The following is a 144179-nucleotide window of genomic DNA, read 5'->3' as shown; positions in this document are numbered from 1 at the left end:
CCTCGGCGTGACCCTGGACAACACCCTGTCGTTCTCCGCTAACATCAAGGCAGTGACCCGATCCTGTAGGTTCATGCTATACAACATTCGCAGAGTACGACCCTGCCTTACACAGGAAGCGGCGCAGGTCCTAATCCAGGCACTTGTCATCTCCCGTCTGGATTACTGCAACTCTCTGTTGGCTTGGCTCCCTGCCTGTGCCATTAAACCCCTGCAACTCATCCAGAACGCCGCAGCCCGTCTGTTGTTCAACCTTCCCAAGTTCTCTCACGTCACCCCGCTCCTCCGCACACTCCACTGGCTTCAAGTTGAAGCTCGCATCTGCTACAAGACCATGGTGCTTGCCTACGGAGCTGTGAGGGGAACGGCACCTCCGTACCTTCAGGCTCTGATCAGGCCCTACACCCAAACAAGGGCACTGCGTTCATCCACCTCTGGCCTGCTGGCCCCCCTACCTCTGCGGAAGCACAGTTCCCGCTCAGCCCAGTCAAAACTGTTCGCTGCTCTGGCACCCCAATGGTGGAACAAGCTCCCTCACGACGCCAGGACAGCGGAGTTAATCACCACCTTCCGTATACACCTGAAACCCCACCTCTTTAAGGAATACCTGGGATAGGATATAGTAACCCTTCTAACCCCCCCCCAAAAAAATATATATATATAGATGTACTATTGTAAAGTGGTTGTTCCACTGGATATCATAAGGTGAATGCACCGATTTGTAAGTCGCTCTGGATAAGAGCGTCTGCTAAATGACGTAAATGTAAATGTAAAATTAACAAGTGCATCGGTGATGTCGTACCAACAGCGTCTATTAAAACATTCCCCAACCAGAAACCGTGGATTGATGGCAGCATTCATGCAAAACTGAACGCGCGAACCACTGCTTTTAATCAGGGCAAAGTGAAAGGAAACATGACCGAATACAAACAGTGTAGCTATTCCCTCCACAAGGCAATCAAACAAGCTAAGCGTCAGTACAGAGACAAAGTGGAGTCGCAATTCATCGGCTCAGACACGAGAGGTATGTGGCAGGGTCTACAGTCAATCACGGACTACAAAAGAAAAATCAGCCCCGTCGCGGATCATGATGCCTTGCTCCCAGACAGAATAAACAACTTTTTTGCTCGCTTTGAGGACAATACAGTGCCACTAACACGGCCCGCTACCAAAACCTGCGGGCTCTCCTTCACTGCAGCCAACGTGAGTAAAACATTTAATCGTGTTAAGCCTCACAAGGCTGCAGGCCCAGACGGAATCCCCATCCTCAGAGCATGCACAGACCAGCTGGCTGGTGTGTTTACAGGCATATTCAATCAAGCCTTATCCCAGTCTGTTGTCCCCACATGCTTCAAGAGGGCCACCATTGTTCCTGTTCCCAAGAAAGCTAAGGTAACTGAGCTAAATGACTACCACCCTGTAGCACTCACTTCCGTCATCATGAAGTGCTTTGAGAGACTAGTCAAGGACCATATCACCTCCACCCTACCTGACACCCTAGACCCACGCCAATTTGCTTACCAAGCCAATAGGTCCACAGACGATGCAATCGCCATCACACTGCACACTGCACACTGCCCTAACCCATCTGGACAAGAGGAATACCTATGTAAGAATGCTGTTCAGCGATTACAGCTCAGCATTTAACACCATAGTACCCTCCAAACTCGTCATTAAGCTCGAGACCCTGGGTCTCGACCCCGCCCTGTGCAACTGGGTCCTGGACTTCCTGACGGGCCGCCCCCAGGTGGTGAGGGTAGGTAACAACATCTCCACCCCGCTGATCCTCAACACTGGGTCCCCACAAGGGTGCGTTCTCAGCCCTCTCCTGTAGTCCCTGTTGATCCACGACTGCGTGGCCATGCACGCATCCAACTCAATCATCAAGTTGCAGACAACACTACAGTGGTAGGCTTGATTACCAACAACGATGAGACGGCCTACAAGGAGGAGGTGAGGGCCCTCGGAGTGTGGTGTCTGGAAAATAACCTCGCACTCAATGTCAACAAAACAAAATAGATGATCGTGGACTTCAGGAAACAGCAGAGGGAGCAGCCCCCTATCTACATTGACGGGACAGTAGTGGAGAGGGTGGAGAGTTTTAAGTTCCTCGGCGTACACATCACGGACAAACTGAAATGGTCCACCCACACAGACAGCGTGGTGAAGAAGGCGCAGCAGCGCGTCTTCAACCTCGGGAGGCTGAAGAAATTTGGCTTGTCACCAAAAATACTCACAAACTTTTACAGATGCACAATCGAGAGCATCCTGTCGGGCTGTATCACCGCCTGGTACGGCAGCTGCTCCGCCCATAACCGGAAGGCTCTCCAGATGGTAGTGAGGTCTGCACAACGCATCACCGGGTGCAAACTACCTGCCCTCCAGGACACCTACACCACCCGATGTCACAGGAAGGCCAAAAAGATAATCAAGGACAGCAACCACCCGAGCCACTGCCTGTTCACCCCGCTAACATCCAGAAGGTGAGGTCAGTACAGGTGCATCAAAGCTGGAACCGAGAGACTGAAAAACAGCTTCTATCTCAAGGCCATCAGACTGTTAAACAGCCATCATTAACATTGAGTGGCTGCTGCCAACATACTGACTCAACTCAAGCCACTTTAATAATGGGAAAATTGATGTAATCAATTTATCACTTGCCACTTTATATTATTTATATTAGATCATGTTTACATGACCTACATTATTCATCTCATATGTATATACTGTACGCTATACCATCTACTGCATCTTGCCATCTTGATGTATTAGATGTATCACTAGCCACTTTAAACAATGCCACTTTATATAATGTTTTCATAACCTACATTACTCATATCATATGTATATACTGTACTCTATGCCATCCTGATGTAATGTATCACTAGCCACCTTAAACAATGCCGCTTTATATGTTTTCATACCCTACAATACTCATCTCATATGTATATACTGTACTCCATACCATCTATTTCATCTTGCCTACTCCGTTCGGCCATCACTCATTTATATATTTGTATGTACATATTCGTATTCATTCCTTTACACTTGTGTGTATAAGGAAGTTGTTATGGAATTGGTTGATTACTTGGTAGATATTACTGCATGGTCGGAACTAGAAGCACAAGCATTTCGCTACACTTGCATTAACACCTGCTAACCATGTGTATGTGACAAATAAATTTGATTTGATTTGATATTCTAACAGCTGCAAACCTAACCCCTAGAGTCGATGTCGTCGCCCGCTGGGAAGAATTAGCATAATAAAGTAATCCCCATAAGAATCCATCAGTTTAAGAGAAACTGTATCTGTTTTTTGCCATTGGACGCATCTCAATCCACCGCATGTGCCGATGTTGCACTTCTGCATCTGCAGTGAAAAGTGACAGAGCTATAGCAGTGTTTGTCAGACCATGAGACATTCTGAAAATCGGTCCTCTCACAAAATCGTCTGTAGCACCTGAATGGTTTGGCCTACAAACTGTTACTTTCTGAAGGTCCCACGGGAGCAGTTGAAAAAAATGAATGGAAGTGCAGTATATAATGGATACTTTGTGTCACAAGTAAAGGGTCAAATACATGTAAAAAAAATTATAATAATGTTTCCTGATCTTTCTCATATCTCTCAGATATAGGACAGACACTTCAGAACAAACTTCCTATCGATTTTTTTGGGGGGGGACTATCTGTAGTGAATCTGTTATTCAATGCATTTGTACGGGCTAACAGCGTGAAGGCCAAATAAACATTTTAATCAAATATTTTTTCAATATTTTTTCTTGATACTTCAAGGGGTCTTACAATTCAAAATCAAATAGCAAAATTATCCTATGTATGACCTTTTTAAAACAATTCCATATACAGTTGAAGTCTGAAGTTTACATACACCGTAGCCAAATACATTTAAACTCGGTTTTTCACAATTCCTGACATTTAATCCGAGTAAAAATTCTCTGTCTTAGGTCAGTTAGGATCACCACTTTATTTTAAGAATGTGAAATGTCAGAATGATAGTAGAGAGAATGATTTATTTCAGCTTTTATTTCTTTCATCACATTCCCAGTGGGTCAGAAGTTTACATACACTCAATTCGTATTTGGTAGCATTGCCCTTAAATTGTTTAACTTGGGTCAAACGTTTTGGGTAGCCTTCCACAAGCTTCCCACAATAAGTTGGGTGAATTCTGGCCCATTCCTCCTGACAGAGCTGGTGTAACGGAGTCAGGTTTGTAGGCCTCCTTGCTCTCACACGCTTTTTCAGTTCTGCCCACAGATTTTCTATAGGATGAGGTCAGGACTTTGTGATGGCCACTCCAATACCTTGACTTTGTTGTCCTTTTGTCATTTTGCCACAACTTTGGAAGTATGCTTGGGGTCATTGTTCATTTGGAAGACCCAATTGCGACCAAGCTTTAACTTCCTGACTGATGTCTTGAGATGTTGCTTCAATATATCCACATCATTTTCCTGCCTCATGATGCCATCTATTTTGTGAAGTGCACCAGTCCCTCCTGCAGCAAAGCACCCCCACAACATGATACTGCCACCCACTGTGCTTCACGGTTGGGATGGTGTTCTTCGGCTTGCAAGCCTCCCCCTTTTTCCTCCAAACATAACAATGGTCATTATGGCCAAACAGTTCTATTTTGGTTTCATCAGACCAGAGGACATTTCTCCAAAAAGTATGATCTTTGTCCCCATGTGCAGTTGCAAACCATAGTCTGGCTTTTTTATGGCGGTTTTGGAGCAGTGGCTTCTTCCTTGCTGAGCGGCCTTTCAGGTTATGTCGATATAGGACTTGTTTAACTGTGGATATAGATAGTTTTGTACCTGTTTCCTCCAGCATCTTCACAAGGTCCTTTGCTGTTCTTTTGGGATTGATTTGCACTTTTCGCACCAAAGTACGTTCATCTCTAGGAGACAGAACGCGTCTCCTTCCTGAGCGGTATGACGGCTGCGTGGTCCCATGGTGTTTATACTTGCGTACTATTGTTTGTACAGGTGAACTTGGTACCTTCAGGTGTTTGGAAATTGCTCCCAAGGATGAACCAGACTTGTGGAGGTGTACTAGTTTGTTTCTGAGGTCTTGGCTGATTTCTTTTGATTTTCCCATGACATCAAGCAAAGAGGCACTGAGTTTGAAGGTAGGTCTTGAAATACATCCACAGGTACACCTCCAATTGACTCAAATTATGTCAATCAGCCTATCAGAAGCTTCTAAAGCCATGACATCATTTTCATAAATTTTCCAAGCTGTTTAAAGGCACAGTCAACTTAGTGTATGTAAACTTCTGACCCACTGGAATTGTGATATAGTGAATTATAAGTGAAATAATCTGTCTGTAAACAATTGTTGGAAAAATGACTTGTGTCATGCACAAAGTAGACGTCCTAACTGACTTGCCAAAACTATAGTTTGTTAACAAGAAATTTGTGGAGTGGTTGAAAAACGAGTTTTAATGACTCCAACCTAAGTGTATGTGAACCTCTGACTTCAACTGTAGCTCAGTAACCCCCCTCTTCTTCGCGCTTAGACAGGGCTTAGAAAATGTTGACACCTTAATAAAGCGCCGCATGCATAAACAAAATATTGGTATCCTGTGACATCCGATATGCTTGTTTACATTTTCTAAAACTTGTAGTATGGGTTCATCAATGTCAAAATCATTGTCATATTGTGTGCATCGGCCTGGTGCGAAACTTCAAATTCAAATACACAACACATTCCTAACTAAGCCTAATGTAATCCATTAGCTTGTTTCACATGCTCTAGTATCCCATCTATGGTGATATTTGTGCTGACTATATCAGAAATGGTTATATACAGTAATATCAAGATTTAGAAAGGTTAAAATGGGTTGGGCATGCTGTACATGTACAGTTGATAGGTAGGTTAGATAGAGGTAAATATGGTGTCAGCCAGGAGACTATCGCTGGTTTCCCTGTTGGCCCAGCCTAGCCCCTACTCTATCAGCGGAGTATTCACCATATTTTTTATAGGCCTACCTATCAAATCATTTCAGATTTACAGTAATATTTCAGATCTACGGTAATATTTCAGATTTATATTAATCTTTCAGATCTTGTGGGAGTTAATGTAATGTAACTAGGGGCAGCTGATATGCTGAGCCACTAATGTAGACAATGAGTACATTGACCGGATAGAGAGGTGGGGGCATGCAATACAATTGCCATCTCTGAGTAGGATGTCATGCCAAAGATTGCATTAGCTGAGAACATAGATACATTTGTGCCTTCTGACGTACCAATGTCAGGAGGAAGCAGGAGGAAGGATGGTGGCAAATTGACCAATATGTGAACCATATGCAATAAATGTATTATTTGTTGTATGAGCTAGGGGGTTCTGCCACCATTGTAATCCAAAACCGGAACAGATGTGGGTGTTATCAGGCGTAAACAAGCAAGGAACGCGGGTTGGAAGATAATGGTAGCGGAAGAACTAAGGGGAGTAATTTCATTAACATATGGGATGTATCCATATGCTGTATGTGGATAAAAGCAGAGCCGATGCTCAGGGAAGTTAGATGTTCCGCAGACCACCTCGGCTTTGTTACTTTGTATTAAAGCCTATATTGAATTCAAAGGTTCTTGTAAGAGTGTTATATTTTTGAGGCAATATTCCACGACATATTACAGTAATATTTCAGATTTATATTAATATTTCAGATCTACGGTAATATTTAAGCCAGCTGTTTTTAGTCAAGACTTTTGTGTTTTTAACATCAAATGTTTTTGTTGTATTGTATGTGTGTTTATAGTTGTGTTTAATATTGTGTTAGTGTATGTAAGTTGTTTTGTCTGAAACGTTGTTCCCCCTGCTGCTATTGGACCAGGTATCTCTTGGAAAATAGATATTTATCTCAATGAGAAAAACCTGTATAAATAAAGGTAAAATAACAAAAATAATTTCAGATTTATATTAATATTTAAAATCTATGGTAATATTTCTTATTTATATTTCAGATCTATATTAATATTTCAGATCTACAGTAATATTTCAGATCTAGGGTAATATTCCAGATTGACAGTAATATTTCAGATCTACAGTAATATTCCAGATTGACAGTGATATTCTAGATCTACAGTAAGGGTAGAGGGTAGAAGGTAGGGGCCGATGTTCCATTCAGAACCTGTCATGTGGTAATGGTAAGACAAACTGAGAAACAGTAACCAGGACATTGCTAGACTATGCAGTTGAAGCCTTGCTTTGGCCTGGGTAATCATACCAGATCAGTGGTTTGATCAAGAGAAGAGGAAGGAAGAGAGCATTTATAAAGTACAGTTGATGAACAGCATGCCAATCCTGCACATTTCTATCCATTGACCACAAACCACTTTCCCTCAAACAGGCCAATGGATTTTTTTCAGTCTCTCCTATTTTGTCTCGTATTCCTCCTCAGAGTCAAAGGCAGCAGTTCAAAGCCCACAAGGGCAGCGCTGCACCCGTAAATGTGAGTGTTTACTTCCCCTTGGAATTGAAATAAGGCTGTTTACCTTCCATTCTGATGATTCACTCTGTGTCCTCACTGCTCACCACTCTAAAGCCAAGCCAAAGTCTCTCTCATCCTTCCTTACCGTCAATCTCACACAATAAAGTGAACTCTTATTTTCACCCTCTCTCTCTCTTCCTCCTGCTCTCTCTCTCTAGTTCTCCGAGCGTCCCTCACACAAACACAAGGTGACAGCCTAATCTGTTTTAAATGGCGTTCCTCCTCTCTTTCTATTGGCTTAGAAAGCAGGGTTAAATCCAATGGCAGACATTCTCATTACTCGAGAAGCCTGACCGGCCCATTGGGGACAGCATTGAGGCAGGAGAGATCAGATATGATTCTGTGTAAACATACACACAAAACTTATTTTCCTCTCTTGAGGACCATAAATATCTAAATGCCCGGGAGCACACACACATGCAAACGTGTGCCCACACACAACAAACTAAAAGTGTCAGGCCTACATAAAACAACCATATACTGTCAGTAACAAAAAGAAGGTTCGATACAAGATGCAGCTTGGAACTCCTTGCATCCACAAAAATGCAAACAAATCCAAATAAAATGTATGTACACTACCGGTGTAACACCTACTTATTCAAGTTGTTTTTTTCCTCATTTTTACTATTTTCTACATTGAAGAATAATAGTGAAGACATCAAAACTATGAAATAACACATATGGAATCATGTAGTAACCAAAAAAAGTGTTAAACAAATCAAAATATATTTTATATTTGAGATTCTTCGAATAGCCACCCTTTGCCTTGATGACAGCTTTGCACACGCTTGGCATTTTCTCCACCAGCTTCATGAGGTAGTCACCTGGAATGCATTTCAATTAACAGATGTGCCTTGTTAACCTGTTAGGGCTAGGGGGCAGTATTTACATGGCCGGATAAAAAACGTACCCGATTTAATCTGGTTACTACTCCTGCCCAGTAACTAGAATATGCATATAATTGGCTTTGGATAGAAAACACCCTAAAGTTTCTAAAACTGTTTGAATGGTGTCTGTGAGTATAACAGAACTCATATGGCAGGCAAAAACCTGAGAAGATTTCATGCAGGAAGTGGCCTGTCTGACAAGGTGTTGTTCTTCTTGCCTCTGTTTATTGAAGACTGAGGATCTTTGCTGTAACGTGACACTTCCTACGGCTCCCATAGGCTCTCAGAGCCCGGGAAAAAGCTGAACGATGTCGAGGCAGCCTCTGGCTGAAACACATTATCGCTTTTGACAAGTGGCTGATCAGAGTACAATGGGCTTAGGCGCGTGCCCGAGTCGACCCCATGCTTTATTTTCGGAATATTATCGCTTTTTTACGAGAAAAATGGCATAAAAATTGATTTTAAACAGCGGTTGACATGCTTCGAAGTACGGTAATGGAATATTTAGAATTTTTTTGTCACGAAATGCGCCGTGCGCGTGACCCTTATTTACACTTCGGATAGTGTCTTGAACACACAAACAAAACACCGCTGTTTGGAAATAACTATGGATTATTTTGAACCAAACCAACATTTGTTATTGAAGTAGAAGTCCTGGGAGTGCATTCTGACGAAGAACACCAAAGGTAATCAAACTTTTCTAATAGTAAATCAGAGTTTGGTGAAGGCTAAACTTGCTGGGTGTCTAAATAGCTAGCCCTGTGATGCCGGGCTATCTACTTAGAATATTGCAAAATGTGCTTTCACCGAAAAGCTATTTTAAAATCGGACATATCGAGTGCATAGAGGAGTTCTGTATCTATAATTCTTAAAATAATTGTTATGCTTTTTGTGAACGTTTATCATGAGTAATTTAGTAAATTGTTAGTAAATTCGCCGGAAGTTTGCGGGGGGTATGCTAGTTCTGAACATCACATGCTAATGTAAAAAGCTGGTTTTTGATATAAATATGAACTTGATTGAACAAAACATGCATGTATTGTATAACATAATGTCCTAGGGTTGTCATCTGATGAAGATCATCAAAGGTTAGTGCTGCATTTAGCTGTCTTCTGGGTTTATGTGACATTATATGCTAGCTTGAAAAATGGGTGTCTGATTATTTCTGGCTGGGTACTCTGCTGACATAATCTAATGTTTTGCTTTCGTTGTAAAGCCTTTTTGAAATCGTACAGTGTGGTTAGATTAACGAGAGTCTTGTCTTTAAAATGCTGTAAAATAGTCATGTGTTTGAGAAATTGAAGTAATAGCATTTCTAAGGTTTTGAATAATGCGCCACAGGATTCCACTGGCTGTTACGTAGGTGGGACGATTTGGTGCCACCTACCCTAGAGAGGTTAAAGGTTAATTTGTGTAATTTATTTTCTTCATAATGTGTTTGAGCCAATCAGTTGTGTTGTGACAAGGTAGGGGTGGTATACAGAAGATAGCCCTATTTGGTAAAAGACCAAGTCCATATTATGGCAAGAACAGCTCAAATAAGCAAAGAGAAACGACAGTCTATCATTACTTTAAGACATGAAGGTCAGTCAATACGGAAAATCTCAAGAACTTTGAATGTTTCTTCAAGTGTAGTCGTAAAAACCATCAAGCGCTATGAAGAAACTGGCTCTCATGAGGACCACCACAGGGATGGAAGACCCAGAGTTACCTCTGCTGCAGAGGATAAGTTCATTAAAGTTACCAGCCTCAGAAATTGCAGCCCAAATAAATGCATCAGAGAGTTCAAGTAACAGACACATCTTCACATCAACTGTTCAGAGGACACTCTTAATCAGGGCTTCATGATTGAATTGCTGCAAAGAAACCACCACTAAAGGACACCAATAAGAAGAAGAGACTTGCTTGGGCCAAGAAACATGAGCAATGGACATTAGACTGGTGGAAATGTGTAATTTGGTCTGTAGTCCAAATTGGAGATTTTTGGTTCCAACCGTCGTGTCTTTTGATACCATCGATCACCACATTCTTTTGGAGAGATTGGAAACCCAAATTGGTCTACACGGACAAGTTCTGGCCTGGTTTAGATCTTATCTGTCGGAAAGATATCAGTTTGTCGCTGTGAATGGTTTGTCCTCTGACAAATCAACTGTAAATTCTGGTGTTCCTCAAGGTTCCGTTTTAGGACCACTATTGTTTTCACCATATATTTTACCTCTTGGGGATGTCATTCAAAAACATAATGTTAAATTTCACTGCTATGCGGATGACACACAGCTGTACATTTCAATGAAACATGGTGAAGCCCCAAAATTGCCCTCGCTAGAAGCCTGTGTTTCAGACATAAGGAAGTGGATGGCTGCAAACTTTCTACTTTTAAACTTGGACAAAACAGAGATGCTTGTTCTAGGTCCCAAGAAACAAAGAGATCTTCTGTTGAATCTGACAATTAATCTTGATGGTTGTACAGTCGTCTCAAATAAAACTGTGAAAGACCTCGGCGTTACTCTGGACCCTGATCTCTCTTTTGAAGAACATATCAAGACTGTTTCAAGGACAGCTTTTTTCCATCTTTTTTCCATTGCAAAAATCAGAAACTTTCTGTCCAAAAATGATGCAGAAAAATTAATCCATGCTTTTGTTACTTCTAGGTTGGACTACTGCAATGCTCTACTTTCCGGCTACCCGGATAAAGCACTAAATAAACTTCAGTTAGTGCTCAATACGGCTGCTAGAATCCTGACTAGAACCAAAAAATTTGATCATATTACTCCAGTGCTAGCCTCCCTACACTGGCTTCCTGTTAAGGCAAGGGCTGATTTCAAGGTTTTACTGCTAACCTACAAAGCATTACATGGGCTTGCTCCTACCTATCTTTCTGATTTGGTCCTGCCGTACATACCTACACGTACGCTACAGTCACAAGACGCAGGCCTCCTAATTGTCCCTAGAATTTCTAAGCAAACAGCTGGAGGCAGGGCTTTCTCCTATAGAGCTCCATTTTTATGGAATGGTCTGCCTACCCATGTGAGAGATGCAGACTCGTTCTCAACCTTTAAGTCTTTACTGAAGACTCATCTCTTCAGTAGGTCCTATGATTGAGTGTAGTCTGGCCCAGGAGTGTGAAGGTGAACGGAAAGGCTCTGGAGCAATGAACCTTGCTGTCTCTGCCTGGCCGGTTCCCCTCTCTCCACTGGGATTCTCTGCCTCTAACCCTATTACAGGGGCTGAGTCACTGGCTTATTGGTGTTCTTCCATGCCGTCCCTAGGAGGGGTGCGTCACTTGAGTGGGTTGAGTCACTGACGTGGTCTTCCTGTCTGGGTTGTCGCCCCCCCTTGGGTTGTGCCGTGGCGGAGATCTTTGTGGGCTATACTCGGCCTTGTCTCAGGATGGTAAGTTGGTGGTTGAAGATTTCCCTCTAGTGGTGTGGGGGCTGTGCTTTGGCAAAGTGGGTGGGGTTATATCCTTCCTGTTTGGCCCTGTCCAGGGGTCCCATCGGATGGGGCCACAGTGTCTCCTGACCCCTCCTGTCTCAGTATTTATGCTGCAGTAGTTTATGTGTCGGGGGGCTAGGATCAATCTGTTATATCTGGAGTATTTCTCCTGTCTTATCCGGTGTCCTGTGTGAATTTAAGTATGCTCTCTCTAATTCTCTCTTTCTCTCTTTCTCTCTTTTTTTCTTTCTCTCTCTCGGAGGACCTGAGCCCTAGGACCATGCCTCAGGACTACCTGGCATGATGACTCCTTGCTGTCCCCAGTCCACCTGGCCGTGCTGCTGCTCCAGTTTCAACTGTTCTGCCTGCGGCTATGGAACCCTGACCTGTTCACCGGACGTGCTACCTGTGCCAGACCTGCTGTTTTCAACTCTCTAGAGACAGCAGGAGCGGTAGAGATACTCTAAATGATTGGCTATGAAAAGCCAACTGACACTTACTCTTGAGGTGCTGACTTGTTGCACCCTCGACAACTACTGTGATTATTATTATTTGACCATGCTGGTCATTTATGAACATTTGAACATCTTGGCCATGTTCTGTTATAATCTCCATCCGGCACAGCCAGAAGAGGACTGGCCACCCCTCATAGCCTGGTTCCTCTCTAGGTTTCTTCCTAGGTTTTGGCCTTTCTAGGGAGTTTTTCCTAGCCACCGTGCTTCTACACCTGCATTGCTTGCTGTTTGGGGTTTTAGGCTGGGTTTCTGTACAGCACTTTGAGATATCAGCTGATGTAAGAAGGGCTATATAAATAAATGTGATTTGATTTGATTTGTGAGACGCAGTGCGGGTGAACGGATGATCTCCGCATGTGTATTTCCCACCGTAAAGCATGGAGGAGGAGGTGTTATGGTATGAGGGTACTTTGCGGGTGACACTGTCAGTGATTTATTTAGAATTCAAGACACACTTAACCAGCATGGCTACCACAGCATTCGGCAGTGATACATCATCTCATCTGGTTTGGGCTTAGTGGGACAATCATTTGTTTTTCAACAGGACAATGACCCAACACACCTCCAGACTGAGTAAGGGCTATTTGGCCAAGAAGGAGAGTGATGCATCAGATGACCTGGCCTCCACAATCCCATGACCTCAACCAAATTGAGAAGGTTTGGGATGAGTCGGAGTGCAGAGTGAAGGAAAAGCAGCCAACAAGTGCTCAGCATATGTGGGAACTCCTTCAAGACTGTTGGAAAAGCATTCCAGGTGAAGCTGGTTGAGAGAATGCCAAAAGTGGGCAAAGCTGTCATCAAGGCAAAGGGTGGCTATTTGAAGAATCTCAAATATATTTTGATTTGTTTAACCATTTTTGGTTACTACATGATTCCATATGTGTTATTTCATAGATTTGATGTCTTGACTATTATTCTACAATGTAGAAAATAGTCAAAATAAATAAAAACCCTTGAATGAGTAGGTGTTCTAAAACTTTTGACCGGTAGTGTATGTTGACCTCATCAGCCACCGACAAAGACAACCCAGGTTATAGGTGATCACTTATAAGTTACTTTAACTTAGCACGACAAGCATTTGGGTCACTTCCTTGACTCAAATAATACTAGGCTAGCTGAAAGAGATTCTCCGGTACTTTTGTATACTTTTTAGCCAGTAGTTGTAAAAGTAGCACTAACGAGCCAGTGGTCCCCGGAAATTGCGTTCTACGTCACATATGTGCAGATGTGTGCACCACGTGATTGCGCTCTCTCTCTCGCTCTCTCTCTCTCTGCTGTGTGTGCACATCTTGCTAGCTGTCACTCAAATGGCATGGGGCTGAAGCTCATTGGTTGATCTGAAATTGTTAGGGGACTGACCTAAGTGGGGGAAAATGAAGGGGAAATGGCACAGCACAGCTTCCAGAAAAACAGTCGCTTTCAAACTAGGGACGGCTAACTGAGGTAAGACAGTAATTCTGCATGTGTGAACTACACATTGACACATCAAGTGCCAAGCGGGAGGTTAAAAAACAAAAACGTAGTAGTCGCCAAAGTTCCGAAGCATGTGTTGAAGAGATTCACCGTCAGAAGCTAGTCTGACAAAGCATTACAAATCACAAACACAAATCCTTCAACACCTCCAGACCAATTACAAAGTCAATACAATACACCAACATGGCCTGGGCACTGACCCAAACACACCAAGCTAGACTACAACACTGACAACTATTTTTCAGTTCTGTCACAGCTGGGGCCTGTTCACTTGTCTTCAACACAGTGGGAAATATAGTTAAACAATGGCAGATACTTACCTCCAGGTGGCAGCTATTCCTAGGGTTTGAACTTTGACCTTCTTTTGAGTGGTAGGATGCACTGCGCTTCCATGTCACGGCCAGAGAGCAGCAGGAAGCCAGGCCGGCATCCATCTTAGGTGTCCATTTTTAACTCCCATGTCAGAGACTCCTGCTGGGTCTTTCTCATTGTTTACAGCGGCTTCCTTTTTAAAACGCCATTAAAGACTGAAAAGGAAATGTCAATCCATCATGGTGTGGTCATGGTAACCTCCAGACCACCCTCCTGATGTTTAGCATCCATCATCAACATCATCATCATAGACCTGGATTTGAAATCCGTCTTGAAACACTTTACATTGTTTCCATCTCACTCTGATTGAACACAACACACACACCTTGAAAACCACAGCTTTCTCCACATGCTTCCTAGGCCCACGCTTCCTGTTTAAGGAAAGGTCAAAGGTAATTATTGCATGCGGGGTCTTGTAAATGGGGGTCTTGTTTCTCATTGGCTTGTATTCAGAGTATAAAGACGACACCACAACGACTGATTGATGGAGTGGATCTAAGTATTTACTTTTGGCCTCCTATATAGAAAGGTCAAAGGTTATTACTGCATAGAGTTTTATAAAGCAATAGAGCAAAGTATATGGTACAAGCTTACAAGATATTACAATATTAATAAATTATTAACATTTGCAATTCCCATAATAAAAAGGCAGCATATTTGCAGTTCTAATGAATACAATAACCCTCGGTGTCTGGCCAGTGAAAATACAAATACACTGGTTCTACCAAGGAAAAAAGAAATAGTCAAAACTTAGCATGTTGTTAACTTTAAGCTATGCTCATACTGTGTTACTTCCTTTGGTACAACCAGTGTATTTATGGGCCCTGGCTAATGCTAAAACACTGTTTGCTGGCTAGCAGTTCAGGCATGGAAATGGCTGTGAACATTCTGTTGAGTTAAGCTGGGCATGTTTATCAAGGGGTGCTATTTCCCAGGGCTTCAAAGCTGGGGCACAAATATTAAATTCTAAGAAACAGAAGTGTGACTAAATGCATGAACAAAGTCGACAAGGAAAATATTACTACTTTGTAAAAGCCATGGAGCGATATTTATACATTTTAGAGTCAGAATAAATAGAGCAGAAAAGTGCCTACCTTCTCGCAGGTGAGGTAAACTGAAAAGAGTGCAAAACAAATGGGTTTGTCTGGAAGGGATACAGCCATTGTCAAAATTGACTTTTCGTAGCAGGTTAGGAGAACTTATGTAGCAGGTTAGAATCATGGAAAGAAAATGTGTTAACCCCTAATGTGACCTCATTGACCCAGTCCACTCTATCACTCTGCTGCTGAGTCAAAATAAAAGTTGCAGAACTCTGGTATTTCAAAATAAAAGCACTCTTATTCCTAGACTACCTAGACTGGGGAAACAACATCCCCCCTTTACACTAACATAATGGAATACATCTCTGTTCAGGATATTAGTTCATGGATTTGTCATGTTTCTACATCTTAATTCAATTTCATGGCCAAGACGTGTAAACCTCACATAGCCTTCATTCTCAGGCTAAGTGATATATTTAATGAAATGGGAAGCTAACACAATGCGAACTCTATCTAAGATAAGATGTCACATGCTAACCACAGATCGGATCAGATTACCCCACCTCCGAGCCTAAACTCAACCATAATACCAATCAAATATATCTGACCTCAGATCAGTGGTTACAGGCAGTTTCCGCCCACTCCAACCAGCACATCTGGCATCTCTCTGTGTTTTCTGGTTCTGTGACACTAACAACACATGGCTGTATGCTGACAGCGATATTATGTTGGATTTATGCTGGCACTATGGCCTCATGCACTCTGCCTGCCGGTGCTTTGGTTATCCCCCTTTGATCCCTGGAGGAATCTGTCCGACACATTTACTGCCGCAGCTAATATAATGCATTCATTCCAACAAGTAGCCCACAGGGGTATACTACATAGCAGGGTCAAGGAGCTAGACAGCTAACTTGGCTAAATATTTTTAAATAACTTGTTATTTCTTTTGAAAGATAAGCTTGAAATGAGCATGATTTAGTTTATCCAGCAATCAAAAACACATATCAAGTTTAGCATTCTTAATGAACCAGAACATGTGTGGTTATTTCTGGTTGTTGATCAAAGTTAGTTGGCTAACTCATTGATGCTTTGTAGTATAGCCCACAGGAGCAGGAACAGGAGGAGCCCCATTCAGCAGCTCTGAGGTCTGACTGAGGACCACTGGGAGAAGGTCCAGAGCTAGTCCAGACCCCAGGTTACAGGCAGTCTAGAATAGGTCTAGTCAAGACTAGTCCAGACCCCAGGTGACAGGCAGTCTAGAATAGGTCTAGTCCAGATCCCAGGTTACAGGCAGTCTAGAATAGGTCTAGTCCAGACTAGTCCAGACCCCAGGTAACATGCAGTCTAGAATTGGTCTAGTCCAGACTAGTCCAGACCCCAGGTAACATGCAGTCTAGAATTGGTCTAGTCCAGACTAGTCCAGACCCCAGGTAACATGCAGTCTAGAATTGGTCTAGTCCAGACTAGTCCAGACCCCAGGTAACATGCAGTCTAGAATAGGTCTAGTCCAGATCCCAGGTTACAGGCAGTCTAGAATAGGTCTAGTCCAGACTAGTCCAGACCCCAGGTAACAGGCAGTCTAGAATAGGTCTAGTCCAGACTAGTCCAGACCCCAGGTAACATGCAGTCTAGAATTGGTCTAGTCCAGACTAGTCCAGACCCCAGGTAACAGGCAGTCTAGAATAGGTCTAGTCCAGATCCCAGGTAACATGCAGTCTAGAATTGGTCTAGTCCAGACTAGTCCAGACCCCAGGTTACAGGCAGTCTAGAATAGGTCTAGTCCAGATCCCAGGTTACATGCAGTCTAGAATAGGTCTAGTCCAGACTAGTCCAGACCCCAGGTAACATGCAGTCTAGAATTGGTCTAGTCCAGACTAGTCCAGACCCCAGGTAACATGCAGTCTAGAATTGGTCTAGTCCAGACTAGTCCAGACCCCAGGTAACAGGCAGTCTAGAATAGGTCTAGTCCAGATCCCAGGTTACAGGCAGTCTAGAATAGGTCTAGTCCAGACTAGTCCAGACCCCAGGTAACATGCAGTCTAGAATTGGTCTAGTCCAGACTAGTCCAGACCCCAGGTAACAGGCAGTCTAGAATAGGTCTAGTCCAGATCCCAGGTTACAGGCAGTCTAGAATAGGTCTAGTCCAGACTAGTCCAGACCCCAGGTAACATGCAGTCTAGAATTGGTCTAGTCCAGACTAGTCCAGACCCCAGGTAACATGCAGTCTAGAATAGGTCTAGTCAAGACTAGTCCAGACCACAGGTAACATGCAGTCTAGAATAGGTCTAGTCTAGACCCCAGGACCAAAGGCAGTTTAGAATAGGTCTAGTCCAGACCTTAGGTAACAGGCAGTCTAGAATAGGTCTAGTCCAGAGCTCAGGTAACAGGCAGTATAGAATAGGTCTAGTCCGGACCACAGGTAACAGGCAGTCTAGAATAGGTCTAGTCCAGACCTCGGGTAACAGGCAGTCTAGAATAGGTCTAGTCCAGACCACAGGTAACAGGCAGTCTAGAATAGGTCTAGTCCAGACCTCAGGTAACAGGCAGTCTAGAATAGGTCTAGTCCAGACCTCAGGTAACAGGCAGTCTAGAATAGGTCTAGTCCGGACCACAGGTAACAGGCAGTCTAGAATAGGTCTAGTCCAGACCTCAGGTAACAGGCAGTCTAGAATAGGTCTAGTCCAGACCTCAGGTAACGGGCAGTCTAGAATAGGTCTAGTCCAGACCTCAGGTAACAGGCAGTCTAGAATAGGTCTAGTCCAGACCTCAGGTAACAGGCAGTCTAGAATAGGTCTAGTCCGGACCACAGGTAACAGCTAGAATACATCTAGTCCAGATTCAGTCCAGACCAAGTCCTTGCCTAGACCCAGTCCAGATCTGTCTAGACAAAGTAGACCAAGTCCAAACTAAGACAGTCCAAATCTGTCCAGACCAAGTCTAGACCATAGAATCTCATTCTAGATCTCTGGTCTAGACTTAGTCCAGGCCATGTTTAGACAGACAATCCAGATCAAGTCTAGACCAAGACTGGACCTAGTCCAAATCCATTCCAAGTCTTATCTGGACCCAATCCACACAGAAAGGTCAGATCTAGTCCCGGCCCAGTCTAAACCCAGCACAGACCCAGACCACTTTCAGTCTCATGACTCCACTGGTAGGTGAGGAGGAGTTGCATTTACACACATGCATCAGTTTACACAGGGCCTACGGCACTTCCTTGTACTGTACATCAACCATATTTATTCATAGTTAAGCCTCCCAGCGCTTTCACACATATTGAGTGCAGGTGTAGGCCTACTGCTTGGACAATGGTTGTGTTGTAAAGTGCCATGATATATTATATGTGTTGAGGACAAAACCCTTTTCTAACATCAGATATCCATGCCACAATGATATCATACACTGAGTTCCACATGGCATAGGAATCAATATGGGTCATTTCTAAAAATTACTCCTATTCAAGCAGCACATTATCAATGTAAAAAGATATCCAGACCAGAAGTGTGTGTGTGTGTGTGTGTGCATACGCCTGCGTGTGAGTGTATGTGTGTGTACAATATGGTATGTAGAGATGGAGAGAGTGTGTGGAGACCACAGCATGTGTTAGTAGCTGACTGACTGTCCCTCTGCATCGTCCATACCCTGGCTGTCAGTGGGTGAGATATGGGAGAGAAACAAACGTCCACCCCCTGGCTGTCAGAGGGTGAGATATGGGAGAGGGTGTGTGTAGATCATGTGGATGATGTGCAGAGTCCACTATGGGAGGAGTGTATCTCCAGCTGCTTCCAATTCACCCCCATGTGTCGGCCCCAGCAATGTGTGTGTAAATCAAGCTGTGTGTGTGTGTGTGTGTGTCTGTGTATATGTGTGTACAGTATGTGTGTGCCCACATGAAAATATACTATAGTATACTACGGCTATATACTATAGTATTTACAGTAGTGTTTTTGCGCACTTTACTGTAGGATTCACGTCAGTGTTTCTGCAGACTTTACTATAGTATTTACTGTAGTGTTTTTGTGGACATTCCTGCAGTATTTACTGTAGTGTTTTTGAGGTCTGAAGTATACTGTAGTATTTACTATAGTATACTACAGTATGCTACAAAATTATATAGTAAATAATGTATTATTCTATAGTAAACTGTAGTATTCTGTATTATTCTATAGTAAATACTGTATAGTAAACTGAATGTTTTTTTCATGTGGGTGTGTCTGTTTGTTTGTAAGCTCTATCAGTGTGTGTGTGTGTGTGTGTGTGTGTGTGTGTGTATGTATGTGTGTGTGTGTGTGTGTGTGTGTATGTGTGTGTGTGTGTGTGTTTATGTGTGTACAGTAGGTGTGTATGCATGTACACCCTCTCTCCAGGGTGTGTGACATGCTGAGGAAATAGGAGCCATCCTCTGCTTGCTGATGGAGATGGAAGTACTGACAGACTGACAGACTCCCCCGGCCCCATGTCTTGGACTGTGTCCCCACACTCTAAACGGGCTTCCCCTCCTCGTCTCCTTCCCTAACCGGCTGATGCCTTGGACTGTCTCCCAACAATCTAAACTGGCTCCCCCTCCTCATCTCCTTCCCTTACTGAGATATTTGGATCACTGCGTCACAATGCACTCACTTAACATGTCATGTCAGATCAGTGGTTGTGAAAGAAACCAAATGAGGCGAGGGAGCTATTAAAGAATATTGGGACACATCCCCAGTCATATGGTAATACCATTAACCTACAGATGAATCCTGCTATGGCCACAACACTCTTGTATGCGTACATAATGTGTATTGAGTTGAGGGAATTTAGTTGGCATAAGTGCAAATGCAGTCAGCAAGCATAGTGAAGCGTCAATACTGTAAGATTGATGGAGAATAGTAGCCTTGTATTACCAGACTGATTACCTCTGCACTATGGTTGGACGAGGTTAGGAGAATAGGTGAATATAACAAAGAAACAATGTTTTATTTCACAATGATAATGGCTTTTAAGTTTGGATTTGAAGTATGTACGTTTTGTCCTGTGAAAAAGAACCTATCCACAGGTTAACGGAAGTGGTAATAAACATGAACATGTTCTAACTAACTGATAAATCAATACAGGAAGTGAGGAAGACAAAACATCCTGGGATGATTGAATAACCTCCTGGGATGATGACCTTGTTAGGGGCACAACTTTGTCTCCATCTAGTGCCAACATATCACCATAACATACACTATATCCACCACAACTAGAGGATTCAACCCAACCACAACCTTCCACAACATTCATAAATAATCATATAAATAGTCATATATTCACTAATATAGTATTATATTTATTGAGTAAAGTTTAGAAACCATTTATGTAATCACATTGTATAGAACAAGTCATACAGCGCATCCCAATCCCATTGTCACATCAGCTTTTACAAACATTTACATTTGAGTCATTTAGCAGACGCTCTTGTCCAGAGAGACTTACAGGAGCAATTGGGGTTAAGTGCCTTGCTCAAGGGCACATTGACAGATTTGTTTACCTTGCAACACTCTTAACCGATAGACTTATGTCGCTGAAGATGAATGTGTCCATCCATATGCACTTCTTTCAAACATGGTCTGTGCACGTATAACCTTCTTCATATCTCAGAGTATAAATATCAACATTTTATGACGTCTTAAAGTAGCAATAGTCATATACTGTAACAAAACATTCAAGACATTGCTGAAAATAATAATACCAAACCATTGAATGATGTAGGAAACACAAATAAAGTTTATCCGGTTAAAGACTACCATCAACATAAATTCAAAAGCTATTATGACATTTTTGTTAAACAGACAAAGGCATACTTTGATTACTACAGTCTACAGTATAGAAAGAGCCCAGATCATATCGTATATGTTTTATTATATATTTTATATTATACATACTATAATGTTATATCATATTTTGACCCATTTCGATTAGAAAAATACATGAACAACAAGAACAGCTTTCTGTCTGAGAGAGCTTCACTTGGAGGAATAGATAAAAATACCATCTGTATACGTGTCTTCATCTCTTGGAATAACAGCAAAACATCCATACAACTTTGAAAAAGAATTGTTGTCATTGTATCAACCGGAATTTGTCAGCTGAATTACCAGTACTCCTAAAAAACAAAGACCAATGTCCTATCTTGGTAATGGCCAACCAATACTATTTGAATGTGTCCTTGACAATAGTCAAGCCAATGAACGCTCTCTTTGAAAGTGTCCTCTCGTGGAAATGTGTCAGACATTTTCTAAGTCGTAGTAAACAATAAAATGTAAATATATCTCCTGCCTTCAGAGGAATGTAGTTAGTCTTTAAAAGCAGTAGTCGATGCAAGGCTGCCTGGCTGCTCCACAACCAATCAGACAGAAATAGGGTTGCAAAATTTTGGGAACGTTCAATAAATTCCCTGGTTTTCCTGAAATCTCGGTTGGAGGGATCCTGGAATCAGGAAGGAATAAGCAGGAAATCCGGAATCCCCCAAACAGGATTTCTGGAAAACCAGGGAATTTATTGAAAGTTCTCCAAATTTTGCAAACTTACACAGTATACTACAGGAGCGCTGCACAGGAGTATATACCAATATCTACCACTGGATGGGGATCCTAACCCACACCAGAGGAGAGGACAGACTCATGACAGTTCAAACCTCTCCTGTTCAACTAGAAGTCGCCCATAACCCCTGAATCCTAATCTTAACCAGTAGGGTGACAGAAAAATATCTGACCCTGTATCAGTGGTAAATGACAACATGTTTCTCCAGCATAATAAAAGTGGTCGTAAAACAAGTCAATGGGTCCTGGGATTGAAAGATGAGTGGTAGGTTTATATGGTACTGCAAGAAAGGCGACTTCGTCGACATCAACACCTTTAGCAAAGCATACAACACAGAACCAGATTTGTTAGTCAAACTACGGAGGCAACACATACAGAAATGTTAGGTGCAACGTTACTCTTAGCAGCGTTTAGTGCTATTTTCATTCATATCAAGTTTAGCTATCTATATACACATCAACGGGTTTTCCCAATATCTGCTTGATTATTCTGTGGATATCAATCAACTCATGACTGTTTTTCTTTGTGACGTAGATCAAACATCGATGACCATGGGATTCCCTTTGTGGTGAACCATTAAATTGGTGTAACACCGCTATCAAAGAATGTGTGATAAAAGGATGACAGAGGCACGTTGTGGGCCACATCCGTGACACACTGGATATAGCACTAATTGAATAACCCTTCGTAAGCAGCAACACCATGAGAGTGTGTACAGTACACATGATTCTCAGTCACAACCACTTCGGTTTGCCTTCCAGTTGTGTGGAACTGTGAAATCTGCAGTAAGGATTTGACTGTATTGAGAACATAGAGTAAGAACTACCTTACATAAACTGCAGAAGGCTTACTACAGAAAATAACAATATCAAAATACCAAATCATCTCTTCTTCATTGACCTTGTCTTTGAGAGAGGCGGGCGGGGGGGGGGGGGGTGTGCATGCATCCAAGCCAAGGCAGGGGTGCAGAAGGATCCAGGAGGGTTCAGGCAGGGTTGGATCGTAAGGTTCAGAGGTCAGGAGGGGTTAGAGGTCACGGTTGAGTGTTCAGCAGGCATCGTTGCTCCCTGGGCCATGAGGCAGGATGGTGTTGGGGGGCTTGACGGTAGGATTCAATAAGGATCCAACTTAATCCTTCTGTGTAGGCAGCATGTGAACACCATCCCACAGATCTGAAACACACAATTGTGAAGGTCAATCAAGGGTAAAGGTCAGTCGTCATGGTAGCATAGTGGGATAGCATGAGGAGAGTGGGTGAGGGGTGAGAGGGTGAGGAAGTGTGTGGTTACTATGGGAACAGGAGTGCCGAGCAGCCATTATTGCAGCAGTGGTGTAATTGGGCCTGTGGTGGCCAGTGGTGAATGTTAGAGCTCCCACTATGACTGTTGTTGGAGAGAGATAATCTGTGAACAAACATTCATTTAGAAACTTCCATTTTTCAAAGGACATTTCTGTCTGAAGCCCTGCCAACATTCTCAAAACCCTAACTTAGTGTTATAAACCATAAATAATTACTCTACAAAATATCCCATGATTAAACTGAGGGAAAATATTGGATACAATTAAATGGACGTTTTACAAAGTGAAGAATATGTTTTATGATGTTTTTGTCATTTTCTGTGAGGCCTTTAAAATAATAAGAAATAAATGATTAATGTAACGTAAGTAAATACTTAGAAAGGAGTCTATGGACACAAGGAGTATGGCCTTTTGGAGGTTTGTGATGCAAAACATTTTGCCTAGTGCACTCCAAATTCTCAACACCGAGCACAAATATATTGTAATAGGAAGTGTTGAGACCAGCTTAACTTGAGAAAGCCCTAAACATTGCTTTTGTTGACTACTTACTAGGTTATACATCACACTTGATATTTCTTCTCCTTAAGTATTCTATAAAGTACATTCAAAACTCCACTTGTGAGTTGGACTGCTTTAAAATCCTATGAATACTTTGTGTGTAGGAAAAATAAAGAAGTGAAGCGATGCTGGGATACAACAGTAGAACTGTGTAGGTACTTTGGTTGATCTGCGGCAGGACGGTCTGAGAGCTTTAGTTGGCGCTTGTTTTGATGAAGGAGCCGACATCAATAAGATGAGATGAGATTAACGTAGAGAGGAAATGGGAGGATACAACAGGCCTTGACTCACACAACATAGCAACACACACACACACACATTTGTGCTTTCACTCTGCCAAAAGCCTTAAACCGTCCATATTTTTAACAAGATCATCCCATGTCATCACTATTAAGGGTTAGGGGATATGAAAGGTATCATTGATCTGTGAGACAAAAGCAGAGTTACAGTAATACACAGGGAAAAGGCTGAGAGGTTAGGACTTAGATGAGGCACATTCGCTGGACGGGTGTGTGGTGTGTGTGTGTGTGTGTGTGTGTGTGTGTGTGTGTGTGTGTGTGTGTGTGTGTGTGTGTGCGTGTGTGTGTGTGTGTGTGTGTGTGTGTGTGTATGAGAGACGGATGACAAACGACAAACAGAGGAGGGCTGAGATTCAATCAACGGCCCCCCTGCAAGTCTTCTCCTCTCTGAGGGTATTATCGACCGGGTCACAACATGGAGAGTAGATTCGTCAAAGAAGGCCTTGGCGGCTCGGCACTCAGGGCAGTTTTACAATGCCTCTAACCCTGCCAGCACCACTGAGGATTCAGATGACAGAGTGAGGTAGAGAATGACACTCACAACTCACAGAGAGATGGAGGGAGCCAGAGGAGGAAGAGATGGAGGAAGGAGGAGGAGACAGGGGATGGAGGAGGAAACGGAGGATGGAGGAGCAGCCAGAGGGAGGAGGGAGGAAGGAGGAGGGGGAAGAGATGGAGGAGGGAGGAGGAGACAGAAGGGAGGAGAAGGAGACAGAGGATGGAGGACAGAATGTGCTAAACTTCGTTTCTGCTCGTTAGTTTAGCATTGGAATGACAAGGAATATAAAGAAAGTAGTTTCAATGTGGCAGGTGAAGACACGGACAAGAAATAAGTTATCAAATGTGCTGCAATCATAAAAAGCTATGAAGAAAGAAATCATGAAGAACACATTTAGCAGTGTCCTCTTTCCTTATTATTACCCAATTTCAGATGATAAGAAATTTATTGTACGGGTTTCTTTCAAATCTGGTCAAGCACACCTGTCATTCGTGTTTATCTGTGGGCATTAATCTCATAGTCTAGTCTGTGGGAGCACTTCAGTGAACTGTTTGTTTTGCTCATGACCTCCTTAAATTGTGGATAATGTTGCCAAGCCCTTTCAGCCATGCAAAGGTCAAATGTCAACATGCATGTGGAGGTCAGCCTGGTGTCCCTATTGGGGTGGGTGTTGCTCGGTGGTACCGAGAATAAAGCATAGGCCAGGCAATATAGCATGCATGATCTCTGATCAACTGTCTCTTTGTCTTCTTCACACACACACACACACACACACACACACACACACACACACACACACACACACACACACACACACACAGAGACACACACACGCACGAGTGCACACACACACAAACATGCAGACAACACATTTCTACACAAAAACACAAAAGATACAATCACAAAAATAAAAATGAACACAGACACACACAGAACACATTTCCCACAATGCCCTCCAACCTTGTCCCGTCCCCACTGAGTGTGACCAGACAGAGGCTTAGCCAATCACACGGCAGAGAAGTCCTCCTCCTCTTCTTTATACAGCAGATAGATAAAGCAGGCCGTCAACATGGCCCCGGCCAGCTATAGAGGTCACACACAGACATACGCACACACACACACAAAGAAATACACGCATGTACAGACATACATAGACACACACGTAAACACACACATGCATACACACAAACATACATAGAGACACACACACACATACACACAGAGTGGTTAGTGACCTATATTAGACAAAGTATAGGGGGATACTGAAAGAGGATAGAGATTAGCGTAATTACAACCAAACTAAGGACAAAGGTACAGCGACTATTACTATTTCAGTTATTAAAGACAGAGAGGAACAGTTGACACAGAGACTATTACTATTTCAGTTATTAAAGACAGAGAGGAACAGTTGACACAGAGACTATTACTATTTCAGTTATTAAAGACAGAGAGGAACAGTTGACACAGAGACTATTACTATTTCAGTTAGTAAAGACAGAGAGGAACAGTTGACAGAGACTATTACTATTTCAGTTATTAAAGACAGAGAGGAACAGTTGACACAGAGACTATTACTATTTCAGTTATTAAAGACAGAGAGGAACAGTTGACAGAGACTATTACTATTTCAGTTATTAAAGACAGAGAGGAACAGTTGACAGAGACTATTACTATTTCAGCTATTAAAGACAGAGAAGAACAGTTGACAGAGACTATTACTATTTCAGTTATTAAAGACAGAGAGGAACAGTTGACAGAGACTATTACTATTTCAGTTATAAAAGACAGAGAGGAACAGTTGACAGAGACTATTACTATTTCAGCTATTAAAGACAGAGAAGAACAGTTGACACAGAGACTATTACTATTTCAGTTATTAAAGACAGAGAGGAACAGTTGACAGAGACTATTACTATTTCAGTTATTAAAGACAGAGAGGAACAGTTGACAAAGAGACTATTACTATTTCAGTTATTAAAGACAGAGAGGAACAGTTGACACAGAGACTATTACTATTTCAGTTATTAAAGACAGAGAGGAACAGTTGACAGAGACTATTACTATTTCAGTTATTAAAGACAGAGAGGAACAGTTGACACAGAGACTATTACTATTTCAGTTATTAAAGACTGAGAGGCACAGTATACAAAGAGACTATTACTATTTCAGTTATTAAAGACAGAGAAGAACAGTTGACACAGAGACTATTACTATTTCAGTTATTAAAGACAGAGAGGAACAGTTGACACAGAGACTATTACTATTTCAGTTATTAAAGACAGAGAGGAACAGTTGACACAGAGACTATTACTATTTCAGTTATTAAAGACAGAGAGGAACAGTTGACACAGAGACTATTACTATTTCAGTTATTAAAGACAGAGAGGAACAGTTGACAGAGACTATTACTATTTCAGTAATTAAAGACAGAAAGGAACAGTTGACACAGAGACTATTACTATTTCAGTTATTAAAGACAGAGAGGAACAGTTGACACAGAGACTATTACTATTTCAGTTATTAAAGACAGAGAGGAACAGTTGACACAGAGACTATTACTATTTCAGTTATTAAAGACAGAGAGGAACAGTTGACACAGAGACTATTACTATTTCAGTTATTAAAGACAGAGAGGAACAGTTGACACAGAGACTATTACTATTTCAGTTATTAAAGACAGAGAGGAACAGTTGACACAGAGACTATTACTATTTCAGTTATTAAAGACAGAGAGGAACAGTTGACACAGAGACTATTACTATTTCAGTTATTAAAGACAGAGAGGAACAGTTGACACAGAGACTATTACTATTTCAGTTATTAAAGACAGAGAGGAACAGTTGACAGAGACTTACTATTTCAGTTATTAAAGACAGAGAGGAACAGTTGACACAGAGACTATTACTATTTGAGTTATTAAAGACAGAGAGGAACAGTTGACACAGAGACTATTACTATTTCAGTTATTAAAGACAGAGAGGAACAGTTGACACAGAGACTATTACTATTTCAGTTATTAAAGACAGAGAGGAACAGTTGACAGAGACTATTACTAGTTCAGTTATTAAAGACAGAGAGGAACAGTTGACACAGAGACTATTACTATTTCAGTTATTAAAGACAGAGAGGAACAGTTGACACAGAGACTATTACTATTTCAGTTATTAAAGACAGAGAGGAACAGTTGACACAGAGACTATTACTATTTCAGTTATTAAAGACAGAGAGGAACAGTTGACAGAGACTATTACTAGTTCAGTTATTAAAGACAGAGAGGAACAGTTGACACAGAGACTATTACTATTTCAGTTATTAAAGACAGAGAGGAACAGTTGACACAGAGACTATTACTATTTCAGTTATTAAAGACAGAGAGGAACAGTTGACACAGAGACTTACTATTTCAGTTATTAAAGACAGAGAGGAACAGTTGACAGAGACTATTACTATTTCAGTTATTAAAGACAGAGATGAACAGTTGACACAGAGACTATTACTATTTCAGTTATTAAAGACAGAGAGGAACAGTTGACACAGAGACTATTACTATTTCAGTTATTAAAGAGAGAGGAACAGTTGACACAGAGACAATACACACATAGACATCACTGACAGACTGACATTACTGACATACAACTAACATACAATCAGACAGAGACCTTCAAGCCCAATAGAGAAGAGCCCATTTAGATCAAAAGCTGGTCTAAATTAGTTTGGGACAAGATGGGTGATTTGTCAATGGACCGCTAACCCATATTAAGGACATAGCTACAGTAGTTATCTTACTTCATATGCTTCATATATGTGTGTGGAAAAATGTCAGCATATTATTTGGGAATATTTTGTCTAATAGGGGGAGGGTCTTTGGGCTAATTAAACATTTGTTTTTCTTAGGAACCCCGAATTCCCATGTCGACAGTCTCCACAGTGACAGGATCACATGACTCCTCTGTGGAATTCCAAGAGAAAAGCTATGGGAACACTGAGAAGAGTGGGAACCCTGGTTGGTTGGAAGGAGTAGCCAAGATGGAACCAGTACTCTATGTTCAGGTTTGGAGTTTATTTGCAGAGAGCAGATCGATGGTGGAGAGCAGCCGCCCCATCCAAGAGTTATAACAAAGCATGCTGGGAGAGAAAGGTATACAGTTTCCTGTCCATGGCCCCATCTCAATGTATCTTTCCTTGATTCTTTACATCCTATCTCCTCACTTCCTCTTCAAAACACATTGGTCTGAGGGGAGGAACCTTTTTTTCCCCGATATTGCTGAGAAGGGTTAGGGTTATATCGATCAGAAACGTTACGATATTGCTGAGAAGGGTTAGGGTTATATCGATCAGAAACGTTACGATACTGCTGAGAAGGGTTAGGGTTATATCGATCAGAAACGTTACGATATTGCTGAGAAAGGTTAGGGTTATATCGATCAGAAACATTACGATACTGCTGAGAAGGGTTAGGGTTATATCGATCAGAAACGTTACGATACTGCTGAGAAGGGTTAGGGTTATATCGATCAGAAACGTTACGATACTGCTGAGAAGGGTTAGGGTTATATCGATCAGAAATGTTACGATACTGCTGAGAAGGGTTAGGGTTATATCGATCAGAAACGTTACTATACTGCTGAGAAGGGTTAGGGTTATATCGATCAGAAATGTTACGATACTGCTGAGAAGGGTTAGAGTTATATCGATCAGAAACGTTACGATACTGCTGAGAAGGGTTAGGGTTATATCGATCAGAAACGTTACGATACTGCTGAGAAGGGTTAGGGTTATATCGATCAGAAACGTTACGATATTGCTGAGAAGGGTTAGGGTTATATCGATCAGAAACATTACGATACTGCTGAGAAGGGTTAGGGTTATATCGATCAGAAACGTTACGATACTGCTAGGAAGGGTTAGGGTTATATCGATCAGAAACGTTACTATACTGCTGAGAAGGGTTAGGGTTATATCGATCAGAAACATTACTATACTGCTGAGAAGGGTTAGGGTTATATCGATCAGAAACGTTACTATACTGCTGAGAAGGGTTAGGGTTATATCGATCAGAAACGTTACTATACTGCTGAGAAGGGTTAGGGTTATATCGATCAGAAACGTTACGATACTGCTGAGAAGGGTTAGGGTTATATCGATCAGAAACATTACTATACTGCTGAGAAGGGTTAGGGTTATATCGATCAGAAACATTACTATACTGCTGAGAAGGGTTAGGGTTATATCTATCAGAAACGTTACGATACTGCTGAGAAGGGTTAGGGTTATATCGATCAGAAACATTACGATACTGCTGAGAAGGGTTAGGGTTATATCGATCAGAAACATTACGATACTGCTGAGAAGGGTTAGGGTTATATCGATCAGAAACGTTACGATACTGCTGAGAAGGGTTAGGGTTATATCGATCAGAAACGTTACGATACTGCTGAGAAGGGATAGGGTTATATCGATCAGAAACGTTACGATATTGCTGAGAAGGGTTAGGATTATATCGATCAGAAACATTATTATACTGCTGAGAAGGGTTAGGGTTATATCGATCAGAAACGTTACTATACTGCTGAGAAGGGTTAGGGTTATATCGATCAGAAACGTTACGATACTGCTGAGAAGGGTTAGGGTTATATCGATCAGAAACGTTACGATACTGCTGAGAAGGGTTAGGATTATATCGATCAGAAACATTACGATACTGTAAACGACATGAGTTTCAAATATGGAAATGTGAAGAGCACATTTGGACTCACAGGTGTGTTGTTTGCTTGTATGACATCAAAGCGGTATTTATTATAATCCTCAACGTCTCATCTTTCAGAACACACCGACTCCTCTCGATTCACAGCATTTCCCTCACACAGACAACAACAAATGTGCAAACGTAGCCCAATTAGCGGGAGGGACGGGGGCATCTTCTTGTCGCGAGCAGTGCTCAAGTTAACGGCTGTCAGTCAAAACTCATACAGAGCTGTGAAGCAGAGACCCGGAGCTCTGAAGTCAGGTATAGCATGTTACTGAACAGCCACTTCGTTCCAATTCAGGCGCTTATCAATGACAAAATCTGCCATTTTGAAGCCGTATACGGGATGACAGGGGCTGTGAGTGGACTGGGCTACGAGCTTGGTCCATCTGAGGCCGCAGCAAATCAAATCCCAGAATGTGAATGGGATCAGATTACAGCTGAGAGGATATAGGGGGGTAATAGAGTGCATTGAAAGGTTGTCTGACCGGTAATAGGAGTTATTGGATGCATCTTTGAGGTAATAGGAAGATTATAGCCAGATTGATGTTTATTTGTAAAAAAAAATTGGAAAGCCTTTTATCATGTGGATATATTTTGAGACTGATATAAAAAATATATATATTTTCTTAAGCAATCGTCTCACCTCTTAACCCGTTACTCTACTAAGAGGAACAAGCAACGTTTACCTTGCCTTCTCTCTCCCTTTCTGTTCACAATGTCTATTGCGCTTGTCCCCACCTATCCATCTAGATACTAGCTAGCATTGAAGACATTTCAACAGTAAGGCTACCAATATCCATAGTAGCAGATTATATCCACTATTATCACTATATTATATTGATATCCATGACATCGGTGATACCCCATATCCCCCAAAAACAAAATGATAGTCTGATAGTGATAGCTTGTGCCTGTAGTGAGGTGCTACCACAGTACTGAAATATAATAAGGCCTCATCATTTCCTGTTAATAAAGCCGCTGGTCAGTGTTGGGGGACCGACCTGTAGACAGGCCACTCCTATCCCCACAGCTCCAATGATCAGCAGGTGGTCAGCCAGGAACTGCTCCAGCTTGGTGATGCAGCCACCCTGTGGGGCAAAGGTTACAGGTCAGGGGTCAAATCTCTTCACACACACAAGCACGCACATGTATGATGCACACGCACACAGGCATGAACAAACACACACATACATGCACAGACACACACACACAGACACATCTGACTGATGTAGTCAGTGTCTATCATATGTGGATCAATTCAATGCTTCTAAATCGTTGAGGGGGTGTGAACAAGGAGAATTGGAATTGATCCTTGAGGGGGTGTGAATAAGGATAATTGAATTGGGCTATGCTCTTCATTAACAGAGTATATTTATCAACCCTACCCTCTCCAGCTCTTTCTATGTCTGTCTCCAAATCGCTGCGGCAATTGTGTGTGTCTGTGTGTGTGTGGTACAGAGTTACACTGCAGAGAACAAACTACAGTAAGATATAGGGCTTGGGCAGTGTAAAACTATTTTAAGATAATACACAACGCAGAGGACTAAAGGTCAAGAGGGAATTAACGATGAATGGAAATAGTGTTTTTTTCTGTAATAGGGAATTCTAATTGGTCAACCCCAGGCTAGGGTTGGGTTATAAATTACATCCTGTCCCTTTGTTCTGTGGAGAGAATCACTGAGGACAGGGAATAATGAACATCTACCTCTCAGCATAACATCTATGATTTGTCCTCTTTGAATAAACCTATTTTTCTCCCCCTGATTTGCTTTGGCGTCTGTGTTATTGAAGAGTAACATCAACTTCTAACAGGCAGCCTGAGAGAAGTAGAGAGAACAGTGGGATGCATTAGGTCTCTCTCAGGAGGCTCCTTCTCTGACCACACACACACACACACACACACACACACACACACACACACACACACATCACTCAGATGTGGGAAGAGGGGGCATTGAGGAGCCATGGCTGGATGGAGTGCACGTAAACATCCATGTGCAGTCACCTCCGTACATCCAGTGTCATACTGTTTTACCAAAGAGCTTTGACTGAGTAGGTTGTTTCAAGCCACGTTGTGAGTCACAGTTCTGAGGACATTTTCTAAAACATCTCAGCTTCCTATGGAAGTGAAAACACATTGACGAGCACATTTTCAACCCAAGTGTTTTCCGAGTGTGTGGGGAGCTGTCAACCACAGCGGACTCCCTAAATGCACAGTAAATATTTCAGTTCCACCCATATAAACTTTGTTTAATTATAAAGAGATTTTATCAATGTTTCACTCCTCTGAACTGGAGTGACACTGACAACTGGAGTGATGATAGCGGGAACCAAGGAGCGAGACGTGTGTGTGTGTGTGTGTGTGTGTGTGTGTGTGTGTGTGTGTGTGTGTGTGTGTGTGTATGTGCGAAAGAGAGAAACAAGGACAGACTTCTGCTTGTCACAGATAAAAGCGAAAGTAGCATCTCAAATATTTTATTAAATATTCTCAGAGCGCTTACGCTATCAGCCCTTACTGATAAGAAAGCCTGTCAAGTAGAGAAAAGTTGTTGGCAAAAGTGACTTTCCAAACCAGAGTATTTGACTGTTTCAGTTTCATAGACAGAATAAGAAAGGAGACAGTCGAGCTCTGAGGGACATATCATCTGTCTGTCCCCATTTCAGACATTACAAATCATTCGATGCCCAATACAACCTTCTGGTCCTGAAATATTGATCAATTGTTCCATGTCGAGATCCATTGATATTTTTTGAAAGATTTATTTGAAGGAATATTTTAGGATCCAACTTGAATTGTATTGATCCATTAAATATGAACAAATGGTTAGATCTGAAATCATGACAGACTGTTCCAATCCACTGACAGTGCTGGGCTCTGCTGTCATCGCTATGAAATAGAAAGACAACATAACACATTTTTACTGTGGAAATGCTGTAACCCATTTGGCACATATTTGCTGTTGAATGATGATTTTCCAACAGTCCCACCCACCTCAGTCTTGTAGATGTTGGAGGGGTGGTCTCTGCGGCCACAGAGGGTGGTGATGGTCTTACAGCAGCTGTCCGGGACCACCCTGCCCTCCGACACCGCCGAGGTCATGTACACACTATGCAGCCAATCAAACGAGTTGTTGCTGCCACAGCACTTGAACTGACCAACAGAAGAGTGGAATTGTGTTTATCATTAGCTACACTTAGTCAATGTCTGAAAACCATCACATCTAATTCAAATCAAATCAACAAAATAATCACAAAAAACCTTTGTAAACCAAGTAGTCATAACTACATATTAAAGACTGCATTGACATCTTGCATCATACTGTACCCATATAGTGGATGTGACCTTGCATATGATTAACATTGAACCTCACATGCTTCAAGGTGAACAGGGATGATTGTGTGTGTGTGTGTGTCCTACAGCAGCTTTATCAGTTCAGTGTAACAACTATGTACCATAACTAATGTCAACCTGCTTTACCACTGGCGCTCCTGTCCCTACAAGAAAAACTAAGCAAAGGCTAATGGGAGATTGAGTCCTTACGTCCTGCTGTAGTCTGTCCACGGCCAGGGTGATGGCCTCTTTCCCTGGCTGGGCGTAGTTCTCTGTCATGGTCTCATTCAGGTGCTGCTTCAACTCCTCACTGAGCTAGGGGAGGGAGGGAGGGAAACAGAGGGAGGGGAGAGGGACGGAGGGACAGCGAGGAAGGGGGTAGACAAGGAGAGAGAGAGAGAGAGAGAGAGAGAGAGAGAGAGAGAGAGAGAACACCTCAGTTAGAGTGAAAGAGGAGAGTGAAGTGGGGTTGGCTTGCTTGTGTAAGACTTTATGTTTAGATTTATCTGAAACTCAACTCAATTCCAGTGAATAAGATCTCCCCTCACCAGGATTTTGAGTCTACCATTTATTTCTGATTATACTGAAAGACAGACAGATGTGTGAGATTAGGATGATCTTAGGGTTCAGGGTTGAGTTCTGTCTGGAGATCAGGGCTCAGGGTTGAGCTCTGTCTGGAGATCAGGGCTCAGGGTTGAGCTCTGTCTGGAGATCAGGGCTCAGAGTTGAGCTCTGTCTGGAGATCAGGGCTCAGGGTTGAGCTCTGTCTGGAGATCGGGGCTCAGGGTTGAGCTCTGTCTGGAGATCGGGGCTCAGGGTTGAGCTCTGTCTGGAGATCGGGGCTCAGGGTTGAGCTCTGTCTGGAGATCGGGGCTCAGGGTTGAGCTCTGTCTGGAGATCAGGGCTCAGGGTTGAGCTCTGTCTGGAGATCAGGGCTCAGGGTTGAGCTCTGTCTGGAGATCGGGGCTCAGGGTTGAGCTCTGTCTGGAGATCGGGGCTCAGGGTTGAGCTCTGTCTGGAGATCGGGGCTCAGGATTGAGCTCTGTCTGGAGATCGGGGCTCAGGATTGAGCTCTGTCTGGAGATCAGGGCTCAGGGTTGAGCTCTGTCTGGAGATCAGGGCTCAGGATTGAGCTCTGTCTGGAGATCAGGGCTCAGGGTTGAGCTCTGTTTGGAGATCAGGGCTCAGGGTTGAGCTCTGTCTGGAGATCAGGGCTCAGGGTTGAGCTCTGTCTGGAGATCAGGGCTCAGGGTTGAGCTCTGTCTGGAGATCAGGGCACAGGGTTGAGCTCTGTCTGGAGATCAGGGCTCAGGGTTAAGCTCTGTCTGGAGATCGGGGCTCAGGATTGAGCTCTGTCTGGAGATCAGGGCTCAAGTTTGAGCTCTGTCTGGAGATCAGGGCTCAGGATTGAGCTCTGTCTGGAGATCAGGGCTCAGGGTTGAGCTCTGTCTGGAGATCAGGGCTCAGGGTTGAGCTCTGTCTGGAGATCAGGGCTCAGGGTTGAGCTCTGTCTGGAGATCAGGGCTCAGGGTTGAGCTCTGTCTGGAGATCAGGGCTCAGGGTTGAGCTCTGTCTGGAGATCAGGGCTCAGGGTTAAGCTCTGTCTGGAGATCGGGGCTCAGGATTGAGCTCTGTCTGGAGATCAGGGCTCAAGGTTGATGTCAGGGTTGAGCTCTGTCTGGAGATCAGGGCTCAGGGTTGAGGCTCCAGATACATGGTCTTTACACAGGTATCATACACACACCAGGTAAGCATGCACATGCACACACATGGCTACTCAAATGCAATGGAGATGCAGTCCCAGAACTGCACTCCAGACTCAATGAATAAATCAGTATTTAAAAAGAAAACAAATACATGGGGGGGAAAGAGGGAGGAAGGGAGGGATGGGTACACAATAGGATAAAAGATGAAGAAGTAGTCACTCACCCTCTGGTAATACACGTAGGCCAGGACTCCTGCCACCAGCTCTATGAGAAAGATCAATAACAGACAGCAGAAATACTGGAGAGACAGAGAGAGAGACAGAGAGAGAGAGAGATCAGTCTTAACACAGTTCAGTTCAACACTTACAGGCAAAACTCTCTTGAACATAAGACAACATGCTGCATTAACTGCATGTCTCTGTTAAGAACAGTCTCACTTAACATCTTAACCAACACTCACTCTTAGACTCCTACCAAAAGTCACTCAGTTATTGTGACAATGCAGATATAAAACGTTTCATCAAGTACCTTTGTATTGTCACGCACCTGCATTCCCAAAGCTGACAGAGAGAATGAAAAAAGACCAGAGGAATAGAGAGCCATGTGACAGACTGTGCAGAATGAGGAGAAATGAATTAGGGGTGTGAGATGTCTGTCAAATTTCTCCTAGCAGAGAAAGAGAGGGGGGAATAGGGAACGAACAGAGTGTAGAGGGAGGGGGATACATTTAATATTTGAGAGAGAAAGAGAGAGAGAGAGAAAAATATAAATAAAAGCGAGAGAGGTTTTGGTTTCCGCCGCAGACAGCTAAATGTACTGAGACCTAAGAGAGACATAAAACACCTCCTGAGGGAAGAACAATGAACAGAACCAAAAACCCTGCAACACCTCTAAACTAATTGTAAAAAATCCTGCAACACCTCTAAACTAATAGTAAAAAACCCTGCAACACCTCTAAACTAATAGTAAAAAACCCTGCAACACCTGCAACACCTCCAAACGAATAGTAAAAACCCTGCAACACCTAAAAACTAATAGTAAAAAACCCTGCAACACCTCCAAACTAGTACTCAGTAAAAAACCCTGCAACACCTGCAACACCTCCAAACTAATAGGAAAAACCCTGCAACACCTCTAAACTAATAGTAAAAAACCCTGCAACACCTCCAAACTAATAGTAAAAACCCCGCAACACCTCTAAACTAATAGTAAAAAACCCTGCAACACCTCTAAACTAATAGTAAAAAACCCTGCAACACCTCTAAACTAATAGTAAAAACCCTGCAACACCTCCAAACTAATAGTGAAAAACCCTGCAACACCTCCAAACTAATAGTAAAAAACCCAGCAACACCTCTAAACTAGTACTCAGTAAAAACCATGCAACACCTCTAAACTAGTACTCAGTAAAAAAACCTGCAACACCTCTACACTAATAGTAAAAAACCCTGCAACACCTCCAAACTAATAGTAGAAAACCCTGCAACACCTCTCAACTAGTACTCAGTAAAAAACCCTGCAACACCTCTAAACTAATAGTAAAAAACCCTGCAACACCTCTAAACTAATAGTAAAAAACCCTGCAACAACTCCAAACTAATAGTATAAACCCTGCAACACCTCCAAACTAATAGTAAAAAACCCTGCAACACCTCCAAACTAGTACTCAGTAAAAAACCCTGCAACACCTGCAACACCTCCAAACTAATAGGAAAAACCCTGCAACACCTCTAAACTAATAGTAAAAAACCCTGCAACACCTCTAAACTAATAGTAAAAAACCCTGCAACACCTCTAAACTAATAGTAAAAACCCTGCAACACCTCTAAACTAATAGTAAAAAACCCTGCAACACCTCCAAACTAATAGTAAAAAACCCTGCAACACCTCCAAACTAGTGAAAAACCCTGCAACACCTCCAAACTAATAGTAAAAAACCCTGCAACACCTCTAAACTAGTACTCAGTAAAAACCCTGCAACACCTCTAAACTAGTACTCAGTAAAAAAGCCTGCAACACCTCTAAACTAATAGTAAAAAACCCTGCAACACCTCCAAACTAATAGTAAAAAACCCTGCAACACCTCTAAACTAATAGAAAAAACCCTGCAACACCTCTAAACTAGTACTCAGTAAAAAACCCTGCAACACCTCTAAACTAATAGTAAAAAACCCTGCAACACCTCCAAACTAATAGTAAAAAACCCTGCAACACCTCTAAACTAATAGAAAAAACCCTGCAACACCTCTAAACTAGTGCTCAGTAAAAAACCCTGCAACAACTCTAAACTAATAGTAAAAAACCCTGCAACACCTCTAAACTAAGAGTAAAAAACCCTGCAACACCTCTAAACTAATAGTAAAAAACCCTGCAACAACTCCAAACTAATAGTAAAAAACCCTGCAACAACTCTAAACTAATAGCAAAAAACCCTGCAACGCCTCCAAACTAATAGTAAAAAACCCTGCAACACCTCTAAACTAATAGTAAAAAACCCTGCAACAACTCTAAACTAACAGTAGAAAACCCTGCAACAACTCTAAACTAATAGTAAAAAACCCTGCAACACCTCTAAACTAATAGTAAAAAACCCTGCAACACCTCCAAACTAATAGTAAAAAACCCTGCAACAACTCTAAACTAATAGTAAAAAACCCTGCAACAACTCTAAACTAATAGTAGAAAACCCTGCAACAACTCTAAACTAATTGTAAAAAACCCTGCAACACCTCTAAACTAATAGTAACAAACCCTGCAACACCTCTAAACTAATAGTAAAAAACCCTGCAACACCTCCAAACTAATAGTAAAAAACCCTGCAACACCTCCAAACTAATACTAAAAAACCCTGCAACAACTCTAAACTAATAGTAAAAAACCCTGCAACACCTCTAAACTAATAGTAAAAAACCCTGCAACAACTCTAAACTAATAGTAAAAAACCCTGCAACAACTCTAAACTAATAGTAAAAAACCCTGCAACACCTCCAAACTAATAGTAAAAAACCCTGCAACACCTCCAAACTAATACTAAAAAACCCTGCAACAACTCTAAACTAATAGTAAAAAACCCTGCAACACCTCTAAACTAATAGTAAAAAACCCTGCAACAACTCTAAACTAATAGTAAAAAACCCTGCAACAACTCTAAACTAATAGTAAAAAATCCTGCAACACCTATAAACTAATAGTAAAAAACCCTGCAATACCTGCAACACCTCCAAACTAATAGTAAAAAACCCTGCAACACATCCAAACTAGTACTCAGTAAAAAAACCTGCAACACCTACAACACCTCCAAACTAATAGGAAAAACCCTGCAACACCTCTAAACTAATAGTAAAAAACCCTGCAACACCTCCAACATAATAGTAAAAACCCTGCAACACCTCTAAACTAATAGTAAAAAACCCTGCAACACCTCCAAACTAATACTAAAAAACCCTGCAACAACTCTAAACTAATAGTAGAAAATCCTGCAACACCTATAAACTAATAGTAAAAAACCCTGCAACACCTGCAACACCTCTAAACTAATAGTAAAAACCCTGCAACACATCCAACATAATAGTAAAAACCCTGCAACACCTCTAAACTAATAGTAAAAAAACCCTGCAACACCTCTAAACTAATAGAAAAAACCCTGCAACACCTCTAAACTAGTACTCAGTAAAAAACCCTGCAACACCTCTAAACTAATAGTAAAAAACCCTGCAACAACTAAACTAGTAGTAAAAAACCCTGCAACACCTCTAAACTAATAGTAAAAACCCTGCAACACCTCTAAACTAGTACTCAGTAAAAACCCTGCAACACCTCTAAACTAATAGTAAAAAACCCTGCAACACCTCTAAACTAATAGTAAAAAACCCTGCAACACCTCTAAACTAGTACTGAGTAAATAACCCTGCAACACCTCTAAACTAATAGTAAAAAACCCTGCAACACCTCCAAACTAATAGTAAAAAACCCTGCAACACCTCCAAACTAATAGTAAAAAACCCTGCAACACCTCCAAACTAATACTAAAAAACCCTGCAACAACTCTAAACTAATAGTAGAAAATCCTGCAACACCTATAAACTAATAGTAAAAAACCCTGCAACACCTGCAACACCTCTAAACTAATAGTAAAAACCCTGCAACACATCCAACATAATAGTAAAAACCCTGCAACACCTCTAAACTAATAGTAAAAAACCCTGCAACACCTCTAAACTAATAGTAAAAAACACTGCAACACCTGCAACACCTCTAAACTAATAGTAAAAAACCCTGCAACACCTCCAACATAATAGTAAAAACCCTGCAACACCTCTAAACTAATAGTAAAAAACCCTGCAACACCTCTAAACTAATAGTAAAAAACCCTGCAACACCTCCAAACTAATAGTAAAAAACCCTGCAACACCTCCAAACTAATAGTGAAAAACCCTGCAACACCTCCAAACTAATAGTAAAAAACCCTGCAACACCTCTAAACTAATAGTAGAAAACCCTGCAACACCTCTAAACTAATAGTAAAAAACCCTGCAACACCTCCAAACTAATAGTAAAAAACCCTGCAACACCTCCAAACTAATAGTAAAAAAACCCTGCAACACCTCTAAACTAATAGTAAAAAACCCTGCAACACCTCTAAACTAATAGTAGAAAACCCTGCAACACCTCTAAACTAATAGTAAAAACCCTGCAACACCTCCAAACTAATAGTAAAAACCCTGCAACACCTCCAAACTAATAGTAAAAAACCCTGCAACACCTCTAAACTAATAGTAAAAAAACCCTGCAACACCTCTAAACTAATAGTAAAAAACCCTGAAACACCTCCAAACTAGTACTCAGTAAAAAAAGCATAACACCTCCAAACCAGTACATTCAGTACTTAGTTCAGTGGAGCAACAATAACACCAGAAAACAACAGCAATATTGACAGAATCATAAAGCTTTGATCCAGGGATTAGCTACTGTATGATTATGTTGATATGGAGCTGAAATCCAGGCTTCATGGGAGACAAAATACGGGTAAGTCACTTCTGGATAATTAATAATAATAATAATACTAATAACACATGGTATTTAAACTGCCTTTCAATAATGAGTTCTAAATGATGCACTGAAGGCATACATACATTTATATTCACTCATATGGATCATCAGCCATTATGAATGAATCAAGTGTTATAATGCATTGTACCACCAATGTCCATCCAAGACATTCCTAAAAGGAGCTATGAGCTGTTATGGATTTTTTGAGCAATGCTTATAAAGTCTATGTTACGGGGTGATATAACTACAGTGCTATAAATTAATCTTCTGTGGATGTTTCATAGATATCGTTACCACAGAATGCAACATTAATAGAAAAACACTTTGTTAAAACGAAACCATCATTAGTATGCTACTGGAGAAGAAGAGAGGACATCACACAAGTCTCAGTGGCCTAATTAGCACCTTATTAGCCAATTAGTCTGGAAGATATCAATATGTGTATTTAAATCGATGAGAAATGGGGGTGGCTGGGGGGTAGGCGGTTCTAACCAACCATTATCTGCTGTGTAAAATCTTCTTCTGTATCATTGTGACATAACACTGTTTGGTTTTAACAGCAGAGTATGTAAATGGTGAGTATGTTTTGCACGCACGCACGCACGCACAAAGCAACAATGGACTAACAAGACTGGTGGTTGAGCTTTTTAGAGAGCTATACACACATGCACATTCACACACACACACACACACACACACACACACACACACACACACACACACACACACAGAGACACACACAAACAAACACACACAACCACACAAACACTAAATAGACACACACAATTAATCATACAAAATTGAAATGAAGCAACTAACACACACTCCCACACATACACACAGCAGGGCTAATTAGGCACACCTGTCGTAGAGGCGGGACACAAAGCGTTTGGCGTGCAGCGTGGCGCTCAAGGCCATCACCGGGAGACAGACGCTCATTCCCAGCCTGGCGCTGATCACACACACACACACACACACACACACACACACACACACACACACACACACACACACACACACACACACACACACACACGAGCCTTCATTTAGGAGACCATAGTCTAAAGCAGCCTCTTTACCTTGCCCCCTAACAGGCTACACACACACGTGCACCCGCATAGCCACACGCACAAGCGCACACACATCATAATCATCATCAACAAACAGTGTGTGTGTGGTAATGCCAGAATATTGGTTATGGCAGATGGAGGAAGGTGGGAGGTGTATTATTACACACCACACTAAAGCTAATTCCTAACAGCCATTGTTGATTGGCAATAACATTGCATTATATTGTATTCTACACAAACACACACAGACACACAAACACACACACACACATCTCTCTTTCATACAACCCCACAGCCATAGTGATCTGTTGAACACCAACTCTTCACCCAAGCCTCTCCTTTAAACACACACTCACACTAACCCCACAACCCTTCACCAGTGGTGGTAAAAGTACTCAATTCTCATTTAGTAAAAGTAAAGATATCTTAATAGAAAATGACTCAAGTAAAAGTGAAAGTCACCCAGTAAAATACTACTTGAGTAAAAGTCTAAAAGTATTTGGTTTTAAATATACTTAAGTATCAAAAGTAAATGTAATTGATCAAATGTACTTAAGTATCAAAAGTAAAAGTTAAATAATTTAAAATTCCTTACATTACGCAAACCAGACGGCACCATTTTCTTGTTTTTTTATTTATTTACAGATAGCCAGGGGTACACTCCAACACTCAGACATAATTTACAAATGAAGCATGTATGTTTATTGAGTCCGCCACATCACAGGCAGTAGGATGACCAGGGATGTTCTCTTGAAGTGTGTGAATTGGACAATTTTCCTGTCCTGCTAAGCATTTAAAAGTACTTTTGGGTGTCAGGGTAAATGTAAGGAGTAAAAAGTACATTATTTTATTTTGGAATGTAGTGGAGTAAAAGTAGAAGTTGTCAAAAATATAAATAGTAAAGTACAGTACAGGTACCCCAAAAAAGTACTTAAGTAGCACTTTAAAGTATTTTTACTTAAGTACTTTATACCACTGCCCTCCACCACCAAAAGCCCCGTCTCCCCCCTCCATCAGTTTCATGTATGACTACTAATGCCTGACTATAACCAATCCTGCTGCAGCAGCAGAGTTAGTGGCCCACCTCCGGCCTGCTCCTCTCCTGCCTGGCCTGTCTCTTTAAAACAATGAGGACAGTATTGTCAGCTCATTTGTCAGCTCCCAGCGTACACACACACACACACACACACACACACACACACACACACAGATGCACACGCTCACACAGACACACACATGCGCACACAGACACACAAACACACACGCCTACACGCACACACGCACAAGTAAAAGACACAAGTGGAGCTGTGAGAGCAGGGGTGCAGGGAAGGAGCCTCAGGTACAGGGACGTTTCAAAGGAAACCGGTATCTGGGGTAAAGGAAAGTACATACAATGTACCCAAAAGTGATGAGTGCAACCAAGGTGAGTTGGAATTGGGACAAGCTAAACGGATGTTCTAAATGAATATTCCCTTAGGGAGAACAGAGTGCAGATAGCTCCATTCTCCTTGTTTCACTGTGTTCTCTCATTTTACCAGTCACCTGTAGCTACAGTATATAACCAGCCCCTTTCTTATGCAAACACCAACACTGCCATTAAAGAGATATCTCACACGAACTACAGCATTAGTTAGTATCTTACCCTGAAAGTTATCTATGAGCCATGCACTACTTTCAATATAATGTATCTAACTAATGTGTGCAAACTATCCCTTTAATCAACATAAACATTCAGAAGACCCAGGGGCCTTCCAGAAATCCAGAAAGCCTGGGGCCTAGAGTAGTCACCCTGCCCAGGGAGGGCTCCCTCACCGTGGACAGGCAGCTCCTCTGCTCCCTGATGACGGCGCAGCAGCCCAGGAAGCCCGTGACCATGACCAGGGCCCCGGCCAGGATGAGGATGTAGGCGGACACGGCGAAGGTGCTGGAGGCCAGCAGGCTCAGGTAGTCACTCTTGTCTATCAGGGTCCAGATGCCCACGCCCATCACCGCCGCTCCACCAACCTGAGGAGAGAGACAGGTTGATGTCATGTGTTCCCACATGTTTGTTTTTTTGCTTTAAAAGTTTCATGCCAATCTAATTGAATTAAATTGAATTGAGAAGGAGAGAGAGGAGGAAAGGTGACAGGAGGGGTGTGAGGGGGGAGAGAGAATGAGAAGGAGGGGGGAGAGTGTTGGCGTGTCAACAAGTGAGTCAGAGATGGAAAGGGGAGACAAACAAAGACAAAGAGAGGGGGAAGAGAGATAGAAAAACAAAGAGGAGGGTGACAGAGAGAGAACGCAGTGTCAACAAAGTGAGTCAGAGAGGAAGGGGATATGCACAAAAACAGTGAGAGAAAGGAAGAGAAAAAGAGAGAGAAAAGGAAGCGAAAAAGAGAGAGAGAGGAAGAGAAAAAGAGAGAGAGGGGAAGAGAAAAAGAGAGAGAAAGGAAGAGAAAAAGAGAGAAAGGAAGAGAGACAAGAGAGAGAAAGGAAGAGAGACAAGAGAGAGAGAGGAAGAGAAAAAGAGAGAGAGAGGAAGAGAAAGAGAGAGAGAGGAAGAGAAAAAGAGAGAGAAAGAAAAAGAGAAAGAGAGAGAAAAAGAGAGAGAGAAAGGAAAAGCGAAAGAGAGAAAGGAAGAGAAAGAGAGAGAGAAAGTAAGGGAGAAAGAGAGAGAAAAAGAGAGAGCGAAAGGAAGAGAGCAGAATGACAAAAAAGGAGAGAGAGCCAAACAGAGCCAGAGTGGAGTGATTTGTTTCCATAAACAATGGTGGCCACATCAGAGGGGTGACGTGGCCATTAATCTGTTTTCCCCATCTCTGTCATCCATGTCACACCCGGACGTGCAGGAAATCCCAGGGAGAGTCACTCCTATTCAGCCTTCCATTCCTTTCCTCCTCCTCTACACACCAAGCCCCAACTCCCAAACAACAAACACTGCTGCTACAGATATAGGATCTTAATTTGATCCCCCTGTTGCAGAACTTTCCTGCAATGCAGGAAATGTCAAACTTGTAGTGTATTTTAGGTTTAAAAAGGCTTCTGACGTTTGTCATTTCCACTGGAAAATGTATCAACCCCTATAAAAATGCCCATTAATTATAATTGACAAAATAACTCACATTTCCTCTTGCTGCAGGATTATTGGATTATTTTCCTTCTGTAGCAAACTGACATCTATAGTGCTAAAACACCATGCCAGGGGAAAAAGTGATAGTTTAAAGGAATGGGCAACTCTGGAGTATTAGCATGTAGTATCTTTGGGTGCAGAGTTACAATATAGAGAAACAGACAGGCTGGGGCTGTGGCCGTTGGGGAAAGTGGGAGGTATTACTGTTATGCAATGTGGGGTTTGAAGGGAAGTCGTTAGGTTAGTGTGAAATGTAAAGCGACAGATATAAAAGAGAACCCGTTTGAATCTGATCCCTTACTCTGTAGACAGAGAACAACTGTTTTCAGGCCCAGCAGAACATAGCTTTAATAGTTAACTAACTGTATTATTAAACATTAAACGTACACCAGCTGCCAGGGACCAGGTTTGATCCACAGCACCTCGGTCCAACACCGACAGGCCATAAATATTACAGTACACTGGGCCAAGTCCATTTCTTAGCGCTCCTAAATGTAATCCCCCCTTCCATTTCTCTGTCATGTTTTTTCTCTCCCTCTGTGTCCCTTTTTCTTCACTCTGTAACTCTTTCCCTCTCTTTCCTCACCGTAACTCTCTCTCTGGTTCTCTCCCTCTCTTGGCTAAGAAAGAGCAACACAAGAAGTCACACAAGAAGTCTAACTAGCTTCCTTTGATGTAAAACCTGTCAAATATCGTTCTTCCCTATGCATGCCTTCGCAAACATTAACCCAATTCACTCTCTCCCTGAGTCCCCTCTTAAATAAATCAACTATGAACCTGTCACGGGAAGAAAAGTATTGTTTCTGGTTTAATACAGCCTGATCCCAGATCTGTTTTGTGCTGTAAAGCCAACTCACTTGGTCTTTCCCAACACAAAAAGATCTTACCGGGTTAGCTTACCGAGCTAGTTTACCAGGCCAGTTTACCAGGCCATCTTACCAGGCTAGATTGCTACTCACCCAGAAGAGAAAGTTGAAGACAAACAGGAGGGCTTGCTAATTTGCTATAGCCTGATCCCAGATCTGTTTGTCATGTATAGCAAACTCCTATGACCAACTCCCATGGTTGTTGGCTAATGCAGAACAAACAGATCCAGGGTAGCTTGCTAGTGCTACTCACCCAGAAGAGGACGTTGAAGACGAAGAGGAGGTACTTGAGGCAGACGGTCATCCAGTCATCCTGGTCGTCTTTGTACATGGCCGACATCTCCCCTCCACAGCTCTGGACAGACAGGGTACAAAACTTAAACTGGCAGTTCTGAATCTGAAGTACTTGACTGTTCTCATAACAGTCAACAGGGTTGAAAAGTACTTGACTGTTCTCATAACAGTCAGCAGGGTTGAAAAGTACTTGACTGTTCTCATAACAGTCAGCAGGGTTGAAAAGTACTTGACTGTTCTCATAACAGTCAGCAGGGTTGAAAAGTACTTGACTGTTCTCATAACAGTCAACAGGGTTGAAAAGTACTTGACTGTTCTCATAACAGTCAGCAGGGTTGAAAAGTACTTGACTGTTCTCATAACAGTCAGCAGGGTTGAAAAGTACTTGACTGTTCTCATAACAGTCAGCAGGGTTGAAAAGTACTTGACTGTTCTCATAACAGTCAACAGGGTTGAAAAGTACTTGACTGTTCTCATAACAGTCAGCAGGGTTGAAAAGTACTTGACTGTTCTCATAACAGTCAGCAGGGTTGAAATTACAGTCAGCAGGTTGAAAAGTACTTGACTGTTCTCATAACAGTCAGCAGGGTTGAAAAGTACTTGACTGTTCTCATAACAGTCAGCAGGGTTGAAAAGTACTTGACTGTTCTCATAACAGTCAACAGGGTTGAAAAGTACTTGACTGTTCTCATAACAGTCAGCAGGGTTGAAAAGTACTTGACTGTTCTCATAACAGTCAGCAGGGTTGAAAAGTACTTGACTGTTCTCATAACAGTCAGCAGGGTTGAAAAGTACTTGACTGTTCTCATAACAGTCAACAGGGCTGAAAAGTACTTGACTGTTCTCATAACAGTCAGCAGGGTTGAAAACAGGGTAGAAAACCCTAACCAGCAGGTCTCACAGACTTTCTGTTCTCACAAGATTCTCCAAAGTTTGAAGAATATTCTAAAAACAGGGTACAAAAAAAAACCAGGAGTTCTGAGGACTTGACAGTTCACATAGCATTTCAAATGGCTGCTAAACAGTTTAACAACATAGAAAATGCAAACCGGCAATTCTAATGCAAATTAAAACATAAAATGTAGGGACATTTTGAGGACAATAACACATCACACAAGGCATGACATGACATGAGCAGGAACAATAACCCAAATCACAGATCCACCAGCAGTCAGTCAAACTGTTGGTTACGTCCTCCCTTCTGCATGATAACTAGCAACTGTAGCCTTGTAGCACACCAGACAAGGGACATTGATTATCCTCACACTCTGTGAACACCCTGTGAAGAGGCGTTGGGTGTTATAACAAAAGCCAAAACAAAGGTATTTGTGGAGACATGCACAAGTACACATTCCAATTAAATAGAGGGAGAAAGATGCTGCCGAGCCTCTGAAGGCCTTTGATTGACACATCGCCATGACAGTATCACTGGACAGCATCACTGGACAGCATCACTGGACAGCGTAATCTAATATGACATGACTATCCACTTCTTCATTTCTCAGACCTGTCAATCATAGGACTGAGCTACTAACAAGAGTCAACTATTCCTGTAAGACTGTCTTTATAGTATAGTTATGGCATTTTAATCAACTCATTTCATTAAGGTTTATGACCAAAGCATTGCATAGAATGGATTTAGTCAGTGACACACACTGTGTAAGAGTCAGTACTTCTAGATGCTGCTAACCACACATATCCAATAACAGCAACAGGTATATAAATAATTCACACCAGTGGACTTGACTAGAAATACATAAATCATTCATAATGCACACACTTGCAGCACTTTAAATAAAAGGTGATGTTAGTGAGCACTTAGGCCTGCCACATTGATCTGCCAATCAGCAGACAGCAAGGAATGCCACTGCAAGCCTTTGGAGACTTCTCTCAGTTCTAGCTCAAGCTAATAACACTGTGTGTGTGTGTGTGTGTGTGTGTGTGTGTGTGTGTGTGTGTGTGTGTGTGTGTGTGTGTGTGTGTGTGTGTGTGTGTGTGTGTGTGTGTGTGTGTGTGTGTGTGTGTGTGTGTGTCCATCCTCCCATGAGAAAATATGGCAAGCTGCTAATGATAGATTAGCCACATTGATACCTAGGAGAAGTTTAGCTCATGCCATTACAGCCCAACTATAAACATTGCAGTAACACATCTGCAAATATGGCTTTGTCTGTCAGCTGGAATAGAACTAAACCCTAAACTGCATCAAAACTGTTTCGTTTTCTTGGTATCTGTATCTTTAATTGTGCTGGTATGTGTTTATAGGCTACTGTTGCAACACCTAAAGCTCCCTTGGGAAAAATATTTCATTATTCTATTCTATTTTACACTGTTTGTTTTCTATATTCTACTCTTTTCTCTATTCATTCTATTCTACTCCTGGGGAAAATACAGTGATTCAAATCTATTACATTTATGTTCTACTGTTTGTATTCTATACTCATGCTCTACTCAGCTCTTGTTCTATTCTATTCTATTCTTTGTGAAGTTGCTGGCTCAAACGTTATTCAGCACAATGGGTGTACTGTGTGTACTGTTCCTTCAAACCAGTGGCTTTGGGCTATAGGGAGTTCCAGTACACAGGGAATGGGTTGAACTGTCTGAACATGCATTATCAAAGAGCACAAGCTCTGAAATGTGACTTGCAGGCTACCGGTATGTCATTCACTGGTTGAAAACAAACGAGCTGAAAGTTTTGTCCTCGGACTAACAAATCAGTTCGTGTGTAACTTTGATGGGACAGACAAGAAACAAAAACAGAACATTCTAGAATATGCTCTGGACAGAATGTTTCACAAGTAGGCTACCTATGCAACCAGCCAGGCCAGCCGGCCAGCAACATGTAGCCTGTAATACTATATCAACGATAACACGGTACATGCACTCACATTTAGGCTACCTCACGCTGTGTGAACAGATGTGATGGACGTGTTTACGGGCACTTGCGGCAATCTATGTACGGCCAGAAGGCAGGCAGGATCCGCGTAATCGATTTTCCCCCGCATAAAAAAAATCCATGGAGAGATGAGTGCTTGATAAGCTTCATATCAGAGAAGGGATCCTCGCCGTTAATATGAAAATCTAAATCGCCATAGATCATAACGTTTGTCTATCTACGTAGCGTCCATTTCGCTCGCTGATCAGTGGAATAGGCTGGACGTTGGTTTGCAGACTCACTTTTAACGTTCTGACTGTCTACAAAACCGAATAAGGAAACCACTGCCTATGCACTAGAAAATATTTTCAAAACATAAAAAATATGATTTCATTATTCATTTCCCAAAACGTTTTGCTACATTTGGAGGCCATGGATACTGAGCAGGCTTCCCTAACAAAACACCGCACACTGGATGCACCTGCGTCGAGCTGCGTGTAGCACACAGAGTTCACCAAATTGCTTATATTTTTTAGCATGCATCTCAATTTAGGAAAGTAGCCTTAATTAATTACCTCACTCACCAAATGCACGGCTTGCTTCTGAGGATAAACGGACGAATAGCCGTCTCGTTATTGTAGCATAGGCTATGTGATTCAATCAAGCTTGTTGCTTCCCTAGCGTCCAGTCCGTGGAGAATGAGGGGTCATTATGGGGTGAAAAGGAAATGAATGAAACTACCCGCCCCCATTGGATTGGATAGTATTGAAGCCGCAGTGCTACTGTTACAGCGCATTGGCCTACAGGCCTATACAATGTAACAGGCGGTAATTACATTGTTTTTGTGTGTTTATTCACACAAGTGCAAGTGTAGTAAGTTTGTTACATATTGTCTTGTTTTGAGTCTTGTTTGTTGATAATATCAATCCAATTAATCAAGTGCACCCTGTAGATGAGGTTTATGGGGTTTATAATGTTATTTACCCAAGCAAAGTGTGGACTGATGCAAATAATTTCATTTGACACCTCATGCGGTTAGGGCATATTTTAGAGACTGGTTTTGGGTAATTTGTGGTTTCAAAAACACTTCACGTCATCCATTCTGATCAAGTGGTCAACAAGGAGGCGCGGGCGGTTCTATCAACAACAGCTCCCTCTTCATTATGCAGAGTAGTCTGCCTGCTGATGAAGTGGACGGCTCTCCGAACCCCACAGGCTAAGGTTAATTTGGTATTTCAACAGAGAGCAGAACATCATTGATTTGACTGGCGTGGTCAATTATTTTAAGAATGCTGAAAGTGAAAATGAGTTTGGGTCACACAATGAATACAAAGATGATGGAGAAAAACAAATGCGCTAATGGGAGGTAACAGCAGTATGATTGGAAATAATGGTGTTTTTCTGCAGGGGGAGTTCAGGTCGAAGCAAACATCCACAAGCACAAATGACCATTCCTAGGCCTCAGCATGGCTATGAGGTTCTACATGACAATTACAGGGCACATGGAAATATGTTGTGGTTTGGGAGAAAGTGCCACAGAAGATGATAATTCAGGTGTGTATGTGAGGGAAAAAGTTTGGGTGAGAGACCTCCAGTTGAATAGCTAGGGTAATTGGGAAATAATTGCCCAAATGTCATAGTGACAGATTTGTAAGCTTTAAAACTTTCCCAAATATGAATTGATTGAAAAACAATAGAGAGGGCCTATCATAATTGTTTATTTTTTTCAATGTTATGTTCTCCCCAGTTTTTCACATAAGTTGACTTCAGATTGCTTCCTTTCTAACAAACAGGATGACTATTGTGTATTCCCCTCTAACCTCATCTCAGTAACCCAATAATCCCCACAGCCCATTAGGAATAGATGGAGTGCCACCAAGAAAGGATGTGTGGATGTTACCTGCTACAGCAACATCAGTCTCCCCAAACTCCATTACAGAAGGGGATGTTATGATCCATCATGGCTTTCACTGAGCTAATGGGCAGAAGTCACAAACACAGCAGCTGTTTATGAGAGGGAGATCATCACAGCTCTGAATTTGAAGCCAATTTTAATCACGCTCTGGAGACTGAAAATAAACTCGGAGCCAACTCAAATGTGAGACAAATAAACAGCGTAAGTATACTTCCTTCTCTCAGAACTCAACTCATTTATATTCCTCGGCAGCACCTGTCTGTCCCTTCCCATTCCACCGTCATTAGTTTATCGCCCATCGTTTGTAGCCCGCTAAGCTCTTTAATGCCTTGTTTCGCAGGAGGGGCTAAGCTCGGGCCACGGTCGAGCAGACAAAGTCAAAGACAGGACTGGCAGAGGAGACAACAAACACATCTATCTGTCTGTGTGTAAAGGGGGTGGGGGGGCTGTGTGTGTGTGTGTTTATGTGTATGTGTGTGTGTGTGTGTGTGTGTGTGTGTGTGTCTCAGTCAGCTTCACTGTAATGACAGTGGCGTCTGTGTGATCATTGCTAGCAGTGCGTCCCTCTCACTGTGACAAAAGGACACAAAATGCACTCACACTGTTTTTCGCCTTCTCGGTATTCGTTATGTGACCAGTGGCAACCCACCTGTTTACCTAAATATATATATATATATATATATATATATATATATACATATATATATACAGTTGAAGTTGGAAGTTTATATACACTTAGGTTGAAGTCATTAAAAACCATTTTTTAACCACTCCACAAATTTCTTGTTAACAAACTATAGTTTTGGCAAGTTCGTTAGGACATCTATTTTGAGCATGACACAAGTAATTTTTCCAACAATTGTTTACAGACAGATTATTTCACTTATAATTCACTGTATCACAATTCCAGTGGGTAAGAAGTTTACATACAGTCAACTAAGTGTGCCTTTAAACAGCTTGGACAATTCCAGAAAATTATGTCATGGCTTTAGAAGCTTCTGATAGGCTAATTAACATAATTTGAGTCAATTGAAGGTGTATCTGTGGATGTATTTTAAGGCCTACCTTCAAACTCAGTGCCTCTTTGCTTGACATTATCAGAAAATCAAAAGAAATCAGCCAAGACCTCAGAAAAAAATTGTAGACCTCCACAAGTCTGGTTCATCCTTGGGAGTAATTTTTACCCAGGATTAAATGTCAGGAATTGTGAAAAACTGAGTTTAAATGTATTTGGCTAAGGTGTATGTAAACCTCCGACTTCAACTGTACATTGACTAAGTCCGTCCTAGCTCGCTCATTAATGTCTTAATCGAAATTATGGATTGCCTCTTATCAGCTCGTCGTTCCCTTATAGTTTGTACATCTCAATTGTCAGTAGAAACACCATTTGTTTAAGCAAGTCAGCCATGTCAGCTAGGTTTTTTTTAAAGGCAGTAAATGAGGCTGAATGAACTGTTTCGCTGCCAGACAAGGCTCCGCTGATAGCCAGGGTAGGGGTGGTAAAGATTCTGTCACGGTCGTCGTAATGATCAGACCAAACTGCAGCGGGGATGTGAATCATCTTCTTGTTTTATTGAAGAAAATAAACACTGACCAAAAGAACGACGAAAAAACAGTCCTGTAAGGTACACTGACAATACATGGAAACAACCACCCACCAAACACAAGCTGAAAAAACCCTACTTAAATATGGCCTCCAATTAGATGCAATGAGGAACAGCTGCCTCCAATTGAAGGCCAAACCAAAACCCTGAACATAGAAATAGAACAATTAGAAAACCCACATAGAAATAGAAAACATAGAACATAAACCAAAACCCTGAAACACACAAAACAAACACACCCCTGCCACGTTCTGACCAACTCCAATAACAAAATGACCCCTTTACTGGTCAGGACATGACAGATTCACTTCATGGTGCTGAAAGAAAGCTCTGCTGTTGGGACAGACCCTAACAGTTTGAGGCACGTTTTGTCACCATTATAGTGCAATTAATGTATTGTTTAGTGTTGTGTAGTGACTTTGCTGGCATGTATCTAAAAAAATGGCTAGAGTTTGCCCCACCAAGATTTACATACTAAAATCGCCACTGTGACCCAATCTCCTTTTCACTTCCATCATTATTTAATTGACCACGCCAGTCAAATCAATGATGTTCTGCTCTCTTTTTAAATATCAAATTAACCTTAGCCTGTGGGAGGTCAGAGAGCTGGCCACTTCATCAGCAGGCAGACTACTCTGCATAATGAAGAGGGAGCTGTTGTTGATAGAACCGCCCGCACCTCCTTGTTGACCACATTTTTTCGAAACCTCAAATAACCCCAAACCAGTCTCTAAAATATTAATTTCACGCATGAGGTGTCAACTGAAATTATTTGCCTCAGTCAACACTTTGCTTGGGTAAATAACATTATTTCACCAGAATATGTATTTTTTAAACTCCCAAAGCCTAATCTACAGGGTGCACTTGATTAATTAAATTGATATAATCAACAAACAAGACTCAAAACAAGACACTGTGATTAAAGGACACAACACGTGAGGGAATGCACTTTAGGCGCATTCACACTGCACCTTAGCCCAGGGCTAAGAGCCTCCTTAGCCCTGAGCTAAGGGAGATTTAACTAGGGCTAAGCGAGTGTTCACACTTGCACATTCTAGTGGGTTAGCACCAACCTTAGCCTACAGCTAGCTGGCCCAGAACCAGTACCTGTGCGTTATATATATGTTTAATGCCCAGAAAGCGCCAATTCAAGCTCCCATTCACCAGCTCTGCATGCGTTATAATGTCAGAATAAGTTTGTTGATCACCAAGTTTCGCTGAGCAACTATTTTAATTTACTCCCATTAAGGCTGGCCGGTATGTACGTCCAGAAAAGGTCTAAATAAAAATGTACAAGCAACCGAAAAAATGCCTATTCGGCACCTCCAATATAAATCACTCATTACTGTCACGCACAGGTCTGAAGTTTACAACAGCTCAGTACATTGGAGGAGCCGAAGAGGCGTTTATTTGGTTGCATGTACATTTTTATTTTGACCTTTTTTGGAAATACATACCGGCCCGTAACCCATATTTGATGATCAACAAACTGATTTTGAGAAAGCCTATATGGTGGAGGTCAGAGACCTGGCAGTCAGTGGCTTGTATTCCTGACAGTCAGTGGTGTGTATTTTGGGGAATCTAGGCTTCCCCAAAAAATTGACAAAAAAATTAAATAATTTATCTTTCCTCTCTGTTTCACAGTGCCCCTCTGTCTCTCTATGTGTTGGCCATCTATCTGATGCTGTCTGGTCCAAACGAGTATGACATAGTTGCCGCCCATAGCATTGAAGGCAAGGGAAGCCAGCGAGAATCTGGCCTCCCATGACAAAAAAAGTATAAAAAATTAGCAAATCAGCATTGAGCTAAACTGTGAATGATCCTGGCACACGAAAAAAAAGTGTCAAGGGAAGCCAGGTTGGAATTGGCTTCACTCCTAACAAATCCCATTGAGAGCATACGTCATTGACAGCAAAACTTGAAATGTTTCATCTCGTTGTGTTGTTGTCCTCAGATGGCTAGCTAGCCAGCTAGCTAAAATTGACCCTTTCCTAAATTAGCCATGGATGAAGATAGGGATTTTTGACATGTGGTTTTACTTAATTCTCCGCACTGGCCAATGATTGTAATGGCGATTCTGATCCAACCATTAATTCATACATTGTTGTGCCCCTGGCCTGAGAGGATGGACGTTCAATATGTAGCTAGATGTAGAAGGCTAATGTTAACTAGCTAACGTTGCCGATGAATGGAAGTTAGGCTAGCGAGCAAGCATTTTATCCAGGTAGCCTAGGACAACAAAAAATAAAAGCATGTACTGTATAACAGAGTGATAGACCATTTCGGCATTGGCGTTTCTCTACAATTAGGGTGAGTCAACATGTTTTTCTACTTTGTGGCTAATGTGCACGCACACACACACACACACACACACACAGAAATCAGAAACATGGACAGCCACATCATATTTAGCTTACGTTTATTGGACTGAATTGTTTTTGGTATCTTTTGGTTGAGGTGATTTGATGATGTTGAAATGTTGAAGTTGAAATTGTGCTGGAATAGTGGAGGCAGCTCCTGCTTTCTTTGCGACTTGCAGTGGTTTTAACTCAATAGTTGTTTAGTGGTCCTAAAATGTCGGAAACATTAACTTGCTTGACCATGCTATAGGTCATGTAACTGTCTGTTATTGTACATGCAATATGCTTTGTGGACTTCACTGGACAGAGGTTGCTATCCGGTTTTGTGATAAAACAAAGGTGTAATTGAATTTATTCTGCCACTGTGCCTTCTTATCTTCTCAGCCTTTAGGCCTATATTTCATGGTTGCAAGGAATATGAATTAACAACCTGTTAATTCATAGAGCAAACAACGCAATTATCACAACACATAGGTTGTAATTTGGATTTTTCTTGGGGAGGGGTTACTGCTGGTGGTGTGGTTCCAGGACTACAACCTCAGAAAGACAAAGTAGCTGATCGTGGAATACAGGAAACGGAGGGCCGAGCACGTCCCCATTCACATCGATGGTGCTGTAGTGGAGTGGGTCAAGAGCTTCAAGTTCCTCTGTGTCTAGATCACTAAGGATCTATCATGGTCCACACACACCAACACAGTTGTGAAGAGGGCACGACAATGCCTCTTCCACCTCAGGAGGCTTAAAAGATTTGACAGGGGCCCTCAGATCCTCAAAAAGTTCTACAGCTGCACCATTGAGAGCATCTTGACTGGCTGCATCACCACTTGATATGGCAACTGCTTGGCATCTGACCACAAGACGCTACAGTGGGTAGGGCGTACGGCCCAGTACATAAGCTCCCTGCCTTCCAGGACCTCTATACCAGGCGGTGTCAGAGGAAGGCCCTAAAAATTGTCAAAGACTACAGGCACCCAAGTCATAGTGTCACAAGCGTCGTTGTTTGTAGACCAAAACGCAGCGGGTATGTGAATGCTCATCTTCCTTTTATTGAAGAAAAAACAAACAAACCACTTACACAAAACAAACAACGAAAACAGTCCCGTAAGGTGCTCAGACTATACAAGGGAAACAACCACCCACAAACACAAGAGAAAATGAACCCACTTAAATATAGCCTCCAATTAGAAGCAACAACAACCAGCTGCCTCTAATTGGAGGCCGTTCCCAAAACTAACATAGATATAGAAAAACTAGAAAACCCACATAGAAATAGAAAACATAGAACATAAACCAAAAACCCCGAAACACACTAAAAGAACACCCCCTGCCACGCCCTGACCACACTACAATAACAAACAACCCCTTTTACTGGTCAGGATGTGACACATAGACTGTTCTCTCTGCTACCGCAAGGCAAGTCTGGAACCAACTGGACCCTGAACTAAATTGTTAGCTAAATAGTTAAAGTTGCACTATACAAGCATTGCTCCATGGTTTCCTGGTTGCTAAAATTCGAATAGTTTGCCTGTTTTCAGTTAATGTGATAGAACAAGCATGTATAATGTAGAGAATGATTGTACCATCTAAACCGCTGTGAAATATATTTTCCATAACCCAAAATATTGTTTTTTCAGCTGTTTGAAGCTCGTGTACAAAACCAAAAGTAAGAGATACAAAAATTAAACTTAAAAAGAGGAAGCATAAAAATAGGGCACATAAAACAGATCTACCGCTTCCTAGAGTTGCTTTCAATGAGGACGACAGATCTATAACTCATATTTCTATGTGATTTTTTTTGGGTCGCCCATAAGACAGGCTACATATTGCTGCTTTAACCAAATAGCTAACCTGGACTATATGCATTGACCCTTTTTGCACTGACTTTTTTTTACTCATCACATACCGCTGCTGCTACTGTGTATTATTTGTCACTTTATTACAAGTTATATGTACATATCTAATCTATCTCAATTACCTCCTACCCCTGCACATCAACTCTGGTACCGCGTGTATATAGCCAAGTTATCGTTACTCACGGTGTATTTATTATTACATGGTTTATTCTTGTTTTACTTTTCTACTATTTCTCTATTTTCTTTCTCTCTGCATTGTTGGGAAAGGCCCATAAGTAACCATTTCACTGTTAGTCTACAACTGTTATTTCCTAAGCATGTGAGGAATAAAATGTGATTGATTTGATGTCTCTTCGGTGCATAGCATTCTCTGTACAGGGGCACAAATTTCAAAAGTGAAACATTGTTCCCAGAGGTCGGACAGGTAGACAGGAAAGTTTATACAAACCATCACTATTGCAAATAAAATACGAGGCTAGAAGCAAGAGGAACTAATGTGTTAATAAATGCAGAGAAAAAAGTCTCAGAGATACAGTGGCTTGCGAAGGTATTCACCCTCCTTGGCATTTTTCCTATTTTGTTGCCTTACAACCTGGAATTAAAATAGATTTTGGGGGATTGTATCTTTTGATTTACACAACATGCCTACCACTTTGAAGATACAAAATATTTTTTATTGTGAAACAAACAAGAAATAAGACAAAAAAAACTAAAAACTTGAGCGTGCATAACTATCCCCCCCCCAAGGTCAAAACTTTGTAGAGCCCCAACCCATCTATCTTTAAGTCATACCACAGATTCTCAATTGGATTGAGGTCTGGGCTTTGACTAGGCCATTCCAAGACATTTAAATGTTTCCCCTTAAACCACTCGAGTGTTGCTTTAGCAGTATGCTTAGGGCCATTGTCCTGCTGGAAGGTGAACCTCTGTCCCAGTCTCAAATCTCTGGAAGACTGAAACAGGTTTCCCTTAAGAATTTCCCTGTATTTAGCGCCATCCATCATTCCTTCAATTCTGACCAGTTTCCCAGTCCCTGCCGATGAAAAACATCCCAACAGCATGATGCTGCCACCACCATGCTTCACTGTGGGGATGGTGTTCTCGGGGTGATGAGAGGTGTTGGGTTTGCGTCAGACATAGCGTTTTCCTTTCCTTGAATTTTAGTCTCATCTGACCTGAGCACCTTCTTCCATATGTTTCGGGAGTCTCCCACATGCCTTTTGGTGAACACCAAACGTGTTTGCTTATTTTTTTCTGGCCACTCTTCCGTAAAGCCCAGCTCTGTGGAGTGTACGGCTTAAAGTAGTCCTATGAACAGATACTCCAATCGCCGATGTGGAGCTTTGCAGCTCTTTCAGGGTTATCTTTGGTATCTTCATTTCCTCTCTGATTAATGCCCTCCTTGCCTGGTCCGTGAGTTTTGGTGGGCGGCCCTCTCTTGGCAGGTTTGTTGTGGTGTCATATTCTTTCCATTTTTTAATAATGGATTTAATGGTGCTCTGTGGGATGTTCAAAGTTTTGGATATTTTTTTATAACCCAACCCTTATCGGTATTTATCCACAACTTTGTCCCTGACCTGTTTGGAGAGCTTCTTGGTCTTTATGGTACCGCTTGCTTGGTGGTGCCCCTTGCTTAGTGGTTTTGTAGACTCTGGGGCCTTTCATAAAATGTGTATATATACTGAGATCATGTGACAGATCATGTGACACTTAGATTGCAGACAGGTGAACTTTATTTAACTAATTATGTGACTTCTGAAGGTAAGTGATTGCACCAGATCTTATTTAGGGGCTTCATAGCAAAGGGGGTGAATGCATATGCACGCACCACTTTTCCGTTTTTAATCTTTTAGAATTTTTTGAAAATAAGTTATTTTTTTCATTTCACTTCGCTAATTTGGACTATTTTGTATATGTCCATTACATGAAGTCCAAATAAAAATCCATTTAAAATACAGGTTGAAATGCAACAAAATAGGAAAAACGCAAAGGGGATGAATACTTTTGCAAGGCACTGTATTAGACAGGTGTTGTGCCGAAAATCTCCCCCCTGCCAGAATCCCCCCCCCCCCTTTGCATGAATGCGCACACACTCAATTCTGCATTGCTGCGACTTTCTTACTAATTGAGATTTCTGCTCTTCACTCCGTTGTCAGTTCAGCCTACATTTCACTGATCTTAGTAGCAGAAAGCATTTTTATTTGTGTCCTTCAAGGCAGCTGTCAATGATCACGTTAGGATGCGATTCATTTTATTTTTTATGGTGGTTTGATCGCGGGGGAGACACTAGTAATGTCTGCAGTATTCGGTTTGGTGTATTAGTCTATAAATAAATATCTTTGCCAAAATCTCTCCCATGTCTTATTCTATCCTGACGTGAAGTTTGTTCTATAGAAAGTATTTGACCTTGATGTGTGCCACAGAGAATATTTGACTTTAGCCACAAAATTAAGGAAATTAGAAGGAGGGGGGATTTCGGCAAGGCCATTTTCTTGCTTGCCGAAATCCCCCCCCCCCCTCCCCTCCCCTCCTCTCCTATCTTGGGACTGCAAGGACTGGCACACTTCATAATCATTTTGGTAGCTCACGTTTACCAGTAGTGTGTGCCACAGAAAGTATTTGACTCTAGCCACAAAATGAAGGAATTTCATCAGGCAAGAAAATGGCCTTGCCGAACCCCCCCCCCCCCCTTCTAATTTCATTAATTTTGTAGCTAGAGTCAAATACTTTCTGTGGCACACACAACTGGTCAACATGAGTTACCAAAATGATTCTGCACAAGGTCGCAGCAATGAAGAATTGAGTGTGTGCGCGTTCACACGAAGGGCAGGGGGAATTCAGGCAGGGGGGAGATTTTTGACACAATACCTGTTGCATGTTGTGTTTGTCCATTAGCCCAGGGCATTGGAATACACGTGTGAATCCTTAGCCCAGAGCTAAAGCTTAGCCCAGGGTTAACAAATGCTTCTGTGAACACAGGATAAGCTAGCCCATGGCCAGTCTTCCCTGCGGCTAAGAACAACGCAGTGTGAAAGGGCCTTTTGTTGTTTCACATCTGAGACATTGACATTGCGTGGTGTACTGCAAGTTGGTCTCAACAAAGTAATCCGTACAGGCTGGCTCCCGCAGGGTTCTGGTCTAAAGTAGTGTATAATTGTTCACATCTGTGGTTGAGTGGGTTGCATCCCAAATCTATCTGCTGTTTCTCCATCTTGTCTGGATTTTCATTAAAGAGTGTTAAAAGTGTTAAAATACCTTTCATTTAAATGTTAAATAATAAACGTAGTGCACTAGAGAGAATATGGTGATGCAACCCTAGAGTCGTTAACATCATAATGTTTGTCATTGTAATTAGGTTAATATTGTAGCAACAATGCTACTGCTATGTATGTCACTATCACTATCAGAGTGCAGACTTCAGGTATCATCTAACAATGGTATCATACTAATTCAATCGTAAATACTTATTTCCTCAACGTTTGTGAACCTTGTAAAAAGCAATCAATGATAGTCCATCTCCCACTCATGGTTATACAGACAGACGTACTTGTACTTGTACTAAAAAGCTGCCCAAGGCTGTTGCCACCCACAGCTCTGTGTGTGTGTGTGTGTGTGTGTGTGTGTGTGTGTGTGTGTGTGTGTGTGTGTGTGTGTGTGTGTGTGTGTGTGTGTGTGTGTCCTTGAGGGCGTTGCATGGGCTGGTGTCCTTGAGTACAACCAGCAGATAATGCTCATGCATATGACTGTTAAAGAAAGTACATGTACAGGGAGGACAGACAATATCTGGATTTGTCCTTGTGTAATTGTATTCTTTCTTCTTTTAAATGGCCTAAGGAATATTTATTTTAATATGGTTTGATGCTGTCTGTCTGTCTGTCTGTCTGTCTGTCTGTCTGTCTGTCTGTCTGTCTGTCTGTCTGTCTGTCTGTCTGTCTGTCTGTCTGTCTGTCTGTCTGTCTGTCTGTCTGTCTGTCTGTCTGTCTGTCTGTCTGTCTGTCTGTCTGTCTGTCTGTCTGTCTGTCTGTGTGTGTGTGTGTGTGTGTGTGTGTGTGTGTGTGTGTGTGTGTGTGTGTGTGTGTGTGTGTGTGTGTGTGTGTGTGTGTGTGTTTGCGTGTGTTTGCGCACTTGTGTATTACCATTCTCAGCATCTGTGAATGGAAGCATGGCACCCCAGTTTCCTTCAGCAGCTGCCACTGTTGAGGCATTACACAAGCAGGGAAGTGGGAGGCAGGCTGGCAGTGGTAATGTGGGGGAAGCTGCTATAGCTGCCTAACAATAAACTCACACCTCCTCAATCTATAATCAGGAACAGGCTCGAGGCATCTGCTCTAGAACAAGATTTCGCTTTAGTCGAGAGACACTTAGTCATTTGGTGTTTTGCGGATAATATACAATGTGTCTGCAAGTATCACAGTTTAGTGTTGAAATACAAGACTGTTTGTGCAAATATGCGTCATTATGGACGATTATGGTTTACTTTTTTCTGTTTTGTTATTATATGAATAAGATAGAAATAAGTTAGAAAAATATATGGATGATTTTTTGTAAAAGACCAAGAGAAGTAGTAACACTGTTGCATGGCAATAACGTTTTCTGGTTCTGAGTCTTAGGTCTGGTCAGTGTGATGCTGAACATATGATAACGGACGATACTCATTACAGTATGTGTAGCCCATCAATCATATATATTTTATATTTTGAAATTGCAGTGCAACCTTAAAAGCCGCAATTATTGTATCGCGATCCAAGTGCTCATTATGCATAATGACACTTTAGGGAAATAAACTAAATACCTGTAGGCGATTAGATTTCCAACTTTGCAATGACTCTGCGAATTAGATCATTCACAAATGTTCACATTTAAGATCGAATGGCACGCCTGGGAGAGTGTCAAGAGTCATTCGTATCATTTAGGAAAATTACGCACAGTTTCGATCCATTTTGCCCCAAATGATTTAAGGTTTTTCTTGTGTTAATTACGAAAGTAGGCTAGCTAGAACATGTCTTCAAGGTCATGGCTCATATAAAGTAGGTTGGACACAGTATGGGGGAAAACGTATGCTGCAAAGGTACAGACACTTGCGTGCTCATAAGAACTGCCCTGCACGGTGGGGAATCCTGCGAAAGTCGAGAAGTACGGCAATTGGTCCGCTATATACAGTATCTCTCTATATTCTGCCGGAAAATCTGATGTGAAGGTGAAGAGAAGCATCTGGCGCGTGGGAGGCATCGATTTATAACTTCTGATCACGTCCCGGTTCTTGGAAAAACGGGTGCCTGACTGCCTGTAAAACCTTAATGAACAGCTCCAACTCAATAGTCAAGTTCAACTTTTGCCATGGGAACGTAGCCAAGTCAAACGGAGGATAGCGCATCGTTCTCCGAATAAAATATCACTGACGGGGCGATTTCAAGCCAACGACTTGTGAGATATGTTGACAGACGTGGAAAAACAACTGTTGAGGGGAAGCCGAGTATGAGGATGTATTTTCCTAACGTGGACTACAGGCATTTTGGTATAGTTTGCTTGCATCATAGGCATATGTTGCAGTGCGCTAGAGGAGAGAGGAAGGTTAATTCGGGGTGCTGGTGCAATTGATGCTCAAGTGCCTCTATAGGAACCACCTGTAACTTTTACAACATGGATAGCTGTCGTTTTTATCGATGTGAAACAAACGTTTTAGAAGAGCATGATAACTTTTTAGGGGGCTAACAATAAGTTGGAATTTAGCCTAAAATATTAACTATTTCTGATATTAAACGTTTGCATCATTTATGAAAGTCAATCTAGAGAAAACAAATCTAGCTCATCCAAAGAGAGCTACTAAGTTTATTTTATATAAGATTTTTCCCTCCCTGGGTTGAAGAAATCTCGTTGGCTCATATGGGACTGAGGCACTCGCGTTGCCTGCTCCTAAGGAGAAAAATGGCGGAGCCGGACAATTCTGAGGTATGTCAGTTCGCTGGTAAATTATCCAAGGAGTGACATATGCTGGTCAAAATCTTTCGTTATATTGATATAATCGATAATAATCAATTACTGATTGTTCTGTTTATTAATGTTTTAGTGTCTTTGTCAGTTTTGAAGTAATTAATATAGTGTCGACTACTGGTGTCTGTAAAAAGCAATGCAGACACATGCAACGTTTAGTTGTTTTTGTAAATTGTTATGGCATATATCCCGTTGAAATATCATATTTGCAAAGAAATGCAATGCAGAAATGATCTGTAGTGGTTAGCGTGTGCGCTGTCCTTGGTGCTGATTTCACTATCCGCTCGGCACAATCTGTCGCATGGACTCCTGCTGCTCTGAAAACGGGTAGATGCGTAACATTATGTAATCTAGCCTACCAAGTGACCTCTAATGCATTCTAAGTGCTTCACTGTATTTGTAAATAACACATTTAGCCATGTAATGCTATAACAAATGGTTTTGAATTAAAGTGCACTGTATTGAAAGCGATTTGTTACTGCAAACAGATCCAGTCCTGTTGTTCTTCTCTGATAATGTTCAAGCGCCCTCTCTTCAAATACACCTCCACTCACTTTTGTCTGTCCCAAATTCTCAATCTCTCTCTTGCTCTCCCTTCCTCCCTCTCTCTATATATATCTCTCTCTCCCTCCCTCCCTCCCTTTTCATCTCTCACTCTCCCATCTCTTTTTCCTCCCCACATTGTCTATCTTTATTTCTGTCTCTTTATTTGCGCTATCCCTACCCTTCTCTCTATCTTCATATTCCCTATTTCTCTCTGCCTCACCCCCTCCTCTCTATCTTCATATTCCCAATTTCTCTCTGCCTCACCCCCTCCTCTCTATCTTCATATTCCCAATTTCTCTCTGCCTCACCCCCTCCTCTCTATCTTCATATTCCCTATTTCTCTCTGCCTCACCCCCTCCTCTCTATCTTCATATTCCCTATTTCTCTCTGCCTCACCCCCTCCTCTCTGTCTTCATATTCCCTATTTCTCTCTGCCTCACCCCCTCCTCTCTATCTTCATATTCCCTATTTCTCTCTGCCTCACCCCCTCCTCTCTATCTTCATATTCCCTATTTCTCTCTGCCTCACCCCCTCCTCTCTATCTTAATATTCCCTATTTCTCTCTGCCTCACCCCCTCCTCTCTATCTTCATATTCCCTATTTCTCTCTGCCTCACCCCCTCTCTATCTTCATATTCCCTATTTCTCTCTGCCTCACCCCCTCCTCTCTATCTTAATATTCCCTATTTCTCTCTGCCTCACCCCCTCCTCTCTATCTTCATATTCCCTATTTCTCTCTGCCTCACCCCCTCCTCTCTATCTTCATATTCCCTATTTCTCTCTGCCTCACCCCCTCCTCTCTATCTTCATATTCCCTATTTCTCTCTGCCTCACCCCCTCCTCTCTATCTTCATATTCCCTATTTCTCTCTGCCTCACCCCCTCCTCTCTATCTTAATATTCCCTATTTCTCTCTGCCTCACCCCCTCCTCTCTATCTTAATATTCCCTATTTCTCTCTGCCTCACCCCCTCCTCTCTATCTTCATATTCCCTATTTCTCTCTGCCTCACCCCCTCCTCTCTATCTTAATATTCCATATTTCTCTCTGCCTCACCCCCTCCTCTCTATCTTAATATTCCATATTTCTCTCTGCCTCACCCCCTCCTCTCTATCTTAATATTCCCTATTTCTCTCTGCCTCATCCCCTCCTCTCTCTTAGCGGCAGCGTACCATCACTACCCCCCAGTCGCAGTCCTTTCAGCCTGCCTCCTTGCCCAAACCTGTGCCTACTGTCCACCATGTGCCACACCCTCCACATACGCCCCATGTAGCGGCCCTGCCCACCTGCCCCGGGCGCGGCAAGATGGCAAAGCTGCTTAACCCAGAGGAAATGACATCGCAGGACTACTACTTTGACTCCTACGCCCACTTTGGCATCCATGAGGTAGGTAGGGGACTCATCCATGAAGTAGGTAGGTGGGTAGGAGACTCATCCATCAGATAGGTAGGTAGGAGACTCATAAATGAGGTAGGTAGGTAGGTAGGTAGGTAGGTAGGTAGGTAGGTAGGTAGGAGACTCATCCACGAGGTAGATGGGTAGGTAGGTAGGATACTCATCCATGAGGTAGGTAGGAGACCCATCCATGAGGTAGATATAGTGCCTTCAGAAAGTATTCACAACCCTTTACTTTTTCCAAATTTTGTTGTGTTACAAAGTGGGATTAAAATTTATTTAATTGTTGTTTTTTTGTCAACAATCCACATACTCTGTAATGTGAAACTGGAAGAACATTTTGAAAATTTGTTTAAAAAAAACAACAAGTTATGCAAAATGAATATATCTTGATGAGATAAGTATACAACCCCCTAAGTCAATACATGTTAGAATCACCTTTGTCAGTGATTACAGCTGTGAGTCATTCTGGGCAAGTCTCTAAGAGCTTTGCACACTTGGTTTGTATTGTACAATATTTGCACATTATTCTTAAAAAAATTCTTCAAGCTCTGTCAAATTGGTTGTTGATCATTGCTAGACAGGCGTTTTCAAGTTTTGCCATAGATTTTCAAGCCGATATAAGTCAAAACTGTAACTAAGCAACTCAGGAACTTTCAATGATGTCTTGGTAAGCAACTCTAGTGTATATTTGGCCTTGTGTTTTAGGTTATTGTCCTGCTGAAAGGTGCATTTGTCTCCCATTGTCTGTTGGAAAGCAGACTGAACCTGTTTTCCTCTAGGGTTTTGCCTGTGCTTAGCTCTATTCCGTTTTTTTATCATTAAAAAATGTAAAATTCTCTCTTCCTTGACAATGACAAGCATACCCATAACAGGATGCAGCCACCACCATGCTTAAAAATATGTAGAGTGGTACTTAGTGATGGATTTGCCCCAAACATAACACTTTGTATTCAGAACCTAAAGTGAATTTCTTTGCCACATTTTTTGCAGTTTTACTTTAGTGCCTTATTGCAAACATGATTCATGTTTTGGAATATTTTTTATTCTGCACAGGCTTCCTTCTTTTCACTCTGTCAATCAGGTTTATATTGTGGAGTAACTACAATGTTGTTTATCCATCCTCAGTTCTCTCCTATAACATCCATTAAACTATTTAACAGTTTTAAAGTCACTATTGGCCTCATGGTGAAATCCCTGAGCGTTTTCCTTCCTCTCCGGCAACTGAGTTAGGAATGACGCCTGTATCTTTGTAGCGTCTGGGTGTATTAATACACCATCCAAAGCATAATTCATTATAATTATAACCAACAGGTGCCCTTCTTTGGGAGGCATTGGAAAACCTCCCTGGTCTTTGTGGTTCAATCTGTTTGAAGTTCACTGCTCGACTGAGGGATCTTACAGATAATTGTATGTGTGGGGTTCAGAGATGAGGTAGTCGTTCAAAAATCCTGTTAATTAAACACTATTATTGCACACAGAGTGAGTCCATGCAATTAATATGTACATTAATATGTGACTTGTTAAGCAAATTTGTACTCCTGAACTTATTTAGGCTTTCCATAACAAAGGGTTTGAATACTTATTGCTCAAGACATTTCAACTTTTCATTTGTTATTCATTTGTACAAAATTCTAAAAATGTAATTCCACGTTGACATTATACGCTTTTGTGTGTGGGCCAGTGACCCAAAAAAGTCTGTAACACAACAGAATGTGGAAAACGTCAAGTGGTGGGAATATTTTCTGGAGGCACTGTAGGTAGGAGACTCATGGATGTTCTTACTATCCTGCCTGTTGGGATGTTTTGTAACCACTGCTTGCTCTCTGGGGGGTTTAGGCTTTACACGTTTTCGGATGCAGCTGCCAGCACATTTAATTGATGGATTGACAAGCAGACGTACAGACGGACTGACTGAACAACTAAGGAACTGACTAATGGACTGACTGGTTTGCTGACTGCCTGCCTGCTTGACTGACTAACGGACTGACTGGTTGACTGCCTGCCTGCTTAACTGACTGACTATCATGGGACTGACATCCTGGTACCTGGCATGGATAAGGAAAGAGGGCAAAGCATTGAAGTGTCAGACTCATACCCCAGATAGTGATCTATTGAAGTGTCAGGCTCATACCCCAGAGGTGATCTATTGAAGTGTCAGGCTCATACCCCAGAGGTGATCTATTGAAGTGTCAGGCTCATACCCCAGAGGTGATCTATTGAAGTGTCAGACTCATACCCCAGATAGTGATATATTGAAGTGTCAGACTCATACCCCAGATAGTGATCTATTGAAGTGTCAGACTCATACCCCAGATAGTTATCTATTGAAGTGTCAGACTCATACCCCAGATAGTGATCTTTTGAAGTGTCAGACTCATACCCCAGAGGTGATCTATTGAAGTGTCAGACTCATACCCCAGATAGTGATCTATTGAAGTGTCAGACTCATACCCCAGATAGTGATCTATTGAAGTGTCAGACTCATACCACAGATAGTGATCTATTGAAGTGTCAGACTCATACCCCAGATAGTGATCTATTGAAGTGTCAGACTCATACCCCAGATAGTGATCTATTGAAGTGTCAGACTCATACCCCAGATAGTGATCTATTGAAGTGTCAGACTCATACCCCAGAGGTGATCTATTGAAGTGTCAGACTCATACCCCAGATAGTGATATATTGAAGTGTCAGACTCATACCCCAGATAGTGATCTATTGAAGTGTCAGACTCATACCCCAGATAGTTATCTATTGAAGTGTCAGACTCATACCCCAGATAGTGATCTTTTGAAGTGTCAGACTCATACCCCAGAGGTGATCTATTGAAGTGTCAGACTCATACCCCAGATAGTGATCTATTGAAGTGTCAGACTCATACCACAGATAGTGATCTATTGAAGTGTCAGACTCATACCACAGATAGTGATCTATTGAAGTGTCAGACTCATACCACAGATAGTGATCTATTGAAGTGTCAGACTCATACCCCAGATAGTGATCTATTGAAGTGTCAGACTCATACCCCAGATAGTGATCTATTGAAGTGTCAGACTCATACCACAGATAGTGATCTATTGAAGTGCCAGACTCATACCCCAGATAGTGATCTATTGAAGTGTCAGACTCATACCCCAGATAGTGATCTATTGAAGTGTCAGACTCATACCACAGATAGTGATCTATTGAAGTGTCAGACTCATACCCCAGATAGTGATCTATTGAAGTGTCAGACTCATACCCCAGATAGTGATCTATTGAAGTGTCAGACTCATACCCCAGATAGTGATCTATTGAAGTGTCAGACTCATACCCCAGAGGTGATCTATTGAAGTGTCAGACTCATACCCCAGATAGTGATATATTGAAGTGTCAGACTCATACCCCAGATAGTGATCTATTGAAGTGTCAGACTCATACCCCAGATAGTGATCTATTGAAGTTTCAGACTCATACCCCAGATAGTGATCTATTGAAGTGTCAGACTCATACCCCAAATGCTCTAGGTAACCTAAAAGAGAATGGGAACAACCAAAAAATGTGTTTCTATCGAGGTCTTTATTTAGCATGTGGGTCAGGTTACAGTCTGAATGCCAAGCAGACCCAAGAACAGAACTGCCCCCGATAAAATGTGTGAGTGTGTGTGCGTGTGCAGATAGACACAGTTTAAAGAGCCTGTGCCAGCGATGCAGCCTAAATACTGCCTCTGTCACAATGATCGTTTTCTATGAATAGAAATCCAGAAGCTGTCATTTCTACATGTTTAAAAGGACATGTACTACGTCCCAAATGGCACCATATTCACTATGTAGGGCACTTCTTTCAACCAGGGCCCATAGGGATCTGGTGGAAAGTAGTGCGCTATACAATATGGGGGCATTTGGGACACACACAGGTACCTCCCACTTCTGAATTGTTCAGTGTAGCATATTCATTACGTCCTGTATGAGGACATTTATATACACATTTTCCACACTCTGTTGAATCTCTCTTAGCCTGATATTAACCCAGTGAGTCCCACCTTATTGCCAGGGCGGTTTGGACATCTAAGCCCTTTATTAACATAGTGTGTTTGAGTTACAGACTTCTGGGTTGTACCATTGGATTTGTTTATTTCTTCTGCACCCATAGACACCATTAGTCTGTGTGATTAATGGGGGCTGCACTAGAGCGGCGTTTTTGAGACAAGGGCGGATCCCGAAGGGTGTCTGGGTCCGGGTCTTTTATACAAAAACATCTGTAGAGTCCGAATGGTTTGAGCTACAAGCTATTAAAAGCTATCTATGAAAAACGACTTTGCTCTATGAAGCAGACAAGCCACACAAGAGTGATCAGAAGGTAAGGGGTTCTTCTACATAGAAGATCATAGGAAATCCCAGGACATACTGTCTGTAATACTATGATAAGCTCACATAGTTGATGTCACAAACTCCAAACTCCAAACAGTTGTTAGATATACATTTTTTCACAGACCTTAGTTTTTAAATTGACATTTGTCAATAAAACCCATGAATGCAACTGTTTAAGTCAAATTGTGTTTTGTGTTCTACTCGTAGCCCTGGTTGTCCTGAAAATAAAATGGTAAAATACTTCATTGTGAGGCTAAATATGAGGGCTGGACATGCAGATAACTGAAAGTCAGATGAATGAAAAGCCGATCTTCGCTGGGATCTCGGGACTGATAGGGTTAAGTCTTTTTGAGGTTGACATCCTCTGTGTATCATGGTATCATGTTTTTCCTGACCCCATGACCTGACCAGGTAAAACTCCTGGACCTAGTCATTGTCACAGAGCTACAAAGTCTTGAATATTCTGGAAATCCTAACTTCCACATAAGTCAAATATTCACTTAGTCTCCCATTGACACCAATGCATGACTAAAGGCTGGATATTCCGCAATACTTCTGTGATAAGGATTGAATCCAGCCCTAAGTGAAAATTCGACTTAAATAAAAGTTAGGATTCAGCTCTCTGTGAGATTCCCATCTTGTTCCCTGTTGGACAGGAGATGCTGAAGGATGAAGTACGGACCCTGACCTATAGGAATGCCATGTACCACAACAAGCACATGTTCAAGGACAAGATCGTTCTGGACGTGGGCAGTGGGACAGGCATCCTGTCCATGTTCGCTGCCAACGCGGGCGCCAGGCACGTGTACGGGGTGAGAGTCCTTGTCCTGCTTTAAACACCAAACAACTTTTTCACACTGTTCATTTGCCAAACGTTGTCGAACGTTGCAGATAGACATTCCATGAATAGAGCTGGTGTGATTCCTTAATTGTCCACGTGGAGAGGCAGGTTCGTTCTACATAGCCTATTTCTATCTAAACGATCCAAAACGTTGCGTGCTTCTGAACGTGCCCCTGACTATGCATTTAACAGATGGCTGTTGGACACTATAGGGCCGAGCTGAACCATACCCTGCTGGGTTTTCTATTTTCCTTTCACATTGTCCTTTTCCAGCACGGCTCAAGCAGCCATGGTGGATGCGTAACCAGGCCAGCCCAGATTGGCGTGGCCTGGCTCGGGTTGGCTCTGTAGTGTGAACCAGGCTGAGGAACAAAAGGACTTGATGGTTGATATTCGACTGTCGTACAGTCGTCTGATCTGTCTGTTGAGTTGAAGTGGATATAAATGATACAAGTCCTGTGGGTGTAGCACTGACACTTGTTCACACACACACGCACACGCACGCACGCACGCACGCACACACACACACACGTACACACACACAAACCAGCACCCTGCTCCCGGTTCATGGTGTAAATTGTCCTCCATTAGCATCTTGGCTAACCTTTCTGAGATCCTGCCATGTAACTACACCAGCGTCGCCTCTGTAATGCTAACAAGCTAACACACATCAGAGGCACATCTCCAGGCTCCCGTCCAGATGATCGCTAATGCAGAAGATCACAGAGTCAATGTCTGCATCCCAAATGGTCTTATGAATCATATATAAGAATCGTATATATATAGGGAAAAGGTACAGCACATGGATAACATTTTTGATAAAGTGGAGATTGGATCTAGGATGAGTGGAAAAGCTGCAATGATTGCAGTGGGTGCCCTTGTGTGTGTGTGTGTGTGTGTGTGTGTGTGTGTGTGTGTGTGTGTGTGTGTGTGTGTGTGTGTGTGTGTGTGTGTGTGTGTGTGTGTGTGTGTGTGTGTGTGTGTGTGTGTGTACCTGTAGACTAATGTCAGACCTAACATTCATCAACGAGTATGTAGGTGATGTGCACATCCAACATTTCTCCACTGAATAAAGCCCAGGAGCAGTCCAGACCTTTTCTTTATTTACTGACATTCATCAAACCTGTGTTTGTTCCTTCTTGTTATGTTCCCCAGATTGAGTGTTCAAGTATATCAGAGTATTCTGAGAAGATCATCAAGTCCAACCACCTACACAATGGTAGGAGCTACACTACAAACCAATCATCTATATAGGTTCACACAGGGTAGGCGACATGGCTATGTCCTGTCAAAGTTACATGCTACAAGTTAACTAGTCAAGGGACAAGGATTTGGGGAGGATGAACTGAACTGTGTCTAAAGGCAACTTCTGATTCTAGAACTGTGTCTAAAGGCAACTTCTGATTCTAGAACTGTGTCTAAAGGCAACTTCTGATTCTAGAACTGTGTCTAAAGGCAACTTCTGATTCTAGAACTGTGTCTAAAGGCAACTTCTGATTCTAGAACTGTGTCTAAAGGCAACTTCTGAATCTAGAACTGTGTCTAAAGGCAACTTCTGATTCTAGAACTGTGTCTAAAGGCAACTTCTGATTCTAGAACTGTGTCTAAAGGCAACTTGCAACCATAATATGCATAGTACACATCATAGGCTACTCATGTTCTGTGGATCCTTATTACTATATGGGTGCAGTGGGCGAGACAGCTGGCTTACTGAGAGATAACATGATATATTAACATTGATAAAGTATCAATGAGAGAGAGAGAGAGAGAGAGAGAGAGAGAGAGGGGAGGGAGAGGAAGTTAGAGAGGCAGGGGAGAGAGCGAGAGATAGAGGGAGAGGGAGAGAGAGAGAGATATTCAGACAGACATCTTCACCCTGGACTCCGGCTGGCAGCTCTCCTCCCAAACACAACATCCCTAAACTGAGACATCAATCAGAATGAGCTGTATGTCACTGATCACCACTCTGAAATGTCACATTGATGGAACTCCACAGATGGACATCTAATTGAATGACCCAGAACAAAAAGTGGAACATTGACACTTGATCAATGTTATTCTAACATTTAGAATATATTTTTGTTGTAGTGGAGTGTTTGGTGTAGTGTAGTGGAGTGTTTAGTATAGTGGAGTGTTTAGTGTAGTGGAGTCTTTAGTGTAGTGGGGTGTTGTGTACTGGAGTGTTTAGTGTAGTGGAGTGTTTAGTGTAGTGGAGTGTTTAGTATAGTGGAGTGTTTAGTGTAGTGGAGTGTTTAATGTAGTGGAGTGTTTAGTATAGTGGAGTGTTTAGTATAGTGGAGTGTTTAGTGTAGTGGAGTGTTTAGTGTAGTGGAGTGTTTAGTGTAGTGGAGTGTTTAGTGTAGTGGGGTGTTGTGTTGTGTACTGGAGTCTTGAGTGTAGTGGAGTGTTTAGTGTAGTGGAGTGTTTAGTATAGTGGAGTGTTTAGTGTAGTGGAGTGTTTAATGTAGTGGAGTGTTTAGTATAGTGGAGTGTTTAGTATAGTGGAGTGTTTAGTGTAGTGGAGTGTTTAGTGTAGTGGAGTGTTTAGTATAGTGGAGTGTTTAGTGTAGTGGAGTGTTTAGTGTAGTGGAGTGTTTAGTATAGTGGAGTGTTTAGTATAGTGGAGTGTTTAGTGTAGTGGAGTGTTTAGTGTAGTGGAGTGTTTAGTGTAGTGGAGTGTTTAGTGTAGTGGGGTGTTGTGTACTGGAGTCTTGAGTGTAGTGGAGTCTTTAGTGTAGTAGAGTGTTTAGTATAGTATAGTCTTTAGTGTAGTGGAGTGTTTAGTATACTGGAGTGTTTATTATAGTAGAGTGTTTGGTGTAGTGGAGTGTTTAGTGTAGTGGAGTGTTTAGTATAGTGGAGTGTTTAGTGTAGTGGAGTCTTTAGTGTAGTGGGGTGTTGTGTACTGGAGTGTTTAGTGTAGTGGAGTGTTTAGTGTAGTGGAGTGTTTAGTATAGTGGAGTGTTTAGTGTAGTGGAGTGTTTAATGTAGTGGAGTGTTTAGTATAGTGGAGTGTTTAGTATAGTGGAGTGTTTAGTGTAGTGGAGTGTTTAGTGTAGTGGAGTGTTTAGTATAGTGGAGTGTTTAGTGTAGTGGAGTGTTTAGTGTAGTGGAGTGTTTAGTATAGTGGAGTGTTTAGTATAGTGGAGTGTTTAGTGTAGTGGAGTGTTTAGTGTAGTGGAGTGTTTAGTGTAGTGGAGTGTTTAGTGTAGTGGGGTGTTGTGTACTGGAGTCTTGAGTGTAGTGGAGTGTTTAGTGTAGTGGAGTGTTTAGTATAGTGGAGTGTTTAGTGTAGTGGAGTGTTTAATGTAGTGGAGTGTTTAGTATAGTGGAGTGTTTAGTATAGTGGAGTGTTTAGTGTAGTGGAGTGTTTAGTGTAGTGGAGTGTTTAGTATAGTGGAGTGTTTAGTGTAGTGGAGTGTTTAATGTAGTGGAGTGTTTAGTATAGTGGAGTGTTTAGTATAGTGGAGTGTTTAGTGTAGTGGAGTGTTTAGTGTAGTGGAGTGTTTAGTGTAGTGGGGTGTTGTGTACTGGAGTCTTGAGTGTAGTGGAGTCTTTAGTGTAGTGGAGTGTTTAGTATAGTATAGTCTTTAGTGTAGTGGAGTGTTTAGTATACTGGAGTGTTTATTATAGTAGAGTGTTTGGTGTAGTGGAGTGTTTAGTGTAGTGTAGTGTTTAGTGTAGTGTTTAGTATAGTGTTTGGTGTAGTGGAGTGTTTAGTGTAATGAAGTGTTTAGTGTAGTGTAGTGAAGTGTTTAGTGTAGTGGAGTGTTTAGTGTAGTGGAATGTTTAGTGTAGTAGAGTGTTTAGTGTAGTGGAGTGGAGTGTTTAGTGTAGTGTTTGGTGTAGTGAAGTGTTTAGTGTAGTAGAGCGTTTAGTGTAGTGGAGTGTTTAGTAGAGTGTTTAGTGTAGTGGAATGTTTAGTGTAGTAGAGTGTTTAGTATAGTGGAATGTTTAGTGTAGTGGAGTGTTTAGTGTAGTGAAGTGTTTAGTGTAGTGGAGTGTTTAGTGAGTGGAATGTTTAGTGTAGTAGAGTGTTTAGTGTAGTGGAGTGTTTAGTGTAGTGGAATGTTTAGTGTAGTAGAGTGTTTAGTGTAGTGGAGTGTTTAGTGTAGTGAAGTGTTTAGTGTAGTGAAGTGTTTAGTGTAGTGAAGTGTTTAGTATAGAGGAGTGTTTAGAAGAGAACTGGCCACCCCTCAGAACCTGGTTCCTCTCTAGGTTTCCTCCTAGGTTCCTGCCTTTCTAGGGAGTTTTTCCTAGCCACCGTACTTCTTCATCTGCAATGCTTGCTGTTTGGGGTTTTAGGCTGGGTTCCTGTATAGCACTTTGTGACATTGGCTGATGTAGAAAGGGTTTCATAAATAACTGTGATTAATTGATTGTGTAGTGGTGTTTAGTATAGTAGAGTGTTTAGTATAGAGGAATGTTTAGTGTAGTGGAGTGTTTAGTATAGAGGAATGTTTAGTATAGTGGAGTGTTTAGTATAGAGGAGTGTTTAGTGTAGTGGAGTGTTTAGTGTAGTGGAGTGTTTAGTATAGTGGAGTGTTTAGTGTAGTGGAGTGTTTAGTATAGAGGAGTGTTTAGTATAGAGGAATGTTTAGTGTAGTGGAGTGTTTAGTGTAGTGGAGTGTTTAGTGTAGTGGAGTGTTTAGTGTAGTGGAGTGTTTAGTGTAGAGGAATGTTTAGTGTAGTGGAGTGTTTAGTGTAGTGGAGTGTTTAGTGTAGTGGAATGTTTAGTGTCGTGGAGTGTTTAGTGTAGTGGAGTATTTATTATAGTGGAGTGTTTAGTGTAGTAGAGTGTTTAGTGTAGTAGAGTGTTTAGTGTAGTGGAGTGTTTAGTGTAGTGGAGTGTTTAGTGTAGTGGAGTGTTTAGTGTAGTAGAGTGTTTAGTGTAGTGGAGTGTTTAGTGTAGTGGAGTGTTTAGTGTAGTGGAGTGTTTAGTGTAGTAGAGTGTTTAGTGTAGTGGAGTGTTTAGTGTAGTGGAGTGTTTAGTGTAGTGGAGTGTTTAGTGTAGTAGAGTGTTTAGTGGAGTGGAGTGTTTAGTGTAGTGTAGTGTTTAGTGTAGTGGAGTGTTTAGTGTAGTGGAATGTTTAGTGTAGTAGAGTGTTTAGTGTAGTGGAGTGTTTAGTATAGTAGAGTGTTTAGTGTAGTAGAGTGTTTAGTGTAGTGGAATGTTTAGTGTAGTAGAGTGTTTAGTGTAGTGGAGTGTTTAGTGTAGTAGAGTGTTTAGTGTAGTGTAGTGTTTAGTGTAGTGGAGTGTTTAGTGTAGTGGAGTGTTTAGTGTAGTGGAGTGTTTAGTGTAGTGGAGTATTTATTATAGTGGAGTGTTTAGTGTAGTAGAGTGTTTAGTGTAGGGGAGTGTTTAGTGTAGTAGAGTGTTTAGTGTAGTGGAGTGTTTAGTATAGTGGAGTGTTTAGTGTAGGGGAGTGTTTAGTGTAGTGGAGTGTTTAGTGTAGTGGAGTGTTTAGTGAATTGGAGTGTTTAGTGTAGTGGAGTGTTTAGTATAGTGGAGTGTTTAGTGTAGGGGAGTGTTTAGTGTAGTAGAGTGTTTAGTGTAGTGGAGTGTTTAGTGTAGTGGAGTGTTTAGTGTAGTGGAGTGTTTAGTGTAGTGGAGTATTTATTATAGTGGAGTGTTTAGTGTAGTAGAGTGTTTAGTGTAGGGGAGTGTTTAGTGTAGTAGAGTGTTTAGTGTAGTGGAGTGTTTAGTATAGTGGAGTGTTTAGTGTAGGGGAGTGTTTAGTGTAGTAGAGTGTTTAGTGTAGAGGAGTGTTTAGTGTAGTGGAGTGTTTAGTGTAGTAGAGTGTTTAGTGTAGTGGAGTGTTTAGTGTAGTAGAGTGTTTAGTGTAGTGTAGTGTTTAGTGTGGTGGAGTGTGTGTTGTGAGTGACATTCTGTGTCCTGTCCTTCAGTCATCACCATCTTCAATGGGAAGGTGGAGGAGGTGGAGCTGCCAGTGGAGAAAGTAGACATCATCATCTCAGAGTGGATGGGCTACTGTCTCTTCTACGAGTCTATGCTCAATACGGTCATCTTCGCCAGGGACAAATGGCTAGTAAGCCTGTGTGTTTGTTTTTGTGTATGGGTGTGTGTGTGTGTGTGAGAGAGAGAGAGAGAGAGAGAGAGAGAGAGAGAGAGAGAGAGAGAGAGAGCAAGAGAGCAAGCTAGAGAGATAATACAGGTGTAGGATCTTAATTTGGTCAGTCTTTTGTTGCTGAAAATTTTCTTGCACCGCAGTAAATGCAGATGAGCTTTGAAGATTTCCATAAATTCTGTGAAAACCCACACTAACACACGGTTATATTAACAATATTTCACTTTTCATGTAGCCTACTTTTGTCCAGCTAATATTCTAACCACCAATCAAGCAACATTATGGACTAAACGTTCAAATCCTGTTGCTGCAGGATAATTTTTCTGTGACAATATAGATCAAATGAAGATCCTACACCTGTACATGCATGCATGTATGTGTGCAATGATGTGTGTGCATGTGTGTGTGCATGTACGTTTGTGCGTGTGTGTGTGTGTGTATGTGTGTGTGTGTGTGGGTGTGTGGTGTGTGTGTGTGTGTGCGTGCGTGCGTGCGTGTGTGTGTGTGTGTGTGTGCGTGTGTGCATCCACATATCAACAAAGGTCCTGCTTATAGCGCCCAGCGAGAGGACGATCTGGTTTCTAACCAGTGTTGCTGCTTCAGGGTTTTAGACCGGGTATGAGCTAATGTTACAGGATGCCAGGTGTGCAGACAATGCATGTGACTGTAGGATGTCTCTATTCTCTATGAGGTGTATCTCAACTAAATTTATGTTGGTGTCTCCTCTCACATTCAGAAGCCTGGAGGGCTGATGTTTCCTGACAGGGCTGCCCTGTATGTGGTGGCCATCGAGGACAGGCAGTACAAGGACTTCAAGATACACTGTGAGAACATCCTTCCGTCTCCGTTTCTTAGCTACTGTGTGTATACTGTATGTATGCTGGAGGTATCCTATCCGCTCCCTCTTCCGGTAGGCTCTCTCCTCCAGCCTCTGGGTTGGACTAGACTACAGAGAGCTGTGTAGAGGAGAGATGGAGGTAAGAGAGGGAGAGCCTGTCTGCTCTGTTCTTAACCCTAATTGAAGTAGACCTATAATACAAGGCTGCCAGACATAGTAGAAGAGTATTTAAGGCCCCTGTCTCTCACTAGAGCAACACCAGATAGACACACTAAGGGAGGGTGGAAGGACTGAGCCCACGTTTTTGGCAACTATAAAGCTTTGCTATCTTTCCATTGTTTCTGAGGGTTGTTATCGATCGTAGGCAGCAAATAGAGAATAACCGTTTCAATTTCAATCTAAAACTTGAGACACTCTTCCAATCCAACACAGTGCCAATAGAGTCTGTGTGATGACCACCACTGAGAGAGAGTCTGTGTGATGACCACCACTGAGAGAGAGTCTGTGTGATGACCACCACTGAGAGAGAGTCTGTGTGATGACCACCACTGAGAGAGAGTCTATGTGATGACCACCACTGAGAGAGAGTCTGTGTGATGACCACCATTGAGAGAGAGAAAGTCTGTGTGATGACCACCACTGAGAGAGAGAGAGAGAGTCTGTGTGATGACCACCACTGAGAGAGAGCGAGAGAGAGTCTGTGTGATGACCAACACTTAGAGAGAGAGAGTCTGTGTGATGACCAACACTTAGAGGGAGTCTGTGTGATGACCACCACTTAGAAAGAGAGTCTGTGTGATGACCACCACTTAGAGAGAGAGGGTCTGTGTGATGACCACCACTGAGAGAGAGAGAGTCTGTGTGATGACCACCACTGAGAGAGAGTCTGTGTGATGACCACCACTTAGAGAGAGAGAGAGTCTGTGTGATGACCACCACTGAGAGAGAGAGAGAGTCTGTGTGATGACCACCACTTAGAGAGAGAGAGAGGGTCTGTGTGATGACCACCACTGAGAGAGAGAGAGAGTCTGTGATGACCACCACTGAGAGAGAGAGAGAAAGAGAGAGAGGGTCTGTGTGATGACCACCACTGAGAGAGAGAGAGAGTCTGTGTGATAACCCCCACTGAGAGCGAGAGAGAGTCTGTGTGATGAACACCATTGAGAGAGAGAGGGGGTCTGTGTGATGACCATCACTGAGAGAGAGTCTATGTGATGACCACCACTGAGAGAGAGTCTATGTGATGACCACCACTGAGAGAGAGTCTATGTGATGACCACCACTGAGAGAGAGTCTGTGTGGTGACCACCATTGAGAGAGAGAAAGTCTGTGTGATGACCACCACTGAGAGAGAGTCTGTGTGATGACCAACACTGAGAGAGTCTGTGTGATGACCACCACTGAGAGAGAGCGAGAGAGAGTCTGTGTGATGACCAACACTTAGAGAGAGAGAGAGTCTGTGTGATGACCAACACTTAGAGGGAGTCTGTGTGATGACCACCACTTAGAAAGAGAGTCTGTGTGATGACCACCACTTAGAGAGAGAGAGAGGGTCTGTGTGATGACCACCACTGAGAGAGAGAGAGTCTGTGTGATGACCACCACTGAGAGAGAGAGAGAGAGAGAGAGGGGGATCTGTGTGATGACCACCACTGAGAGAGAGAGAGAGTCTGTGTGATGACCACCACTGAGAGAGAGAGAGAGTCTGTGTGATGACCACCACTTAGAGAGAGAGAGAGGGTCTGTGTGATGACCACCACTGAGAGAGAGAGAGAGTCTGTGATGACCACCACTGAGAGAGAGAGAGAGAGAGAGAGAAAGAGAGAGAGGGTCTGTGTGATGACCACCACTGAGAGAGAGAGTCTGTGTGATAACCCCCACTGAGAGCGAGAGAGAGTCTGTGTGATGAACACCATTGAGAGAGAGAGAGAGAGAGAGAGAGAGAGAGAGAGCAAGAGAGAGAGTCTCCACCACTTAGAGAGAGAGTCTGTGTGATGACCACCACATAGAGAGAGAGTCTGTGTGATGACCACCACATAGAGAGAGAGTCTGTGTGAAGACCACCACTGAGAGAGAGAGAGAGAGAGAGAGAGAGAGTATGTATGATCACCACCACTTAGAGAGAGAGAGGGTCTGTGTGATGACCACCACTGAGAGAGAGAGAGAGAGAGAGTCTGTGATGACCACCACTGAGAGAGAGAGAGAGAGAGAGAGAGAGAGAGAGAGAGAGAGAGAGAGAGAGAGAGGGTCTGTGTGATGACCACCACTGAGAGAGAGAGTCTGTGTGATAACCCCTAATGAGAGCGAGAGAGAGTCTGTGTGATGGCCACCACTGAGAGAGAGAGGGGGTCTGTGTGATGACCACCACTTAGAGAGAGAGAGAGAGACAGAGAGTCTGTGTGATGACCACCACGGAGAGAGAGAGAGAGTCTGGGTGATGACCACCATGGAGAGAGAGAGAGAGAGAGAGAGACATAGAGTCTGTGTGATGACCACCACGGAGAGAGAGAGAGAGAGAGTCTGGGTGATGACCACCATGGAGAGAGAGAGAGTCTGTGTGATGACCACCACTTAGAGAGAGAGCGAGTCTGGGTGATGACCACCACTTAAAGAGAGAGAGAGAGAGTCTGTGATGACCACCACTTAGAGATCGAGTCTGTGTGATGACCACCACTTAGAGAGAGAGAGAGTTTGTGTGATGACCACCACGGAGAGAGAGAGAGAGAGAGTCTGGGTGATGACCACCATGGAGAGAGAGAGAGTCTGTGTGATGACCACCACTTAGAGAGAGAGCGAGTCTGGGTGTTGACCACCACTTAAAGAGAGAGAGAGAGAGTCTGTGATGACCACCACTTAGAGAACGAGTCTGTGTGATGACCACCACTTAGAGAGAGAGAGAGTTTGTGTGATGACCACCACTTAGAGAGAGACAGAGAGTCTGTGGGATGACCACCACTGAGAGAGAGAGAGTCTGTGTGATGACCACCACTGAGAGAGAGAGAGAGAGAGAGAGAGAGAGAGAGTCTGTGTGATGACCACCACTCAGAGTGAGAGATATTCTGTGTGATGACCACCACTTAGAGAGAGAGAGTCTGTGTGATGACCACCACTTAGAGAGAGAGTCTGTGTGACGAACACCACTTAGAGAGAGAGAGTCTGTGGGATGACCACCACTTAGAGAGAGAGAGAGTCTGTGTGATGACCACCACTTAGAGAGAGAGAGAGTCTGTGTGATGACCACCACTTAGAGAGAGAGAGAGAGTCTGTGTGATGACCATCACTTAGAGAGAGAGAGAGAGAGAGTCTGTGTGATGACCACCACTTAGAGAGAGAGAGAGAGTCTGTGTGATGACCACCACTTAGAGAGAGCGAGAGAGAGAGAGAGTCTGTGTGATGACCACCACTTAGAGAGAGAGAGAGTCTGTGTGATGACCACCAATTAGAGAGAGAGAGAGTCTGTGTGATTACCACCAATTAGAGAGAGAGAGAGAGTCTGTGTGATGACCACCACTTAGAGAGAGATAGACAGTCTGTGTGCTGACCACCACTTAGATAGAGAGAGAGAGTCTGTGTGATGACCACCACTTCAGACACAGAGTGTACCAGATTTGCTCATATCTCTGTGTGTGTGTGTGTGTGTGTGTGTGTGTGTGTGTGTGTGTGTGTGTGTGTGTGTGTGTGTGTGTGTGTGTGTGTGTGTGTGTGTGTATTCAGGGTGGGAGAACGTGTACGGTTTTGACATGACCTGCATCCGTAACGTGGCCATGAGAGAGCCCCTGGTGGACGTGGTGGACCCCAAACAGGTGGTGACCAACTCCTGCCTAGTCAAGGTCAGTGTGTGTGTGTGTGTGTGTGTGTGTGTGTGTGTGTGTGTGTGTGTGTGTGTGTGTGTGTGTGTGTGTGTGTGTGTGTGTGTGTGTGTGTTGTGTGTGTGTGTGTGTGTTTGATAATGGCTGACCCTGGCTGTGACCCTACTCTCAGCGGGAGTTGGGATTTGCAACAACAACAAATAATCTAAATCTCACTTGCGTATAATACACACTTGTTATTATTTATTGCCTGAATCCAGACAGACTTAAAAAATGACTTTCCAAAATTGAAATGTCACAGAGAGTTATGATGAGCCCTAAATGGGTTCCGTGTCCCTGTCTGTGATTTGCATGTCAATGAATGTGTCTAGACTGTGTGTTTCTAGACTGTACAGACTTCACAGTGGGACCCATGCCAGCCACCGTATCTGAGCCATAAATAGGCCTGGCACTCCCAGGTCTGTGTGACACATTGGGATTTAACCCTGCTGTCCTGTCCTGTCCAATGACGGCCTGTCTGTCCTGTCTAATGACGGCCTGTCTGTCCTGTCTAATGACGGCCTGTCTGTCCTGTCCAATGACGGCCTGTCTGTCCTGTCCAATGACGGCCTGTCTGTCCTGCCCAATGACGGCCTGTCTGTCCTGCCCAATGACGGCCTGTCTGTCCTGCCCAATGACGGCCTGTCTGTCCTGCCCAATGACGGCCTGTCTGTCCTGCCCAATGACGGCCTGTCTGTCCTGCCCAATGACGGCCTGTCTGTCCTGCCCAATGACGGCCTGTCTGTCCTGCCCAATGACGGCCTGTCTGTCCTGCCCAATGACGGCCTGTCTGTCCTGTCCAATGACGGTCTGTCTGTCCTGTCCAATGACGACCTGTCTGTCCTGGCTAATGACGGCCTGTCTGTCCTGTCCAATGACGGCCTGTCTGTCCTGCCCAATGACGGCCTGTCTGTCCTGCCTAATGACGGCCTGTCTGTCCTGCCCAATGACGGCCTGTCTGTCCTGCCCAATGACGGCCTGTCTGTCCTGGCTAATGACGGCCTGTCTGTCCTGCCCAATGACGGCCTGTCTGTCCTGGCTAATGACGGCCTGTCTGTCCTGTCCAATGACGGCCTGTCTGTCCTGTCCAATGACGGCCTGTCTGTCCTGTCCAATGACGGCCTGTCTGTCCTGTCTAATGACGGCCTGTCTGTCCTGTCCAATGACGGCCTGTCTGTCCTGTCCAATGACGGCCTGTCTGTCCTGTCCAATGACGGCCTGTCTGTCCTGCCCAATGACGGCCTGTCTGTCCTGCCCAATGACGGCCTGTCTGTCCTGTCCAATGACGGCCTGTCTGTCCTGCCCAATGACGGCCTGTCTGTCCTGCCCAATGACGGCCTGTCTGTCCTGCCCAATGACGGCCTGTCTGTCCTGGCTAATGACGGCCTGTCTGTCCTGTCCACTGTCACATCAATCATCCAAAAGAGAGAATATATCCTCCATTTCAGTGTGAGAGGTATGAGATGCTGTGGGAATTATCTTCAGGAGGAAAGTATTTGATGCTGAGAGGTGCCATGCTTTCTAGGGCGTATGAATGAAAGGATGGATGGATGAATTGAACAGAGGAAGGAATTAATTAATAAAACAGATGATTGACTCACTGACTGACTGGATTGAATAAATGAATGAATAAATGAGTGAATGAATGAATAAACAAATATGTTGGGTGGAATTGAATGAAATAAAGAGTAGAACACAAACATGGAAGGAGAGCTTAGTCAGGTAGAGGGTGTGGATTCCACATCCAGTTACACGCCTGAAGTGCTTTAGTGTGGCAGAATACATTATAGCTCCTGACACAGCAGAGAAACCTGTTCACTGACTGGGAAGAAAACACCGCAGATCAGAAAGCATGTCATGAAGCTTCCCAACAATCTAATATCATCCCATAGATAATGAGGTTGAAGAGGCAGAATGGAGCCAAAGCCGTGTGTTTGAGAGATGTGCATTCGTGTATGTCTGACAGTGCTTTTATGTATGAGGGAGTGATGTGTGTGTGTGTGTGTGTGTGTGTGTGTGTGTGTGTGTGTGTGTGTGTGTGTGTGTGTGTGTGTGTGTGTGTGTGTGTGTGTGTGTGTGTGTGTGTGTGTGTGTGTGTGTGTGTGAGAGAGGTGAGAGAGAAAGATATCTTTCTTCCGATGTTCGTCACCCTGTACCATATTTCCCTTGTAACCTATGACCCAGGAAGTGGACATATACACGGTGAAGCCTGAGGACCTGTCTTTCACCACGGCCTTCTGCCTGCAGATCCAGAGGAACGACTATGTCCACGCCATGGTCACCTACTTCAACATCGAGTTCACCAAGTGTCATAAGAAGACTGGCTTCTCTACCGGTTAGACCTCACCACACACAAATGGGTTGTGTTCATTTGGCACCAAGAGTCAGAAAACCGACTGAAACAGGGAAGGACTACCTGAACTAGTCCAATAAGAAAGACCTACTTTTTTCCGTTGCGAAAACATTTTGCTACGGTGTGCACTAATGAACACAACCCGCGATGTGACCAGATTCATGTACACTAAACGCTAGGTCCTTTGAAATGAGGTGTATGACAATATAAGTTACATGTCTTCCACACAAGCCACTTGTGTTGTTATAAGGTCTGGAACATGAAGCCGCTAGAGATCTTTTACAGGGAGAGAACCACTGTGTTCAGTTTCTGGGTCCTGTCCAGGTTATGCAACAATGGAAAGTTGTCATTTCAAACAGACATCAATCATTTTGTGTAAATCAGTCAGTTGTAGCACTTGCACAAATATTCTTGTCTCTGGCAATGATCCTTTGGTTTTGTTTGGAAGATTGTGGAAGCACAGCATATTTTTTGCATTTTAATTCTTCAAGGTTTTGACAAGGGGAGGGCGATATTGTGAGGTGTAGGTTTGAGGCTGATGATCAAAAGGTACTGCTAGACATAAAAGCATGTAGTAATAACATCCTATGCTTTTTCCTATAATGACAAGTTGACTGGTTCTCAGCTCTTGACCCCCCTCTATTGGTGTTAAGTGGAACTGCACAGGTTAAAAATACAGATCAATGGTAGTTTTTCTGTCTCCCTCTCCTGATTATTTCATTCTCCACCATCTCTGTGAAGATCTCAATTGCATACTCATCGCGTCCTCTCTCCTTCTCAAAACCCTTTGGAGGATAGGTCAGAGGGGAGGGACCACTGGCTTTCTTATCCAATGGGTGATAAGAAGGAGACAAGGAGAGAGGACGCAAGGTGTATGCAATTGAGATCTCCCCTATGTCTCTCAATACCGTATTCATTTTCTCCTAATCCTCTCTCCATCTCCGCCTCCTCTCTCTTGTTCCCCTCCTCCTATTCCTCCCCCTCTCTTCCATCTCCTCCTCTCTTGTTCCCCTCCTCCTATTCCTCCCCCTCTCTTCCATCTCCCCCTCCTCTCGTTCCCCTCCTCCTATTCCTCCCCCTCTCTTCCATCTCCCCCTCCTCTCGTTCCCCTCCTCCTATTCCTCCCCCTCTCTTCCATCTCCCCCTCCTCTCGTTCCCCTCCTCCTATTCCTCCCCCTCTCTTCCATCTCCCCCTCCTCTCGTTCCCCTCCTCCTATTCCTCCCCCTCTCTTCCATCTCCCCCTCCTCTCGTTCCCCTCCTCCTATTCCTCCCCCTCTCTTCCATCTCCCCCTCCTCTCGTTCCCCTCCTCCTATTCCTCCCCCTCTCTTCCATCTCCCCCTCCTCTCGTTCCCCTCCTCCTATTCCTCCCCCTCTCTTCCATCTCCCCCTCCTCTCGTTCCCCTCCTCCTATTCCTCCCCCTCTCTTCCATCTCCCCCTCCTCTCGTTCCCCTCCTCCTATTCCTCCCCCTCTCTTCCATCTCCCACTCCTCTCGTTCCCCTCCTCCTATTCCTCCCCCTCTCTTCCATCTCCCCCTCCTCTCGTTCCCCTCCTCCTATTCCTCCCCCTCTCTTCCATCTCCCCCTCCTCTCGTTCCCCTCCTCCTATTCCTCCCCCTCTCTTCCATCTCCCCCTCCTCTCGTTCCCCTCCTCCTATTCCTCCCCCTCTCTTCCATCTCCCCCTCCTCTCGTTCCCCTCCTCCTATTCCTCCCCCTCTCTTCCATCTCCCCCTCCTCCCTCCCCTCTTGTTCCCCACCTCCTATTCCTCCTCCTCTCTCCCATGGCCAGCTCCTGACGCCGCCAGTACCCACTGGAAGCAGACAGTGTTTTACCTGGAGGACTACCTGACTGTGAGGAAGGGAGAGGAGATACTGGGCAGCATCGCAGTCAAGCCCAACGAAAAGAATGTGGTGAGAATAGAGCTATGCTGTACTAGAACTGCAGCTCACTCCACGCCAGCATAGAATAAAATGCTGTTTTAAAAAAATATATTCTAGATGGGGTTTTTCTATAGTCCAGCCAACGACTGCTGACTAAAGATGTCAAGTCTTTAACATGATCTATGAATATGTCTTTCTAAGAGTGAAGCCCTATATGAGTATTAGCTCAGACGCCGCAAAACCGCCATCCTATTGCTGTACCATCCACTGACTTTAACTGTTAAAACTCCTCTGATGCATCCTCCCTTCTTCCCTTATTTGAAGTATTCACAGATCGGAGAGGGTTGGATTGGTGAAAGTAGTACGGTCGGAAACTTGCCATCACTTATCCAACCTTATATACAGTTGAAGTTGGAAGTTTACGTACACTTAGGTTGGAGTTATTAAATCTAGTTTTTCAACTACTCCACAAATTTCTTGTTAACAAACTATAGTTTTGGCAAGTCTGTTAGGACATCTACTTTGTGGATGACACAAGTAATTTTTCCAACAATTGTTTACAGACAGATTATTTCACTCATAATTCCCTGTATCACAATTCCAGTGCATCAGAAGTTTACATTCACTAAGTTGACTCTGCATTTAAGCAGCTTGGAACATTCCAGAAAATGATGTCACGGCTTTAGAAGCTTCTGATAGGCTAATTGACATCATTGTCAATTGGAGGTGTACATGTGGATGTATTTCAAGGCCTACTTTTAAACTCAGTGCCTCTTTGCTTGACATCATGGGAAAATCTAAAGAATTCAGCCAAGACCTCAGAAAAAAAATTGGAGACCTCCACAAGTCTGGTTCATCCTTGGGAGCAATTTCCAAATGCCTGACGGTACCACGTTCATCTGTACAAACAATAGTACGCAAGTATAAACACCATGGGACCACGCAGCCGTCATACCGCTCAGGAAGGAGACACGTTCTGTCTCCTAGAGATGAACGTACTTTGGAGGCCTACAAACCTGACTCAGTTACACCAGCTCTGTCAGGAGGAATGGGCCAAAATTCACCCAACTTATTGTGGGAAGCTTGTGGAAGGCTAACCAAAATGTTTGACCCAAGTTAAACAATTTAAAGGCAATGCTACCAAATACTAATTGAGTGTATGTAAACTTCTGACCCACTAGGAATGTGATGAAAGAAATTAAAGCTGAAATAAATCATTCTCTCTACTATAATTCTGACATTTCACATTCTTAAAATAAAGTGTAGATCTTAACTGACCTAAGACAGGGAATTTTTACTCGGATTAAATGTCAGGAATTCTGAAAAACTGAGTTTCAATGTATTTAAGGTGTATGTAAACTTCCAACTTCAACTGTAGGTCAGTGACTACTTTAAATGGAGGGAGGAAAGAAGGATGTATTATCAAAGCATTCAAAAGGGCTAAATATCCCTACTGTTGTGTCCATCTCAAATACCCTTTTCCCACTACTAAGCCTAGCCGTACTGTGCTGGCCTGGTTACACATCCATAGTTGCTGAAATTGTAGGAGGACAATGTGAAAATAAAATACCAGAGGCATCACCTATGGTTGTGGTCGACACAATATTGTCAAATGGTTATAGTTGGACTGAAGAGTCTTCTCTTGTATTCCAGCGGGACCTGGAGTTCACCTTTGAGTTGGACTTTAAAGGACAGCTGTGCGATGCGGCCATTTCCCACGACTACAAGATGCGCTAGTTGACCAGCAAAGGGTGATATCACCCACCTCAGCCCCCTATTGGACACATCTTGAGAGGGAGGGCACAGGCTCTCCAACAGGCCCTCTTACTGGTCCGAGGGGGACACGATACACATCTGATTGGATGACAGCGTTCCAGCGCCTAAGTGATGTCATAAAAACAAGCCATTTCGAAGCAATAGCGCCATCACCTGCCACATTTTTAAAGCTGCCCTAAGAATGTAATATCCCTGATGAACTTGATTAGTTATTTTATTCAGGTTGAGTTTCAGTGTTATTAGTACTAGATCTGAAGGAGTTAAAGGTATTTTAGATGCCAGTCCAGAGGCACTTTAAGGACAGACTCTGAGCATGTTTTTTAATCAGGGAAAACAGACAGACTACACCTCTGTTTCACCGATGTCTTTCAAAGTTCAACGAATGCAGAACTTAAGAGTTTAACAGGAAAGTCATTCAGTGTTTGTTCAAGTTAGGTATATTTTGTTGGTATTCAGTACTGGTAAGTTATTTGCATGTTTAGCTTTTTGTTCTTGGTTGATTTCAGGCATCACGATTTGATCATTTGAGATATTCACAATTGCTAATGGAACATGTTTAATGATAGAAACCTGGGAGAAATGTCTTTTGTCTTCCATCTCCAGTTGGAAAAGTTATTTTGCCATTTTGATTTTGGGGTGTGGTGTAGGAGTGATGAACAAATAAAGAAAAATTACTTAGAATTGTTGGGAAAGAATCAAATAATTAGATTTCACATCAGTATTTTAATCAATTTATGACAATCATTATTTTGTTGTGCTTATGTTGTAACAGACTAACAACTTAATCAAGCTCTTATTTACATATCCATTCTGTTTTGATTAACAACATAATCACAACTAAAAAAAAAACATTCATTCTATATATTGAAATGATTGATCCACTTTTTAAATTGACAAAATATACCATTAGTTCTACAGTAGAACACATGTCTATTGCTCATAACAGTCAGGAGGTCCAAATAACAACACAGAAAAAGGGTTGTAATGTAGACTAGAGCTAAATCCACTATGATCCAGCTCAACTGGGCTCTTCGCTTTTAACAAAACAGGTACTGAAAGAAGGGCCGTCCTAATTTGAGACATTGATTAACAAATGTACAGAAAGTTAGGATTTGGCTCCGAGAGCACAGTTAGATTGAAGAGTTCCTTCACTTGTTATCAGGAGTCTCCAGCCATTCCAAATGCTCTCTCTCTCTCTCTCTCTCTCTGTTCTGTCAGAGTGTCTTTACTTGCAGCAGGCTTTCTTCTTGATGGGCAGGGCCTCCAGTAAGACAAACGTGTCTCTCACCCGATCCTCCTGCTCTTTCAGCACTCTGGACACAGACAGATGCATTGACATCTCACACACTGTCCCCAAATTGACTCCTAACCTCTGGAGATTTGAGTTCATCTGAAAGGATTAACATATATACAAAATTCCTATTCTAATTGATCAGAGGGGGAGGTGGGAACATTAACATTGCTTATACCTGTCCAATTCATTCAGATCTGGATACCTAGGGGCTGTCCCTCTCCCTCCCTTACCTGGCCAGGTGGATCATGGCCTCTGTCACGTTGTAGCCGGTGTAAGCACTGACCTCAGAATATCACACGGGTGTCCTACAGGGGAGAAGAGACTCAGGTCACTGGTTGTCACTTACCTACAGTTGTAGGATGTTCATTTGAGCCAGGTTGGAAAATAATCCTGCAGCAACAGGAAATGTTAATTATAATTAATGGACATTTATTTTATTTTTAAGGGGTGCCAGCTACTGGCCCTCCAACACCACCTCCATTAGCATGTGGTCTCCCATCCAGGGACTGACCAGGACCAACCCTGCTTAGCTACAGAGGCAAGCTAGCAGTAGGATGCACAATGGTATGCTGCTGGCAAGTCAAACATGTTTATGTGGAAATTACAGACTTAATAAGCTTTTTCATACCTTGAATATGCTACAAGTTTACATTTCCCGCTGTGCAAGAAAATTCCTGCAACAGGATGGTCAAATTAAGATATGGCATCTATAGAGGACCTACAGATGGCAATAGTGACAGTTATGCGAGGTCTCGTCCATATTTATAGACAGTGAACAGGTCCCGTCCATATTTATAGACAGTGAACAGGTCCCGTCCATATTTATAGACAGTGAACAGGTCCCGTCCATATTTATAGACAGTGAACAGGTCTCGTCCATATTTATAGACAGTGAACAGGTCTCGTCCATATTTATAGACAGTGAACAGGTCTCGTCCATATTTATAGACAGTGAACAGGTCTCGTCCATATTTATAGACAGTGAACAGGTCTCGTCCATATTTATAGACAGTGAACAGGTCCCGTGTGGCTCAGTTGGTAGAGCATGGTGTTTGCAATGCCAGGGTTGTGGGTTCGATTCCCACGGGGGACCAGTACGGAGAAGAAAAAAAATGTACGAAATGTATGCATTCACTACTGTAAGTCGCTCTGGATAAGAGCGTCTGCTAAATGACTAAAATGTCAAATGTAAAATTTCCCCCACTCTGTGTTGGTCGTTCAGTTCTTGAGATTGTCATCGTATGCTATAGGATGATACTTATGAGTCCCTAAACGGAGAACTCACATGGGCCAGAGTCTCTGCATCTTTAAGTGGTACCTCCCTCTCGGACGTAGCGTCCATCTTGTTGCCCAGGAGCAGGATGGGAATGCCCACTCCCGCAGCTTCCTGGGAAAACAGAGGTCAATGAAAGGTCAGGCGTCTGCTTAAAACGTTCAGATAGAAATAAACTGTTTAGAACAGACACAATTATTCGTTATGTCCTGTCTGGCCAAAGGCCAAATGTGAGCTGACCTGGACGTTGATGAGCCAGGGTCGCACAGCCTTGAAGCTGTCCAGCAACGTGACGTCGTACATGACCACCACGCCGTCTGCCTTACGGAAGAACTGCTTGGTGATGCTGCGGTACCTGTAGCCAATGTCATGACGTTGCCCTCTTTGAGTACAGGGAGGACAGTTGACCCCCTCCCCCTTGCACCATCCCCCAACCTACCTCCCCCCACCCAGGCCCTGTGTGAAGGGGTTGTAAAATTCTAGAGGAGAATCTCCTACCACATGGCCCAGTTGAGACACAGAGGGGTTTTATAGAGAGACAAAGGAATTCTTCCAACTCACAGAATTGGGGAACCGAACGACATTTATGTTCTGGAGAAGGTATAAAAGATTGGTGAAGAATCCAGCTACGAACTGGTCCGCTTGGTACAATTTTGTGATACTCAGAAGAGACAATATAGCCATATTACCATACAACTGTTTATATAATAGCCTCAGCTATGGGACTTGCATCCAAATTGTTGTATAAAATGTATTAATAAGGATAAAGCTATTTGGAATACGTTGAGATACCATGTACTGATGTTAATGTGATAGAATTGTATTTCTGTACCAAGCTTAACTCAGTCATCGGCACGCCCCCCCCAGGGACATGGACAGGACAAGGCGTCATGTGACAAGCCTGTTCTATGTTCACGTATAAAACCCCACCCTGATTTACTTTCCCCAGACCAGCTTACCTCAGGAGAGAGAGCCAAGGTTTGACCACCCAATTCCTCTACTAAAAGTTACCTATACCACGTGGTTAAACTTTTAGACTATCGAGACCGACAGAATAAGAACAAGTCTTTGATATTAATTATTAGTCTGCAGCTAAGTAAATGATATAATTGAACGCGAAGACCAACGAAACATCCATTCTATAACGACATTAATGAATGTCGCTTTGAAAGATCCATTCTAACCGAGAGAGAGAGTGAGAGAGAGAACTCTCTCCAACAGAACGACTCTCCAACAAGGATCCCGACGACACACTGAGCATAAATATATATTGATTGCAATTGTCCCCGAATGAGTGAGTGTTCATGTGCAAAGGATTAGCATATCAATTGTTAATATTAATGAACTCTGTGTGCCTCCTCAGCTGCCCTTTATGATCCTTTGTTTAACAAGACACCAGCCATGCCCGTTTAGCCCACTAGGGCACATTACTCTACCAATTCTTTGTGACGATAATTACTGTTTGTATGCTTTCTGTGAATTACTTAGTTTAGTAAATAAATGATTTTAAGACAATTGATGTATGGATGACTTTAGTAAAGGCTGGATTCGTGCAGATACAACAATTTACAACGTTTGGAATGAGACTGGACGCGAGGTAAAATACACCATTTAAACCAGAAGATAATCGGCCTATACTATAATATATAATGTTATAATATAGGAAAGTTATATTAGGAAAATTATAACTTTGTAATCTGAATATTTTCCTTGGTGCCCCGATCTCGTAGTTAATTACAATTAAACGATTAATCAGTTTAATCGCGTGATAATAATTACAGGGAGTTAATTGATAAACATGTCTTCAGTTTAATGGTGCCCCAAAGACACGACACCAACACAGAGAAAAGTCACAACTGGACAAAATGGAACCCTGTTTATTTTGCCAAAGTGCCAAATGCCAACCTGAGAACATTGCTTTGTTGTCATTGAAATCATTCTCAGACTAGCATCCAGGCAAAAAGAACACATTGTTTTCTTAGCTACTGGTACCTATTGGTGAGGTTTTGGCAATACTATTTTCACTGGTCCATGGCCACTCACCTCTCCTGCCCGGCCGTGTCCCACAGCTGCATGGCTACCTGGGTGTTGTCCAACATTAGAGTCTTCACACTGTAGTCAATACCTGTCAGGAATAGCCCTCAGACTGGTTATTAGGGTAAGAGGAATACACATCAATAATGTACTGTAGCATTACGTCATTTCATTAATGAACACTAGGGGGGGGGGTAGTTGAGCTATTCATCAAGCTTGATGCTTAGGTAATTGTCTTTCACAGTCAAAGCGGTGAAATCAAACAAGCCATCCTATAAGGGGGGAACCGTGGGGATTCAGAGAATAATTAAATTGATTCGATGTGACATAATCTGCGGTGGTACAAAGCGTACCGGAGGTTCATAGACATCAAGTGTGACTTTACAAGCCCTTTCATGTGATGCTGCTTTGCCCTTCAATCTTCTGATAGTAACTCACATGTACATAAGAATGGACACACACACACACACACACACACACACACACGACCGCTGCCACTGTATTAACACACGACCGCTGCCACTGTATTAACACACAAAAGGTCCGTGACACCCGTGGGACACAGTAAGGTGTTGTCAGTTCTCACCCACAGTAGCGGGGCTGGAGGGGTGGAAGTGGCCATCACAGAAGGTGCGCAGCAGGGAAGTCTTGCCCACGCTGGAGTTTCCCACCAGAACCACCTTAAACAGGCGGTCCGGGGCAGGCACGGCCCTCTCCTTCACCCTCTGGAGGGATAGGCAGAGAAAGAGGGCAACAGAATGATATTTTCCATTGATTGCATATTGAAGAGCTTCTTTGGAAATGTTGTTGATCACTCAGATGAAGGGTTTTAGTTCTGATGCTTAACACAAGGACAATAGATTTGATCTTATTAGGTCATGTCCTACTACAGCAGGGTTGGGGTCAACTTCATTCTAACTCAGTCATTCCAAAGTGAATTAAAATACAATTCATGAATAGAGATTTGCTCACATTTTGGGTCTCCTTGCCGACGGGCTGTCCTCGAGGTGACGAGGGGATATTTCTGATTCTGCTGAAACTACCTCTGTGTTTGAAGGGGGACACTGTCGTGACCGGGACGGGTAGAGGAACAGGGGCGAAGAGGATACTACTCTCCAGATCTTCCTTCTCTTGCTCCTCGTCATCTTTCTCACTGAGCTGGTGCAGCAGGGGCTGGGGCCCTCCATGAAGCAGGTGGGGGAGGTGGTCCTCCTCGATGGAGATAACCCGACGGAGAGGCCACCCATTTGGGGGACCGTCCAGACTGTCGCCCCCAACCTCCGGCTTACTCTGGCACTCTGTATGCCTGTCCCTTTCGTTCTGGGTGGGGGCGAGGGTCTTCTCTGACTCGAACTTGGAGAGCTTGGAGAGGATATCGGATCAAAATAAAAATTGTTTCTGAGTCCCATTTTCACGTTAGTCTCTCGTTAGAGACCATTATCATTAAATGGTAACTCAAAATGGTTCTGGGTGCTGCCATTACTGTCAAGAGCAGCGCAGAAGTCACTACATTTAAAATATATTATTAGTATATTATATTGCAAATACACTCCTTATGCTGTAAAGTACCTTACATTAAATTGACTAATTGGGTGCCTTGGCCTCAAAAACTAATTTTTTGATTGCACATCCTGTTTCTCCTCTTTAATCCAATGTTGATTTCAATCACGTTACTGACAGACATAAAATCAGTTTCCTTTCACACACGACAAGACTGGTTAATTATGTTCAGGGCACTTCTAAAGGAAATGACCTCACCTTTTAACCGGCTGCTGGCTGGTGTCCGCAAACAGATTGACCAATCCTGCTCTCTGCTTCTGTTTGAGGGTGTTCCTGGGGTTCTGTAGAGCAAAGAGAACAGAATAGAATAGAATATAATAGAAACATTTTTGTTGTTGTCAATGTCCATATAATGTGGAAATAAATGTGCCTTTGGCTTGAATATGTCTTATCATTCAATATCACCTCAAAGGTAACAGTCAAAACATCATGAATCGAGAACTCACCACAGCACAGTATAGGTCTCGCTCATCTTTTAAATGTTTGTTCATCTCTCTGGATAGATATTGCAAGGAGGACAAAAAAACAATAAGTTGTCAAATTAAATGTATAACATGCATACTGTGTGTGTATGTGTGTGTAACTTACCTGAGAAGGTCTAGTTGTTTCATTAGGCTCTGTTTCTCTCTCTGTAGTCCCTCAGTGACTCGGTACATTTCCCTGAGCAGAGAGAGACAGTCACCAAAGCTCACTGAACCACACCTGGACAGTAATCTAGTGAATGTTAGCTGTGCTAGGAGTGACATGCCATAGCCACTGATGGAACGTTTGTGGAAGTGTGATGCCTAGGTGAGTGAGTGTGTTTGGTCATCTAGTGGTAATATTAACCCACATCTCTCTCTCCTGGTGCAGGCGGGAAGCCTGGTCCTGCAGCATGGTCAGTTGTTCCTGGGCCAAGGACAGTTCCTGACAGGTGCTCTCCAGCTCTCTGCTCAGTTCCTCGTTGGTCATTTTCAGCTTGACATTCTCCACCCGGCTCTCCTGTTGCTCACTGCTCAGGTCGCGACACTGGAGATCCAACTGGGGGGGTCAAAGGGCAACATTGTTAGGGAGACATGTATTCTATTATAGTCACAGCTTCTTTTTGTCTTTCATTTTGCTTTATCTGCACTGAAAACACAAAGACTGAAGTCAAGAAGGGGGATAAGCCCTGCAGGAGACCAGAGATGGCCAACCTTCCCCCTGAGAGTTACAGGAGGGGGGGGGTATAATTTGTGGAACGTTCCAACAGGAATCTGTTCCAAAAACTTCCTAAAGTACAAGGTTGCCAACAAACAACGCATACAAAGTAACATGATCGATTCACCTAGCTAACGAAAAGGCATCAACTCACCATGTAGTTTATTTTTAATGTTTGTCGATAGGCTACGAGAGTGAGGACAGACATTTTTGGAATAAACATGGTGAGTGAAAAACTGAATGAAATAGCCCACTCCCTACCCGGTATCTTATTCTGCTGCTATACAACTTTGTATGCGTTGTTGGTTGGCAACCTTGTTATTTACAACATTTTTGGAACAGATTCCTGTTGGAACGTTCCACAAATTATAGCCACCCACGAGGCACCTCAGTCACTCACCCGCCTGTTTCTGGAAGAGCTGCTCCAGCTCTCTCTCCTTACTGGACAGCTGGTGCTCCAGGTCGTGACTACGAGACTAGAGACGCTCTGAGTCCTGAAGGAGACCAGAGGAGAGACGGGGAGAGCACATTAGGATAGGAGAAATTAAACAACAGAAATACAATACAACACAACCTTGTTGAGTCCATTGATATCCTTGTTCAAGGGTATACAAATCAAATCAAAATCAGAGGAACCAGGCTATGAGGGGTGGAGAATGGATTTAATACATCTAGATTTAATAACAACTAAATAACTACTTAGCCAGATGCTGTTAACATGTGGCAGGTTTGAGAGTGATTTTAGGTTATTCTGTTTATGTCATAGCCTCACAGGTGTGACTAATTGCCAATGTTAATTCATCAAGTCTTCTCATTGGACCATTGACTAATTAACAGAACAGTTGGCGTGTATGTAAACCCTGTTTCTGTTCTAGGTGGTGGTCCTATGGGAGGTGATGCAGTCCAGAGGTATGGTGGTTCCTGGAAGTAATGGAGGGAAGAAAAATGGACGTGTTTCTCCTGTGACTGTGTTAGTGGGCCAGAGATGAGCCACGCTGAAAAGGTGAACTTGTGAAACCGTTCCTTAATTTATTAAATGTTTGAACATTTATTTTTGTTGTCTGCTTCTACTTCACTCTGCCTGCTCAACCCAGAGCCAAAGAACTGGTCACATTACATTAGTCTACTGCATTGCTTTTCCATCTGTAGTTACACAGACCGGTACATGCATGTACCAGCGTACTGTCTGTGTAGATACAGATGGAAAAGCACTGCTCTTGGAATTTTGCATTCCTTTAACATTCCGCCACCTTATTAAGCAACCAATTAGTAAGAGGACTCAAGTTGTCTTAAGTGGAACCATGAGAACAATGCATTAGTATTACCAAATACAACGGGGACCACAGCAATACAAATACCTAGCCAGCTAGTCATTGTCTATCATCAAAGGTAGTACAGTGTACATTGTTTCAGGGGAGAAAAATACATCTCTGTCTACATGGCAGCCAATTCCTCAGGCTTGCAATCAATGTTCCCTTTTGAGAATATGATCTGAGTTTAGCGGTCTATTAAAAGGGATAATGGGGGCATTCTATATATCATTATGGTAAACCCACAGAGCTCTGGGTCTACAGGCAGAAACATAAACGCACAAAGGCTAGCTTTTTCAAACAGAAATTTGCATCCTGTAGCACAAAGTCAAAGTTCTGGGACACAAGTCCATGGAGAATAAGAGCACCTCCTCCCAGCTGCACACTGCACTGAGGCTAGGAAACACTCACCACCGATAAATCCACGAGAATTTCAATAAGCATTTTTCCACAGCTGGCCATGCTTTCCACCTGGCTACCCCTACCCCGGTCAACTGCCCTGCACCCCCCACAGCAACTCGCCCAAGCCTCCCCCATTTCTCCTTCACCCAAATCCAGATAGCTGATGTTCTGAAAGAGTGCAAAATCTGGACCCCTACAAATCAGCCGGGCTAGACAATCTGGGTCGAGACCCCGCCCTGTGCAACTGGGTCCTGGACTTTCTGACGGGTCGCCCCCAGGTGGTGAGGGTAGGAAACATCTCCACCCCGCTGATCCTCAACACTGGGGCCCCACAAGGGTGTGTTCTTAGCCCTCTCCTGTACTCCCTGTTCCCCCACGACTGCGTGGCCATGCACGCCTCCAACTCAATCAAGTTTGCAGACGACACTACAGTGGTAGGCTTGATTACCAACAACGACGAGACGGCCTACAGGGAGGAGGTGAGGGCCCTCGGAGTGTGGTGTCAGGAAAATAACCTCACACTCAATGTCAACAAAACAAAGGAGATGATCGTGGACTTCAGGAAACAGCAGAGGGAACAGCCCCCTATCCACATCGACGGGACAGCAGTGGAGAGGGTGGAAAGTTAAGTTCCTCGGCGTACACATCACAGACAAACTGAAATGGTCCACCCACACCGACAGCGTGGTGAAGAAGGCGCAGCGGCACCTCTTCAACCTCAGGAGGCTGAATAAATTCGTCCAAAAACACTTCACAAACTTTTACAGATGCACAATCGAGAGCATCCGGTCAGACTGTATCACCGCCTGGTATGGCAACTGCTCCGCCCATAACCGTAAGACTCTCCAGAGGGTAGTGAGGTCTGCACAACGCAACACCGGGGGCAAACTACCTGCCCTCCAGGACACCTACACCACCCGATATCACAGGAAGGCCAAAAAAATCAAGGACAACAACCACCCGAGCCACTGCCTGTTCACCCTGCTATCATCCAGAAGGCGAGGTCGGTACAGGTGCATCAAAGCGGGGACCGAGAGACTGAAAAACAGCTTCTATCAGACTGTTAAACAGCCATCACTAACATTGAGTGGCTGCTGCCAACATACTGACTCAACTCCAGCCACTTTAATAATGGAAAAATTGTTGTAATAAATATATCACTAGCCACTTTAAACAATGCCACTTTATATATACTGCTCAAAAAAATAAAGGGAACACTTAAACACAATGTAACTCCAAGTCAATCACACTTCTGTGAAATCAAACTGTCCACTTAGGAAGCAACACTGATTGACAATACATTTCACATGCTGTTGTGCAAATGGAATAGACAACAGGTGGAAATTATAGGCAATAAGCAAGACACCCCCAATAAAGGAGTGGTTCTGCAGGTGGAGACCACAGACCACTTCTCAGTTCCTATGCTTCCTGGCTGATGTTTTGGTCACTTTTGAATGCTGGCGGTGCTTTCACTCTAGTGGTAGCATGAGACGGAGTCTACAACCCACACAAGTGGCTCAGGTAGTGCAGCTCATCCAGGATGGCACATCAATGCGAGCTGTGGCAAGGTTTGCTGTGTGTCAGCGTAGTGTCCAGAGCATGGAGGCGCTACCAGGAAACAGGCAAGTTCATCAGGAGACGTGGAGGAGGCCGTAGGAGGGCAACAACCCAGCAGCAGGACCGCTACCTCCGCCTTTGTGCATGGAGGAGCAGGAGGAGCACTGCCAGAGCCCTGCAAAATGACCTCCAGCAGGCCACAAATGCGCATGTGTCTGCTTAAACGGTCAGAAACAGACTTCATGAGGGTGGTATGAGGGCCCGACGTCCACAGGTGGGGGTTGTGCTTACAGCCCAACACCGTGCAGGAGGTTTGGCATTTGCCAGAGAACACCAAGGTTGGCAAATTCGCAACTGGCGCCCTGTGCTCTTCACAGATGAAAGCAGGTTCACACTGAGCACGTGACAGACGTGACAGAGTCTGGAGACGCCGTGGAGTACGTTCTGCTGCCTGCAACATCCTCCAGCATGACCGGTTTGGCGGTGGGTCAGTCATGGTGTGGGGTGGCATTTCTTTGGGGGGCCGCACAGCCCTCCATGTGCTCGCCAGAGGTAGCCTGACTGCCATTAGGTACCGAGATGAGATCCTCAGACCCCTTGTGAGACCATATGCTGGTGCGGTTGGCCCTGGGTTCCTCCTAATGCAAGACAATGCTAGACCTCATGTGGCTGGAGTGTGTCAGCAGTTCCTGCAAGAGGAAGGCATTCATGCTATGGACTGGCCCGCCCGTTCCCCAGACCTGAATCCAATTGAGCATCCACCAACGCCACGTTGCACCACAGACTGTCCAGGAGTTGGCGGATGCTTTAGTCCAGGTCTGGGAGGAGATCCCTCAGGAGACCATCCGCCACCTCACCAGGAGCATGCCCAGGTGTTGTAGGGAGGTCATACAGGCACGTGGAGGCCACACACACTACTGAGCCTCATTTTGACTTGTTTTAAGGACATTACATCAAAGTTGGATCAGCCTGTAGTGTGGTTTTCCACTTTAATTTTGAGTGTGACTCCAAATCCAGACCTCCATGGGTTGATAAATTGGATTTCCATTGATTATTTTTGTGTGATTTTGTTGTCAGCACATTCAACTATGTAAAGATAAAAGTATTTAATAAGATTATTTATTTTATTCAGATCTAGGATGTGTTGTTTAAGTGTTCCCTTTATTTTTTTGAGCAGTGTATAATGTTCACATACCCTACATTACTCATCTCATATGTATATACTGTACTCTATACCATCTACTGCATCTTGCCTATGCCGTTCAGCCATCGCTCATCCATATATTTATATGTACATATTCTTATTCATTCCTTTACACTTGTGTGTGTATATAAGGTAGTTGTTGTGAAATTGTTAGGTTAGATTACTTGTTAGATATTACTGCATGGTCGGAACTAGAAGCACAAGCATTTCGCTACACTCGCATTAACTTCTGCTAACCATGTGTATGTGACAAATAAAATTTACCCTCTCTTTCTAAAATGATCTGCCGAAATTGTTGCCACACCTATTACTTGCCTGTTCAACCTCTTTCGTATCGTCTGAGATCCCCAAAGATTGGAAAGCTGCCGCGGTCATCCCTCTCTTCAAAGGGGGAGACACTCTAGACCCAAACTGCTACAGACCTATATCTATCCTACCCTGCCTTTCTAAAGTCTTCGAAAGCCAAGTTAACAAAGAGATCACCGACCATTTCGAATCCCACCGTACCTTCTCCGCTATGCAATCTGGCTTCCGAGCTGGTCATGGGTGCACCTCAGCCACGCTCAAGGTCCTAAACGATATAACTGCCATCGATAAGAGACAATACTGTGCAGCCGTATTCGTGGACCTGGCCAAGGCTTTCGACTCTGTCAATCACCACATTCTTATCGGCAGACTCAACAGCCTTAGTTTCTCAAATGACTGCCTCGCCTGGTTCACCAACTACTTTCCTGATAGAGTTCAGTGTGTCAAATCGGAGGTCCTGTTGTCCGGACGTCTGGCAGTCTCTATGGGGGTGCCACAGGGTTCAATTCTCGGGCTGACTGTCTTCTCTGTATACATCAATGATGTCGCTCTTGCTGCTGGTGATTCTCTGATCCACCTCTACGCAGATAACACCATTCTGTATACTTCTGGCCCTTCTTTGGACACTGTGCTAACTAACCTCCAGACGAGCTTCAATGCCATACAACCCTCCAACTGCTCTTAAATGAAAGTAAAACCAAATGCATGCTCTTCAACTGATCGCTGCCCACAACTGCCCGCCCGTCCAGCATCACTACTCTGGACGGTTCTGACCTAGAATATGTGGACAACTACAGTCTAACCAGACACCTAGGTATTTGTAATCTCTCCTTCCAGACCCACATTAAGCATCTCCAATCCAAAATTAAATCTAGAATCGGCTTCCTATTTCGCAACAAAGCATCCTTCACTCATGCTTCCAAACATACCCTCGTAAAACTGACTATCCTACCGATCCTCGACTTTGGCGATGTCATTTACAAAATAGCCTCCAACACTCTACTCAACAAATTTGACGCAGTCTATCACAGTGCCATCCGTTTTGTCACCAAAGCCCCATATACTACCCACCACTGCGACCTGTACGCTCTCGTTGGCTGGCCCTCGCTTCAAACTCGTCGCCAAACCCACTGGCTCCAGGTCATCTACAAGTTTTTACTAGGTAAAGCCACACCTTATCTCAGTTCACTGGTCACCATAGCAGCACCCACCAGTAGCACGCGCTCCAGCAGGTATATCTCACTGGTCACCCCAAAGCCAATTCCTCCTTTTGCCGCCTTTCCTTCCAGTTCTCTGCTGCCAATGACTGGAACAAACTGCAAAAATCTCTTTAGCTGGAGACTCTTATCTCCCTCACTAACTTCAAGCACCAGCTGTCAGAGCAGCTCACAGATCATTGTACCTGTACATAGCCCATCTGTAAATAGCCCATCCAACTACCTCAACCCATACTGTATTTATTTGCTCCTTTGCACCCCAGTAACTCTACTTGCACATTCATCTTCTGCACATCTATCACTCCAGTGTTTAATTGCTATATCGTAATTACCTCGCCATTTTATTGCCTTACCTCCCTTATCTCACCTCATTTGCACACACTGTATATATATATACTTTTTTTTCTACTGTATTATTGACTGTCTGTTTGTTTATTCCATGTGTAACTCTGTGTTGTTGTATGTGTTGAACTGCTTTGCTTTATCCTGGCCAGGTCACAGTTGTAAATGAGAACTTGTTCTCAACTAGCCTACCTGGTTAAATAAAGGTGAAATAAAAAAAATATTTAAAAAAGACATGTCACCGACAGGTTCAACAAGTCATATGTAACTTATGTCTGGAGTAGTTGACTTGCTAGAACTTCACTGCATTCATTCACTGAAGGCCTGTATCAATCTTTTGAAGCTATTAACTACTCAGTGCTTTCAACTTTCATGTAAAATGACTACTTTCAATGGGATAGAATCCTGAATCAAATGTTATTTCTTCTACAATCTGGTACGCAAACAGACCTCTATAGCAAAATAGACCATAGATCTGTCACATGGGTTGGAACTAAACAAGCTATTGTCAGTTCTATGAATCAATGACTGCTGTTTGAACCAAATAATTACACTCTGATGAGCTGCAATCGAGAAACCGAAGAAATATTGGACGTGCATTTACAAAGCTGCAAGCTGTTTGTATTGTGGTTTAAATGGTTGTGGTTGCAGTCCACTAAACAGTCACAGTGAAGATATCACACATAATGATCACATAATCATGCCTAAATTCCAAAGAGCCAGTTTCTCAGACACAGATCAAGCCTTGTCCTGGACTAAAAAGCACTTTCAAAAGAGATTCTCCCTTGGCAATGCTTTGTAGTCTGGGACTAGGCTTAATCTGTGTCTGGTAAACTGGCCCAGGGAGTAGCAGAGACAACAAAGAGAGGAGGTATTTGTGGTCTCCAACCTCTGGAGGGCCATCTCCATCTCCCTCTTCTCCTCTTTGGCCTCTTTGATCTGGAAGGTGACTCTGGCCAGGAACTCCTCAAAGTTCGACAGGAGGTGAGGCTCGTCCCTCCTCAGCTGGGCCCACAAGCTGCGCACCTCGCCTGGACTGGAGGAGGGAGGGAGAGAAACAGACAGACAAACAGACAGACAGAGACAGAGAGTATGAGTTCTGATAAAACTACAGGGGCCGGTCACTTTCAACTTACTGGTTGACCTCCACTATATCAGAAACCATTGGAATCACTGTAAAGACACAGGGTTCCAAAAGCGTAGAGAGGTGGCGCCCAAACAGTTCTGTACACCATGAACCAGCTAAAGCCATGACGGGCCAGTTGAAAGTGCAACCCCACACTTTCCAAGATGAGTGTCACGACTTCCGCCGAAGTCGGTCCCTCTCCTTGTTCGGGCGGCGTTCGGCGGTCGATGTCACCGGACTTTTAGCCATCGCCGATCCACTTTTCATTTTCCATTTGTTTTGTCTTTGTTTTCTACACACCTGGTTTCTATTCCCCAATTACATGTTCATGATTTAACCCTCTGTTTCCCACATGTTAGTGTGCGTGTTTATTGATTGTTCATGGCGGTACTTGTCGGCTTGTTATGTTTGCCGGGTTATGTATTTTACGCCCGTTATTTTCGAGTAACCGGTATTTCTCCGCACTTTGAGTATTGTCTGTATACTGGTGCTGTCGTGGAATTAAATACCTTGTACACTCATTCCTGCTCTCCTGTGCCTGATTCACTGCACCACTTAACCACCGCCTGACAATGAGGCAACAACCCCAAACAAAGATATTTGGGGAATACATACAAGGTGCAATATTGCAATGTTGAATATGTAATATTATATAGTAATATAGTATGTAATAATGTGAGGTGTGGTTAACTCCACTCACTCCTGGAACACGTTGCTGGCCCCTAGGCTCTCCAGCAGCGTACAGAAGTGACTCTCTTTTTCCTCATCCTCCCACCCTACTGTCAACCTCTCATCCCATTGGCTCTGGTATAGGGCTTCTGAGAGCTTCCTCGAAGTGGGGAGGACGGGTGCTGCGTCCTCGGCTACAGAGATCCTCCGGCCGTGCAGGAACTGACCTGGGGACAGAGCAGGAAGCATAAGCACCACCAGCAAGATGTCGTAACATCAGTTTGAATTACAAATCAGAGGGTGTTTCAATTTTGAAAGTGCCCTGCACTCACAATTATCAAGTTTCCGATGGTTGTGAAAAGAGAACTCAAGTTTTTAAGTTTGTAAGTGCATTTTATACAGAGTACAACCTATCCTTACCTGGGTGAGCATCTACTCCCTGCCAGCTAGGAGATAAATTAATCTATACCTTATCTTTGTCACGTTTGAATGTGGTCCCTCACTACATTGATCTCAAAACATAAGTTATTGAATCAAGAGTAAACCATGAGATATACAGCAGATTCTCCCTTGGGGATTAATAAAGTCAAATTTAATTGAATTGAAATTGAATGTAGGGAGATAAAGAGAAAAACAGGGAACTCACTGAATCCTGATGAGAACACTTCGAGGGTGAGATAGCCATTCTGGTCAGTATCCAGGGAGTCAAAGACATTCTCCAGTTCTTCAGCAGTGAGGGGTAGTTCTCTGTGGAACACACACATGCACACACACACATACACACAAGAAATAGATTGTTTCTTCTGCTAAGAGACGTAACACAACACAAGCCCAACATTCCTCTCCTGCTTCACTCCAAAGAGAAAGATATTCAACTCAGTAGCATTGGATGTGCGTCTACTACAGCTGTATTATCTGTCACCCTGACCTTGTCCTGCCTCTCTGAATAGAAAAGTGCCAAGGAAAACACGCAAAAGAAAGCCATTGAATGGAAACTGGGAGTGATTAACTGAGTTTACAACATTATTGTGGATTTCATATTGTCAGTGCCAGTGGTGTGGTCAACGCTAGACCTGATTGCAAAAAGGGACGGGAGAATATTGGCACGGAAGGTATGATTTTATTCATTAATAGGCAATTACATGTTAGATAACGCACACGTCAACATTACCATTTTTCCAGGTGATTCTTCTGTTAGCCTTTTTAAGCATTTTCTATAAACTATATAAATGTACAAAACACTATCCCCTCTAAGCCCAGACAACAGCAAAAGCCATCTCTTGTTCATTTCAAAACAGTGCTTGAGTGAAATACAAAAACTGTGTGTATGTGTGTGCATGCACATGTTTCTGATCCAGTGTTCCTGGACACAGTGATCAAAGGTGCCGTGCTATTGAGTGGCTGCTTCAGTGAGCAGGTGGAGAGGTTCTCGATATGAAAACCTCTGAATGGTCAATGAGGTAGAGAGCCATAGTACAAAGCACCTCCTGCATGTCACACTGTCCTCTGGTTATCTCATGGTTGTGAGAGACAGCATCATCTGTGTGTGTGTGTGTGTGTATGTGTGTATGTGTGTACCTTAACCCATGAAATGAACTTGTTTCAACTGGTTTTAGTTGTATCCGTTCAGAATTAATCAGTGACTTCCAACTGGGCACAGACGTCAGTTCAACGTCTAGTTTTGATTTACATTTGTCAACTAATGTGAATTCAACGTGAATCCAACAAAGAATGTCACTATGTCATTGAATTAAGGTTAAAGGTTAGGTGAAAAAAAATACAAAATTCCCTTCGTTGATGACTTTTTTCAAATCCAATTATTTTCCCACAGTGATTCAACATCATCACATGTAATTTTTGAGTTGAAATGACGTGGAAACAACATTGATTCAAAGAGATTTTACCCAGTGGGTTTTGACATAATTCCCATAATTGTCCCTCTGTCAAAACGATTATCTAAGCATGGCTGCATCAATGGGATAGACATCTATGTCCATAACATCTAAGTTTCTAACAAGTGTTAAACTGAGACAAAACAAGCCCCCCCCCATCGGCCCCTCCTCTAACCCTCATATCGGTGCGTGTGATGAAGCCTTTGCCCTCCACATCGCAGGTCTGGAAGAATTCCTTGGTCTTATCCAGCAGGGTGATGCTTCCCCAGTCAGAACCCCTCCTGTCTGAACACTTCCTCATGGGGACAGTTCCTCCTCTGCCCTTGGCCTCAGACTCCTCCATGTCACTAGATATACTTCTGCAGAGTATTCTGGTAGCTCTGAACAAGGTAGAATCAGACATGGCTGTCTCACTCCTCGGCCTGGCCGGTTGCGGTCATGGTGAGCGATGAGACTAGGCACCACAAGTCAGTAGTGATGAGGCCACAGAGACTGTCTAAGAGTTTTCATATCTCAGTAAATGGTCTGTCTAGGAGTTTTCATATCTCAGTAAATGGTCTGTCTTGTTCCCAGGTTCCTGGGAAGAATAAAAAGCAAAGACATTAGAATATAACCTTAAATCTGTTTGAAAAGTGGGTACATGAAGACCATGATTACAGAGAGCATCACGATGTAATGTTTTCTTTTTAGATTTCTAAGCTCTCATAAGTCATTGTTTGGCTGCATTTAGACAGGCAGCCCAACTCTGATCTTTCTTCCACTAATAATTTTTTCGACCAATCACAGCAGATCTTTTCCAGAGCTGATCTGAATGGTCAAAATACCAATTGGTGAAACAATATCAGAATCGGTCTGCCTGTCTAAAAGCAGCTTTTGAGTTGTGTGTCATGTTGGTAGTGTGTTGTAGGCTAGTAATGCATGAAAGCAGAACTCTTTCTGTGATGTAAGTCTCTTATCTATGTGAAAAATAACAGGAAAGGGGTTAGTGTTATTATTGAGTAACAACTATGGTGAGAAAAGTTTGGTCTTGAACCATGTGTCAGCAGCCGGATAGTCCTTGGGGTATAAATTCCCTTTTTCATAAGCTGAGACTTTCAACCTAGCTAACATGCTGGGAAGTACAAACATAACGGCTTATCTTAATACCGAAGCATACAATCCTCACGACTATGCTAATTCCTGCATACCATAGACTACAGTCTAGACATTGTGAATAAAAAACACTCAATGAAATTCTCTTCAGGTTTGGGAACACTGAATATTAGCAGTCGGTAGACTTACTGTATCTTCTAAACACAAAAGTATTACAGCCTATGCTCTAGAGAGTAACATCCTTGTGCTGCTATCAGTCTATTGCTAATCTGCACCCTGAGCTGCTCAGTTTTTCACTACATTGTAAAGCAGGGCTACAGTTAACCACAACAAATTGAGGGGGAGGAAGTGGTTATTGCGGATAGGGCTTCAGTGGAAATGGCTAACGTTAGGTGTGGGCGACAGCATCATGGGCTTCAAAACTCATGAGTAGATCTGTACAGTAGCAGTTTTAGTTAAGGTAGAAAAAGAACATGACATGCTCTGTAGGTGTTGACTAATGTGGGTAACACTATTCACAAATGAATACATACCATACGAAACGTAACATATCATATGAAATGGAGTGTCTCTGATTTACATACAGAATAATACGAAATGCTCCGAGACCGGGTTGGTAGCCTATAGCCTATCATATTACAAAACACTGTATTCCACTTTGGGACCAGGATATCCATCTGCCTTTTACTCACCTAGCCAGACCAAGAAAGGGTGTAGCATCCCATTTAGAAGGAAATGTCAGTTTGGTTAATTCTCATTAGAAGGAGCATATGCAACTTAAATGGCAACAGTAGAATTTTTATTTTATTTAACCTTTATTTAATTAGGCATTAATTATGTATAAACTTTCATAATCTAAAAAAGAAAGCAATATAATTTGTGCAAGATGCTTGTTGCACTTTCTGACAAAATCGAAACTAGAATGTGTGCTTGTCATGTATACAATTTAAAACCGATGGGTGTGAAAATATGTATAATTTCTTACGTCTATATGATCCATAAAAATCTTCACATAGGCAAGTTCATGCATTCTGTACTGAGTAAAATAAGCAATCAAATTAATTATCGGATAATCAAAAGAAAAACACTAATCACTTACCTTTTTATCTCCAAAAGATTAAGATATAATCCATGAAACTTTCAACATGGACCAAAATGCAGAGAGCGATGATCGCACTTCCTATTTCGGTAATTCTTGCCTCTCAAACAACCGTTTGAAAAGTAATTCGCATACCATGTGATGTCATGGGGCAGCCGCCTGAGGGGATTTAGTGTTCCGAGATCTCACTAATAAGCACCATTTAGGGTAGACAGAGCTCCCGTTAAATATCAACATGCAACAGGTAATTAGTACTATTAGAATGACAGCGACAGTGGAAGGGCAGCATGGACATCAAAAGACTTGCGCGCTACACATAATCTGTAACTATGACAACGCCTGGGCAAGGCAGTACACCGTGCCGTCCAAAGTGTCCAGGACATGGTCTCTATTTTGTCCCGCTACAAATAAAACACTACATTTGTAACTCTCAATTCTGCAGTCTACTTGGATCAACACTAGCTTTAGTTCTTGGTGCACTCATATATAGAACAATACACCAGACTTCGCTTACAACCTTTTATTAACATTTAATAGAAATGGTTGCTATTTGAAAGGAATATTTAAATATTTTACAAGAACAGCTCATCTCTCAAATGCCACTTTGTGGTTCAAAATGTAAATAAACTGCTAAAAAGTCTGAAAATCTATTATGGTACAATCTATTCACAATGGCAGTTCACAAAAGAAGAACAAGACTCATCTATGATATAAAACCATCACAGTAAGAGTTCCAACTGTTTATTTGCTATTTGAAGCCTTTGACGTCCATTCTTCCGGGTCATTTTGCCGGCCCGGTCCCTTGAATCTTCTGGAGCAGGTATTCCATCTGTAGGTTCAGGTTGGGCTGCCCCTTCTTCGTCTTTTTGCTCAGCATCTGAAATGTCTCCATTTTCTTCTGTTTGTACTTCTTGATAGCTTCTTCTTTCTGCTCCTTGTTCTTCAAAAACTCCTACATGGAGGAAAAAAATAGCACTCGTTGAGAACAGTCCAACGCTTTTGACCTACGATAGTACTTTTCTGAGGACTTTAAATTGAGAACGTGAAACACTATACCTCTTTCTTATTCTTCTGCTTTTCTTTAACACTTTCAAACTCCTCTTTTGTTTTCTGATAGGAAGTCTTCCTCAGCATTTTCCTTTTACTCCGGTTACTCATCATGGGTAGACTGGAAAACAACACATTAACATGTTGCATCACGCATTGGAACTCCTTCAAGTGGTTGGCCTTGACTGCAACGACATTTCGCACAAAGCATTGCCACACTTCATTGACAAAAATTACATTTTACACAGTACACTGCAAATGGGTAATGCATTTACATTTTTTGCACAAACTGCTTTACTCCAAACCAGATTAGCAAATTGTATTGGTCACATACACATATTAAGCAGATGTTATTGCGGGTGTAGCGAAATGCTTGTGTTCCTAGCTCCAACAGGGCAGTAGTATCTAATGATACACACAAATCTAAAAGCGAAATAATGGAACTAAGAAATATATCAATATTAAGACAAGCAATGTCAGAGTGGCATTGACTAAAATACAGTAGAATACAATACAATATATAGAAATGAAATGAGTAAAGCAGTTTGTAAACATTATTTAAGTGACTACCTGTCATTCTTTGAGGCCGCTACTGCTGGAGTGGGCTGTGAGGCAGAGTCCGTCTTGTCAGAGGAGATGCCAGCATCAGCTGCAGGGTCTATGGATGTAGCTGGGTCTATGGGAGCTGCTTCCTCCTCTACTGGACCACCACCACCAGCCATCCTAGCTTTAGTTCTGTTGATTCTGTTCGTCTTAACCTCATTCCTCAGTTTCTCGGCCTCAGCCTCGTAGAGATGCCTCAGATGTTCGGGGTACTGTTCTGTATATTGGGTTTTGAACTCTGTGTTCTTCCTCCTCTCCTTCCGTAGCAGTTTGTTGTATTCATGTTTCACTTTCTCCTTCCTTTTGAAGGCAAAGCCCTGACCTGAGGCAAGAGAGATATTTATGGCTCAAGCATTAATGTATATCTGCAAAAACACTGTTGGCGTCCTGGCACTGGCACTCTAACATATTGAATGATTTCATTTTATACAATATACATTAACTGCAATTTTAAACACACTTTAGATAGCTAGATAGGCTAGCTTAGCCTGGTTGCCGTCTCTGTTCAGCTAACTATTACATTCCAGTGGCAAGTTAGCTAGCTAAAGTGACTGGAACTAAGACTATGGCTAGCTAGCACTAACAAGCGAGTTTAGCTACCTTCTCCAATACTGCCGTCGAATACTTTGTGCTCAGAGACCCACTTCTTCTTGCCCCCTGGTCGATTGTAGGGTTGGTTTCTATTGGCACGTTTTCCGTCAAATGTGCCCTTGGTCTTCATTTTTTGCTCTGCTGGTGGTGCCATTTCACTCAATTTTAGCAAAATATCTTAAGTTTCAAGTGTTTGCCTCGCATGTGCTTTTCGTCGCATTGTTATGACGTATGTGGGGGTCTCAGAAAGACATCACAAATCCATCCATGAGCAATCGACCACGAGGGACGTCATTTGTGTTGGTGCGTAAGTAAAGATAGCGTCCGTAGAACTCAATGTATTTCGGTACAACCAACATGGCTGCCACATACGTGCTAAGAAAATCGTCGTCGTTCAGTTGCAACTAGTTATGCCTGATTATCCTGTAAAGAGGAAGTCATTCTAGGACCTGCTGTAAACACGTCTAGGTTAGAGTTTTTATTCAATGGCATCTTCCATGAATTCTCTGGAAGCGATTCAGAAAAAAATAGATGCTGTTAAACTATTCCTCTCTGTTTCACTGAGCATCGCCAATGCCCACACTGTGGATTTCTACACTTGCGATGTATGGGACCAGTTCATGGCTGTGCCACCCGTGGAGGTCTTGACAGAGATCACTTTGAATGGTGACCACAAGAGGGCGCCAGAACATTACTTAAAGCATGGCAATGGTACAGTAAGTGTTATTTTGTCGATGGTTCATTGACAAATATGAAATGTTTCAATGTAATTGTTATTACACGGTTGTAATAGTTATCAAAGTCAAAATGTTGAATAAAAAAAACAAAGGACAACTGTTATGTTTCTTTTTTTTTACTCTCGAAAAGCCAAGAAGATCACTTTTGGTTTCTGTGATGATAGTAAGCGCCTGGTGGATGTGGCTGAGCTCTTGGAGGCTGCCTATGCCCACTCCCTGCCTGGCCTCGGGGTCTGTGTGGGCCGCACAGAGCTACTGCAATCCCTCAGACACACTGACAACGCTCAACCCCTGGAGGAAGGTACAAAAGAATGGACATTATCCTAACCTATCCTAAGAGATAACTAAAGGGGAACTGTTTGTTTTAGTCCAAGTTATTGGTTCTGTCATTGCAACATACTGTCATTAGTGTCACTGATATAGAAATATAATTACTATCTATTTATAGTAATTCTATTTCTATGGTCACTGACACTTTGTTTGGTCACAGGTCTCTCAATAGCAATGCACAGATAGTGTACAGTTTTGCCATCCATGCAAGGATTCACTGACATTGCACATGTGTGTCCATTGGCAGTTCCAGCTGCTGTGGTGGAGAGTGATGAGTTTATGAACTCCAAGAAGTCCCACGAGGTGCAGGCCATGTCAGAGGTGGTGGCCAGCCTAGCCCAGCGCTGCCGGGTCAAACAGGTGAGACACAACCGGGTCTCATTTTAGCAGGCACAAAACAGAAGAAAACACTCTGAAACAGATCCAGGTACTATCTGATATTGTCGGATAAGAAACTCTTTTCTGTTTAAAACGTTAATGTTTTGCTACCGTGTGCCCTGGCCCTGACCACAACAGTGTTCTTCAATCCTGCTCCTGGGCACCTACAAGGTGTATGCAGGCTTTTGTTCCAGCCTTACACACCCGACTCAACTTATCAAGGGCTTGATGATTAGTTGATTAATTAAACAGTGGTGGGCTAGAACGAAAGCCTGCACACCCTATGAGTAGTGCAACCAAGACCAAGCTTGAACAACATCGACTGGAACCATTGTTTTCTGACCCATCACAATAAATCTTTGTCTCCCAGGTGATTGACGTGGGCTCGGGGAAAGGTTACCTGTGCTCTTTCCTGTCACTGCGGTACGGCCTCCAGGTGTACGGCATCGACTCGTCCAGCGTCAACACGCACGGCGCCCAGGAGAGGAACAGGAAGCTCAAGAAGTACTCCCGGGCCTACCAGAGGCACAGCAAAGCCAATAGGACTCTGACAGTGATGCTCCCTTCAGGCCAGGAGGACTTGGAGGATATTGCACCGGGTGAGAGAGAGGATATGGTTAAGATGAGTGGGGATGCAGCGAAGGGGAAGGGGAGGAGAGACGGGGAGGCACAGACCAACACAACAGGGTTAACAGATCGGAATGAGGAAGATGCAATGACATCACTTACCTCCGCCATTTTGTTAGAGGACAATTCCCTTCCAGAGTTGGACCAAAGTGACCCAGCCTCAGCTCCAGAGGATCCTTTTCTCAGTGCCCTGTGTGTGGGCATGGTGGAGCCCACCTCCCCCCGGGGTCCCCCCAGTGAGTTGAGCCTGGAGGAGAGGGAGAGGAGGAAGAGGGAGAACCTGGAGAGGAAGGCCAGGAGCTGGGTTAACAGTGGTGGCATGGGCAGCGGCATGCTGTACTCACCTCTGACCTCCTACGTTACCGCGGAGACGGAGCTCAAAGAGATTATTGGGGAGTTAGAGGTAGGTGACACTCACTGTCGACCAATAAGACAACGACAACGGCAAAACCATGCTCTTTTGAATGCAAATGTCATGTGTGGCAATTAATTAATTTAGATACTAAAGTCCCTAAGATTCATATTCACACCATAGTACATACACATTCAAGTAGACATTTTCTTTCAAGTGTGTGCTTGTGTCAATGTGCCTATAATATAATTGTATGATCACTGATGCCAGCTCTGCATCACATTGCTAATGTAGGCCTGTTTCAGTGCTGAGGCCGCTCTGTCCTTGTTTTCCAAACCCAGGATGCGGTCATGGTTGGTCTGCACACGTGTGGAGACCTGGCGCCCAGCACCCTGCGCATGTTTGTGGCCAAACGGGAGCTCCTCTCTGTCTGCAGCGTTGGCTGCTGCTACCACCTTCTCTCTGAGGAGTTTGATCCCACCAGACAAGGTAATTACATGGCCAGGGGGGAAAGTAAAGGTTGGGACACAGTGAGTGTGTGTGAGAGTGTGTGTGTGTGTGTGTATATGTGTTTTGAAGAATAGGTTATTATTAATATGTTTTTCCACCACTCAACCCTCATTGTGGGTCGCAACTCAATTGGTGGGTCACGAAGCAAAATAGTTTGGGAACCCCTGGACTTCATGACTTGACTTAAACCCTTTTGCTCTTTGATGAGCATAGATCCTTCACAAAGTTCCTCCAGTGGGAATGGACTAGATACTGTTGGTTAGAATGACAGTGTCACTCACCTATCAAGTCCATTCAGATCAGTCAGAGGGACAGGAGGCAGTGGACTTACCATCTAATTACCAACCTGGTGTACAGAGAGGCTTTTGTGTATTCCCCAAGGGAAAGGCTTCGATTTCATTCATTCATTAGGTACACATGTATACATACATGCATACATACATACATACATACATACATACATACATACATACATACATACAGTATGCAGGCAGGAAGGCACAGTCACCAGCACACAGACCCACCCTCCTCCGCCCCTTAGAGAACATATGGTTTCCATTGTGGAAATCTCAACCAGAGCCAAACTCTTACTTAGGACTACAGACTGCAACTGCCTCCTCTCCCCCACTAGGAGACCTGCAACCTGTCCACAGACGTCCCCCAGTTTTTATGCTAATCATAATTCTGTCACCCTGCACTGTCTACTTTGTCACTCTCACCAGCCCAAGGGAAGCATCATTCTCTCACTAGCCAAATATGAAGTAGCATAAACACTGATGTGGGTTGATGAGTTGGGTACACAGCCAACTTGCGCTCTCTAGATTCGGTTAGCTAAGAAGAGACTGTTAGAATCATTGAATGGATTTATCGTCTCAGGATAACAGTTTAGAGGATTGCAAATGTGATATTTTTGACCCGCTAATGTTCAGGTGTTGAATTGGATATGATTTATCCAGCATGTATTCTGACTTCATATGAGAGCGCTGTAGTATTTGTATTCCAATCACACTTAATCAATCCCGAAAAAACTTCATTAAGTCATCATTCTAAATGTACAATACACTAAGAAAGATCTACTCTACACAGAATATAAAGACCCATAGGGCTATAGTATAGAAAACACTATCTACTCTACACAGAATATAAAGACCCATAGGGCTATAGTATAGAAAACACTATCTACTCTACAGAATATAAAGACCCATAGGGCTATAGTATAGAAAACACTATCTACTCTACAGAATATAAAGACCCATAGGGCTATAGTATAGAAAACACTATCTACTCTACACAGAATATAAAGACCCATAGGGCTATATAGTATAGAAAACACTATCTACTCTACACAGAATATAAAGACCCATAGGGCTATATAGTATAGAAAACACTATCTACTCTACACAGAGTATAAAGACCCATAGGGCTATAGTATAGAAAACACTATCTACTCTACAGAATATAAAGACCCATAGGGCTATAGTATAGAAAACACTATCTACTCTACAGAATATAAAGACCCATAGGGCTATAGTATAGAAAACACTATCTACTCTACAGAATATAAAGACCCATAGGGCTATAGTATAGAAAACACTATCTACTTTACACAGAGTATAAAGACCCATAGGGCTATAGTATAGAAAACACTATCTACTCTACACAGAATATAAATACCCATAGGGCTATAGTATAGAAAACACTATCTACTCTACAGAATATAAAGACCCATAGGGCTATAGTATAGAAAACACTATCTACTCTACAGAATATAAAGACCCATAGGGCTATAGTATAGAAAACACTATCTACTCTACAGAGTATAAAGACCCATAGGGCTATAGTATAGAAAACACTATCTACTCTACAGAATATAAAGACCCATAGGGCTATAGTATAGAAAACACTATCTACTCTACACAGAATATAAAGACCCATAGGGCTATAGTATAGAAAACACTATCTACTCTACAGAATATAAAGACCCATAGGGCTATAGTATAGAAAACACTATCTACTCTACACAGAATATAAAGACCCATAGGGCTATAGTATAGAAAACACTATCTACTCTACAGAGAATATAAAGACCCATAGGGCTATAGTATAGAAAACACTATCTACTCTACAGAATATAAAGACCCATAGGGCTATAGTATAGAAAACACTATCTACTCTACAGAATATAAAGACCCATAGGGCTATAGTATAGAAAACACTATCTACTCTACAGAATATAAAGACCCATAGGGCTATAGTATAGAAAACACTATCTACTCTACAGAATATAAAGACCCATAGGGCTATAGTATAGAAAACACTATCTACTCTACAGAATATAAAGACCCATAGGGCTATAGTATAGAAAACACTATCTACTCTACAGAATATAAAGACCCATAGGGCTATAGTATAGAAAACACTATCTACTCTACACAGAATATAAAGACCCATAGGGCTATATAGTATAGAAAACACTATCTACTCTACAGAATATAAAGACCCATAGGGCTATATAGTATAGAAAACACTATCTACTCTACACAGAATATAAAGACCCATAGGGCTATATAGTATAGAAAACACTATCTACTCTACAGAGTATAAAGACCCATAGGGCTATATAGTATAGAAAACACTATCTACTATACAGAATATAAAGACCCATAGGGCTATAGTATAGAAAACACTATCTACTCTACAGAATATAAAGACCCATAGGGCTATAGTATAGAAAACACTATCTACTCTACAGAATATAAAGACCCATAGGGCTATAGTATAGAAAACACTATCTACTCTACAGAGTATAAAGACCCATAGGGCTATAGTATAGAAAACACTATCTACTCTACAGAATATAAAGACCCATAGGGCTATAGTATAGAAAACACTATCTACTCTACACAGAGTATAAAGACCCATAGGGCTATAGTATAGAAAACACTATCTACTCTACAGAGTATAAAGACCCATAGGGCTATAGTATAGAAAACACTATCTACTCTACACAGAGTATAAAGACCCATAGGGCTATAGTATAGAAAACACTATCTACTCTACACAGAATATAAAGACCCATAGGGCTATAGTATAGAAAACACTATCTACTCTACAGAATATAAAGACCCATAGGGCTATAGTATAGAAAACACTATCTATTCTACAGAGTATAAAGACCCATAGGGCTATAGTATAGAAAACACTATCTACTCTACACAGAATATAAAGACCCATAGGGCTATAGTATAGAAAACACTATCTACTCTACACAGAATATAAAGACCCATAGGGCTATAGTATAGAAAACACTATCTACTCTACAGAATATAAAGACCCATAGGGCTATATAGTATAGAAAACACTATCTACTCTACAGAATATAAAGACCCATAGGGCTATAGTATAGAAAACACTATCTACTCTACACAGAGTATAAAGACCCATAGGGCTATAGTATAGAAAACACTATCTACTCTACACAGAGTATAAAGACCCATAGGGCTATAGTATAGAAAACACTATCTACTCTACAGAATATAAAGACCCATAGGGCTATATAGTATAGAAAACACTATCTACTCTACACAGAATATAAAGACCCATAGGGCTATAGTATAGAAAACACTATCTACTCTACAGAATATAAAGACCCATAGGGCTATATAGTATAGAAAACACTATCTACTCTACAGAATATAAAGACCCATAGGGCTATATAGTATAGAAAACACTATCTACTCTACAGAATATAAAGACCCATAGGGCTATAGTATAGAAAACACTATCTACTCTACACAGAATATAAAGACCCATAGGGCTATAGTATAGAAAACACTATCTACTCTACAGAGTATAAAGACCCATAGGGCTATAGTATAGAAAACACTATCTACTCTACAGAATATAAAGACCCATAGGGCTATAGTATAGAAAACACTATCTACTCTACAGAATATAAAGACCCATAGGGCTATAGTATAGAAAACACTATCTACTCTACAGAGTATAAAGACCCATAGGGCTATAGTATAGAAAACACTATCTACTCTACACAGAGTATAAAGACCCATAGGGCTATAGTATAGAAAACACTATCTACTCTACAGAATATAAAGACCCATAGGGCTATATAGTATAGAAAACACAAAGGCAAGGAGACTTGTCTGATACATGGACCTGCAGCTGAAAGGTCAACAGTAAATAGTCCATAGTAGTGTCTATATCCTGTTCCCCTTGCTTTTTTCCCTCCAATTTACAATACATTTGTTTCCCTGAAATCAACAGTGAAATATTTTCTCTTATAAACTGGGTGGTTCAAACACTGAATGCTGATTGGCTGAAAGCCGTGGTATATCAGACCATATACCACGGGTATGACAAAACATTTATTTTTACTGCTCTAATTACATTGTTAATCAGTTTATAATAGCAATAAGGCACCTGGGGTGTTTGTGGTATATGGCCAATATACCACGGATAATGGCTGTGTCCTAGCACTCCACATTGCGTCGTGCGTGAGAACAGCCCTTAGCCGTGGTATATTGGCCATATACCACACCCCCTCGGGCCTTATTGCTTAAGTCTACATTCCTCTATTCTTTTAACCTAGAAGACTCAATATCATGTGGTTATTTTCTCCCTGTCATAGCTAGATATACATTTAGCTTCAGACAGATGTGATTGGTCAGAATGTTAGATCCAGCTGCTCCCCTATCCCTCCTTTATGAGGTATGAAACCTGGAATCCTCTGTGTGTGTGATGACAACCCCTGCGTGCTTTTAACAGTGATTCGGCACCGTGGCGTGGTGAGCTGCTTCCTATCACACTTTCTCTCTTAACACTGCGACCCCTGACCTGTTACTCGCCACTCTGTTGGGTTCGCCAATAATGACATCGCAGCGTTTTGATTGAAAACACTTGAGTTGTGCCAGACGTCCTTGCATGCTTCTCGCTCCTTCTTCCTCTATCTCTCTCTCGCTGTCCCGGCCTTGCAAAGAATTCTGGGATGCGGGCCAAACCCTGCAGTGTACTACCTCACCCTAAAAGATGGGAACCCAAACCACTAAAAGAGCTCAAGACTATAAGAGTGTGGAGATCCTTAGCTAAGTCGTATAGGAAACATCCATTCAATTGTGTCATACGGAACGAGAGCCACTGGACTGCACCATTCGTCATAGTCATTCAGTCTGGTGGATTTAGCCGAGTGTGAGACCCATCATCTGATGTGTGGTCAGCTTCCCTTAACAACGTAAACTGGCCTGGGACCAGTCCTTAAGGGCGTGAAGGAAGCGTGCCGCAGAGCCCTAGAGCCACTGTGTCTCCTTCTTCCTGACTGTTGGGAACTAACAGATGCCTCGTCGCACGCTACAATATTAGAAACACTTGTGTGTGTGTGTATGTGCCAGGGAAGGGGGCGAGCAGTGCTTGGCCCTCGAGACGTGGTCAGTTCAGTGTGGCTGAGATGAGGCTAGCGTGCTAGCGAAATGTAAACACTCCACAACGTATACTGTAAGCTAGCCTTCAAACTCTAGCAAAGCCTGTCTGCTCCAATTGACTCTGACCAGGACTGCCTCTGCTAATACCACTACCATGTGTTCAACAGGAGTGGAGTCAAAGAGCAAGGTGGCTAAGGGGTTAGCGACGCCCGCGCTCTCGGGTTTTTCGAGTTTGAAACTTCAAAGCTAGTTTGGGAATGCTCTGAATAGCATTAATGTTTCACTTCATTCTCTCTCCCTCTCTCCCTTTGAACTTTGGTTGGTGGCCTGTCAACTACCATAGTCACACTTTCCTATGGTGTTAAATACACGGTGCAGTTCTGACACAGCTGGTGTTAAAGTGTGTGTGTTTGTTTGTTTCAGAGTGTCCAAGCAGCAGCGTGTGTGGTTTCCCCTTGAGTGGCTACCTGAGGGAGCAGTCCTGGTTCTGTGGCAGAAATGCCAGGATGTCGGCGTGTCTGGTGAGCTTGACTCACCTTAGGTGACAAATATTTAGCCAACTGTCATTTGCTATATATATATATATATATACCACTGAACAGAAATATAAAGGCAACATATAATGTATTGGTCCCATGTTTCATCAGCTGAAATAAAAAAATCTCTGATTTTGTACATACTTTTGTTTACATCCCTGTTAGTGACCATTTCTCCTTTGCTAAAATAATCCATCAACCTGACAGGTGTGGCATATCAAGAAGCTGATTAAACAGCATGATTCTTACACAGGTGCATCTTGTGCTGGGGACAATAAAAGGCCACTCTAATATCTGCAGTTTTGTCACATAACACAATGCCACTGATGTCTCAAGTTGAGGGAGCATGCAATTGGCATGCTGACTGCAGGAATGTCCACCAGAGCTGTTGCCAGAGAATTTAATGTTAATTTCTCTACCATAATCCGCCTCCAACGTCGTTCTAGAGAATTTGACAGTACGTCCAACCGGCCTCACAACCGCAGACCACGTGTATGGTGTCGTGTGGGCGAGCGGTTTGCTGATGTCAACGTTGTGAACAGAGTGCCCCATGGTGGCAGTGGGGTTATGGTATGGGCAGGCATAAGCTATGGACAACAAACACAATTTCATTTTATCAATGGCAATTTGAATTCACAGAGATATCGTGATGAGATCCTGAGGCACATTGGTGTACCATTCATCCGCCACCATCACCTCATGTTTCAGCATGATAATGCACGGTCCCATGTCGCAAGGATCTGTACACAATTCCTGGAAGCTGAAAATGTCCCAGTTCTTCCATGGCCTCCATATTCACCAGACATGTCACCCATTGAGCATGTTTGGGATGCTCTGGATTGATGTGAACAACAGCGTGTTCCAGTTCCCGCCAATATCCAGCAACTTCGCACATCCATTGAAGAGGAGTGGGACAACATTCCACAGGCCATAATCAACAGCCTGATCAACTCTATGCGAAGGAGATGTGTCGCGCTGTATGAGGCAAATGGTGGTCACACCAGATACTGACCGGTTTTCTGAGCCACGCCCTACTTTGTTTTGAAGATAACTTTATTCCCAGTCATGTGAAATCCATAGATTAGGGCCTAATTAATTTATTTGAATTGATTTCCTTATATGAACTGTAACTCAGTAAAATCTTTGAAATTGTTGCATTTTATATTTTTGTTCAGTATAATATTTCTGTCAGCAACGCTTTAATGCACCGTCTTTCAACTAGACAGTATAGTTGAGGGCACTATACGGTTAGGTTGTGCCACAGTATTGACTTTTTAGTGCCCACAACTGTTCAATGCTGTACAGTTGGTCCTCAGTCTGTTATTGTAGTGAGACTAACTAATTGATATCTTCTACCTTTTTGAGTACCACATGTTGTAAGAGCAATGTAACTATTTTAACTCTGTTGTGACCCCAGGGAGAGTCCATTCATGGGGTCCAAATAAATACTGAATACTTAATAACATTTCACTTTATTTTCTCTTGTTCAGGCTTTGGAAAGAGTTGCCAAGGGCCAAGGGGTAAGTACTATATACATGTATATCAATACGTTGGACACATTTGGCCAAACTACAGTTCAATGAGTTGTCTGTGTGAGAATGACATCATGCAATCACAGTTCAATGAGTTTTTTTGGTTGCTACAAATTTGTGCTCATCAAAGATAATCAAAGCTGATCAATTGAATGATTGCATCCAGCATCTGGCCACGTGCGTTTCCCAAACGCTACAGATCCTGTTTTTATATGACGCGTTCCAGAGCAAGTGGATACGGATGCCTTAGAGAACACTGTTCCCATACATCTCCAGGGTCTTTCACAAACAATAAGGCCTGATTGAGACTTACAATACTATAGATATTTGAGCCGCCGACCACAGTCTGCATCCCAAGTGGCACCCTATTCCCTATATAGTGCACTACTTTTGACAAGGGCCCATAGGGCTCTGGTCAAAAGTAGTGCACTATATAGGGATAGGGACGCTAGCATGCGTGGTCAAACCCGTTACACGATACCGCCCGGACCATTCATAAATAATTTTTCTGAATATTAATGTAATCACTAAGGGATGGGATTGCGTGCTTAAACGGCAGCTCGCGTCCAACAACCAGTCTGATTGCACTCAGATCATATGTTGAGTTTGGTATAAGCATTGGGCATTGTCATAAAAACGTTTCCTCCAATGTGTTTTAATACGCACCCTAATCACTGGCAGAGAGTGAATGAATATCTCAAGAAAATCGTTTTTTGTAAGTGAAGACAACATGGGATCTTTGTTTATTTTCTGTCTCCCACAGATTCAGATGGAGTCACTCTTCTATAGGGCCGTCCTCCATGTGATTCTAAAGGATCACTACAGCTCCTTTAAAAGGTAGGTTTGGTCTCCCTGGTTAGGGAGACTACTGAGAGAGTCCAGGTGCCCCTGTCTTGGGGGGTCTGTAGTACCGTTGACAAAACCTGTTAGCCTTTGCTCTAGTGGGTTTTTACTGGCCCTCATTTTATGGTTTGTGGCCACTTTGTAAGAATCTCCACTTACTCAAATTCATTCAGCTAGGATACAAAAAACACAGACTTCTGATGTGAAGATACAACAAGGGTAGTCTCTACCCCTCTAGCTGAAGCTGTGGTCAATAGTAATTTTGAACATTGTAAGGAGCAGCACACAATGTAAGATCACCAGACTTCCTGAATGGGTTGTTGACTGCTGCTGGGTAAAGTAGAACAAGTGAAGAGGAATGATTGATCCTGGTGAAGACAGTTGGTCTTCTCAGCCCCATAGAGACAGGGGAGGTACCCTCTGTATTACACACACACACAAAGACAACCCCACACATACACACACAATGACAACCACACACACGATGACAACCTCACACCTCTCACTGACATGTCTATCCCCGTAGCCTACAGGACACTGGGTCCCTCACTGAGTGAAGTTAGGATCCCATACCTCATTAATGGACCTGACCACCTCTCACTGACATGTCTATCCCCGTAGCCTACAGGACACTGGGTCCCTCACTGAGTGAAGTCAGGATCCCATACCTCATTAATGGACCTGACCACCTCTCACTGACATGTCTATCCCCGTAGCCTACAGGACACTGGGTCCCTCACTGAGTGAAGTCAGGATCCCATACCTCATTAATGGACCTGACCACCTCTCACTGACATGTCTATCCCCGTAGCCTACAGGACACTGGGTCCCTCACTGAGTGAAGTCAGGATCCCATACCTCATTAATGGACCTGACCACCTCTCACTGACATGTCTATCCCCGTAGCTTACAGGACACTGGGTCCCTCACTGAGTGAAGTTAGGATCCCATACCTCATTAATGGACCTGACCACCTCTCACTGACATGTCTATCCCCGTAGCTTACAGGACACTGGGTCCCTCACTGAGTGAAGTTAGGATCCCATACCTCATTAATGGACCTGACCACCTCTCACTGACATGTCTATCCCCGTAGCCTACAGGACACTGGGTCCCTCACTGAGTGAAGTTAGGATCCCATACCTCATTAATGGACCTGACCACCTCTCACTGGCATGTCTATCCCCGTAGCTTACAGGACACTGGGTCCCTCACTGAGTGAAGTCAGGATCCCATACCTCATTAATGGACCTGACCACCTCTCACTGGCATGTCTATCCCTGTAGCTTACAGGACACTGGGTCCCTCACTGAGTGAAGTCAGGATCCCATACCTCATTAATGGACCTGACCACCTCTCACTGGCATGTCTATCCCCGTAGCCTACAGGACACTTGGTCCCTCACTGAGTGAAGTCAGGATCCCATACCTCATTAATGGACCTGACCACCTCTCACTGACATGTCTATCCCCGTAGCCTACAGGACACTGGGTCCCTCGCTGAGTGAAGTCAGGATCCCATACCTCATTAATGGACCTGACCACCTCTCACTGACATGTCTATCCCCGTAGCCTACAGGACACTGGGTCCCTCACTGAGTGAAGTCAGGATCCCATACCTCATTAATGGACCTGACCACCTCTCACTGACATGTCTATCCCCGTAGCCTACAGGACACTGGGTCCCTCACTGAGTGAAGTCAGGATCCCATACCTCATTAATGGACCTGACCACCTCTCACTGACATGTCTATCCCCGTAGCCTACAGGACACTTGGTCCCTCACTGAGTGAAGTCAGGATCCCATACCTCATTAATGGACCTGACCACCTCTCACTGACATGTCTATCCCCGTAGCCTACAGGACACTTGGCCCCTCACTGAGTGAAGTCAGGATCCCATACCTCATTAATGGACCTGACCACCTCTCTACTGTTGCATGTGTGATGACCGCTTCACTTTGGTTGCCAGGGTGTTGTAGCGTAGCATAGCGTAGCGTAGCAAGGGAGGAAAAATAAGAGAGGCAAGAGGAGAATCGGATGCCTATGACTTAATATACACTGGTAGGCTGATTTCAGCGATGGTGATTTGGGGGTTGAAAGAGCTGTCTTCACATGTGTGTCATTGGCAGCGAGAAGCGTGTGGGGAACGTCTACTCCAAGGCCACCTCGTTCGTGGACTACGTCTGGAGAGCCCTCCGGAGGCTGGAGCTGGACGAGTCAAAGGTCAGTGATGGGAGATATCACAATATTAGGACGTTTTGGGAACAGACTTGGGAATGTTCTTCAGAGCAACACATCCTCAGGGGGAATCCCACACTGCTGCTTTGGACACCAGGAAAGCAACCCATAATGGATTTGGTGTAAAAAAAACAACAACAGCGTATTCTTGGCGTAAGATGTGAAATCCCGGCGAGAGGACAGGCTTTTAGCATAGCTCTGTACAATTGAACTGACAGTAACGATTATCTGTAACGGTACCTGAAGTCCCTGTACAGTTGAACGTCTTTGGTTGCTCTAAACCATCTTTGAAACTGACATATGGAATCTAAAGAGCTCTTTAGAAATGGACAAGTTGTGTAATATGCACCTAGAGTACTGTGTGATCATGGGTAAGGCATGTCTGAACTGGCTCCCTCGAGTCGTTCTATAAATGAGAGGTTTGTTGCTCGTAAAGCCTGGGATTAAAAGTGTTCAATGGGTTGTGTGTTACCACTCTCATGTTACTCACCTATCACCTCCACACATGACCCTGCTCTGTCTCTAACACTTCCCACATTCTTCTCTTTATCCCTCCCTCTCTCTCCCATCTCTCCCTCCTCCATCTCTCTTTCACTACCTCTTCTCTGCCTCCCGCCCTCCCTCCCTCTCTCTCCCATCTCTCCCTCCTCCATCTCTCTTTCACTACCTCTTCTCTGCCTCCCGCCCTCCCTCCCTCTCTCCCATCTCTCCCTCCTCCATCTCTCTTTCACTACCTCTTCTCTCCCTCTCGCCCTCCCTCCCTCTCTCCCATCTCTCCCTCCTCCATCTCTCTTTCACTACCTCTTCTCTCCCTCTCGCCCTCCCTCCCTCTCTCCCATCTCTCCCTCCTCCATCTCTCTTTCACTACCTCTTCTCTGCCTCTCACCCTCCCTCCCTCTCTCCCATCTCTCCCTCCTCCATCTCTCTTTCACTACCTCTTCTCTCCCTCCCACCCTCCCTCCCTCTCTCCCATCTCTCCCTCCTCCATCTCTCTTTCACTACCTCTTATCTGCCTCTCGCCCTCCCTCCCTCTCTCTCCCATCTCTCCCTCCTCCATCTCTCTTTCACTACCTCTTCTCTGCCTCTCTCCCTCCTTCCTTCCCTGTCTACCAGCTGTCTGACGGTGTCATACAGGGTTACCACGACACATACCGACCCAGGATGGTTGAGATGGAGGCCTTTAACATGGTAGGTCCCAACTGGGATACCATAGCACTACTACCTAGAGGAAGTATCATCACTCTGAATGAATGGCTCACACAGGACTTCTATGGCTATAGGAGCATTGATTCTCTTTGTCCAGCACTTTCTGTTTTGGAACGTTCACGTTTACACAACTCCCTCAATGACTTGTGTAAACTCTACTCTGTGTAAATAATCTGGCAATTAAGTGATATTTTTACTGTCCTCAGGCTGCTAATGAAACCTAGTTTTGAAATCAGAGGTGTTCTATTTCAGTGATGTTACAACAGCCATGCCCTTGCTCTGCTTTGATAAGGTACCTAGTTGTATTCCGTTGGATCCCATAGTGTTGAAGTACACATAACAGAAGTACACTTAGAACTAGTGTTTACTGACCTGCTACCTGTGTTTACCCAGCTGAAGGTGACTTTGGCTCCCTGCATCGAGGGTCTGATTCTCCTGGACCGCCTCTGCTTCCTGAAAGAACAGGTACAGGACCAGCCTCAACCACAATGGCACACAACAGACTTGGGATGCATCTCAGTAGTCTAATGTCGCTGCCTCTCCTTGTCTCCTTCATATGCACTGATCTGAATAGGGATCGGTGAGACTAAAATGGTGGATGTCTACTGGGGATTTGCTTTCACCTGTCCAGTTCCTACAGGTCCGTGCAGATAAAGGAGAGGAGACAAGGGATGGGGTCCACTATTGAGATGCACCCCAACTACAGCACACCAATCAATGTTACTAAAAAAGGAGAGGCATCACTTCCTCCTTGTTCATTCTCTGTCAATCCCTCCAACCTGTGGTCAGACACACACAGACACACACAGACACACACGAACACATACGAACACACACAGACACACGCAGGCCAGATATAGTGGTCCGGTCCCTATGACTTCAAACGGCCGCGGCGCGACACCAAACATCTATTTTCCTCATTGTCCCATAATTACCCGTGTCTGGTTCCCCAGAGCTAAGTAGTGGGTGAAAACATGACCTCAGCCGCCAGACCAATGGAGGGAACTATTGTTTCTCCCTCCCAGCTACAAACAGAGGAGGTCTGGGCCTGGAACGCACATTGTCTGGCTAATTGCTATAGGGTGTGTTCATTGATTCACAATGTGATAGGACAAAACGCAGAAGGATTCTTGGAGTGTGGTTTTAGTGGCTTTCGCTGCTACAGAGACAATGGCTATACCGTTCAAGCCTGGTCCCAGATCTGTTTGTGCTGTATATGCAACATTGACCATAGAAGTTGGCTATACAGCACAAACAGATTTGAGACCAGCCAAATACTGTACCTGTTTAGCTGTTCCATTCATGTTTTCTCAGAAGGGATTTTGGATGACGTGGTTATGTAGACTATTAGTTGTCTTCGGTCCATCTCTTTAAAGTGATACAGTGGTGTGGCCCTTAGAAGGGTTGAGCTATTTTCTGAATGACTTGGGTAGGGGAATAATGTAGTGATTATGACTGTTACACGATGGCTTCTGCTTAGATCCGATATTCCTGACACATAGTCCCACCTTACTGTTAGGTTCAGCCGTTTAGAATTCCTATTTTCCATTTCCTGCTCTGAGAACATGCTTTTAAAAAACAACAACTTTAAAACGCTCCGCGTCGACACTCTTCAAATGTAATGCTGAGTGATCCTTGTGCCAATTTGTGAGGAGTTCTCAAAGTTTTAACACACATTACCCGGCTATATGAAGAAACTCCCGATTCATATTTCATATGGAGTCCTTCCTATTGAAGTCATAGCGGCGTGTACTCAACGTCCGTGTCCTTTAAGGCCCCTAAACTCAGCTCCTATAACTGCTGTATGTTTATCCATAGGTCTTGATGATTTGCTTGTCCCAAACATTAAAGGAGCTTTGCGACTCGTTAAATTTCCCCGACGACAGATCACTTAAGTCGGGAGAAATCAGAGAGGACGCCATTAGGGTTGAGTTCGCGCTGTGGAGGGTTTGAGGTGTCCCGCTTATTACAGACCAGGGGTGTAACTTCACACCGTTGTACTCCGGGCCAAAACTAATGACGTAATCTGTGATTTGAGTGATCGTAATGAGCTATCTAAGGTTGATGCCTTGTACAAAAGTGTTCCCTAACAGGAATATGTAACAGAAATTGATTAGAATGCAGATTTTTTTGTGAGCGTGCGTGCATGTGGTGGTCAGTACAGGCTGTTGATTTAGGTTTGTACAAAGCATAGCTCTCAGTGCAGGCCTACCAAACACATGGAGCCATAATTGGTCAGTATCTGTAAGGTATCAAGCCAGACTGTGTTCAAACATAAAGACAGTATTCAAACATGCTGCTTCCAGCCTGTCAGAGTCCACCTAACACAATATTTGCACAGATGTGACTACTCGAGGGAAACATTATAAAGATCTTTTACAGGGGAGAGAGCAGTTCTCATCTGAGGCCCCTCGCGGCGTGGTTCAAAGACAAACTGCGGTGGTGTGTTTTGGGGGGGGGGTCTTTGACGTTGTTTTCTAACTGTTTTTGTTCTTCTTGTCGTTGATGTCTGTTACAGGAAGACGTGGCGTTCTCCACTCTGGTGCAGCTCTTTGATCCGCTGTTGTCGCCGCGCTGTTACGGAGTTGTCGGAGTGAAGGCAACTGGGACGGAGTTGTCGGAGTGAAGGCACCTGGGACGGAGTTGTCGGAGTGAAGGCACCTGGGACGGAGTTGTCGGAGTGAAGGCACCTGGGACGGAGTTGTCGGAGTGAAGGCACCTGGGACGGAGTTGTCGGAGTGAAGGCACCTGGGACGGAGTTGTCGGAGTGAAGGCCCCTGGGACGGAGTTGTCGGAGTGAAGGCACCTGGGACAGCATCATAGAGTTCTTGGAGATGGGACAAACTGCATTTTCTGCCATTTGTATGTTTTATTTTATTCCATTTTTTGCTGACCGTCATTTTAGTAAGGTTTTAATGTGATTATGTACTCCTTACTCAGTCACGTACAAATATGGGATCATTGTTTAGTGTTTTCTCTACTTTTGCCTCCTCTGGTTTCTGCCAGTCATACTGTACTATGGGGTGTACCATACCATATTGTATTAATACATCATTTTTAGAAGATAAAAATGTTCCTGGTGTTCCGGCTGGTCTTTCTCTGAGTGCCTGCCTTAGAGGACCAAACATTAAAACCACATGGTTAAAGCACCTGGAAAAAACATCTCTCCTTCCCTCCCTCATTTCGCAGCTCGTACCTCTGTCTTTTATTGATTTATTTATACTGAACAAAAATATAAATGCAACAATTTCAACGATTTTACTGAGTTACAGTTCATATAAGGAAATAAGTCAATTTAACTAAATAAATTAGTCCATGGATCCATGGATTTCACATGAATGGGCAGGGATGCAAATCAGAATGTGGTTTTCCCCAGAAAAGGTCTTTATTACAGACAGAAACACTCATCAGCAACCCCCCACCCTCCATCAGACAATCCCACAAGTGAAGGAGCTGGATGTGGAGCTCTGTGAGCGTTTTTCATTTGCATCCTTATATAAACATTGTTCCACCCACATCTAGCACCCGATGTCACAGGAAGGCCAAAAAGATCATCAAGGACAACAACCACCCGAGCCACTGCCTGTTCACCCGCTATCATCCAGAAGGCGAGGTCAGTACAGGTGCATCAAAGCTGGGACCGAGAGACTGAAAAACAGCTTTTATCTCAAGGCCATCACTGTTAAACAGCCATCACTAGCACAAAGAGACTGCTGCCTACATACAGACTTGAAATCATTGGCCACTTTAATAAATGGATCACTAGTCACTTTAATAATGCCACTTTAATAATGTTTACATTTCTTGCATCACTCTTCTCATATGTATTTACTGTATTTTATATCTATTGCATCTTAGCCTATGCTACTCGGTCATTGCTCATCCATATATTAATATTTACATATTCTTATTCCATTCCTTTACTTAGATTTGTGTGTATTAGGTAGTTGTTGTGGAATTGTTAGATGACTTGTTAGATATTGCTGCACTGTCGGAATTAGAAGCACAAGCATTTCGCTACACTCACAATAACATCTGCTAACCATGTGTATGTGACCAATAACATCTGCTAACCATGTGTATGTGACCAATAACATCTGCTAACCATGTGTATGTGACCAATAACATTTGATTTGATCTGTTCCATGCATCGAATGGGGTTGGAGTCAAGGAAAAATAAACATTTGTTCCTCCCAAATATAACAATGTGCATTACATAAATATTCAAATAAAGTGTGTACATAAAATGTCTGTAAAACCACAACGAGGACATCGACCTATCAAGTAGGTTTTGATAAGTCATCGGGTACAGTGCAGGAGTAGGCTGAAGTGATGAACGACAATGCGTTAGTTCTCGTTCACATTTAAAACAACATGCATGGGCATTGTATCATTAACACTTCTGGGGAATAATGTCTGGAGGATGAAAATCCAAAAACATTCTCTTTTCCTCAGAGTATTATTTATATCACCTGTCTGATATCTTGACTTTATGCCACAATACCTAAAGGTAGAAATGTCATGTTTTAGGTCATTATAATGTATCGCGACAATTGAACTTTTACGTTCACTAATTCTCTGTTTGAGAGAATGAGAGGTTTTTCCTATGTAATGCTGCTCACATTGACATTTAATCATGTAGATTAACATGGGTGGGGGAGCACGTAAAATTGTGGGTGGCAGAAATATTCACAGTTCATTATATTGTTGCTCTGTGCGCAGCCTCTGCATTTATAGCTACCATTCAGAAGATGGCGTAAAAGAGCCTGGCTCATTTTCATTTGTGGCTGGCAGTTGGCATGGACCAACTTGTCGCGTAAATTGCGACCTCTCCTATATACTATAAGTGGTGGGTTCTTAAATTCTGCTGGTAAAGCTGAGTCTGATGATAAAACATGCCAATGTTTCTTGACAGCATCTCCCACTTTGCGAGAGTTCAAAGTATATGTGGAGCCCCACAAAAGGACTTTATTACAGACAGAGAAATACTCCTCAGCACCCCTCTCTCAGACGATCCTGCAGGTGAAGAAGCTGGATGTGGAGATCCTGGATGTAATGCCAAATTCTCTAAAACAACATTGGAGGCAACTTATAGTAGAGAAAAGGAACATTAAATGATTTGGTAACAGCTCTTGTGGACATTTCTGCAGTCAGAATGCCAATTGCGCGCTCCCTCAAAACTTGAGATATCTGTGGCAAAACTGCACATTTTAGAGTGGCCTTTTATTGCCCCTAGCACAAGGTGCACCTGTGTAATGATCATGCTGTTTAATCAGCTTCTTGATATGCCACACCTGTCAGGTGGATGGATTATCTTGGCAAAGGAGAAATGGTCACTAACGGGGATGTAAACAAATGTGTGCACAACATTTGAGAGAAATAACCTTTTTGTGCATAGGAAACATTTCTGGGATAATTTTTCACCAGCTCATGAAACATGGGACCAAGATTTTACATGTTGCGTTTATATTTTTGTTCAGTGTATTTCTTTGAGAGGCTGTTGTGTCCATGCCTTCCTCTAAGTACATATGAACTACTCTGTATAACCTCTACACTAATGACTGCCAACTCAAACATATTTGGGGGACAATAAAGTTGTATTGTATTGAATTTGAGGGAACAATAGCTAGGGGCTGGTTAGGGGGGCCGGGATTCTCAGATTGGGATTGAGCAGTTTACCCTCCCCCACCCGTCGCCCCTGATAGGGAGGTCTGGAAACCCCATCAGCCAGGTCCTAACCAGGGGGAGCAGCGGAACGACTGAACAGAACAGGGGGCAAGGGGCACCCTCGACCCCTTTTAGTCCTCTGTCGTTTCCATCTTTTCATAAATCACTCCCGCTTCCCATCTTTCCTTTTGAAGGCTGGTGCACTTCAGTACAGCCATGAATCAGGATAGTGGAAAGTACACATACACTTGAAGCAAAGGAACAAGGACAGTACCCAGTAAGCAACAATCATTGCAGGATTACTGTGGTCCATTATAACTAGCCTACAGTATGTGTTTTTTATGGTGCATACAGCAGGAAGGAATAACTGCAGCTAAAATGATTAAATGAGGGGAGCTCATTGCTGGCTTCTTTTATTCAACACCCCCTCCCCCAGTAAAACTTCAACATCCCCCAGTAAGACTTCAACACCCCCCAGTAAGACTTCAACACCCCCCCAGTAAGACTTCAACACCCCCCCAGTAAGACTTCAACACCCCCCCAGTAAGACTTCAACACCCCCAGTAAGACTTCAACATCCCCCAGTAAGACTTCAACACCCCCCCAGTAAGACTTCAACACCCCCCCAGTAAGACTTCAACATCCCCCAGTAAGACTTCAACACCCCCCCAGTAAGACTTCAACACCCCCCAGTAAGACTTCAACATCCCCCAGTAAGACTTCAACACCCCCCCAGTAAGACTTCAACACCCCCCAGTAAGACTTCAACATCCCCCAGTAAGACTTCAACACCCCCCCATTAAGACTTCAACACCCCCCCAGTAAGACTTGAACATCCCCCAGTAAGACTTCAACATCCCCCAGTAAGACTTCAACATCCCTCCAGTAAGACTTCAACACCCCCCCAGTAAGACTTCAACATCCCCCAGTAAGACTTCAACACCCCCCCAGTAAGACTTCAACACCCCCCCAGTAAGATTTCAACATCCCCCAGTAAGACTTCAACATCCCCCAGTAATACTTCAACACCCCCCCAGTAAGACTTCAACACCCCCAGTAAGACTTCAACACCCCCCCAGTAAGACTTCAACATCCCCCAGTAAGACTTCAACATCCCCCAGTAAGACTTCAACACCCCCCACTAAGACTTCAACACCCCCCCAGTAAGACTTCAACACCCCCCAGTAAGACTTCATCACCCCCCCAGTAAGACTTCAGCACCCCCCCAGTAAGACACCGTATTAAAACAGTGGAAACACAAGCTCCTGTCTTGGAGGTGTCTGAATTGAGAAAGAAATCCTTACCCAAGTGAACATGAGAAGATGAGAATACTTATTTTCCTCAGAGCGGGACAGAGTGAGCAGAGCGTTCACTATTGTCCTGAAAGACCAGGGTCATTTCCTCTACGTTGCCATCAACACTCTAATTTGTCTCTGTCCTCATAGCTCTGTCATCGGAACTGCATTACGACTCTGTCCGCATCTTCAAATCCCAGGGCTTTATTTTTACCTCTGAAACAGACAGATGAGGATGGAGAACCGAAGGCCTGTGGTATGTCTGTGCAGTGTTGAGGTCCTGCTCTGTGCACCGCGTTGACACTCCACACCAGTGGCCAAACCAGCTTACCCTGGCGGCCGTTGCTGGAGTAGTTAAAGATGTGAATGTGGCTGATTTATGACATCGATGTTGCAAGGTTCTCAGGGCTGTCTTGTGAGTCATGTTCTGTTGACCTGTCCTGCCACCAGCTCACACGCAACATGGACTGTACAGTATCGTACACACACACACACACACACACACACACACACCCACACACACACACACACACACACACACACACACACACACACACACACACACACACACACACACACACACACACACACACACTCCATAAAAGAGAAATGTCTCAGTGAGAGCCACACCGCAATCGGCAATTGGTATGATTTCCTGACCTCACATGTAATGGGAAAGAGGAAAAAGGTTCAGGATATGGTGAAGGATGCACTGAGGACTACTGAGAGACAGAAATAGCGAGTGGATGGAAAACAGTCAAAACTCCCATCTCCGGCTGACTTTTCCCCTTTAAGATGGGATCAAGAGCAAACATCAGAGGGAAAAATAGGGAGGAGAAGAATGTGTGCGTCAAGGATCTCTGTCACCACCGCGTGTCATCAACCATTCACACGCCACTGTTTGAGAAAAATGTTTCCATGTTTCCATTCTTGGCAAAACACCAGACGATTCTGTTGCCCCATAGGGAGTGGAGAGAAGGAGGGATATCTGAGTGTGCGGTAGCTTTCGGGCTGTAGTTTGAGTTTGGATCTGGCCAACGCTCTCATCTGTTCATAAAGCTGTATTGAATTATTCAACTGAAGCAAATTGAAAAGGTTACACTACGCTCAGAAGCTCTCTCTGCTATTTGAACATCAGCCATTGACTAATATCGTCAATGTCAGACATCATTAGATACAGACCAGAGCCTGAACTGAGAATAAACATCAGATTAATGAAATATATTGCTGACTACAGTATGAGGAGTCATTACCGAACTTGGTAACACGTTACTTGACACCCAGCGTCATAACACATTATGACACGGTCATAACCGTATCATAATGTCATAACAGCTGACATAGCTTGTCATAACCTGTTATAATATGGTCATAACACTGTCATGACACATATATTTAGATCTGTTGTGACATATATTGCATTATTTTATGGCTGGTTATGACACCTACCACACAAGGCAAAACATTCCATTACACCATAGCCTACGTGTCAACAGTATGTTTATGTTATATAACATCTTTTTTTTAATTGACCATATTAAATTACCATTGTAATTGCGCACACATTGATGTCTGCATGCACCTACCTCAATGCTCTGTCGCTGATGACTGGGATGAACGCAGAAGGAGATTTCAGGAGCAGGACAAGACATCCTCTTTTTGACAGATGACTGATATAAGGGCATGTGCAGTGCATTCGGAAAGTATTCAGACTCCTTCACTTTTTCCACATTTTGTTACCTTACAGCCTTATTCCTCATCAATTTACACACAATACCCCATAATGACAAAGCAAAAGCAGGTTTTTAGAAAGGTTAGCAAAATTATGTAAATTTCACAATTACATAAGTATTCAGTGCCTTTACTTTGTTGAAGCACCTTTGGCAGCAATAACAGCCTTGAGTTTTCTTGGGTATGATGCTACAAGCATGTCACACCTGTATTTGGGGAGTTTCTCCCATTATTCTCTGCAGTTCCTCTCAAACTCTGTCAGGTTGGATGGGAGCGTTGCTGCACAGCTATTTTCAGGTCTCTCCAGAGATGTTTGATTGGGTTCAAGTCCGGGCTCTGGCTGGGCCACTCAAGGACATTCAGAGACTTGTCCCGAAGCCACTCCTGCGTTGTCTTGGCTGTGTGTTTGGGGTCGTTGTCCTGTTGGAAGGTGAACCTTTGCCCCAGTCTGAGGTCCTGAGCACTCTGGAGCAGGTTTTCATCAAGAATCTCTCTGTACTTTGTTCTGTTCATCTTTCTCTCGATCCTGACTAGTCTCCCAGTCCCTGCCGCTGAAAAACACCCCCCCATCATGATGCTGCCACCACCATGCTTCACCGTAGGATGGTGCCAGGTTTCCTCCAGATGTGACGCTTGGCATTCAGGCCAAAGAGTTCAATCTTGGTTTCATCAGACCAGAGAATTTTGCTTCTCATGGTCTGAGAGTCCTTTAGGTGCCTTTTGGCAAACTCCAAGCGGGCTGTCATGTGCCTTTTACTGAGGAGTGGCTTCTGTCTGGCCACTCTGCTAGTTGTGTCCAAATCATGTCCAATCAATTTAATTTAACAAAGGTGGACTCTAATCAAGTTGTAGAAACATCTCAAAAAGGTATTTCTATTTTTATTTGTAATAAATTTGCTAAAATTCCTAAAAACCTGTTTTACGCTTTGTCATTATGGGGTATGGTGTGTAAATTGATGAGACATATAAAAAATATATATATTTTAGAATAAGGCTGTAATGTAACAACATGTGGAAAAAGTGAAGGGGTCCGAATACTTTCCGAATGCACTGTACATGATAGGTCAATCTGGCTTATATTATTATGATATTCATAATGCTTCGTGACAGTGTCATAAAGTGTATTTTTTTGTCAAAGTAAAGTAACCATGTTGTAATATGTCATTACAGCTGACATAACTTGTCATAATATGGTCATAACACTGTCATGACCCATATATAAACACCTGTTGTGACATATATTGCGTTATTTTATGGCTGGTCATGACACCTACATAAGACTCTCAAAACCTACATTTATTCAAATGTGTTTTTTCCCTGCCAAGAAGTTTCCTTTTGTTTGAAAGTTTGTTTCTTAAATCCTTTGTTGGTGTTGTAATGAAATCTATACGGTCGTGTTTTTTTCATCATATTTTAAATAACTTTCATGAAGCATTATGACGATCCTGTGTCACTTTACCTGGACTAAGAAAATACACTTTATGACACTGTCAAGAAGCATTATGACCATCATAATCATATAAGCCAGATAGGCCTATCACGTACCTGCCCTTATATCAGTCAAAAGAGGGTGTAGGTGTCAAAACCAGCCATAAAATAACTACCGTGGTAGGTTTTGGAGTTTTTTATACTCTTATGTAGGTGTCATAACCAGCCATAAAATAACTACCGTGGTAGGTTTGTGGGGTTTTATACTCTTATGTAGGTGTCAAAACCAGCCAAAAAATAACTACTGTGGTAGGTTTTGTGGGTTTTTATACTCTTATGTAGGTGTCAAAACCATTCATAAAATAATGCAATATATGTCACAACAGATCAAAATATATGTGTCATGACAGTGTTATAACCATATTATAACAGGTTATGACAAGTTATGTCAGCTGTTATAACATATTATGACATGGTTATGGCCGTGTCATAACGTGTTATGATGCTGGTTGTCAAGTAAAGTGTTACCATGAACTTCAATAGACCCTGTTGTTTAATACACACTCCGGATGGTCAAGCTGGTAAAAGTGGAAGCAGGAAGGAAATGCATGACATGCCTTATCAGAAATCAGCAATTCATATGACGCTTACTGCTGCACTCGAGTAAACAAGAAAGAGAGAGAGAGAGAGAGAGAGAGAGAGAGAGAGAGAGAGAGAAAGAAAGTGAGAAAGAGTCAGACAGAGCCAGTTTATTCTCAGTTCCGTGGCCAAATAGGAAGCTTGGCGGTGGAAAGAGCCATTTACAAACCAGAGGCCCTGACACTAGTATCCCTTACACACACACATATATGTCAACGCACACACACAGGCATGCACACATGTCCACGCATGTCACATCAACGAGCGCGTACACACACACGTGCTTGCACACACACACACACACACACACACACACTCAGACATACACACATTTATATACACACACACTCACACTTTCCACACACACGCCCATCCCTAATGTCTGATGACATCTGTCCGACCGTAATCACGGTACGTCGTCCTGTTTTCATTGTTAGGACTGGAAACAGCCTTTTTGAAGACACGCTCTGCCAGAAACCACCACAGAGGGAAGCCAAGAGAGACAAAAATAATTCTGCTGACCATCACTCCTTCCAATCACACAAACTGGGCTACATCGAGCCAGATGTAATGGGTTCTTCTATGAGAGTGGATGTTTGGACGCATTTTGTGACAGATGTGTACATCATGTTCTATCTCAGTGTGTGTGTGTGTTTCTCTGTCATCCCAATGGGTGAAGTCAGAGTAGAATTAGACTAAGGCTGTGTTTACACAGGCATCCCAATTCTGATCAGAATTGGGCTGCCTGTGTAAACGCAGCCTACGATGAGGTACGCAGACACAAATGTTCTACATGCAACACAGTGAACTACAACACTGCAAGGTAAATATGTACTGCAGGCCAAGTCAATGTTTGAGTTTAAACCCAGTTGCCCTGAACAAGCTCTGCTGAGTCTGAGCAAGAACATGCAGGCTGGACTTCGTTATGGAAAAGATCCCGATAACAATATTAATGCAGAGGACAACCATCAAATATTTCCTAATCAAAATATTTACCCTAATTCACATTTTCCGTTCATCTCTCCATTCTCCTCATAACATCTTGGCTGTGTTGAACATTCTTTCAGATGAATATCAAATTAAACAGATTTAAAGCATGGAAAATAGGGACCATCCATCTTTATGAATGGTGTGGCGTTTATACATAAACACACACACACACACACACACACACACACACACACACACACATACACACTCATACCACTTTGTATGACAAACAACTGCAGAAAATTGAACACATGAGAATTCCAATACCCCCTATTCATTAAGCTCTGTAAATTCCATACATTGGTAAAGGGTTTACTTCCTGTAATTTGACCTATCAGAAGGAAGCTATTGCCTGTTGTGTGTCGTGACACCAGAACTTGCTAGCCGATAGCCATGGGTGTCTGAATATTACTGATAGGCACTTTAGCCTAATGGGCCGTTCTAAGCGTATTAATCTGTGGTTTGAAATTAGTGTCAAGTCTTATTGCTGGTGGTTATTAAGGTTTTGTCACGCTCATAGAAAAGGTCGGACCAAGGCGCAGCGTGATTTGAGTTCCACATCTTTTATTACTGTGAAACTTAAACAAAACAATAAACAAACTACTACAAACGTGAAAGCCGTAGTGCACAAAACACTAACACAATCAATATCCCACAATGCAGGTGGGAACAGGGACTCCTTAAGTATGATCCCCAATTAGAGACAACGATAATCAGCTGCCTCTAATTGGGAACCATACTCAAACCCAAACATAGAAATATAATTGACTAGAACACCCCCTAGTCACGCCCTGACCTACAACACCATAGAGAACCAAGGGCTCTCTATGGTCAGGGCGTGACAGGTTTAGTGTTTGTCCTTGAATTGATGGGGAACACAGAGGTTCAATGGATGCAATGAGGAGGGTTGGATTACAAAAACTGCTCCTAATAAAAACTGGTAATGTGAAGTGTGCAGCACACATGGTTTCTATGGTGATGGAACAGGTGGGCTTTGGCCTGTATTTCCTCATGACTTGGAAAATGACTCTGACATTTTGGCTCTGTATAATGATTTCTTTAAAGAGAAATACCCATCCTCAGACGTCAGACGGATAACACAGTTATATTCTATTCTAACTATGTACCTTTATATTACAAAGAAAGATTAACGGGAAAACTTTCTGAATTGAATTCATTTGTGAAGGGAAAGTTTAGTAACTAAAACTAAATCAGATTGAGTTAGGGTTACTTTCCTTGGATTTGCTTTTGTTTCATGGAAGAAAAATAACAATTCCAATAGGAACCTACACACAAGATTTGACAGCTATAACTCAGTCATGCATTTAGCTCTAATTTGAGAAGTTATTTGACTACGTTATGATGAAATGAAGATCAACAAAGCCTCAATTAGGAGCTTGATTTCTCTAAGCCAAATCCAAACAGTCCAAACAATCACAGCAAAGCCTTTTACGCAGACTCATTTTTCATATTCATGTCAACATTAAACGTAGGCTGTGTCACCTAGGTTTGGTTTAACTAACACCCTTGTCTTATCAGGCTCATAAAGGGAGGCTTGTTATTGGTGTGGAATGTAAACGTTCTGGATATGTTGTGTTAAAGTTCTGGATATTATTCGGACTGTTAAGCTTTGATATTACTGATTTGGGTTCAGACTATTTCTAATTTGAGTTGAAACTATTTCTGTGAGGGAGTGGCTCAAGCTGTGTGGTTACGATTGTGATTTTCCTCTTTCCTGTCTGATGCTTATCTAGAGGAGATGAAAAAGCAGCAGTCTAGGCCAAATAGCTAAAATACACATAGAGAAATTATCATTAGCCACTTAGGATGGGTTAAAAGAGAGAGGAAATCCTTAAAATAGGCTACTCCCAACTGCAATTAAAGGGATTTTAAACAAAAATGGGAATATACGCTTATGCTTATTTGTGTAAGGGTCTATTCCACCTTCCACTTTGTTTGATGTCCTTATGTATAAATGTTTTGGGCCTGTATTCAATAAGTGTTTTAGCATATGAGTACCGACCTAGGATCAGATTAGCCTTTTAAATGATAATGAACAAGAGAGTGGACCTGATCCTCGATCAGCACTCCGACTCAGTCTGAGACGCTTTGTGAATATGGGCCCTGAAGGCGTAAATACATGTCTGCCCTCTCCCTGGCTTACAGAGGTTTGGTCTTGATGCAGGTGCATCATCTTTCTTTATATATCTTATAATAGTATACTTAAGCAACAAGGCCCGAGGAGCTGTGGGATATGGAAAATATCTGATGGCTAAGGGCTGTTCTTATGCACGACACAACACAGAGTGCCTGGACACAGCCCATAGCCGTGGTATATTGCCCACATATCACAAACCCCTGAGGTGCCTTATTGCTGTTATAAACTGGTTACCAACATAATTAGAGCAGTAAAAATAAATGTTTTGTCATACCCGTGGTGTATATATATTTTACCTTTATCTAACTAGGCAAGTCAGTTAAGAACAAATTCTTATTTACAATGACGGCCTAGGAACAGTGCCTTGTTCAGGGGCAGAATGACAGATTTTTACCTTGTCAGCTCGGGGATTTGATCTAGCAACCTTTCAGTTACTAGTCCAATGCTCTAACCACTAGGCTACCTGCCGCCCCGATGGGCTGATGGTCTGATATACCATGGTTGTCAGCCAATCAGCATTCAGGGCTCGAACCGCCCAGTTTATAATTGTCTTTAATAATGCAATGTCTATAGATCCATTGATGCTTTTGCACTACGCCCTCTGTGGGTGAATGTGTGCCGTTACAGTACTGGCTGTTTAATAAGAGGCAGCAGCAGCACCTTAAGGGCCTCATGTATGATTAAAGGTAGACTCAGCGAAATGATGTTGCCACGAGCAGCTCCGCAGATATTGTGATGAGCGAGATGCAAGACTTCACTCTCACACAGTCGCACACAGTATCTGCACATTTGCACAGGTTCGCTTCAAACTGTTACAGCGTGGTAGGTGTAGGACCAAAACAGTGGAGAAGTCTACCCTCGCTCTTCAACACTCTTAGTTGTTGTGGAAATTGACCCACTATGCTGTTTACTTTGTGCATCCTTGTCATATTGCTGAGTGTACCTTTAAGGGGGAGTGTTTGGTGAAGAACAAATGACTCTACACCAATACACATGATGAACAATGATAGGATACCTTTGGGCAATACCAAAACAATATGTGTAAAAGATATGGAGAGCCTCTAATTACCCGTCTGGTTGTCAGTCAGTGGTTTGAACAGAAGAAACCAGAGTAAGGTGAATGAATCATTGTAACAATTGTGTTTTAACAAGTGAAAAATAAAAGAGGTAAAAATATCACACACATGGTTTTAATGTGCAAATGCGGATTTTTTTTATGTGCAAATACTTGCAGATGTGGAAAACAATGTATTTTTTGACTATGGCAACATCTGCAATTGAGGACAGACTCCATGACTGCACCACATTCTATAGTCTGTTACCAGTAAAATGACAAAGAAAGAAAGAAAGAAAATGTATTGTTTTGCCTTCTACCAAAAATGGAGCCTTAAAGAGCAGACTGAATATTCATTAGCCCTGCAGAATGTAATTAGATCAGTGAGTGTAAACACCAGTAATATGTTTTTTTCACCCTGAGCTGTTTACGTTCAGAGCAGGAATTGGTAGTTTTTTCCCCTCCACAAATCCCGTAATCGCTTTTGCTTGTATGGATAAAGACCCCCTTAGTCCCTATGGGGTTGTAGCCTATATAGTCGGGCCTGGTTGCTACATTCATTTCCTTAAGTCCTGAATGTAGGCTTAGTTATTAAATATAATCCATATCATTTTATTAGGGGGGCTAGACCAGTGGTTCCCAACTCCAGTCCTCCAGTACCCTCAACGGCACACATTTTTGTTGTAGCTCCAGACAAGCACACCTGATTCAACGTGAGTTTGTCCGGGGTTACAACAAAAATGTGTGCCGTTCGGTGTACTCGACTGGAGTTGGGAACCACTGAGTTAGACTCCTGCTTAAGCCTACTTCAGTTTCCACTTTCCTGCAGAGACATTAACAGAATGTGTTTTTGGGAGAAAAGAAACCTTCCCACCGGTTTGACTCCAGTCCTGGCATATCATACGATAAAAACATGTCTGGTGGAGTCTACAGGTCTAAATATTCATGGTTTTTCATGGATGGTGTCTCTTCCTGAAAAATTAAAGGAGAGCCACACACTCTAGGAGCTCAGAAGCAATAATTTAATAACCAACGTTTCGACAGACAAGCTGTCTTCATCAGGGTATGGTGTCTCTTCCTCTCTTCTTTCCAACCCAAAACCAGGGGCCGTGTCCCCTTCTCATGTGTCACATGGCTCCAACAGGGAATAATGGGAAAGAGGAAGCATCTCCCCATCAACTAGGGGCACAGAGAAACAAAACAAGGCTAAAGGTTCAACCGTAAAGGTTCTGTTGTGGTCAGGGGGGTTTGGGGGTCAGGGTGGGGTCATGTTCAGGGTCAATGGATGCGAGTGTTAGAAACCTGCTCTCTCTCTCTCTCTCTCTCTCTCTCTCTCTCTGGTGGGTATTACGGTCCTTACAGTCTCCCCACCGTCTCGTGCCATCTGTTTTCCTTCTCTTTCGTTCTTCCCTCTCTCTTTCCTGGGCTGTGGTGGATTTACACACACAGAGTTCCGACAGGAGGACAGGCCCGGGCCCAGCTGGTGCCCAGTGGGGCCTCGCCATTTGCAGTATGGTTTTCAAGCCCCATGCTCGCCAGGATGAATCATATACAACAACAACACCTCACAATATTGATCCTCCTCCTCGCCGCAGGGTGTTACTACAGTTCATTAATCATCACCTCTCTATCTATCCATCTACCACTCTTTCTCTCCCCCTTTCGCTCCCTCTTTATCTCTCATAGATCTCTCTTGCACTCTTCACCTTATATTTACCTCTCTCTACCTCCCTCTCTTTTCCCCTTTTCTCCCTATCCATCTGTCTCTCTCCCTCTCTCTCTAGGGATCCTCCCTCGCTCTTGTAGCTCCACAGGCGCCACTGTATAACCAATTAATCAAAGTTCTGCATAAACATACAGTAAAACAGGATAATTGAATATAGTGGGGGAATTTACATTGAGCAGAATCAACACTAGACTTTTGAACACACTTCACCATTAAAGGGGGTTTGCAGGAGGCCAGACATCAACAGAGTGGGGCTTTGTCTGTTGTGGGGATAAGGTATAACTGTCATTAGTTAAAAGAGCCATACACGCATGCTACAGCTTAGGCTATATATATATATCACATATATAGGCTATATTTGCTTAAACATATTCAATTAACTCATGGTCAATCATTTTAATAAAAACATGACATTCGCATTGTTTTTGATACATAGTTAGACAAAAAAAGCAATGCCTATTTTACAAACTGGCAGCTATGGTATCTTTATATGCCAGTGGGCTGGTTTATTTAGGCAGGCTAGTGCACTGAATATATGATTCATGAGGCAAGAGTGCGTTAAATAAATAGCCTACGTATTTTAGCACCTATCACCTCTCTCAGTGCTACGAGCTCCACCATTCAGAGCGGAGGAGGGGTTTTGCACGTGCTCACGGTCTCTAAAACCACACGCCGCTCCTTCCAGTGAGTATCTGTGACGCGGATGAGGATGCACGCACAGAGGATAGCGAAATAGCGAAATGCACTCAGCTGTGCGCTAACCGGGAGGCATGCCGCCCTAGTTTCGTCTCAAAATAGCTCTGACCCGATACGGCGCAAAATGGGTTAAAAGGAATATGTCCTGGATCGCGCAAACTTTCAGACACTTTGCTTGTACAACGAATTGGGTCTTTTTCTGTTACGGAGCGGCCAAATGAGGAGAGGAAACAATACAGAAACGGAAATGTGCATCTAGTATTTTTCTTTACCCCCCTATTCTCTTTTTAAGACATGATTACAGAGTTGGTGTGTAGCGCCGTGGCATTGGTCCTCTATCTCAACACACTGAACGCGGATTTCTGCTACGATGACAGGTATGACCTCCCGTAGAGCCGTACATATGGCACCATCATCAGCTCCACTTGTCTGTCATCTTTACAGTCTCAAAACCCCCTCGGGTGCAAGCAATTTCGCGAGGTTCGCTGCGCGTCTGGGTGTTTGCATGTTCCATTGTCTATTCATGTTTATTTGTGTTATTCAATGAGAGCATTAGGGATAGTCATGGTTCACTCCCCTCAGAAAAGGTCACTTTGTTTAATGCAAATGCTTTCTCCTGTTGCATTGAACAAACAAGCTACCCAAATAGGCTATAGAGGGGTTACTTGGTATTCCATTGTTAAAATCAATATACTGTCGCCTACAATTGGCGCATGAAGTGACACAATAACAACAACGGGGATATGTAGGCTATGACTGTAAGTTCATTATTATACATGCATGGTTCCTTCTTTTCTCTAATGTCGGAGTAACCAGGACATGCAGTCTCTGTCATGCGGTGACACAGAGTGATGAAACCGGGACGGGAGCTTCTTTGTGTTGTCAGAGCACATCACTGACAGGAGGAGAGAGATATTAACACGCGGCTTGCCGGGTTGTAATAACGCTGCTCTCTCCGGGGAAAATATCAAATTTAAATGGGGAGACATGTTAGAATATATTTGTCGAGTGCAGCACGCTTGCATGGCTAAGTATGTTGACACAATCCTGGCCATGCTTTCCAGGACTCATTGGAACGCTATTATCCAGAAAGCAAGCAGAGAGAGCAATTCATTTGGATTGCAGAACGTTTGAGACTCCAATTTGGACATCCATCCACAATTGAGTGTAGGGTTAAATAGTCCAACTTTAGTTTTAGGCATTGGGGATTGTGATGAGAAATTAAAAGTACAATAATCATTATCAGAATTGTAATTAGGCAGAAAAAATTATTGTAGCCTATAATGTACTTTAAGATGAGCAAGCCTTCATACTGGGGCAGCAGGTAGCCTAGTGGTTAGAGCTTTGGGTCAGTAACTGAAAGCTAGATCGAATCCCGGAGCAGAATATGTCGTTCTGCCCCTGAACAAGGCAGTTAACCCACTGTCCCTAGGCTGTCATTGTAAATAAGAATTTGTTCTTAACTGACTTGCCTAGTTAAATTTAAAAAATGACACACTAGTCAATTATTTTTTTTCATTGTTTCTTGATTAGAAATCAATGTATCTTTTTTGGCTCATCATGGGACCCTTGCTACTGGGTGAACAAAAAGCAGCAGGACTCCTACAGATGTAGGATCTTTATTTGATCACCCTGTTGTTGCAGGAAATGTCATTCACAGCAGGAAAGGCTAACTAAAATGTGAAGGGGATTCAAACTTTAAAAAGGCTTCTAAAGTTAGTAATTTCCACTTTCAAATGTCAGACTTGATTTACCCTGACTAAACATTTATAAAACCTACAAAATGTCCATTAATTATAATCACCACAATAATTCACATTTCCTGTTGCTGCAGGATTATTTTCCTGCTGTGAGAAACTGGTCAAATTAAAGTCCTACATCTGCATATGGGCATAAATTAGGAGGGCTCCGGGAATTCAGTGTAAAATCCCCAGAACAAATCCATTTCATATACATCATACCAACAGGTTTTGTCCCTAGCCGGCGACTCCCCACTAGAGAGTTCGGAGCAGTTGGGGGCTCTGGTTAGTTTTACAAATACCTCCTTGGGGTCACAGACCCTTCACTGGTTGTCAGTACTGCTCGTGGAACCCTACGTGCAGCGGGTTGCACAGCCTACTCTGTTAGAGTAATGCTGTATCCCGTGTGTGTGTGTATGTGTCTCATGTGCAGTGTGCAGACACTCATCGAGCAAAACCTAGACAAACGTGGGGCATGAGACTCCTCAACCCAGAGATGACCGAGCCTTGTGTGTGTGAATAAATGACGGAGAGAGAAAGCGAGAATGTGTTGGAGGGAAGTCTGTCTGACTATTTGTCTGTCTGTCAGTCCAGTTACTCTCACATTGCTGTACACTTTTCCAGGATATGAGTGAATGTCTATATGATTGCCCAATTCTGAATGTACTACCGAAGCCCTCTACCGAAGCCCTGTGCTATGACTGCTTTCTATTACACTACCTGTATCTGACCATGTCACAGTGGAGTGAAGAAAGCTGTCATGGCCCTCTCATGAGTTCATGACTAACTGCCAGTGTCCTAGCCACAACTCCCTGTGAGTCCACTCAGTGTAAGTTCAGCACTGACGAGCCTCTGTATCTATCAATGTCACTGTGATAATTTACACCCCTGGGAGAGTGAGGGAGAGAGACGGGGAGAGAGAAGGAGAGAGAGACAGACTGCGTTCTGGCCCACTGCTCATGTACGGGGAAAGCTGAATACCAATCAGAATCCTGACCTCCATAGTCATCTATCAAACGGCTTCCTTTGACAGAGGTCAAGAGTCGCATGCTCCCTGGTCTCTCTCCCGATTGTTAGTGGAGAGAGCTGCATTTGTGTTTGTTAGGACAGGGCTGAAAGCAAGCATGCACATCTGTCAAGTCTGCATTCTTGAGAAGACAGTCTTTGTATGTCTTCTTGACACTGTGCTGCTGTTCAGTTCTGTACAGGAGCGTTCTGGAGGCCGAAGGGGAGGAGGTGGAAATCACATGGTGGTTCTAGCTCAATGGGATGTTCTTGGTGCGTCTCTGTTTTCTCAATCACGTCAAATGTTTTTCCTGGGCACAGGGCTGGCCCTGTGTGGAACTATGTCAGCCAATGGTAATATCAATAAAAAGCCATGTGTTTGAAGTGACTGGAGTTTTACTGGCACGGGGGAAGAACGCGAGCCAATCATTCTTCTACAAGGGAAAATTGAGCTCAATTTGTATTGTGAGTATTCTGATGTTCAGGAGCCAATCTGAATGGTTTCCCTCTGAACTAGATCAGGGACAGAACATAAAAAATACATTTGTATGTTGAGTTTTTGTTCTGTTGTCACTTATGAGGAAGGCCTTCCAGTACAAGGAGGAGGCAGGGGGATGTCTCAACAGGAGTAGATTGATAGCTTGAGAGCTGAGTTCATAGATTAGGAAATTAATTTGTTGTGAACTCTGAACTCTCCCCTGAAAGCTCTTGCAAAATGCATCATACTGTGGCACTTCCTGTATTTTGAATGTTCTAGATCTTGAAAACTTGATCGCTGACATGCAACACATCTTGGGACTGTATCAACAGGGGACTAATTAAACAAATACCAAAAGATAGTTTTTGAGTGGTATTTTCCTTTAACAAACAACATTTGAGCTGCGTCGCTTTTAGATGGCATCACTAACAGACTGATCAAGTGATATGTGTCTGAGGAATACGATAGTAGAGGAATAGGATGCAGTCCTATTGACACCAAAGGTGCATGTGCGAATTGTTCTCTATAGACAAATGAAGCTTCTTCAGGAAGCATCCTGAAATGGAATGTCTAAGTGACTTTTAGTATTCCTAGTGATGTATCACCACACATGTTACCCCCCCCCCCCCCCCCCCATGTAACCCAGAAATGCATTGTAGGTCCTTGGGGACTTGCAACGAAAACATCCCCCATGCTTCTTTCAGAGGAGCAAAACAATTCAATCTGTGGGGAGTCGGGTGATGGCAGGGAGTAGTTTGGTGTGGCTTAACTGTGACAGAAATGGTTTCCATATGCATATTCACATGCATTTAGAAATTCTGATCCATATTGTATGTTGGAAACCCTCTCTAACTGTTCTATCGTTGCCTCATGACACTGCCCCTTATTGGTGTGCGTTCCAATGAGTTAAGTCAGCT

General features: G+C 43.0%; 5 protein-coding genes, 1 long non-coding RNA gene and 1 pseudogene across 11 annotated transcripts in view; 3 read left to right on the top strand and 4 right to left on the bottom strand.

Moving 5' to 3' along the window:
• Positions 1-20519: 20519 nt before the first annotated feature.
• LOC115180273 (tetraspanin-11) lies at positions 20520-49215 on the bottom strand. Of its 3 annotated transcripts, none has more exons than XM_029742229.1 (9): positions 49070-49215; positions 45582-45683; positions 43166-43357; positions 35458-35532; positions 33739-33843; positions 33190-33348; positions 31199-31285; positions 25409-25531; positions 22888-22965 (listed from the first exon to the last, which is right to left on the bottom strand). In XM_029742229.1, the coding sequence occupies exons 2-8, from the start codon at positions 45666-45668 to the stop codon at positions 25454-25456; spliced, it is 783 nt and encodes a 260-aa protein (XP_029598089.1). In that variant the 5' UTR covers positions 45669-45683; positions 49070-49215; the 3' UTR covers positions 22888-22965; positions 25409-25453. The 3 variants fall into 3 exon arrangements, with proteins under 3 accessions (XP_029598090.1, XP_029598089.1, XP_029598088.1); XM_029742228.1 differs by having other exon boundaries at positions 49079-49215; XM_029742230.1 differs by lacking the exon at positions 25409-25531 and having other exon boundaries at positions 20520-22965; positions 49079-49214.
• Positions 49216-61354: 12139 nt separating this feature from the next.
• Positions 61355-86815, top strand: LOC115180254 (protein arginine N-methyltransferase 8-B). 2 transcript variants are annotated; one of them, XM_029742196.1, is made up of 10 exons: positions 61355-62175; positions 63922-64146; positions 69167-69319; positions 70504-70567; positions 75256-75398; positions 76174-76261; positions 79990-80105; positions 82308-82458; positions 84267-84388; positions 86012-86815. In XM_029742196.1, exons 1-10 carry the CDS (start codon positions 62110-62112, stop codon positions 86093-86095), a joined length of 1212 nt encoding a protein of 403 aa, XP_029598056.1. In that variant the 5' UTR covers positions 61355-62109; the 3' UTR covers positions 86096-86815. The 2 variants fall into 2 exon arrangements, with proteins under 2 accessions (XP_029598056.1, XP_029598055.1); XM_029742195.1 differs by having other exon boundaries at positions 61356-62175; positions 69164-69319.
• A 25-nt stretch (positions 86816-86840) lies between these two features.
• On the bottom strand, positions 86841-102371 carry LOC115180118 (ras and EF-hand domain-containing protein homolog; annotated as a pseudogene).
• A 336-nt stretch (positions 102372-102707) lies between these two features.
• Positions 102708-105992, bottom strand: LOC115180255 (uncharacterized). The gene is made up of 2 exons (XR_003873046.1): positions 105691-105992; positions 102708-104076 (listed from the first exon to the last, which is right to left on the bottom strand). It is a non-coding gene; the product is annotated as an uncharacterized LOC115180255 (long non-coding RNA).
• A 203-nt stretch (positions 105993-106195) lies between these two features.
• On the bottom strand, positions 106196-108170 carry LOC115180222 (thyroid transcription factor 1-associated protein 26 homolog). The gene is made up of 4 exons (XM_029742138.1): positions 107941-108170; positions 107308-107662; positions 106747-106858; positions 106196-106642 (listed from the first exon to the last, which is right to left on the bottom strand). The coding sequence occupies exons 1-4, from the start codon at positions 108083-108085 to the stop codon at positions 106472-106474; spliced, it is 783 nt and encodes a 260-aa protein (XP_029597998.1). The 5' UTR covers positions 108086-108170; the 3' UTR covers positions 106196-106471.
• A 77-nt stretch (positions 108171-108247) lies between these two features.
• LOC115180221 (methyltransferase-like protein 25) lies at positions 108248-125818 on the top strand. 2 transcript variants are annotated; one of them, XM_029742137.1, is made up of 12 exons: positions 108248-108642; positions 108799-108969; positions 109246-109358; positions 109747-110406; positions 110697-110844; positions 116724-116821; positions 118327-118356; positions 119132-119205; positions 121342-121435; positions 122564-122638; positions 123050-123121; positions 125175-125818. In XM_029742137.1, the coding sequence occupies exons 1-12, from the start codon at positions 108417-108419 to the stop codon at positions 125280-125282; spliced, it is 1869 nt and encodes a 622-aa protein (XP_029597997.1). In that variant the 5' UTR covers positions 108248-108416; the 3' UTR covers positions 125283-125818. The 2 variants fall into 2 exon arrangements, 1 of the variants encoding a protein (XP_029597997.1); XR_003873045.1 differs by lacking the exon at positions 125175-125818 and having other exon boundaries at positions 122564-122948; positions 123050-123122.
• Positions 125819-140027: 14209 nt separating this feature from the next.
• The window catches only part of LOC115180205 (protein O-mannosyl-transferase TMTC2), a 76096-nt gene continuing 71944 nt past the window's right edge, over positions 140028-144179 (top strand). For both annotated transcript variants that reach the window (XM_029742105.1, XM_029742106.1), the window contains exon 1: positions 140028-140417. In XM_029742105.1, the coding sequence (XP_029597965.1) occupies positions 140335-140417 (83 nt within the window). In that variant the 5' untranslated portion in view covers positions 140028-140334. The remainder of the gene's footprint in view (positions 140418-144179) is intronic.

This window comes from Salmo trutta, chromosome 40 (genome assembly GCF_901001165.1).
Source record: "Salmo trutta chromosome 40, fSalTru1.1, whole genome shotgun sequence".
In the NCBI taxonomy this organism is placed as follows: Eukaryota; Metazoa; Chordata; class Actinopteri; order Salmoniformes; family Salmonidae; genus Salmo; species Salmo trutta.
This window is presented reverse-complemented; position numbering and strand designations above follow the sequence as displayed.

What these genes read in the sequence shown, in the direction of transcription:
- LOC115180254 (XM_029742195.1), top strand. Translation starts at nt 62,110, where the DNA reads ATGGGACTGAGGCACTCGCGTTGCCTGCTCCTAAGGAGAAAAATGGCG. An exon ending in CGGAGCCGGACAATTCTGAG is followed by an intron (nt 62,176 to 63,921) that starts GTATGTCAGTTC and finishes CCTCTCTCTTAG; the next exon opens with CGGCAGCGTACCATCACTAC. An exon ending in GTCCAACCACCTACACAATG is followed by an intron (nt 70,568 to 75,255) that starts GTAGGAGCTACA and finishes CCTGTCCTTCAG; the next exon opens with TCATCACCATCTTCAATGGG.
- LOC115180222 (XM_029742138.1), bottom strand. Translation starts at nt 108,085, where the DNA reads ATGGCACCACCAGCAGAGCAAAAAATGAAGACCAAGGGCACATTTGAC. An exon ending in CGACGGCAGTATTGGAGAAG is followed by an intron (nt 107,663 to 107,940) that starts GTAGCTAAACTC and finishes CTCTTGCCTCAG; the next exon opens with GTCAGGGCTTTGCCTTCAAA. An exon ending in AGCAGAAGAATAAGAAAGAG is followed by an intron (nt 106,643 to 106,746) that starts GTATAGTGTTTC and finishes TCCTCCATGTAG; the next exon opens with GAGTTTTTGAAGAACAAGGA.
- LOC115180221 (XM_029742137.1), top strand. Translation starts at nt 108,417, where the DNA reads ATGGCATCTTCCATGAATTCTCTGGAAGCGATTCAGAAAAAAATAGAT. An exon ending in CACTACAGCTCCTTTAAAAG is followed by an intron (nt 119,206 to 121,341) that starts GTAGGTTTGGTC and finishes TGTCATTGGCAG; the next exon opens with CGAGAAGCGTGTGGGGAACG. An exon ending in AGATGGAGGCCTTTAACATG is followed by an intron (nt 122,639 to 123,049) that starts GTAGGTCCCAAC and finishes GTGTTTACCCAG; the next exon opens with CTGAAGGTGACTTTGGCTCC.
- LOC115180273 (XM_029742229.1), bottom strand. Translation starts at nt 45,668, where the DNA reads ATGTCGGCCATGTACAAAGACGACCAGGATGACTGGATGACCGTCTGC. An exon ending in AGAGGAGCTGCCTGTCCACG is followed by an intron (nt 35,533 to 43,165) that starts GTGAGGGAGCCC and finishes CTGTCTCTCCAG; the next exon opens with TATTTCTGCTGTCTGTTATT. An exon ending in CCAACATCTACAAGACTGAG is followed by an intron (nt 31,286 to 33,189) that starts GTGGGTGGGACT and finishes TTTGCCCCACAG; the next exon opens with GGTGGCTGCATCACCAAGCT.